At 37.8% G+C, this 130,643-nt stretch overlaps 8 protein-coding genes and 2 long non-coding RNA genes across 23 annotated transcripts; 5 read left to right on the top strand and 5 right to left on the bottom strand.

Annotated features, from left to right (window-relative positions):
* Positions 1–10,945: 10,945 nt before the first annotated feature.
* On the top strand, positions 10,946–24,633 carry HSFA1D (heat shock transcription factor A1D). The gene is made up of 2 exons (XM_088979449.1): positions 10,946–11,752; positions 22,910–24,633. The coding sequence occupies exons 1-2, from the start codon at positions 11,504–11,506 to the stop codon at positions 24,140–24,142; spliced, it is 1,482 nt and encodes a 493-aa protein (XP_088835575.1). The 5' UTR covers positions 10,946–11,503; the 3' UTR covers positions 24,143–24,633.
* Positions 24,634–31,686: 7,053 nt separating this feature from the next.
* Positions 31,687–36,005, top strand: LOC148864770 (B3 domain-containing protein Os04g0386900-like). Of its 12 annotated transcripts, none has more exons than XM_088980031.1 (5): positions 31,687–32,030; positions 32,208–32,289; positions 33,329–33,475; positions 33,576–33,766; positions 35,622–36,005. In XM_088980031.1, the coding sequence occupies exons 3-5, from the start codon at positions 33,433–33,435 to the stop codon at positions 35,922–35,924; spliced, it is 537 nt and encodes a 178-aa protein (XP_088836157.1). In that variant the 5' UTR covers positions 31,687–32,030; positions 32,208–32,289; positions 33,329–33,432; the 3' UTR covers positions 35,925–36,005. The 12 variants fall into 12 exon arrangements, with proteins under 12 accessions (XP_088836157.1, XP_088836161.1, XP_088836155.1 ...); XM_088980035.1 differs by having other exon boundaries at positions 31,778–32,030; positions 32,208–32,285; positions 33,579–33,766; XM_088980029.1 differs by having other exon boundaries at positions 31,822–32,030; positions 32,208–32,285.
* A 15,527-nt stretch (positions 36,006–51,532) lies between these two features.
* SAMBA (valine-tRNA ligase) lies at positions 51,533–55,931 on the bottom strand. The gene is made up of 3 exons (XM_088980591.1): positions 55,249–55,931; positions 54,637–54,747; positions 51,533–51,893 (listed from the first exon to the last, which is right to left on the bottom strand). Exons 1-3 carry the CDS (start codon positions 55,418–55,420, stop codon positions 51,832–51,834), a joined length of 345 nt encoding a protein of 114 aa, XP_088836717.1. The 5' UTR covers positions 55,421–55,931; the 3' UTR covers positions 51,533–51,831.
* Positions 55,932–61,100: 5,169 nt separating this feature from the next.
* On the top strand, positions 61,101–81,301 carry LOC148864768 (binding partner of ACD11 1-like). The gene is made up of 5 exons (XM_088976706.1): positions 61,101–61,623; positions 79,553–79,656; positions 79,743–79,818; positions 80,384–80,467; positions 80,557–81,301. Exons 1-5 carry the CDS (start codon positions 61,618–61,620, stop codon positions 81,124–81,126), a joined length of 840 nt encoding a protein of 279 aa, XP_088832832.1. The 5' UTR covers positions 61,101–61,617; the 3' UTR covers positions 81,127–81,301.
* Positions 81,302–85,158: 3,857 nt separating this feature from the next.
* LOC148864767 (uncharacterized) lies at positions 85,159–86,137 on the bottom strand. Of its 2 annotated transcripts, none has more exons than XM_088980042.1 (3): positions 85,787–86,137; positions 85,663–85,707; positions 85,159–85,575 (listed from the first exon to the last, which is right to left on the bottom strand). In XM_088980042.1, exons 1-3 carry the CDS (start codon positions 86,037–86,039, stop codon positions 85,433–85,435), a joined length of 441 nt encoding a protein of 146 aa, XP_088836168.1. In that variant the 5' UTR covers positions 86,040–86,137; the 3' UTR covers positions 85,159–85,432. The 2 variants fall into 2 exon arrangements, with proteins under 2 accessions (XP_088836168.1, XP_088836167.1); XM_088980041.1 differs by having other exon boundaries at positions 85,218–85,575; positions 85,656–85,707; positions 85,787–86,131.
* Positions 86,138–90,870: 4,733 nt separating this feature from the next.
* LOC148864766 (uncharacterized) lies at positions 90,871–93,494 on the bottom strand. 2 transcript variants are annotated; one of them, XR_016110202.1, is made up of 2 exons: positions 93,357–93,494; positions 90,871–92,950 (listed from the first exon to the last, which is right to left on the bottom strand). It is a non-coding gene; the product is annotated as an uncharacterized LOC148864766 (long non-coding RNA). The 2 variants fall into 2 exon arrangements; XR_016110203.1 differs by having other exon boundaries at positions 93,349–93,483.
* Positions 93,495–93,758: 264 nt separating this feature from the next.
* LOC148864765 (envelope glycoprotein) lies at positions 93,759–98,641 on the top strand. Its single transcript, XM_088979297.1, has 2 exons — positions 93,759–94,428; positions 97,956–98,641. Exons 1-2 carry the CDS (start codon positions 94,298–94,300, stop codon positions 98,410–98,412), a joined length of 588 nt encoding a protein of 195 aa, XP_088835423.1. The 5' UTR covers positions 93,759–94,297; the 3' UTR covers positions 98,413–98,641.
* A 2,172-nt stretch (positions 98,642–100,813) lies between these two features.
* Positions 100,814–103,689, top strand: LOC148864764 (dolichol-phosphate mannose synthase subunit 2). The gene is made up of 3 exons (XM_088974822.1): positions 100,814–100,972; positions 103,101–103,214; positions 103,286–103,689. Exons 2-3 carry the CDS (start codon positions 103,125–103,127, stop codon positions 103,436–103,438), a joined length of 243 nt encoding a protein of 80 aa, XP_088830948.1. The 5' UTR covers positions 100,814–100,972; positions 103,101–103,124; the 3' UTR covers positions 103,439–103,689.
* Positions 103,690–109,894: 6,205 nt separating this feature from the next.
* LOC148864762 (plastoglobulin-1, chloroplastic-like) lies at positions 109,895–119,282 on the bottom strand. Its single transcript, XM_088980509.1, has 3 exons — positions 118,345–119,282; positions 110,772–110,967; positions 109,895–110,437 (listed from the first exon to the last, which is right to left on the bottom strand). The coding sequence occupies exons 1-3, from the start codon at positions 119,175–119,177 to the stop codon at positions 110,126–110,128; spliced, it is 1,341 nt and encodes a 446-aa protein (XP_088836635.1). The 5' UTR covers positions 119,178–119,282; the 3' UTR covers positions 109,895–110,125.
* LOC148864763 (uncharacterized) lies at positions 111,018–117,633 on the bottom strand. Its single transcript, XR_016110592.1, has 3 exons — positions 117,512–117,633; positions 117,330–117,400; positions 111,018–111,100 (listed from the first exon to the last, which is right to left on the bottom strand). It is a non-coding gene; the product is annotated as an uncharacterized LOC148864763 (long non-coding RNA).
* Positions 119,283–130,643: the final 11,361 nt, after the last annotated feature.

The raw sequence follows: 130,643 nt of genomic DNA, 5'->3' as shown, positions 1-130,643 counted from the left end.
TTGTTATAAATTTATTTTTAGTAATTATATAGATTCATTATAATTTACTGATTAATATTTTTTAGAGATTAAACTATTATTGGAGATTACACTATTTATCATGGTTTTTAAAACCAACCCGGTGACTGAACCGGTCAAGGGTCGGTTATTGGGTCGAACAGTCCGACCGTTCAAATTGATATAATTTACTGATTAATATTTTCTAGAGATTAAACTATTATTGGAGATTACACTATTTATCATGGTTTTTAAAACCAACCCGGTGACTGAACCGGTCAAGGGTCGGTTACTGGGTCGAACAGTCCGACCGTTCGAATTGAACACTCGGCCCGTCCTAATAAGAAAAAAAAAAAAGGAAACAGTCAAAATCATTCGAACGGTTAACCACTTGGTTCAACGGTTGGCTGACCAAAATCAACGGTTTTGGGGAGAAATCCGGTTTTTGGGAAAAACGGACCGGTTCCTGGTTATTCCAGTTTGACCGTCTGGTGTTGTCCGGTTTTGAAAACCATGCTATTTATTGTCTAATTTAATATACTTTTAGTATTTTATAGTATTTTCATATTTATTGTATTTGTATTAGTTGTTATTGCATTTTTGTTATAAATTTATTTTAAGTAATTGTGTGTTTTCATTATAAAATTTCAATTATTATTGGAGATTAAACTATTGTTATTTGTTAAGGATTAGACTATTAATTTAACTAAAATTATGAGTGTTCACTAGTTAGTTCAATTTGGTTCGATTTACAGATTGTTTGGCCAACCAAACAGACTTGGTCGGGTTGGGGAGTTGGTCACTCAAAACTAACTGGCCATTAGTGAAAACCGACCAACTCGAGTTGTATCAGTCAATGTTTTAAATGCGACGTGGAGGCTGACCCACTTTTGCCTCTGAGTCGTAGGATACTGATTTGATTGTTCAGGTTGAACTCGTTGGTCCATTCCATGTTAGCACTCTATATATATAAATAAAATATATATATATATAAATGTTTATATATATGTGCAAATGCATATTTTATTAATAAATATTGTATAATTATGTTTTACATATAATATATGTATTATTTATATTTAATTTATGTTTTTTAATTCAATTTTTATTTTTTTATTTATAAAAATATTAAAAAGTGCAATTTAAGGTAAAAGTTTTTTTTTTGTGAAAATAGTGGGGTAAGGAGCACATGGCACCTTGGGATGCACAGATCACGAAAAGTTACCCAAAATAAAAAAAAAAGAAAATATCACCTAAATTGAACATCAAAGTGCAAAGTTATGACCTCATAAAGTTTGCACATACATTAAATGTACAATTTATGACCTAATAATCAGGTCGAATAAGCGTGTGATTGAACCATCCAAGTCAGGTTTCAACAAAACCAAACTTGGATTCAAAGGCAAGTGATAGTTCGAATGATTCAACTAGCTAGGTCAATGGCGGGTTGAAAATACTAGTATCAATTTGAATCAATTTTCAATTTAATCGGTTGGTTCAAAAGATTTACACTTAAAAATTATAACAATATTATTAAAAATAAATTAAAAAATTAAGATTATAATATAAGATATTTTAAACCAAGAAATATGGGAATTTTCCCACTCTCTTGTATTAAAAAATTATTATATATATATATATATATATATACATATATATATATGTGTGGCTAGGTCGGTTTGATTTTGATCGATTTACAAATTGCCAAACCGAAACTAACCCGACCATATTGGAAAATTGCTGAACCAAAGTTGGCTAGAAATATAGAAAATTGACTAACTCGGCTTGAGTTGGGTCGGATTGGTTGGTTTGATGAACAAGGCCTAGTTGAAATTAATTATTATTTTTTTGTGTTATGCAAAAATTAATAAAATTAGTATATAAATATATAATTATTAATTAATTAAAAAAATAAAATATAAAACAATTCTCTACTCTTATATGTTTCTATTATTTAACTTTTGCTTAACAAAGTAGTAATAGTAATAATTATAATAATGATGTAATATAGATATGGAAATAGATGTTAGTAAAGTAAATCTAATCACATAGGATATTTTAACACCAATTCATGTATTTTATAGATAATTTCCAATGTATAAAAGGGATTTTTAGTGTTCAATCAACTCCCACAAATCTTATCTCCAGCTTGGAATTGATGCCAATACACGAGCGGGATTGGTGCTTAGGTGGAGGTGTTTGAAATTTTGAATTGTTGTAGGTCTGCAGTGGAATTCATAATTTTGAGGTGGAGTGCAATCTACTTTTGAATTGTTGTACTTTAGGGTAGTAACATTAATGGTCTAAAACTTTTTAATGGAACATTTTAGTACTATCAACTTTTAAAAATATACAATTAAGTCCAACTTTGTTAAGATTAACATTGCAATGAGGGCAAAATTATGAAAATGACCATGTTAAGATTCTATTTCGCTCACTAAACTTATATTTAAAACCCTCTTTATACTTCTTTTTAACCGGGAGTATTTCCGAATTCCTAGTCATCTTTTATTACGCTTGATGCTTGAGTAAGTAATATTTCTTTGAAGCTTTGACCGGTTAGAAAATCACTCTCTATACCAAGGTTAGTTATTCACATTCGATTAGAGTCGAACTAGACTCATTTAGTTTCAACTGTTTCTTTTCTCGATATGAGTTGTTAAACCATTTAAGTTTTGAATCTTGTCTATTCGATTTTTTTTTTTTTTTTTTGTGATTGGTGATGTGATAGATCAAGTATTGTGTGTTTTATCTAGCTTCTTCTTTGTAAATATTTTCTTCTCCTTCCTTCCTTTAGCCTCTTCCTCTGTAGCCTTCTACAAACTTCTTCCCATCCTTGTTTCTTCTCCTTCCAGTTTTCATCTTTGTTTCCTCAATTCCCAGAACTCTTTATCTCTTCTTCTGTTTTGGTCATGGATAACCTGGATGTGCTCAATGAAGCTTTCCAGAATATGCTGAATGGAAACCTCCCCGGAAATATAGATGTGGTTAACCTTCAACATATATCCTAGAGAATATGAAGGAAATAGTGCAAGGCCTCTATGCGCTATGGAATTTAGGACCTAATCATTTGTTACTAGCTCCCTTTCAATGAGGGCAACTTTGCCTTCATTTTCGTTATGAGGACGATTATGTTAGCTAGGATCAAAGACAATGGTCCATGGACCCTCAATGGTCAATGGATCCTCATGCAACCCTGGGTCCCTAGTCAACCACAATATGCTTGGAATCTACAAGAAGTTGAATTATGGGTGCAAATCCCTGATCTACCCTTTGAAACCTCATCAGAAGATATTGGACGCCCCCTTTTTGAATGTCAAGTCCTACTCAATTAGTGTATGTAGTTCAAAACTATATTCAAGCAACAGTCACTATTTTAGTAGATCGACCTCTAAAATCGGATGTTTTGTAAGTATTCACAATTTGATTACGTATCACCATGAGGATCTTCTTCGGATTTGCTACCTTTGTGATAAAATTAGTCATCTCTTCCGCTGGTGTTCTCAGCCATTACCTCATACCAATGGTCATTCATTTGAGTAGTTTTTCAGTCATATGGTGATGAACCTTCCAAGCCCTTAGCTCAGAGCTGAACAAAGTATGCATAGATTCTGGAAGAGCCCCCAATTTAATGAGTTTGTTCATATTCTTGTGAATGCTCTTGTCCATCCTACAAATCTTCTTGATGAAGCAATACCTTAGCTGGTTGCCCAAACCCAGATTCATAAACAAAACTGTGAGCCTTCTACCCCTTAAATAGTGACTCTAACTTCTTATTCTACTCCCACTCCCTTACCCCATGTTCAAGTGTCACCTCAAACTTTCCAGTTAGCGGTTGCTACTCAATCCACCCTCAATTGGCTAATGGATGACCAATCGGGCCCCTCCTCCTTATCTCGAGGGAAGAGACCCCACTTGGATCTCTTGTCAGGTCTATAAGTAGAGAATGATACTCCTAATCTCCCAATTTTTAATAGACCTGAATCGTCATATTCTAGTCTTCCATTGGAATGAATTGTCACTATTGATCACATAAAATTCAAGGAATTTGTTCAAGAACTCGATGGAAGGCATAAGGTGAGTATTGTTTCTTTGGCTTTTTGTATTCATTTTTTTATTCCAGTGGGTGGTGGTGGCTTGCCCTCAACAACCACACCATCGCCAATGATCATAATGAGTTGGAATTGTCGTGGGGCTGCTCGCCCCAAGGCAATTCAAGGCCTAAGGGATTTTTCTCACCGTTTTAATCTTGATTTTATTTTTCAAGTAAACTAAAATCCCTAACAATGAAATAAATAGTTTGGCTAATCAACTTCACTATTCTAATTCCTATATGATTCCTCCTAAAGGGAGAGTTGGAGGATTAATTGTTCTTTGGAAAACTGGTATCCAGGCCTCAATCTTTTTGGTTCATCCAAGGTATGTCTTCCTAAAAATCGACTCAAATTCTTATTCTTGGTTAATTGGCTTTATTTATGGTCCTTACATTATAAGTCATAGAAATAGGTTTTGGACAAACTTAAATTCTTGGCTAGAAACTATAAGTCTACCTTTTGTATTAATTGGTGATGTTGATGAAGCAGCATAGGTGGAAACTTTAGACCCTTCTACTTCTGGTTCGAATCCTCTCATTTCCAAGCAATATAGGAACTTAATTATAGAGCTAAACCTTGTGGAGCTAAACATTCAGGGAGGGGGTATATCTTGGACTAATAAACGAAGTAAAGGGCATATTCAACGAACTCTTAATAGGGTTGTTGCTTCTCCAGACTGGTTAAACCGGTATCCACATGCTTCTATGTCCTTAGGTAAGAGATGGGGATCAAATCATCATCCTTTAATTTTAAATATAAACCCTCATATTCTAAATCTGCCCAAAATGTTTCGTTTTTATGAGATGTGGTTATCTGACAATTCTTGTAAATCTATAATGGAGGATGGATGGAATCTTCAGATTAATGGACACTCAGCTTATCGGATAACCCTTTGTCTAGATAGGATTAAGAAGTACCTAATTCAATGGAGGAAGACTTCTTTTCTTGAACCTAGAGAGAAACTAAAAATGTTGGAGGACCAAATTAAATAGAACAAGCTGAAACTAAGGACTCTCATTGATTGAATAGCCTTTAGAAAGAATATGAGAAGATGGTAACACAAATTGAAAGCTTTTAATGACAAAAATCGTAACAAACTTGGCTGCATTTGGGTGACAAGAATACAAAATTTTTTCATAGGAGTACTCTCTTTAGACAAAAAATAAATTATATTGATGGCATTAAAGATTGTGAGCACTCGATTTTTGCTCGGTCCTTTGTCTAAACCCCCAACTCACCCTTGAACACCGATTAAACCATTCCAACCCTACCGATATCCAAAGAATCCAAAGAACCCAAATCTCAACCCCAAATCCCCAAGATCCATTAATGGACCCACTTAATACCCTTAAACAGATTACCAAAATTACGCCATTCAAATTACCAAAAAACCTCTTAACCAAATTCCAAAAATACCATTGACCAAATGCCCAAAATACCCTAGACCAGATTACCAAAATTACCCTCCTTCCAAATTATCAAAATACCCCTTGACTAAATGCCAAAAATACCCTTGACCAGATTACCAAAAGTACCCTCACACCAAATTCCCAAAATGCCCTTGACCAAGTTACCAAAACTACAGTCTTTTCCAAATTACCAAAATACCCCTTGGACCAATTACCAAAATACCCCTGACCTAATTCTCAAATTACCCCTTCTAAATTCCCAAAATACCCTCATTTGACCAATTACCAAAATACCCCTAACTTAATTCCCAAATGACCCCTTTTCAAATATCCCAAAATACCCCTTGACCAAATTACTAAAATACCCTCCATTCCAAATTCTTGAATTGCCCTTTTTAACCAAAATTAGCAAAATGCCCTTATTCACCAAAATTACCCAATTATCCTTCCTATTCTACCCCTTCAAACCCCAAATCACCAAATTGCCTCAAAACTACCTGATTACCCTTTTATCCCAAATTACCAATTTACCCCATAAACCTTAAATTACAATAATACCCTTCATGAACCCAAGCACCACTATGAATGGGTCCTTTCAAACCCTAATTGTAAAGTTACCCCAAACCCCCCATTCACTTTGAAGTTTCTTTGAGAATCCCCTCACTCCTATTATAAATAGAAGGCACCCATCCCAAAAAAAGGGGGTTGGAGGAGAGGAGCTTGGAAAAGAGGCTCTCTCGTTGTTTTGTTTTTGGGAAGGCCGGAAGGTGGTCGAGCTACTAGTTCAGAGATAAAGTTTCGAGAAAGAGGGGCTCAAAGAGAAAAGAGTCATCTTGCTAGGATAAGTCGAGAGAGAAAGGGGTTGGGCAAGAAGAGTTTGAAGAGAGGTAAAAGGGTAGAAGGGTTCGTTGTCTTCAACCCTACGATAACTACATAGTGGCGACGATGGGTGGTGAGCTCGGAATTCCCCTAGTGTTCTCTCATTCCCCGCCTCTCATTCTTTTCCCATCTCTCTCTCCTTTTCTCTTCTCTTTTGTCAGTTCCCCTTTGCATCCCTCCGACCCACAGACCACACTTTGAGTTGCAGCGACGGGTTTGAACCTACCAGCATCAACCACTCACATCTTGCATCTCATTCTCACAAAATCATTTTCCCCCCTAGCACCATCAATTCAATAAAAAATTGCAATTTGATGTAATTATTAGGCGACTAAATCTTCATTCATCTGGCTTCTATTTCGATGACACCATTAGCAGCATTCACCCCTTATTCATAGGCTACATAGAGGTAAAATCCTTACTTCATTCAGCCACCTCACATTTTCAAGCTAGTGAAGGCAGGTTCTCTATTCGATATGTTGTTTTTTTTAATAAAAATCAGAGAAGAGAAACTAGCATTCACACTGACATGAGAGAGGGGTGCCTAACCCCTTCCCTCTCTCTTTCTCAACTTACCCAAATCAGCCTTGTCCTGGTTGATTGATGTGGAGTCACTATAAATGCAAAAATTTTGTGAAATCCAATCTCGGGAGGCCCATGATTCCTAGTTATGTATCCTAATGGGTGGCAATTCCATCTCTTCAGCCATGAAGTGAACTACTGGGGGATTTTTCTCGACATTCACAAGGATTGACAAAATAATTGGATATCCTCTCACAAAGACCTTGCTCAAATTTTTGTAGATTATTTTTCAAATCTGTACATGTCTCGGGATCCAGAAGAAATTGAGGATTTATCCCATCTCATTAATCCTATTGTTACTAAGGAGGAAAATACTATGCTACTGACAATTCCCTCCGAAGAAGAAGTAAAATTAACACTTTTTAGCATTGGGAGTCTAAAATCTTTGGGTCCGGATAGAATGCCAATTCTAGTTTTTAAGGAATCTTGGGACATGATGGGATCGAAAATTGTGCAAGTAGTTCAGGATTTCTTTATCACTAAAAAACTACTTAGGAGGCCCAATCATACTTTTATCTATTTAATTCCGAAAAAAGTATACTATAAGAAAGTACAAGGCTATAGACCTATTAGTTTATGTAATGTCCTTTATAAAATTATAGCAAAATTGATAGCTACTAGGTTTCATACTCAACTAGACAAATGTATTGCTCCTAATCAAGCAACTTTTGTCCCTGGATGTCAAATGGTAGACAATTCCATTATTACACATGAGATGTTCCACTTCCTTAAACATAAAATACGAGGTACGGGCTATGTAGCTTTAAAGCTAGATATGTCTAAAGCCTATGACTGTCTAAAAATATTATCTCTCCTTGGGTTTTCTAAAGCATTCTATCAGCTAATAAAAGAATGTATTTTCATAGTTTCCTTTCAGTCTTAATTAATGGTACCTCGGAAGGACACTTTTGTCCTACCAGAGGCTTACGTCAAGGAGACCCTCTCTTCTTCCTATTTGTTCATTTTTTCCATGAAGGGTCTATCAATCAACTCGAGGTTAGTTGGTAAACTTTGAAAAATTAGGCCTTTTTGTAATAAGAATATTCATCCAAGACATTAAAGAATGATTAGGCGGCAACTACACATAGGCCCTCAAATGTAAATAATGCCTTGAAAAACCTCAAATCCAAATTAAATAATTAGAAAACTTCTGCTATTAGCCAAGCAGGAAAGAAAATTTTAATTCAATAAGTTCTCCAAACCGACTCTTGGAATAAACTTACTTAGACAAAGGCCTTTGGAGGTTTAGGCTTCAAACATCTGAAATTGGTAAACCTGACCCTTCTTAAGAAAATTGGTTGGCAATATCCGAATGAGCAACATAAGTTATGGGCCCAAATTTGGAAATCAAAATATTTAAAACACTGCACTCATATTCCTTATTCAATAGCTTCTTCAATCTCTTTTTATTGGAAATCCATAGCCCTAGAGATTAGGGAACTAGCTTCTGAATGTGGTTATCTAGTGAATGAAACTTCCTCTTTTTATTTGGACCAAGTGCCTTGGATTCAATCCAATAATGATTTCTCTTGGATTCCTTTTCCTTTAACCCATAATCTTAAGAATCTAAGAATTTCAACCCTCCTCTCCTCAGGATAGTGGAATGAAACACTCATTAATTCTTTGTTCACCACCAAGGAAGCCAATAAAATCCTTAGAACTCCAATCTTTCCCTCAAACAATAATATTACCTAGATTTGGACTGTTCATAACTTAGGTAAGTTTTCAATTAAAGAGGAATATAAAAGGAACCAACAACAATATTTGAGAGCTATTCCCCCCGAATTAAAATTTTGCTTGAATAGAACCTAGGAACTCAATATTCCTCCTCAATTTCAATTGTTTTTCTGGAGAGTAATCAATAATTTTATTCCTATAAAAGACATGCTTTTCTTTGATCCACAAGATAAAATCTGTGCTTTAAGTAATGAAGCAGTAGTATCCTTTTCTCATTTGTTTATTGATTGTTAATTTGCACAAGCTATTTTCTTTATAGAACCCTAGAACCTAAATCTCAAGAATGTATGTCAAGGATCTTGGATGTCATGTGTAAATACTTTATCTACTTTAATTGTAGACAATCAATTATTGTTGCAAATCTTAGGATGGACTGCTATTGCTTGTTACTATATCTAGTATGCCCGAAATGAGAAATGTTTCAGAACTGACAAATTCTTCCTCAAAATCTCATTAATATTATAAATCAAAGTGCCTAGAATGCTTCAATTCCTCAAAATGGCTCTCATGGATTGCATCTCTATCCCCAAAAGTTTGCGCTTTATGTTATCCATTCTACTGATTTAATTATCTTCACTAGGAAAGTAATTGATTCCTTATTCAGTTTTGGAATTATCATTTTATCAAGGAATCTATCCTGCTTGAAAATTCTAAGGGGAAGAGCATTAAATGTCGCTTCTACTGATCAAGGTGAACTATTTGTTATTATGCAGGCTTTAATAGAAATTTAGAATTGGAATTGTGGAGATATAGTATGTATTTGGTTCTGTGGGTGTTTATGGATAGGCCGTTTATTTGTACTTTTTCACTTTAAATGTTTCATGTTTTTGTTGTTTGGTTGGACTTTACTTTAAATGTTTTTTACTCTCCACCTCAGATTAATACCCATTAAAGTGTGCCACATCAGTATTTGGTTTCAAGAAACAATGGGGCGTTGGAGGAAACAAGAATTTGATGATTCCCCAAATTCTCCATGCACAAAAACCAAAACGTTTAAGTTTTCTACCATTTATTTGATAAACGGTGAAATCAAACAGTTGTTTCATTTTGCTTCATATGCAATATGCCTATGTGACACTGATGTAGTGTCATTTTTTCAATAAATGCCCATGGAAACAAACACAACCATAGATGCACAAATGGTTGTATGGACTTTCTAGGAAAAAAGTATACTTCCCTGGTCTTGCTAGGGGTGCAACTTGGGCGGGCCCAGCCCGAGCCTGAAGTGGCCACCCAAAATTTTACACGAGATGAGCTTGGATTTTCGGTCCTTAGGGTGGGCTCGGACCCAAGAATTCAAGTTTTTTTTTTTTTTTTTTTTTTTTTTTCTGGGCCGAGTTTGGGCCTAGCTCTTAGGTAGCCCAAACCAGACCTGAGTCTGGCTCAATTATATATAATATATATATATATATATATATATATATATATATATATATATATATATATATATATATATATATACGTGTACATATGTAAATATTGCACACACACACACACACACACACACATATATATATTTACATATATGTATATGTGTGCAATATTTACATATGTACACGTATATATATATATATATATATATATATATATATATATATATATATATATATATATATATATGTATATATATATACATACATATTTGTATACACAACATTTGTATAGATATTTTGCATATATATTTGCATATATACATAAATATATAAATATATATTTGTATAAATACATTTATATGTGTATAATTTTAGAGTGGATTCATTGACCGACCCCATCCCGACCTGGGCCCAAACCCAACTCAAGTGCATCAACTACATGATTGGCTAGGCTCGGATTGGAAAAATCAGGCTTAACCCTAGGCTCAGACCTTAAGCCCAAATTTTAAGGCTGAGCCTGGGTTGACCATAAACCCGGCCCAACCCAGTCGACTTGCACCCCTAGGTCTTGCCATTGGATTTTGTTAAAACCAGAAATTTAATTACAAACTTTAAAATGTTAAGTTTTATTTTGTTCATCGAACTGATAATACCAGTCCGTAAGTGTTCTAAATGACTAAATCTCACTCCCAAAATCTTTTTTCCATGTATTGAGTATCCTATTATGACTCCGAGGGTGAAATGACTTTTGTAAATATTTCAGTTATCTACTGTAGTAGAGTGTATAATTTTAGAAGTCAAGGCCCTTTTTAAACGTCACTACCCCAGATTACATGACCTATATATATCCCAAAAACATCTTGGAAGGCATTTTCGTTATTTGGGAGAACGTGAGGGAGCAATTATTCTCTTCAATTTACACAAAACTCGACGCCGTCACGACTTTCTCAAGCACCGTCGACCGGTTCGTGTCCGTTTCCTCCGTCGTCTCCCATCTCTCTCTCTCTCTCTCTCTCTCTCTCTTTCTCTCTCTCTTCCACTAATAAAAACCCCCTAATAAAATCCCTTTCACCTCCGTCTCTAAGCAGTCTTCCCTCCTCCACCCCCCTATCCAGGCATTGACTGTACAATGGCATCCATCCGGCAATTTAGGGTTTCTCTTCATTTTCCCACTATTTCTCCAATTAAACGCTCTTTCAGTCAGGACCCTTTAATTCGCTTCCAATAACCCTAGATTCCCTTCGAGATCGAACCTAATCCTCCTATCTCTGCTTTTTCTCGGCAGTTGTTACAGTAACGGTGCCATTTCAACTCGTTTAAACCTCTATTTCCTGTGTAAGGAAGTTGTCTCGGAAGTTTATAATACTCCCTCTTCTCCTAAGTTTTTTTTATCGGCTGTTCGATGCTTGTCGTTGTTTAAATTTACGGCGGCATGGATGGGGTTCAGAGCACAACGACGATTTCAAGCTCGAGCTCGATTCCGAATGCGAATGCTCCGCCTCCGTTCCTGAGCAAGACCTATGACATGGTTGATGATCCCTCGACGAATTCGATCGTGTCCTGGAGCCCTAGCAACAACAGCTTTGTCGTCTGGAACCCGCCGGAGTTCGCAAGGGATCTGCTGCCCAAGTATTTCAAGCACAATAACTTTTCCAGTTTCGTCAGACAGTTGAACACATACGTACGCCTTTCCCTCCTTGAGCTTGTTGAAGTTCTTTGTCCTCTTATTATTACTGTTATAATAATGTTTTGAACCAGAGGGAATATCAGCTAATAAAAAAAGATGTCGGGTTCTTATCTATTTTCTGGCTTCTATTTTTGTTCTTAATGTGAAGCATGATAAATTTTTACACTCTTATATTAGCAGTGCACATAAGTGTGAGATCATTAGGCCTCTTGAAAGTAGCAAGGTTATCCAATCTATTGAGTTTCTTCAGTTTCCATTGAAGCATAATGGTTCAATTTTATTGGTGAAGGCAGAGGAACACTTGCCTATCCTGCTTTTTTTTTCTGTATTTTTTCGTCTTAACTTTTTTGTTGACATGTTTTTTTTGTGATGGATCTTGTTGGTGACGTATTACAACTAAACTAATGAACATTTGATCCATTCTTTTGCCCTAGATAACATTTGGTCGATAGATTTTGTTCAATGGAACACAGTGGCTAAAAGTTTGAAAAGTTAATTACTGGCGAGCTTTCTAAATCGAACAAGTGACTGATCAGAGTTAATATTGATTTGATTGGTCCGGGTTACCATTCTATCTGGTATACTTGCCAACAATAAGTACTGGATCCAAGTCATAGAAAAAAACGATATGCCCAAATCCTTCGTAGGGGCTGTTGAGTAGTGCAGCACCATGCTAATAACCCCCTCCCCAAAATTGGTGATAGGGAGAATCAAATCTGCGTTTTTTCTGGAACAAACCAGCTAATGCACCAACTTAGCCACCCCTCGGTTGGCAAGTCATAGAAATTATTAATCTATGTGTTTTTCCTTCTAGATTACAGGTCTGTTAATTTTTTAGGTTATGGATGTTGGCATTTTATACATGATCTTACTATTCTATTTCATGTTCCTTCATCAAGAATTACTAGATCCAAGTTTTAGAGATTCTTAACTATTTGATTGGTGTCATTGTTTATAGATTATAGATTATATATCTTTATTTGCCTATGTTTAGTCTTCAAACCCATTACTAGATTATGGCTGTTCACACTTAATCTAGAATGCTAATGGATTTGAAAAATCATGGAGCAGAATGTTGGGCCGTCATTGCTTTATTCTTGGGTCCAGGAGTAGGGGATTCTATCAGGGCTTAATTGCTTGTTGCACTACAAGGGGTACAGATTGCAAATGAGTTGAATATGACACATCTGGAGGTCGAGGGGGGACAAAAAAGTGATGCAAATTTAAATTTCTTATTTGAAATTAGGGGTGAGCAAATGGGTTGGTTGTACAAGTACCAAGAAAAAATGGGTTGGTTCCACTCAGAGAAAATTGGAACCGACCTCAAATTGGCCTTGGCAAGGATGGTTCCAATCGGTTCTTGGGTATGATTTGGTTCTAGATGGTTTTGTGAGTGAGTTGAAGGTGTTGTAGGAAGCTCAAATTGCGAATAAATCCTATTTATTGCATGTTACTAAAATTTTTTCAAGATTGAAAGGGGGCCTGGTTGGGGCTGGTCATCCAACAACAAGTTGAAGAGAGTTTATAAGAAAAATGGATCACAATTCAAGGGTTTGATTGAGATGGTTGAGAGGAGAGGTTCCGAGACTCAAGCGTTAGATAGGGCAGTGACTCATTTGTTAGTTGCATATGAGAAAAAAAGTTAGAGCTAATTGATGGGTCAGAGGTTATTGAAAAGGAGGGGGGAGGCGGGAAGAGAAGAAACCTGATGAGGTTATTTCAGATAGCAAAGAAGAAAAGGGAGGATTAGTGGAGATCGAGAATTTGGCCGCTAGAGATGTCAGAGTTGGCATTTGGCAAGAGTTTAGGTTTGTTCTTTTGAAGGGCGCTTTTGTTATTGATAAAAAAAGGAGCAAGTGGGAGGAGAGGTTAAAGAAGACCATAGTAGGGGAGGCCGGAAGGAGGAGAGGCATGGAATGAGGAAGGAGATGGGCAGGAAGAAGATGATTAAGGTGTTGGCGAGTTGGCAAATGGCAGCGTGCATCTGTTTATTAATTTGTGGTTCCAGAGCTATAGGAAGAAGATTAATTTATGAAGAAGAGCTTTGGAGTGTGTTTGTGTGTTTTCATTTTAGATTGATGAAATTTTGATGTGATTGGGTAGTGTTGATTTGGGTGTTGCCTTAATACTTGTTGTTGATTATATTCATCTTTTTATTTTAATGAATATTTTTCTTTCTACTTATAAAAAAAAAGGGTCAGGTTCCAAATTCTTGGAACTGACCCCCGCAACCTAGGCTGGTGTCAAGGTTTTGGGGGTTTACCCTACTCGAACTAACCAGAGAACCAGCCTTGAGCGAAGTTGGACTATGGATTAGTAATGATTATGTGATATTATTTAGGTTGTTTATGGATCATGTTTTATTTCTTTGAGATTGAATGACTATATAAATTTGAAAGGGAGAAATATAAAAAACAGCATAATATTATTTAGGGGGTGTTCACGGTCCGGTTTGGAGAAGATCTCAGACCAAACTGGTAAATTACGGTTTGAGAAGTTTCCAAACCAAACCAAACTGTTTTGGTATGGAAACCAAACCAGACCAAACCATTTTATTATGGTTTGGTGCAATTTCTAATACAGTTTGGGGACTTGGACCATTCTATGATTCTATTGGGCTTAATCCAATTAGAAAGCCCAAATAGCTTCCCTAAAAATTAAAAATTAAAACTTTTATTTTATTATTTTATTATAAAATAAAGAGTTTATTATATACTTATAATTTTATGTATTCAATTTAGATATATTATACAATATTTATACATCATTTATTCATATATATTTATAATTTACATTATATATATATAATTTCGGTTTACAGTTTATGGTTTGGTTTGGTTTATGAAATCCAATGAACCAAACCGAAACCGTAAACCATAATTTAGAAAACTACCAAACTGAACCAAACCGTTTTTAGGTGTAAACCGAACCAAACCACAATTTTAGTCTGGTTCGGTTTTATGGTTTGAACCATATAAGGAGCACCCCTATTATTATTTTTAAAAGAATAGGTTTCATGGGTAGACCCTGGAACTGACCATAAAATCACCAAGACCTGAGCCTGATCTTTAAACCAATCTTGACAGGGTAGGTTCTGGTTCCAAAAATCTGGAACCGATCCCTACAGGGTAGGTTCCTGGTTCTGCCTTGGAACCAAACCAAGCCAACCCATGCTTGCCCCTGCTCGAAATGTGAGTTTTAGGATACATTGGGTTAAGAGATAAGCTAATGTGATGGCTGATGCTTTAGCTAAGCAAGGGGTAAATAGGGATCAGTTGGTTTGGGCATATGCAGAGAAGGTCATCTTTAGCACCTGTAAGAAGTGATCTATTACAAGATGAAGGGGCTAGAAGATCTAGGAGCAGCAGACCAAAAAGGGCATGTGCTGAAGTGGTAAGAAATGATCTAAGGGCAATTATCAAGAAAATGATAAGGGCCCATGGTTATATAGTTTGGACAAGATGTACATGATGATGGTGGTGGATGTTGCAATTTTATGCATGGCCATTCCTTTTCATATTCCTGCCAATAAGAAATATAAGATCCAACTATTCAAGTTATATGGATTCTTAGGCTATTATATTTGGTGCCATTGCTTCTGGATTATAGATCTGTACTATATATTGCTTAATGCCTGCAAGTTATAGTTTTCTGCCTCTAATAAGTCTATTTAGTATTTATATCCATTAATCATTATTGAATTCCATTTGGTTTGCTATGCATACATTTTGCAGAAACATTTGATATTTTACATTGTAGGTAACAATACCCTGGACATGGTAAGTCAATGTTGGCTTATAGGCCCCTATGAGTTCAAGCTCCACTATATTTACGTTCTTTTGTTTTAAGAAATTTTTCATAGTGGAATTATTTTTCTGGTATATATTTTATGACCAGAGATCTATGTATTTGTATTCCCTGTTAAGGTTGTTAAATATGCTTGACAGGCATTAGCACTTCACTACATTCAGGAACTTACATTGGCAACTGACCAAGCAGGGTGAGCTTTCTCGTTGCATGATGCCAGAAGGTTCCACACAACAGATGTGGTCATTATTGTGGCCGTTGGTCCAGGGACCATTTCAACTTCTTACATTAGCATCAACCTAAAACCTATATCGTTTGAGGAATTACCCAATCACCTTTATGTGATCAGCCTTCTGTGGACTGGATAATAACCAAGTAACGATTAATTTTGACCTAAGAATGTTGCTGTCAAATGGAAAATATGGATTAATAATTATCCCATCTTTGGGCTGTAACTCGCTTAGGTGTAAATTGAGCTTATGGACGGTGCAGATTGGCATCCAGTTTGCCTATGTTGCCATGGTATCTTCTGTGTTTAGCATAAGTGCCATGCTTGTCCTTCCTGTACATATATTTCACTTTTGTATCACTTATACAGAACAAGTTGCATAAATATAAATGTGAATTGCAGGTAAAAGCAATGTCTTTCCTCCCTCTACCAGTGTTATTAATCCTTCCTGCTTTGAAGAAGAAAATGGTTTCTTCCCCTTTTAATTAAACCATTTGGACAGTGCAGGGTGTTAATGTGTTTTGTCCGCCTGAAGGTATTCTGTTGTATGGTACAGCCCCATGAATAGCGGACATTTTTTTTTTTTTTGATAAATAACCATGGTAGTTTCATTAAAAAACATCCATACTACCCCAAAAAGAGTAGCAGACCAATGAAATACAAGTCCATTTGGCTCAGAAGTGTAACAATTGGATTGCAATAATTCATGGCCCAAGTTCACCTCATTCCAGCCTTTCCCTGGCAGCACCCAATTTTGCTAATGCATCTGCCAAGCCATTAGCATTCTTAGGAACCTATTTGAATGAGCTATTGAAATTGCTGCCTTGCTTAAGTGGAGATAGGATTGGCTGGATGCAGTAGCTGTTCAGCAGGCTGTGGAACCAATAATAACACTCCACATTAGTCATAAAATACATGGGGCCCACAACCATTCAATCTCTCACTGTGTGCCCCATTTTTTTATCACTGGTGTGGGGCGGTATACAGCTAATACATTCAGCTAATCTGAATTAGCTTAAGTGTCCCCCTTATTAAAAGCCTAACTTCCCAAGGGATTTTAGCATAAAGACAATCACCCTCTGCCTCCATTTCACTCCATCAGTCCATCCTTTAATTGAAGCCATTTTCAATCCTGAGAAGAGTGGTGCTGTTGTGATCTTTGATCACCCCACCTATGTCTGACACTCTCTGACATATTTCCAGATTGGCAAGACTACATCTATCAAAATTGAGCCTCATCCTTCCTTTTCCTGGTGCTTCCAATTGATCATTTCTTTGCTGTCTTGTGCTGTGGAATCTGGCAACTATTTATCATACCCTCAGCATTATCATTCATACTCACCTCCTTAAATTCATCACACACTAAGGTCCAATGATTAGTTCTTGCATAGTGAGTTCAATAAAGAGACTAACCCCAATTTGGTTTTCTTCAAAAACTCTTGAATTTCAACCAAATATACACACACAGCTGCACAGTCTGGGAAGGGTGGTGGGTCTCTTCTGTTGTTTTTGTTGGGTGATATCTTATCACCTCCTCCTGTATTATCTTTTCTTCTCTTTGAATAAAATTTCTTTTTAAACTTATTACCAAAAAATGTTCACTGACATCATATCGTTTGCCTTCTTGTGTGATAACTGATAAGACTGGGGGGTTGTCATGGAGATAATACCAAAACACTACCAAGGGCCATCCAGTCACTACTAAAGATGGATAAAAAGTTGTTTCAAACCTGCATAGAATATTGACACTCAATAGAAGATGGTTAGTGTTTTCTGCACTCCTTAGGCAAAGAAGACACACATGGGGAAAAAGGTACCGAGATTTCTGTTTATTTCGGAGTCTCTCACATGTATTAATGGCCTGGTTTTCCATCTCCCAACAGAAAACCTTCACCTTAGATGGGCTATTCCATGATCAGTATTCTATTTTTCCCATTAACTTCTGCCCCTTGGAATGGTAGTCAACCATTATTTAAATCTTCATGTATAGGATTCCTAGATTATTTGGCTATCCCAATTCCCATATCACCTTTGCTAACTGCATACCAACAAGTGTGAGTGCTTGCTTTAACATTCTAGACAGTGCTGTATTTTTGGCCGTTTGATTTCCTTCTTTTGAGGCTAACATTTTTAGGTGATAAGGTCAAAATATGACAATTTCAAGTTTTTTTTTTTTTAATCACGTCCAAAGCATGACTATGACAGAAATGCAAATATGTGATGGATGAGTGTGAAAACTAGGAACGACAGGATAAAAAATGAATTCATTTGAAGGAACCTAGGAGCATATCCAATAGGTGATAAAGTGAGGGAAAGTAGACTAAGATGGTTTGGTTACATAGAAGACCATCTACAGCACTTCTGAGAAGAAATGCTCTGTTACAAGTTGAAGGGGCTAGAAAAGCTAGTAGCAGCAGATGGCCTATAAAAAAAGCTAGTGTCAGATGAATAAAAAAATGGGTTGAAGTAGTAAGAAATTGTTTAAGGGCTTGTAGTTTAACTATGGATAAGGCATTGAACAGAACAGAATGGTGAGACATGATTCATGTAACCAACCCCATATAGTAAGGTAAAGGGCCTAAAGGCTTAGATGATGATGTTGATGATCACTAATTGGGTTCTAAGGTGTTCATGACTTTGGGGATGCAGAAAACCAAGGAAATGGGAACTGTAAGGCTGATTGTTGGAGGTGATTCTAGAGCGGTTATCAGTTGACTTTTGGAGGAGAAAGTTGCTTGGTGCTACAGGAGCGAATTCAGGCAGTTTATGTGTTTCTTGAAGGATATGCAGTTGGAAATTAAGTGGGTACAAAGATCAGCAAATGGCTTGGTTTGACAAAGGAGTTAGTTAATAGACAATCTCTTTTTTTGGGCTGTGATGTAATGTGTTTTTGGGTGGGGGAAAGTTAAGGCTTGGCTGATGGTTTGGTAAAGCAGAGAGTTAATAGACAATCTCTTTTTTCGGGCTGTGATGTGATGTGTTTTTGGGTGGGGGGAAGTTAAGGCTGTATTTTTTTTCCTCTTTCTTTGTACTCACAACCCCTTGTTGCACCTCTTCTAATTAATGAATGATTTTTTTTGATAAATAATTGATGAATGAAATTTTCATTTGTGTTGCTGATAAAAAAAGATGTTCATGCTTTTGAGTTTCAAAGTTTCTTCAAGTCTGAGGAGCCTTGTGTATTGTATTACTTCTTGGAATTTAATGATTGGAATGTCTTTAATTTGTTGGTTCACATGATTTGGCAATATTTGCTTTTTCAATGTTGAGAGATATATTGTATTTGGGTTGTTGGAGATTACAAGGGTATATTTGTAATATTGATAAGTTATGGAGACCTATATGTATTTATGGGAGAAAGAGGGGCTTATGTATAATTCTAATATAATATGATCTTTACTTATTTAAGCTAGCGAGTGTGTGAGATTAGGGTTTGAGGAGAGTGAGCAGTATTTTGTTGTGAGTTGAGAGATCATCCATGTATCTCTTGTTTTCATAGTGGATATTTCCCCTCTCTTCTCGTGGTGTTTTTTCAATAAACACCCACGGAACCAAACATAGCCTAAATCTTGGTGTTCTCTCTATTTCTTCCTATTTTATGTTAGTTTGATGTTCAAAAAAGACTTTGATTTTATCCATTTCACATAAGATATTACCCTCAAAGATTGAAAAGTGGCGAATAGGGGTGATCATTTTCTGCCTGGCTTGGCTAGACCTGGAAATTCCAGGCTTGGGCCTAGGTTAAGTTCAGCCCTGACTCAGGCCTAGGCCCACATTAGGACCGCAAATTTTAGGGCAGGCCTGGGCCCAATACTTCAGGCCCAGCCCAGCCTGCACATATTTGCAGATAATAAATACATATGCATGTATGTTATTTTCTCATATTTTGTATTCTATATAAATATTATAATATAACACCTATATATAATACATATTATATATTATCTTATATGTTACATTATGTGTAAAATAAATTATATATATACATATTATAGATGTATAATATAAAATATTATATACATTTAATGTTTTATACATAAAATTTGTAGGGTCGGAATTAGGCCTGGCTCAGTCCAGCCTGGCCTAGGGCCGTGGGCTTGATCATCCCTAGTGGCAAATAGCTGGTGAAATGATTGGGTTCAGGTTTAGTTAGGTTGAGATTATTTTGTTGTGCTTGAACGGGGAGGGGGGAGGGGCTAAATTTGTATGATATGAATTACTCAATGTTTTGAAAGAACAAGGTGGAAAAAAAGCACAAAGGCATTCATAAAAAAAAGGCACAAAGGCCATTTTACACTTGAGGTGTAAGGCGTAAGGTGAGGCTTGTGCCTTTTTGAAACAAGGTGCAAAATAAAAAAAGGAAGAAAATGCAAAAATAGTAAACATTCAAAATAAATTAGGAAAATATTAAGAATAGTATTAATTAAAATATTCAAACTTTGATTTTAAACCAAATGTTTTAAAAAAGCCTATTAGCTCAAATTTAGATACATAAACATAGCATATAAAACATATCCGAAGTGAAAAATGCAAAATTAAAATAAAAAATAGCATACAAAACATATTCAAGCATGTCAAACTTTTAATTCCTTTATTTCTTGCTCAATTGCATTATTTCATATAGTTAATGTGATTTGACATCTTTCATTCCTAATTGTACAAGCTGCCTTTGTACCGAGCCCCTTGAGGCCAGGGATTAAGAATTTAAGACCATTACATGGACTTGTTTGGGCTTGCTTCAAGGGGCTTGGCTGGGAGTCCGGGGGTGGAACCCCCAGCCGATCTACCATGCTAAAAAAACACCAAAAAGTGCAAAAAATGAAAAAAAGGCACACACACCTGGGCTGAGGTGCAAGGTGCACTAGGTGCATCAAGCTCATGCCTTTTGAAAGTCGTGCACCTAGGACCTAGGGGTAGGGGAGGTGCATTTTAAGTAGGGGTGAAAATGGATTGGACCATGATCCGGTCCAATCCATATTCTGATCCTATTTTGTCAGATTCGGATATCCCCTGTTGGATTTTTGGATTGGATCGGATAATAGATTTGATTAAAAATCGGATTGGATTTGGATCAACCTTATCTAATCTGAAAAAATCTAATCCTATCATATATATATATGTGTTATTTATTTATAAATATGTTTATATTGCATTGTTGTAGTTTTTTATATTATTTATTTTTATAAAAACGTGTATATATATGATGAAAATAGTTGAAAATTTTACTTTTTTTTTGTTTTTCTTTATATAAATTGTAATATTTTTGCCTTTTAATAATTTATTAAAATTTTCAGAAATTAAATTGGATTGGATGAGATTTGGATATTCGCATCCTTAACAGATTCAGATTTGAATTGATGTTTGTAAGATCCGTTCGGGTTGGATCTACGATTTGTATTATCAGATCAGATTCAGATATACTCAGAATCAAATCCGATCCAATCCATTTGCATCCCTAATTTTAAGGTACACACCTTGCCTGTGTGCCTAGGCATGGCCACTGGAATAACTTATCAAGAAAAATTTTATGATAGGAATAGTGGACAGGAGGAAATTATTAGATAAGTAAGTATGGACTTGAAGTCCTGTTACTTGCTATTAAAGGTTTTTTTTTTTATTTGAAAGGTAAAGTAAGATTTATGAAATCAGAAAGAACTCATTACAACAGGAGAGCTAACTACATGTGGCTACTCAGATCACGGACATGTTACAGATCCTAAATGGATACAGATCTAAACAATTCAGGAACATTCAAATTTTTAAAATCAGGGGCTACAGACACCCAAGAAATCAGCTTGCTGACCGCCTGCTGCACAATCTCCTCCATGCTCTTAGATTTGTTGCTGAAGACTCTTCTGTTCCTCTCTGACCAAATCACCCACATCAACCGCAGGAATAGACTCTCGAAGAGATAGGACAATGGATACACAGATGGTCTGTGGACTCAGGCAATAAGCCACACAAACCACACAACAGAGAAGGGAGCTGAATACCCCTTCTATCCAGGTTGAGTCTTGAGAGACATTTGTTCAGCACCATAGTCCACACAAGGAAGATAAACTTCGAGGGAGAACAAGATTTCCACACTTGCTGGCAGAGGAACTTAGTAATCCCTGTACTGCTAAGCTTAACAGTCAGGGATTTGACTGAGAAACAGCCATCCCTACTCCAGGACCATCTCCATTCATCTTCACCAGAAATATCTATCGACTGCTCCTGTAAAATCTGCAGTAGTTGCATCACTCCATCAATCTCCCAATCAAACAAATCTCTTCTAAACTGAGGATTCCAAGTTACTGTGTTTTTAGAGATCACATAGGACTCCGCCACTGACATTTCTTGGTTAACTGCACAGTGGAAAAGGAGGGGAAAAGCCTCAGCTAAAGGTCTGTCCAAACACCAGGGATCTTTCCAAAACATTTAGGCAGTCATAATATGCCATTGTGCAATCAAATTTATATATGTATATATATAGTGTTAGCATGCATATACGAGTAGTAAAGAAATTATAACTAAAGAAGGATTGACTAGTTTATTAGCGAAGTAAAAAAAATTATTATGCAAGTTGACCATTGGTTTTACTTGTCAACATTAATTGTGGCATAACTACTTGTTATGAAATTAACAGAACTATGCTATGGGATAAAAAGGAAATGTTATGTAGATTCTTGTTGCTGGTAAAAAGAGGAAATGTTATGTAGAAGTGCCCTGTGCCTTCAAGAGTCCATGAAATGCGAGCCTTGGGTGCATGTCTGGCACAACACATCCATTTAGGAGAGTCCCCTTCAACACCGGGTTCAACTCTTCACGTTGTTTCTTGGTTCTGTCTTGTTTGTAAAGTTTTGTGCCACCATTAGACCTGTTCATGGGCCAGGCCGGGCTGGGCTTTGCCTCTACATTAACAGAATATGTTCAGGCCCGAGCCCGAGCCTGACCATCGGAGGGGACCTTTGGAGCTTTCTCAAGGTTTTCAGTTTTAGATTGTAACTGGATCTCATTGATTTTATTAAATGATGGAAGTGAAATACAACTATGCATGGAAAGACACCGAAAACATAGAAAATGCTGATACGAGTCCTTTCACCTTTCTTGTTCTGCTGGCTTTCTTTGACCAGGGATTCAGGAAGGTTGATCCAGACCGCTGGGAATTTGCAAATGAGGGTTTTCTGAGGGGTCAGAAACACTTGTTGAAAAGTATTAATAGGCGAAAACCCGCCCATGTGCATCACCAACAACCTCAAGGACAGAGTACTTCAGTCGGGGCATGCGTTGAGGTGGGAAAGTTTGGACTTGAGGAAGAGGTTGAGAGACTTAAAAGAGATAAAAATGTGCTTATGCAGGAACTGGTTAGACTAAGGCAGCAGCAACAGGCAACTGATCACCAGTTACAGACCATGGGTCAGCGACTTCAGGGAATGGAGCAGCGACAGCAGCAGATGATGTCATTCCTGGCAAAGGCCATGCAAAGCCCTGGATTCCTTGCACAACTGGTCCAACAGCAGAATGATAGCAACCGGCGCATATCTGGGGTCAGTAAGAAAAGGAGACTCCCGAAACAGGAAGAGAACTCTGAGGGTGAATGTGCTGTAGCTCCTGATGGACAGATTGTAAAGTACCAGCCCTTGATGAGTGAAGCTGCAAAATCAATGCTAAGGCAAATTTTGAAGTTTGATGCATCACCCAGGCTAGAATCTTCAAATGGCAATCCTGACAGTTTCATGATTGATGATATTCCTACACCATCTAACTCATTAGACGGCTCATTTGATGGTGGTGGCTCGTCAAGTAGGACCTCGGGAGTGACGCTTTCGGAGGTCCCACCAACATCTGGGCAATCACTTTTGCCTGTGACCTCAGGGTTTCCAGGTAGTCGTCCCTCAGCTGCCATATCTGAGATCCAGTCTTCTTCTGGCCTAGTAACAAACATGGTTTCAACAACTGAATTTCCAGATTTGAGTGTGCTATCTGGAGTGGAAGAGGGAGCCGTTGCCTCATGCCAGACGGACATGGTTTTGCCTGACCTTCCACAAGGACTGGTGGGAGAAACGAACATTGTTGATATTCCTGCTGTGAGTTACGTGGAGACTGAAACATGTAATGGAGCATACATAGATCCATTACCTGATTCTGAATTGCTTCCGAGCATAAATGATGTATTCTGGGAACAGTTTCTCAATGCAAGCCCTCTTTCAGGGGATCCAGAGGAGATTGATTCTAGCATACCAGAAGGTATTGTTAAGGAAAAAAAGGAGAATTCAGGAGAGGAAAATGGGTGGGATAAGGCTGAACATATGGATCAGCTCACAGAACAGATGGGGCTACTTACGTCAGATACCAAAGCGGGGTAACCTTTGTGTATGATGTATTTCGTTCTGGCCCTTGAAATGGTTGGCCCATATACACTCATTCTGCTTTCTTCCCTTGCATGGTTCTCTTGAGCGATCAAATGATCAGGCTATAGATAGAATATCTCCATCTTCGTTCTTCTGCACATACAGGGTCCATTTCTAGCCATAAGTTTCATTTCTGTTTTTCTTTCTTGTTTTTTATCCCTTGTACCCTACCTAAGCTCCCTCGGTTCAACAGAATTAAACGAATGCAATGGTGTAAGGTCTTCCATTTAGGTATCCCCTTTGTAGAGACCACAGATTAAGGTACTGCTCTGCGCAGCCATGGAGTTATGCAGTTCTGCCTGTGTGTAGGAAGGTTTAGCTTTTAACTGTTTTACATATCCTTTTCTGGGCTTGGGAGCACGATACACCAATTCATATGATTATGAACCGACACGTACAATTTTATATTAAATTTACATATTTTTAAATTTATGCATTTTAATTCATAGTAATGGGTTCATGAGTTGCTTGTGCCTAGGCAAAAGACTTGAACATGCATCCTGAATTTTTTAAAGACTTGTGACTTTTTATCCTTCATATTTTTTACACTTTTAAAATGCACCCTTAATTTCTTAAATTCATGTAGGTGGTTGCCCTAGTTGGTAATTGAGCATACTGGATTGCCTCTAATCATATGGTTGAAAGTCATCTAATGGTTCAAAATGTATCCTAAATTTTTTGAACTCATGAGGCGTGTGTCTTTTGTTTTGAGTTTTATAAAGCCCAGAAAAATAATACAGTAATAAGATGGTTGTGGTTCAAAGTCATTTGATCATGTTTTCGTTTTCTACTGCGAGGACTCAACCTGTGGGATTTCTACAGTTCTACGATGCTTGGAGGGCTCTGAATATAATTTCTTTGCTAAGTTAAGGTGTCGTTATTGATGATGGGGGCCACCAACCTCAACAACTTTTGCATGGGTCCTCTTCAGAACCAAAAGATGAGGAGCCATCCATTGAATTTTTTCCCTCCCCGTCACTTCTTCAAACTTTTTAACTAAACCCTAACGGCTCAGTGTGATAACGTTTCAGTTCAATCTTTCTCTAGATTCTCTCCCCTAAACCCAAAAATTTGTTTTCGAGTTGAACTTCCCATTTTCCCCATTTACTGCCTAACTTCTCCCTTTATTTTTACTTTCCAGCTATGGGAACCTCTCTCTCTCTCTCTCTGTGTTAATAGAATTGGACCGTTGGTTAATTTTTTCTTCTCCCCTCCCACATTTCTTCTTTCTGTCTGAAAGGGTAAAATTGGATTTTTGAAAATTTAAATGACTTCACATGTGCCTTTTCATTGATGAAGGGTATGTTTAAGTCCAGTATGATCATTTCACAAGATAGATAAGTCTTTTTTTTTTTTGAAAAACTTAGGGCATGTTTTGATTGCAATGCATGTATTGCATGTGTGTTTACGCCAAGGTTTAAACTTTAAAGTATTTCCAATTAAGGAGTAGCCCAGTTGGCATTGGCGTGCTGGATGAAATGTCCCAGCAGGGTGTCTCTAATTGGTTACCAAGGCCACCAACATGCAAAATATTGAGAGTAAGGGGATATTAACAGTTGAGATGTTAATGAGGGTGTTTGGAACCATGTAAATAAAGTTTGTCACATGAGTGCCATTTCAACATTTCTCCCATTATGTGAATCCGTACGTATAGGGACTTGCAAAAGTAGGATTTGGTTTATATGCACGCTTACCGTTAGGGGAAGTTTCATTTTAGCACCTCCCCCAATGGGTAGGCATTTATTCATTATTTTGCTGATGTGGCGCCTAATAGTGCCTTAGTGTCAATAAACAAGTTTGTTATTACTCTTCTCGGTTTTCTAAACAAATCAAGTACAAAACGTTTAGTCAATAAACTTCCATAGTTCCAAGCACATACAACATCTATCCCTACAAACCTATATTTAAATAACAAATTGAAAAAAAAAGAGTATCAATCAATACATGCATTGTATTTATTTATTTTTTGTATCATGTGTTAATATTTTGAACCTTTGTTTTTCATGGGTCTTCAGAATGGGGCAGTCCATTCCCATCCCTTTAACCCCTCCCAACCTTGGTGGCAGCAAGATTTGATTTTGAGCCACCATTAGTTGGTATTTTGAACCTTGTTTTATATCTTATTTTATGGATAATAATAATTGAACTTTATGGTTTATTGATTGTTTTAATATTTATATATTGATTAGTTTTGTTATTCTATTTAATATTAATAATGGGCATCCATTAGGGGGTGGGAATTTGTGTTCTTGTATCGTGTCAAGGCAGGGGTATTTGGATATATACTCCAATACAAATATGATTTAATTAGTTAATCGTGTTAAAATTTTAAATATGAGCATGACCTGTTTATTATTTACTAAATGACACATGCAACTCAAATTAACAAGAAATCAACACAATTAATTTGTTTAAATTAAACAAAAAATAAATTTAAATAGTAAAATAAATATTCAATAATCCATTACCTAAACAAATCCATAAAAAACATTCAATGCCGTTCTTATCTACCACAATAGCATTTCATTCAAATACACATGCATGATCTAATACTTGAAACTTCACGTTATAAACATGTAATTTTCGAATTTAGTGGATTAACCCAAGATTGACATGTTTATTAATCATGTCAAACAGGTCAGCAATATTTTGATACGGACATAGCTAAGATATACCCAAATGCACTAACTGTGTCGTGTTTGGTGAAAACCTTACATGGAAAGTCCAAAAGTTATATTTGGTGAAAACCCTAGAAAGCTAAGTACAGACAATTTCTGCTAAGAAATCTACATTTTGACAAGTTAGTTTTAATAACTTCTTCAAAACGCTCTATCAAAGCAACTCAGTCAAAGCTGAAGCACTCCCAGACCATCTGTGCAACGCTCTCTTTGAGCTGCCTTAGAGAAGCCATTAAGAGAAGCTTTGCACCAAAACCATTGTTTTTGAACAAAGGACAACTACTCTTAACTATTTTTTAGCCTTTTCACCAAATATTGCTAATTGCATACCAGGCTACCTGGTGAGTTTGGATTTATTAACTATACTACATAGATGGCCAAACCTAGACTCCTACTTGGGTGGGGCCTATCTCACAAAGCCAAAAAGCCATGGTTTGAAAACTCCCCCAATTGGGCACTTAGAGAACCCAACTAACCTACTGACCAAAATATTCTATTCTTAGTGGGGTTTATTATGGACCTGTTTGGCAAGTTTTTCTAGGTAGATCTTTCAACAACCGATGTATTGAGCTTTTGGGGTCTTATCTTTAAAGACCCTGACTATTTGGTTCACATTGTGGTTTATTGGACCGTTAAAAATATCTGAAAAGGCTATCTTAGTGCCAAAAGACAAATGCTTCATTTGGAGCTTGCCAATTTTCAGCTTTTTCAGTCTTTCCGCATGCTCGCTTTCTAGTCTATGCAATGCCAAAGGGGAAAAGACCTTTTCTTGGTCTTCTGAGCTTTCGAAAGACCAAAAGGCGTGCCAAAAAACCCCTATATATACTATGTAGAGCATATTGGATCAAACTCTCTCGACCATATTTGCTTAATGGACACTGGGGATGTGCTATACCCCTAGTTTGTGTAGCCCTTTATCTATAACTGGTATAAATGGGCTGAGAATTAAGTAAAACTGAGCTAAGTTAATTAAAATTGAAGTCTCACCTAGTTGACCCTCTTTTAGCTTAGCCATCAAACTTGAGTTGCTGGCCGTAGCTTGACTCTTGTATGGATTTCTGATTGTATCTGCATGACTGCATTGTCATTTATAACACAGATAATTTGCATCCCTGTAAATTATGATCACAACTTTGTGAGAGTTAAGATTGAATGTATATATTAATCTTATATCACTTGAAAACATAATTCAATTCCTAGAACTAGCAATTCAGTTTTTACTGTAAGGCCCTGTTTGGTGTTTTGGAAAGTTATTTACTCGCAATTGTTTCTTGAGACATACTTATCTGGATAAGTGCATCTATCTATTTTCTTTTATTTCACAGGTGAATAAGACAATGACCATTTTATCCATAAAAAACCATTATTAAAAGGGGTAATTTTGTCCTATCAAAGTGTTGGCAACTTCCCCTCAAGTGGAAAAACCACTTATTCACCTAGGTAAGTGACACCCATCTCCCAGGTGTGTAAGTAAAAGTTGCTAACACTTGGATGGGACAAAAATGCCTCTTTTAATAATGGATTTTTATGGATAAAATGGTCATTGTCATATTTACCTAGAAAACAAAAGAACATGGATAAATAACTTCCCCAAAAAGCGAATGGGGCCTAAACATCATATTTGCTCCAAATTTAGGAAAATATCAAAGCCTTTTCAATCTCTCATGTGCAAAAGAATAGAGATGAATCATGTGTTAGAAAAGAGGAAAATAAAGGTACTAGTTTTTTTCCTCTTTTTTTGATATTTTTTACATGAAGCCAATCAACTTGGGGTTGATGGTCATCGTAAGCCCAAACCTAAGACTTAGGTCTTAGGCCTAACCTGAGTTTACTAACCCAAGCCCAACACAAGTTTAACCTAACATAACTAGGGCTATGTTTTGGCGGGCTTGGGCCACATTTTACATACCTAATATAAACTAGTAAATATGCACTTTCTTTGCACATGACAATTCTTTTGTGGTGATGATAATGATGTTAACAAATAATATGTTTCCAAATTTTTTACAATTTTTTTTTTTATATTTCTGTATCTATAACAATTATTTTTATTTGTCACATTAATGAATATATGATATTAGAGATGTGCCCAAATGTTTTCAATAATTTTTTATATTTTTTATACCTTTGTATGTTTTCATCTTTTCTTTTTAATTTTTATTATTATTTAACTATGACATCAAAGGTTGACACATTTTGACCTAAAAGGTTGAATTATTGACTCTCCACCCAAAAAAAAAAAACAATTCTACTTTTGCATTAGTTTTAAATTTGTATTTTATTTATATCAGTATAAAATTCAAAAATATGGGTATTCTGATCAAGAATAAGATTAATGAATGTTAATAGGAGTTAATACCTTAAATACAATACTTAATGAAAGGAATTTGAACGAGGAGAAAAGTTGTTGCTCAAATTACACTTGTGTCCTTACAATTAGAGAGGGACCAAATTAAAAAATTGCTGTATTTTAGTCAAACAAAAGTTTCACACTTTTAATAATAGTATAGTTATAATCTAGGTAAAATATTAAAACCTCCCTTGAAATTTTTGACAATCAGAATAGCCTTCACTAAGGTTTCATTTTTACAAAAACCTCCCTTGTAGTTTCACAAAGACCTGCAGTTACCACCCTTATGTAAAATTACTTTGTTCTGTTCAATCTAACTCGGAAATTTTTTCAATTAAAAGTGAAAACATTTATTGGGATATTTTAGTATATTTTTCATCTTAATTGATAGATATAATGGGTACTTTTGAAAAACTAATGCATTTGGCAAATGTTTCCTGTCCAATACAATAACAAGAGGGAGGTAACTACAAGTTTCTTCAATACTACAGGGAAGGTTTTTGTGAAAGTGAACCTCAGGCGAGGTTTTTATATTTGACCATGTATTCTAAGGTATAGAAGATACTACACACCTATTTATGTTACAGAATACCAAGCAAACAACCGGGCTTGAACTACTTGAAGAGTCCAGATCTGCTCCTCTCACTGACCTCACAACATGTCCTTGCTACACATTGGGAAATCATGGGAAGATGTTTCCAATACAGGGTGAGATGTGACTGTAAGGTCAGTGTGAGGTTCACTATGGATAGAGCGTATCCAAATTCCTACTTGAAGGCTAAACCTAAGTTTAGGTCAGGCCAGAGTTTTCCAGCCCAAGCCTATCCTTGAGCCTGAAAACTCAAGACGAACCCATGGAAAAGCTTACGTTAAATTACATTGGGCTCAGGTTAGGCTTTCAATTGAAAGATTACTTAGGCAAGAGGACATAATATTAAAACTTACTATTAATGAATGTGATGGATTCATATAGATTAAATTATATTTCATCAAACACTTGAATTTGAGGAATTTATAAGATCTTGAAATTGAAATATCATAATATTCTTCATGACTATGAAATATGACATAAACAAGTTCGGATTTCCTACTCACACCCACCTCATAAGCAGCACATTGGAAACATCTCCTATATTTATATATTTTCATTCATGAGGATATGATTATGATACATGGCTACTAAGTGCTGTGAGGTGGAAGCAAAGCCACTTATACCTAAGGACACACTAGCCAATTCATGAATTACAAGTCCAACTTGCAAACTTGAATGAATAATGATTGATGCCTTGCAAAATGCAATGTTTTAAAAACCAATTTAGTGACATGTTTGGTATCAATTTATATGATTTTGTCTTAAAAAATGAGACAAAATCTGCTTAAGTGCTGGCACCATTGCTCAAAAAAGCTACATTCATACCAAAGGCTGAACCGTTTTTGCTTCCATGTTGCAGGTCACTGGTTCTACCATCACGGTTGAATGGGTCAATTTGTAACATGTCAAAAAATTATATATATGGCAAAAATAGTGGAAAGTATTGTTCAATCATGAGACTATAATTGTTCTGAGAGTGCATGTTTTTGAAAATTTAAATGACAGTGAGGGGCATTTTTGTACCCTTAAAAAATAATGTAGCTTATAGGATAGAAAATTCATGGGGTTGTGTGGCTAACTGGCTACATGAGGTTAGCAGCTTTATGCCTTTTTTTATCATAACATTTGCCGAGAAGCAAGAATGAAAAGTTTTTCAAGTTTTGTTGGGATCTCCTCCTGCACTCGTATTAATCCACGCCCTCGTGCACTTGCACTCATATGGTTACACGTTAGCTATGCACGGGAATCCATACTCACTTGTTCGAACTACCATTAATGGAGACTGCAGAGTTTAACCCCGTTATCGTTATCATGTCCCCTTTTTTCAGATTAAAAAAGAAATATGGCTTGACTGTGGCTCGAGAGACGAAACAAAGAAGAGGGAAAGGAGTCAAAGGTCAGAACAGAGCAGAGCAGACGAAGAATTTAAATGAATATGGCCGGGTTACTGAATTTTGTTTCCAAGTGATGAATCTGCATTGATTCCTCTGCTTTTCCCTCGGTACCCATAAATAACTAGTTTAACAGAATGGTCTGGTTCTTGAACAAGTCATGGGAGCTGATGCCTTCTGCTCAAAATACATCAGTCATTTCTTGAGTCATGTCCTCTGTGAGACTGACTCTGTAATACTGCTCCTCTGCTTTCCTAATGAATCTTCTTCTTCTGGTTAAAAAGCAAAAGGAAAAGCATGGAATTGCACCAGTGGCAGTCTGTGCCTTGCCTTATTGTCTATGCTTTTAGAGGAAATTTTTTATTTCTTGCTTTGAATTTGAAAAATAAGAACACATATATGATAACGGGGGTTTATCTCTCCGTCCAGTAAACTCGCACAGGTGAATCCCGATTTCCATAAGTGATTAACGTGTAACCATTTGAGTTGAAGTGCAGGTGGGCGTGCCTGCATCAATGAAAGTGCAGGAGGAGATCCCAGCTCTCAATATCACCCTCACGTTATCACGACCTTTACAGTTTACAAATTCCAATACATTCATATAGAAATGGAAGTAGAAGTGAGACAGACTATTATGCTTTTCCATTTTGGTTGGCTGAAAGCCTGAAATTCCGGTCGCCTGTGAACTTTGATTCTCCCTGTTCTGCTCTGTCGACATGAAAAAACAGAAAAAAAAAAGAAAAGAAAAAGGAGCTGAGAGAGAACAGAGACTCCATCGTGGCTTCCTCCTTTTGCCTGTCATTTATGAGTTTTAAACTTTTAATGATGAACGGTCCATCGCTTTCCTCTCCTCTTATTCGCATAGAGATTCGAATATCATAACTTTTTTCCTTTTGCACAATCAGGTCCTGTGCTCCATGTGAGCCAGACCTGTGCCTCAGAAAATCAAACTTGGGTTTGTCTTTTCTTATTCTTGGAATTCTAAACAACTGAATCATTCATTGACCAGAGAGGAGAGGGGTGGCCTGGGGATACTGATGGTGGTTTCTCCCAAACTCGGTGGAAGGAGGCTCTGTGCTAAAGTTTGGTAGGTAATCATGGTCTCTCTTTCTTCTCTCTATGTTCATTCTTCCTTTCTGTGTTCATTCTCCGTTGAAATATTGTGTTACTAGTGAGTGTTTAAAATTCTAATTTCTGTTGTATATCAGAGAAAAGAAAAACTCAGTTCTGCTATGATATCATCTGCTGGTATTGTTTGTTTATTGCTTTATTTTTATTTTATCAGGCTCTTGCTTAAATGGGTATGTTGCACTTCAGTTTTTTATCATCATTTGTTGGCATTTTTTTCTTTTTAAGCTTTCTCTTCTCTGATCGATAACTGCCTAGTTGGTTTTTCCTTTTTTTTTTTTTTTTCTTTTCCCTTTCTCTTTCTTTTTCTTTTGGTTAAGTGGGTTAGTGGGGTAAGGCAATTTTCAAGTTATTCTTGTATTTCTGAAACCATTCTATTAATAAAGCGCTTTGATTGTTATTACTGATAAAAAATCATTTAAAAAAAGGGAATTTGCATACTCCTGGTGCCAGAGTTGATTTTTATTGCACTATATATTGCATGCAGAAACTTTCATGCAACTTCCAAAATATGTAATGTAGCCATGTAGGACCTCTGAAGTGTGAGTTTATTGAACAACCTTTTCTTTTTTTGATAAATCATTGTGTTGAATCAATAACCTTGATATCATGTATCTTGAATTCTTGACAAGAGTAGTAATGCAAGAAGATTAAATTTAAGCTAATGGGTAAAAGTAACACTGATATTCTTCTTTCTTTATATCTTTCTAAACCATTAATGTTCTTCCTTGCTTTCTTATTTCCTTGTTCATTCCTCTCCTACTTGTTTACATGTAGTATTCTTCCAATGATGGTTAAGATTCATCCTTATCCTGACTAGAAAATTTAGTTAATTAGTGGAATGCCTTAGAAAGCTCAAATGTAACCTAGCTATCTCCTTGTAAATTTCTTCCTTGCATGACCATTTAACATTTAGAACTTTCCTCATTGAAAGCATTCAGCACAAACTTTAGGTATGATTTAAGGGGCTCATAATTTAACAAAGGATATTACATTGAACAGAGAAGAATGGCGGAACAGGATTCAAGTAGCAGTCCCAGACAAGGCATAGTTGAGTTGATTTGAGGTATATTTTGCTGACAGGTGATTTGCCAGATTATTCCAGTATGCAGAGCGCCAGTACTCACTGTAGACAAGAAAATGAAAAAGGTTGTGCTACTTCACTGAATCATGTAGAAATTCCATGAAATGTCATATCATGGGCAGAGTGAAAGATCAGTTTGTGCACTGATTCTCTTTTCCTTTTCAGCAGGCAAGACAAGGAAGAATCTTAGATCTCATGTTTCCCGCATGGAGCACCAGATGAATAATCTGAAGGCCCAACCCCAATTGAAGCCTACGAGTGTGAGATTGCAGGACAACAAAATTTCTCCACTCTCAGGGAATCCATACTTCTATTGCATTCTTACGAAATCTCACTTCAAACCCTTATATCAAGTGGTAATCATTCGTTTATCTTCATTCAAAGACCTCTAAGGGGGTGTTCTTTTTTTGGATTTTGAGAGGGGGGAATGTTGGTCAATGGGACTTTGATTCCCATTGACCAAGAAACCTATGTTCTTTATTCAGATTTATGTGGGGACTAGGGAAAGTTTATTTTTCTGGGTATATCTCCTAGGTGGGTAAATAACTTTCCCAGGGGGGAAAAGTTGCCAACACTTCAATGGTAGTAATGGATTTCTATGGCTCAAATATCATTACCTTGTTCATGGTAAATAAAAGAACATGGGTAAATGCACTTATCCTGGTAAGTCTTTCTTGGGAAACACTTACCAGGGTAAGTGCATTTACCCGGGTAAGTAACTTATCCGAAAAGTGAACGGGGCCTAAATGTTTACCATTGGACTTTGAAAACAATATGCATGGGACGAGGTATGCAATCCACCATTGGATGGGTAATCAGATAGGTTATAAATGGGCATTACCCAATGATGGTCCCATCTATATGTGTTCTTGGGAGGCGTATATTGAATATGGACCTAAATTTTGGTACAAAGTTCCCACTCTCAGACCTAAACCTTCATTCTCACACTTGTCAGCCCAAGATTTTACCATTGCACCAAGCAGTTGGCCCTGGTAATCAGATACATCATCCACAAGACCAGATCTGCTCCTCACACCCACCTCACAGCACATTGCAGCCACACATCGGGAACATCTCCTGTACGTACCTGTATGATGTCGTTCATGGGGAGATGATCCCAATGCACGATTGGATGTGTTGTGAGGTTGCTGTGAATGCTCTGTGAGGAGCAGATCCGGATTCATTACCCACTACCCACACTAAAAATTAACTAACTTGGATCATCATAAGAATCTGCCATTGCAATCTTCTGGTTTGTAAGATTAGGAAATGTGTGGCTAATGATTGATGAAAAGGTCCATAGATTGGATGGTTCTGCTCATCCAGAGACAATGGATTCTCCTTAGTTAAGTCATTACCTATGATGGGTCTCATAAGTTACCTCAAATTTCTTCTTTCAGAAATGTTGCTTACAATTGCCCACATCTTCTATGTTCTTCAGTGATGGATACATGGCTTTGGAGCTGGTAATCAAGGGGGATAACTATGTGACATAAGATTAAGTGATTAACATGAATTGGGAGATATGTAATATCACTAAGTTTGTCAGAAGAGTGACATATGTAGTCAACGAACAGGGTTCATCCTGGAATATGGTTTACCTAGCTGTTGCATAGGCAATGTCCATATGCCAGGAGTCTAGTTTTATTTAGTAGACTAACATCTGATAGGAGCTTAACTAGTGACAAGAAAGTACTAGTGAGAATTTAGAAAAAAAAATGTGGATAGATATCAAAAGGCATCTCTTCAAAGAGGATTCCCCAGCACACATTTTGGTAATCCATGCATCTTAGACCACTAGTCTAAGAGGCTTAGAGTATGGAAGTCTAGGAGTTTCTGATTGTAGGTTGCAGAGTAAGTAAACTATTAGGAGTTTGGACAAGGGCAGACTTGTCTGGATGTTAAACATTGTTGTCCCACCCTCCACCTAATTTAGGGCAGTTGAATGTGGGAGTAGAGATTGATCTCCATGCCATGTGACTCAATTATGGTCCACAACACATACTCATGACTCAACTGTCTTTCACTACTCCCACAGTCCCACTGCATTTGGACTACTGAGCCTTGTTACTATTGCTATTACCACTGTTAATAGTGGATGCAGAATTATGGATGCTGTGCAATATATCCAGTACAGGTTAGGCTTATGGAATCACTGTAATCTCATAACAATATGTTCTGATTTTCCCTTGGTCTCCATCCTGCTTGCAGGTGCTTCCATCCAAACTGCAACAATTTCTGCCTTCAGCTATGGTCCCTGTGGAACTAACCTTCAGGAATAAGAGTTGGAAGATGTATTATTATGGAGATCGAGGCTGCAAACGGTTCAACATGGCCTGGAGACATTTCGTAATTGACAACAAGCTGAAGATTGGAGATGGCTGTGTCTTTGAACTGATGGAGAGCAGTCCTAATATTCTCAGGTTTAAAGTTCAAGTTCTCAATGGTGACCTCCCATCTGATTTCATAAGCAATATAGGTGAATCTGAAAGTTCTCCTATTATAATTGATTAAGACCCATCAAATTCTTGTTTTGTTGCGTATGACTTTCCTATTTGGCTTTAATGGAGAACATCAAAAGAGACATGACTGAAACATGTTTTTGTTTTCTGCTGTGGCCAGTAGTAGGCTACAAAAATTTAAGACCCCAAATAAGTTCATAGCAGCTACAGCTCATATATATATACTCTTGAACCCTAGCGACATTACATAGCCTTTAAAAAAGTGGTTGGAGAAATTATATCTTTATATCTAAGAGCCTAGAGTAAGATCTTTAAATCTCTCTGTTATGTTTTCATGGCTATTATGGTGGATTTCCATTTTAAATAGAATAACTCATACTTTGTAGCAAAAGAGAGCCGTTACAAGTTGAAGGGGCCAAAAGAGCTATATATGGGCATACCAAAAGGATTCTGGTGGTAGATACAAGAACGATTTAAGTGCCCATAATTTAACAATGGATACTTAGGAGCTAGTCTCAAAACGTGCCACTGCAATGCCTCAGCTCTCAAAAATTGCCAGTTTTTGTCCAAAATTTTAAACTGATGTTAGATGAAAATGCTAAAATAGTCACGTTTAAATCCCTTTAAATTCATTGCAATTGAGAACCACTGCTCACTTTATGCTCTAACCTTTTGCCGAAGAGCCCGTGCTTCTTACTAGAGAAACTACACAGAAAAATGTCACGAAAGAGGAGGTTTTTAGACCACTGCCATTGTAATTTTTTTTCTTAGTTATTTAATCCATAACAAAGGGGGTGTTTAGACCATCATTGTTGTCAAAGAAGATGAGTAACTTTTGTTGTTACTGGAGAAGACAATCAAGCTAAAATGGACTAAAAAATTAAAAAGGTTAGTTTTGATATTTTTAAAAAATTTAAATCGCACATCTCGTCACGTGATATAGATAACTGACAAATTGCTAACAGTGGATACTAAACTTAAGGCGCACATCTCGTATGTGATACAAATAGCTGATGGATTGCTAACTATGGATATTAAATTTAAGTCACACATCTTGTCACATGATACAGATTAATGATGGATTGCTAATGGTGGATACTAAATTGACAGTTTTTGTTTTGGGGAATTCAAGTATTGTAAATACTTTCTGGTCTAGCCTCAAAGTATAGGGTACTAATCAGCAATTTACCCTTGCCACAAAGCTTAAGATGATGATGATAAACTAATATATACTTTAACCAACTACAAGCCATATATGCTCAGCAAATAAAAAAATAACTAATGACCAAACAGAAATAGGTTCTTCTGTTGTTTTTGTTTGGTCGGTTAGAAATTTTCCTAATCGTCTGATGGGTGATTAAGGATGTAAAATGAGATCTAACATTAAGCTTGGCCCTAACATGAAATCGTTTTGTGATCCATAACTCAAGTCTATTCTCTTCCCTCATAATTTCTTAAATTGTGGTTGCCGTGAGCAAACGTGTATTAAGGATGTTAGGCCCATTCCACTCCAAGCCCCAAAACACTTTTTTTTTTTTATTGATAAATTAAAACTGAAAAATCGAATAGAAAAATTTCAGTTTCATTTGTTTGGTTTAATTGTTTTGGTTTTTGGTTTATTCGATTTTATAGAACTTCGGTTTTAATTTTCATGATTAGAAATTCGATTAATTGAATTTAACCAAAATTTATTATATATATTAAAATATGTATAATATAATATATTATTTCACCAAAATAACTGAAAACTGAACCAAAAATTTTGGTTTTAATATTTTGATTTTTACTAATTTAATTTTGATTTTATTTTTTACAATTTCGATTTAAAAAATTTAATTTGATTTTTGATCAAATAAACCAAATGCTCACCCTTAAATCCCACAGCCACACTTGGTCTCAATCGTTGCCATCACATGGCAGCTTTAGGTGCTGCTATTTCTTACTTTGTTCTGCTATTATCCCATCTTACATTGAAGAAAGTAGCAACAGTCTTTTTCATGTCTAAGACTTGAAGATTATCCAGAAGGAGTGCTAATATACAGGACGTGAATGAACAAAGAATGGTCATCCTTATTTGTAGGCTTTTGTGTCAGAAGTCAGAACTTGGCTTAGTTTCTGCCTTCTATTTTTTGGGGGGATAGGGTCACGTTAGGCATTGAGAATCTTCCAAAGACCAAAATTTCAGTTGTTGGCTTTTAGCTGTTACTCATAAGAGGGGTTTTTGGTGGTCTGCCCACTGTCATTACATGAGGGAAATGCATTTCATTATATGGCTGCGTTTGTTTTGGGTGTAAAACTATATTTCTAGTTCGTGTTTATCGGTATTTATATCAATAATTATATCTTTTCACTTTACAACGATTCACTCATTTAAATTGGTAGTGTTGGTACGTAGCTTGTCTCCGTTTGTCTGATCGTCATATGCTTCTAGTCGCAGTCTAGGTACTTCGATATCCGCCAGGATTACCGCTTCAGTGCCGTAGGTGAGGTTAAAGGGGGTCTCTCCCGTGACAGTTTTTTCCGTAGTTCGGTGAGCCTATAGAACACTTGGTAGCTCGTCCGCCCACAACCCTTTAGCTCGGTCTAGTCGCGCTTTCAGTCCGCGGAGGATAGCTCTATTCATCACTTCTGTTTGACCGTTTGCCTGCGGATGCGCGACTGATGTGAAGTTCTGTCGAATCCCCATATCTTGGCACCATTCTTGAAACTTGATGTCCTCAAACTACTTGCCATTGTCAGAGATCAGTACCCGAGGTAACCCGAAGCGACATACTATGTTCTTCCAAAAGAAGTTCTGTACGTTTCGAGCTATAACTGTTGCGAGAGGTTAAGCTTCTACCCACTTTGTGAAGTAATCTACCGCCACCACTAGGAAATTCCTCCCACCTGTTGCTGGCGGGAATGGCCAAATGGAGGTCAATGCCCCATTGTGCAAAGGGCCATGGACTGGTGAGACACTTGAGGTCGGCGATAGGCTGATGGTGGATATTGGCATGCTTTTGACACTTGTCGCATTTTCTAACGAGCTCGATGACCTCTGCCTTCATCGTTGGCCAGTAGTACCCTTGTCGAAGTGCCTTTTGGGCGAGGGCCCTGCCCCTCAAGTGTCTGCCACACAGACCTTCATGAGTGTCGTGAAGTACGAGCTCGGCTTCGGTAGGTCGCAAGCAACGCAGGTAGGGGAGCGTGTAGGACCGTCGGTACAACCGTTCGTCTATTATGACATATTTGGTTGCCTGGCGCTGCACCCTTCTGACTGCATTGCAGTTCGCAGGGAGGGTCCCATCTAGCAAGAAGCTCGCGAGTGGGTCGATCCAGCTCGGCTCTGCTTCAAGGACGGGAGCGACCTCCTCTGCCCCACCGAGAATGCTAGACCGAGGCAAGTCCTCTATGTACACGGTTCTCAAGGCGTTGTGACTGATGCTGGCTAACCGGGACAGGGCGTCGGCCTCAGTGTTCTCTAACCTCGAGATTTGCTTGATGAAGTGTGATTGGAAGTTGAGCAGAGCCTCATTTACCTTTGCCAAGTAGGCAGTCATAGTTAGCTCGCGTGCTTCATATTCGCACGTAACCTGATTGACCACAAGCTGGGAATCGCTGCAGATAACTATGTGTTTCGCTCTTACCTTTTGCGCTAGGTTCAGCCCGGCTATCAATGCCTCATACTCCACCTCGTTGTTGGATGCCGCGAACTCAAAGCGTAGCGCGTATTCCAATTTTGTGCCACCCGGGCCACGCAGGACTATTCCAGCCCCGCAGCCCTGTTGGTTCGAGGAGCCATCTACGTGAAGGATCCAGGGCTCCTCATCCCAGTTCGCGTTTGGCCTAACTAGGAGAGATGCCACCTTGGTTGCTACCTTATGGGGTTTGGACTCTATTGGCCTAGGAGCTCCAGGCTCACCCGAACTGGGGATCTCGGGCTCAACCGGCCTAGGGACTTCGAGGCTGAACATGCACTCGACGATAAAATCTGCTAAGGCTTGGGCCTTAATAACAGTTTGTGGCTTATACTGGAGGTCGTACTCGCTGAGCTCAATGGCCCACTTTGTCAGCTGACCGAAAACCTCGGGCTTGAGTAAGACTTGCCTCATAGGTTTGTCAGTTAAGACGATGACAATGTGAGCCTGGAAATATGGGTAGAGTTTCTGAGCTGCAATTATCAGTGCGTATGCCAGCTTTTCTATCTACGGGTATCTCGTCTCTGCTCCCTACAGAATTTTACTAACATAATAGATGGGTCATTGGACCCGATCTACTTCTTTTATTAGTACCAAACTGACCACCTCGTCGCTTTCCGAGAGGTACAGTTCTAAGACCTCGCCCTCCTCGGGCCTGGTTAAGATCGACACACTAGCGAGGTAGTTTTTTAGCTCGTCGAACGCGAGCTGGGAGTCTCAGGTCCATTTGAACCCTTTGCCTTTAATTGCTTTAAAGAAAGGCAGGCAACGGTCTGCCCACTTGGACATTAAGTGGCTTAGAGCGGCTATGCGGCCATTTAGCCTATGAACCTCTTTTACTTTTCGGGGTGGTCTCATATCTAGGATGGCCTTTATCTTGTCCAGGTTGGGCTCAATACCGTGCCGGTTGATGATGTACCCTAGGAACTTACCCGATGTGACACCGAAGACACACTTGTTTGGGTTCAGTTTCATGCTAAATTGACGCAGAATTTGGAAGACAGAATCTAAGTCTTGTATTAATTCATGCGAAAACTGTGTCTTGACGACCATGTCGTCTACATAACATTCTATCTTCGTGCCAATTAAGGGATGAAATAGCTTATTCACAAGTCTTGGGAAGGTCGCTCCAGTATTCTTCAGTCCGAAGGGCATGACGTTGTAGCAGTACAGGCCAAACTCGGTTATGAAGGTGGTTTTTTCCTCATTGGACTGGTCCATCCTGATTTGGTTGTAGCCTGAGTAGGCGTCCAAGAAACTTAGCAACTCATGTCCCGAGGTGGCGTCCACTAGGCGGTCAATTCTGGGGAAGGGGAAGCAATCTTTCGGGCAAGCTCGGTTCAGGTTGGTGTAGTCGACACACATGCTCCACTTGCCGTTTGCCTTTTTTACTAGCATTGGGTTGGCTACCTAGCTTGGGTAATGAACTTCCCTTATGAAGTCTACTGCAAGGAGCTTTTCGACCTCCTCGTCGACTGCCCTCCAACGCTCTGGGGCTAAGTTGTGTTTCTTCTGTCTAATGGGTCTGACTACAGGGTCAGTATTAAGTTTGTGAGTTATAAGGTTGGGGTCAATACTAGGCATATCGGCCGTGGACCATGCAAAAATATCTAAATTTTGAAGTAAGAAACTCACCAGTTCAGTTCGTAGAAGTTCTTGGACGGAAGCACCGATCTGTAGCGTCCGAGCCGGGTTCGTAGTTGAAGTTGGGATTGCTACCGTTTCCTCTGTGGGCGAAGCTCGTTCTTCGCCTTGCTCCGTAGGCCGCTCCAGTTCGAGGTTGTCGGCCACATTGGTTTTTCCCTTCAAGACAGCAACATAGCACTTGCGGGACTCAAGCTGATCGCCCCGCGCTACCCCCACACTGAAGTCTGTAGGAAACTTCATTGCCAAGTAGTAGGTGGAGACCACTGCCCGTAGGACATGAGTGATTGGCTGCCCTATTATGGCATTGTATGGGGAGGGAGTTGCGACCACCAGGAAATCATGGTTGAATCTGACCACACAGGGCCATGTTCCAACTTCCACAGGTATGTTATTTTCCCAAAGGGCCTGACTTCCTCTCCGCTGAAGCCCACCAGAGGAGTGTTCGCGGGCTTCAATTCGCTTCTCTGCAACTGAAGCTGGTCAAACGCCGACTTGAAGAGAATGTCCGTCGAGCTGCTTGAATCAACAAGTATGCACCTAACTTCGAAGTCGTTGATCCTTAGTTTTATGACAAGCGCATCATCGTGGGGGTAGTGGACCCCTCGCGCATCGTCTTCCGTGAAGAAAATCGGTTTCTCCGTCTTTGGCCTCTTCGGAGGGTTCTGTTCTTCTCGGGCAGCTTCGCGAACTGACGCCCGGGCCGCTGCCGAAGTACAACCCGCTACCACCGAACCTCCCACTATCACGTGGATGGTTCCCCGAACTGGCCTCTCTTCCGGAGGCTGTCTTTGCGACGGTTCGGCTGGCCTGCTACTGGACTCGGGGGCATCCCTACCGTGCTCCCCTTGCCGACCTGTCTTATTATTATTATTATTATTATTATTATTATTATTATTATTATTATTATTATTATTATGCTGTACAAAATTTCTCAAGTACTTGCAACGGATGAGTCCCTCTATCTCGTCCCGGAGATTATTACAATGTTCGGTACTATGACCGTGATCTCTATGGAAACTGTAGTACAAGTTTTTGTTCCTCTCAATTGGGTTCCCTTTTAGGAGAGGTGGCCATTTTACGTACGGGGCATCTTTGATCGTCATCAAGATCTTGGCCCGCCTCGTGTTTAAGGGTGTGTAGTTCATCCGAGCTGCTAAGGGAGCTCGGAACGGCTGGCTCGGCTTCATTTCCCGGGCTGGATCTTTCCTTCTTCTGTCATCTGGGTTGGAGGGCTCGCCTTCCCTCTTCCTTTTCTTGATCCTGCTTTCGGTCCTTTGGTTGATCTCCTCCTCTGTTCTCATGAACTTATCCGCGAGCTTGAGGAATTCAGCTATGGTCGCGGGCTGGCTAGCTACCATGTGTCATTTGAACTCCTTGTGTGTCACTCCTCTCTTGGCCGCTGCGAGCTGCACCGCGGGGTTCAATCACGGTATCTGCAAGCACGCATCATTGAACCGCTTGGTGTAGCCCCAGATGGACTCTCCTTCCCTCTGGACTACTCCGAAGATGCTTTCCTCGGTTCTGGAGCACCCGCTTGCTGGTAACGAAGTGTGCGGTGAAGACCTGCACGAATTGGGTCCAACTTCTTATTGACCCGGGGGCCAGGTTCCTGTACCAGGTGCGAGCCACCCCCCTGAAGATGGTAGTGAAGGCCACGCACATGCATGATTCACTGGCCCTTGCTAGGTGCATTTGGGACTGGAAGGCATCGACGTGCTCGTTGGGATCGAAGGACCCATCATACTTGTCTAAAGGGGGGAGTTTGAAATCTCTAGGCATGGGGACTACAAGGAGTTCTGATGAGAGGGGGGAAGGGACTAAGAGAATAGGGGCAACTTTTACCTCATCCAAGCTTGTCTCTTCTTTACCTCGGAGATCGGGCAGGACACGGGTGGCAGTTCAGCGACTTCGCCGGCGTCTTCATTGCTGAGTGGGCCTGGTACTGGCACTTCTGGCCTCTATGTTGCCGAGCTCGATGGGCCTGGACTGTTGGTAGTCCGCCGCTAGGACGCTGAATCAGTTTTCTATGGGCGAGAGCTCAGACTTGGAGTGCCGAGGTGCTAACTTGGCGGGCAAGGTTCCCAACCAGCCGGCGAGCTGCGAGGCGGGGGTGATTTTTCTTTCCCCCCGGCCCGGGGATGAGCCCTGGCTCTTGGGGGGGTTTTGAAGTTAGGAGGCTTCTCCTCGGTGATGGCGTCCACCTTGAGGGGAGGGCTTAACCGGCTTTGGAGCAGGGTGCCGAGGTGGAACTTGTGGTTGGTTCAGAGGCAGTTGGGGGAACTACTACTGACAGTGATACTGAGAGATGTGGTGCAGTACTTGGTGCTGCTGGAGCTGATGGTGCTGGAACTGCTGCATTTGGGCTTGCATTGCCCGCATGCACTACATCAAGTCATCAAACTGGTTCTGGCTAGTCGCCAGGGGAACAACAGTTGGTTCAGTAAAGGTTGTCTCGACAGGGAGAGGAGGAAGGGGGGCGTTCATGACGGGAAGGTTCACGGGCGCCACTGTTCGTGGCGTACTCAGGCTAGGGATTCCATCCACTAGAAGGGGGATGGTGAACTATCTGATGCACACCATAGGGACTTGAAGTTGTTCCCCGGTGGCATTCATCTCCGTGCCACATCTGGCATTGCTGGAAGAAGCCATGAGTGTTGGGGTTTCTTGGAAAAAAGGGGGTTATGAGAGTTTTAGAGGGAGGCTTTTAGAAGCGTTTCCCACAGACGGTGTCAATTGAGGGTGCGCAATCCGGCCGGTCCTAGCTATGAACGATCTTGCCTCTGACTGGAGCATAAGGTGCATGAAACGGAGGAGAAAGCGAGTAATCTCCGGTGAAGAACCCGGTGAGAGTGCTCCGAAGCTCAAGTTAGTATTTCCTCAAAGGCAAGATAAAAAACCAGATGGCGCAAAGTTATCACCTACCTCTCTTCTTGGGGGGAAGGGTGCCTTTTATAACCACTTCGCACACTCACTCCCAAGCTCCTGTCAGGTCGGGTATCATTACATTTGCACTTCTGCCAGTTCGGGTGTCATCACCTCTGCTGGGGCAGAACCCCCACTGCTCTCTTTGTCGAGGTCGTCTCTATAACTGGAGGTGGCGGTGGCAGGTGGCTGTTGAAGTGTGGCTGTCAAGCATCAGATCCTAAGTCAGTCAGGTGCACCGCCTAAGGATACAGACTCCTTTGGTATCAGGTACTGTATGGTTGTTCAGTTTGGCGTCCTGGAGACGAAGTGCTGGAGTGGTGTGTGAGGTGAAGTCTTGAGTTCGGATAGAGGTGTGGCCCGAACTGCCCTGGGGCAGGCCAGTTCGGGTTGTTGCCCTTTGTGCTCTTCGTAAGGCTTGGGGTCAAAGGGAGAGTTTGGGCTCCTTTTGGGGAGCTCGGACCGCTGGTTCCTCCTTTCGGAGCTCACGCCTTGGGCGTACTATCGTGCCGAGATGTTGCCTCTACCATGCGTTGAGTGGTTACGAGGTTGGGCCAAATCTTCCTTCATCAGTAAAGTTATTGAGAGGGGAGATATTCAATGGTTTAAGTTGATGATGAGAGAGAATGGATTTATATATATATCTGCTCAGGTGGTAGATAATATCCACATTTGGAAAGGATGATTTGTTTTTTTTAATTCCCTCGTGAAAGACCTAGATATTGAAGATGATCCAACGCACATTTGATGAGAATAGTCAATGAATTATGTTTTTATAGAAAAAATTATGATACCGAAAAGACATGATGCGGGGGGATTGGGGATTTAGTTAAATCAACCCCCTCACCTTATGAATTTAATAAATAACCACCTGATTGTTTAGCGCTTTTACCGATTTAGTTAAATCAACCTGGAATCCCTTGGGCAGGAACATGACTGCAATCAGGGATATATAGCTAATGGCTATTAATATGCTACCTAATAATTCTAGCTTCTTAAAATTATTACCTACACTGGATTTAAGGTTAAGAAGCTAGATGGCTTTTAGGTATTAGTTAGGCATATTAAGAATTTAAGATTGACTTAAATAATTGTTTTAGCAATTAAAATATAACAAGTGCATATATATAATTGCCTCTTAGGCTCAGTTTGGAAAGAATATAAATGCGAATTTGTAGAGCGTAAAATCTTGTATTTTGTATGTATTTGCATGTATTTGTATTTTATAAATTTGCATTTATACTCCTTCTAAACTGAGCCTTAGGTTTTTGGATACATGAATCTTCTACTTTTTCATAGATCTAATACATTTTCAGGTATATATTTCCATATTATTAATTTACAATTTATCTTAAAATAAATAATAACCTTTTAAAGGTTTAATACATGCAATAGTTTGTAAAAGACTTTATAGCCATTAGCGAGTATATTAATGATTTAATGTCTTTTATTAAATTTTTAGTAGATTGGAAATTGAGACATTGGTTGATGCTTGTTCTTGAAATTATCATATATATGTATGTTGATTGTAATTTATTTTTTCAAATAGACTATTAAAGTATGTATTTATATGTATATTCTTTACATTAGATTCAATGCCATTACTTATTAAAGTATTGTCAAAATCTATAGCCAAAAAGACATGATCGATTATTGGTTGAACGTGATGATAAAGTGACTTTGCTAAACGTGAAACTACACTTCATGAAAAAGGAAAATTAATTGTAAAGAACTCACCGGTGACTTTTCAGCCTTTCTCTTAAATTCGCCCTAACTTTTCAAAACATCCAATGACATTTTTGTTTTTCAAAACTCACCATCCGTTAATGTTCATTGGTAGATACTAGGTCCTACAGAGCCACGTGTCATCTTCTTGACCATAGATCCTTTCTTGATCTTGATTTTTTTATTGCATTTGAAATTAAAAGGGATAAAGTGACAGTTGTGTTGTGCAAGTAGATAGGGACCGATCAGATGAGTTTTATTTGAATCAAAAGCATTCTTTTTTTTATTTATTTGAAACTCCCTTTTTACTTAAATATATAAAATGGGCAAAAAAGTTTTTAGACTGAAATATTTGAAATAAATTTTTGTTGTCTTTTTAACAAAGTTTTACTTTAGTTTCCATTTACAATAGAACAAAGAGTAAAGTAGTAATCTACCTACATCCTTTAGTCTATTTAACGCCAACTTACTGACATGGGGTTTCCATTAGTCTATTTAACACCAACATCCATTATTAATTATATATTAATGATTAATAATAATAAAACAAAAAATATTAGTAAAATAATAACATGTTTATAAAATATTCATAAATTAATAACAAATACTAAGATATTAATTATTAAATACTAATAAACTATTAATTAAATAATAAATTATTAACAAACTTGTAATAAAAAAACAAAAACATGTTTTCAGCAAAAACATAATCATTATAGAATTTATTGATGTAGCAATTTCATTAAAAAATAACATAAAATAACATTTATGTTGCAGAATACCCCTAAGCTCTCTCTCTCTCTCTCTCTCTCTCTCATAAATACATGCATAATCAAAAGGGTAAATTGCTGAAATCACCCCTGTATTTTTTTTTTATGATTGCGGTTCTGTACCATGCTTTATGCTAATAGCACTATCCTCCCCTGAGCTTTTTGACACTGTCACATTTACACCCCCTTCATTATCTTGAGCTTGCGAAAGAGGGAAATTTTACCAAAATACCCAACTTTGACCATTTAAATGGTAAATTGGCTTCTCAATTTGCCCTTCCCTATTACATTGACCATAAAATTCATAAAATTTGTGTTTTCTTTACAATTTCTATATAGTTTGTTGAATTATATATATTTTTATTTTTTATCATTTTCTTTGTTTTTGTTTTTGCAAAATTTGTCTTTTTCTTTATATATATTGAAAATTGTATCGTTTTATTTATTTTTCTACAATTATGATTTCTTGGTTGAAATATATTTTTGGAAAAAAGCATATAATTTTTATGTTTTTTTTTTGAAAATTTGCCTATTTGTTAGCATAATTGTTTAAATTTTTATCAATTTTTTTTGTCTCCTACATTTTTCTTTATTTTTTGAGAAAAATATTGAGTGTGGTGTATATATGGATCCAAGGTTTTAAAAGTCGGACCAGACACATAACCATTTTGGGGACCAGTTCCCGGGTCAAACAGTCCGACTATCTAGTTTGAACGGACAGATCATTCTGATTTTAAAAAATAAAAATAATTAAAATAAAAATTGGCCAAAAATCATTGTTGGATCGATAGTTCAACTACTCAATTCAATGGTTCTCTGACCAATCAACAATTTTTGGCTCAATGTATATATGCCTTCTATTCTATTTACACAATGGGATCTCTCTGCAAGACTGCAACTAGCTAAAAACTCATCGTCTTTAGACTTTAGAGAGGAGATATACGTATTAGGGTAATAATATGTATTGGTAGGTAAGGGCTTGCTTCCTAGAAGTTACCAAGCCTAACCCATTATTATGAAGTTGAGTTGGCATTGTATGAACCCCTTGATTAACAAGAAGCTTGCACCCTCAACCAGGGTGCTGCCGATAACTCCGGCTTCGATGGGAAGAAGAAGATGGAAAAAATCAAACAACAAATAATAAGAAGATTGGTTGCAAACAAAATATGAAGAAAAAGAAGAAGGAGAAGAGGAAAGTGTTTACTGCCATCAGACATTGGTAGAGAAATTACCGATGGTCTGCTACAAGGATAGGGCTAACTCAAATGACTTCGAATCTCCTGCCCACGATAATTTTACTCATGTCTACCCACAACACACTACCCCCGTGAACTAAGAACATTTCTCCCTGCATAATACTATGTAGGAGGATAAGATGTTCTCCATGTGTGGCTGCAATGTTATGTGGGTAGATGTGGGCAAGAGATCCAGACTCCACTCAAACAAGGGAAAGGAAAGGAGAGCTCAAATGAGCTCCCAAATGGATCTGGATGAGATAAAGACAAGAATTTACAACGCAGGCTGGGCACTCAATCGCATTGTAAGGTGTCTCTTGTTTCTCCCTTAGCATATAAAAGTAACAGGAGAGTAGATAACTCTCCGTTACTTTATAGTTTTTCTAACTGCAAAAAGGAGAGAAAAGGGAGCTCGTTTCAACATCATATTTTTATTTTCTTTGTTCTTTTGTTTTTTTTATTTGATTCATCTAATAATTTTAATTAAAAATTGGAAATATCATCATTACATTTCGAAGAATCAGGTTTACTCCGAGATGATAAGATGATATGATTGTGGAAGATTGGGGAAATTATTGATCAGATTGCAAAGATGTCAGAGAGATTGTACCGAGAGAAAGCAAATGGACCTAGCAGGTTAAAAGGGTTTTGTTTTTCTGTCTTTGGAAGTAGTCACGGAAGCACTTCGAAGAACTCCTCTCCCCTAAGGCTTGACACCAGCAACTACGGCAAAATTAGAGATATCTCCTCATTCTATTCAACAAATTCTCCACTTTTAGTAATTTCGGACTTCCCAATCCCCATGGCCTTACCTTGAAATCCAAATTTTTTTGGTTCGTTCCTTAGCAGAAACCGATGCTTCTACTGTGCTCAAGTGCCCTCCAAATTCTTAGTTGTGGAAACTAGCACCCTGAAGAAGGCGATTCCTTTGGGTTCTACATTTTCTTCAATCAATCATTCTTGGAGACAGGAAGATGTATTTGTCGATATAGCCAAGGGAGCAATGCTGAGATTATTTTGTCCTTCCTCCATTTACTACTTTTTCTACAACAGACGAAAAAAACTTTGAAACGAGAAGTTTAATTTTATTTCCAATAAAACATATATCCTAAGAATTTGGATGAACATCAATTTGAAATGACGACCCTTCCTATTAAAGCTTCATTAGCTATTTTCCCTTTTCTTCCTATTACATACTATAACAGAGAAAGACGGAAAAAGATTGCTCGTAAACCGGAATGGGACTTGCTGGGGGCCTCTGGAAACAAAAGGTTAACAAATAATATTATTTGGCTTCTATAAAAATCAATTTAAAAACTGAAAGAGATGTAATGGACAGTTTAACCCTTCTCTCGTTACTTTTCAAAAGCTAATACGTGTTACAACACGATTGGGTGCCCGGCCCGTGTTGTAAATTCTTGTCTTCTGTTCATCCGAACCCCGCTTTGAAATTTTTTCTTTTAGTGCCGGTTCAGATAATTCAAATTTAATAGAAATTTTCCATTATGTGCATATTAGGTATGTGTTTGATATAACTTTCGTTTATTAAATAAACATTTTTATTTGATTTGTCTTCAAAATTGAGAAAAGTACTTCATAAATCATTTACGTACAATTGGGCGAATGGCACCACATCAACGAAATAGTGAATAAATGCTCAATCATTGGAAGAAACATTAAAATGAAGTTTTCTCCAATGGTTGGTGTGCATATAAATCAAAACTCACTTTTGTGAATATCAATATGTACAGATGAATATGATAGGAAAAATGCTGATTTGGCAATGACATGGCGATATTTTGATAAATGTCTATCATAAAACGCCCATTGAACAAAACACATGCTAGATCAAAGGGACCAACGTGTACATCTCCTATTCAAGGGTGCACGCATCCCGTGAACCCATCAATGCGAACTCTATTAAGTTAATGGAACATAGAAGAGTGAAAGAGTGAAGAATGAAGACCACCATGTGCAGATGGAAAGGAAAAGTATCATCGCGTCTCGACGACAATAAACAAAAAAACATCACTCTAGGAGCACGAATCTTGTGGACCTTTTGGTTCATAGGAAGTGTTAGGACTGTACATAAGAAGGCCCAAACCGACCCAACCCGAGTCGGCTAGGTTTTCATCAGCACCGGTCGGTTTCAAGTTGTACAAATTCATAAACCGATGGTTCGGGTCGGTTTTGATTTTCTTATATGAAAACCGAAACCGACTTGAACCGAACCGACTTAGTTCCTACTTAAATAAAAACTGAAATATCTGAAAATATATATTCCAATATTTATATCTAAAAAATATATATTATGAAATATGTCAGATATATGTTTCCAGAAAATATATATTCCAATATATTTTTATGTATATTTTTGTTTATATATATATATATATTTCTAAAATACATATTTCAGTTTTAAATATATTTCCAGAAAACTACGTGGCCATGGGGGGCATGGATGAACTTAGAGCCGAAACTGACCCAGACCGACCCAACCCGACTCAAACCGACCAAATCGGTTTTGCTTAACACTGGGTCGGTTTCGGTTTCTATCTCAAATAACCCGACCAAGTCGGGTCAATTGGAAAAACCTCAATAAACCGGCCCAACCCGACCCGTGAACAGCCCTAGTAAGTGTGCACCTGCAAATAAAAAATGAACATGTCGTCTTAGTAAGTTAACAAGAGTTTAACAGGGCTACTTGGTTAATAATGGTCTAATTGGTTGAACCAGACACTAAAAGACAAAAAAAAAAAAAAACCCAATAATACTTCCCTCTTATTCGAACTCCCCTCCTACTGTCTCTCAAATCTCAACACATTGTAACTAGACCACCGGCCACCACAATAATCAACGTTCAGCGTGTGGCATCAACCAACAACCAGAGACTGACAATAAATTCTTCTTCTCTTTCTCCTCCATCTTCTTCTTTTTCCCCTTTTCTTTTTTATCGACAACAATCCTCTGAAATCTTAAGGCCTCGGTCACCGATAATCGGTCTCCCAACTTCGTTGCTATGGTTTGATGCTGAAAGACGGTGAGAGAGAAATTTGAATGGAGGAGGTTGTCGTTTTTCACTTTTGTGTCTTTTAGTGGCTGGTTGGACCAGCCTTAACAGAGTAATTCCATTAAATTCCTATTAACTTAATGAGGTGATGTACTCATTTTTCATTCGCAGATGCATGATTCCTGTGAACCCGAGGGTCCACAAAATTTGAGCTCTCACTCCGGTATTACAAAAGGATACCTGTCATAACGACTTACGGGTAGTGATAAATCAGGTGGTACGTGGTATTCAGGGAAAATTGATAGTGATAAATCAGGTGGTACGGTGTATCGGGCAAATTGATAGTGTTCCAGGCCTTTTTAAATTTTTTTTTTCGCAACCGGTTTAAGTCTCCTCTACCCCTGAACCAGTTGAGGTGTCCCTGTTGAACCTTGCACCTCATTGGTTGGCTCAATTTTCCCGCTATCATATTCAAACCCAATTGAGGTGTCCCTGTTGAGATTGATAGCATTGGCCACAATCATTTGTTTTATTAAAATCACCTGACTTTTTTTTATTAAATTTTCAGAAATTATGATCAATTCATCCTTGCTCACCATTCATGTTCCCAGCCAGGCGATCAAAGAGCCTAGGATCAACACCAAATAGGTTTATATACACCCAACCCTGATGAATTTTGAGAATAAAAAACACTGCTTCTTTTATGCTATCCCAAAAGTGGACCAACTACAAATTCATCTGGAATGTTCAATTGGGAAACCAGCCATTGGGTCTCTTACAAAAAGAAACAGAATTAAAACAACAATCTTGATAGAAAAGCAACAAATTTGACGGTTACCAATGTTAGGATTGCCAGTTTATAACCAACTCAAAAGGCCTTCCAGCACTCAATAGCCAAACTGTTTCATATGTGAGCAACCTAAACTTACACATACAGAAAATTTGCAGCTTCCATTTGCTTGAGTAGAAAAAATCATTTTGACTGACAAAAATTCCACCTCTTTGCAATTTCTGTTTTCTTGTGTGGAAAGCCACCTAAAAGAAGTTGACAAAGGTAGAAAAAAAAAAGAAAATCCAAAAGAATTCAGGAAAATAGGGAAAAAAAAGATAAACAGTTTATAAACAAAAATACAGTGACTTCCATTCTTTTAGCTGGTCAGGAAAAAAGAAAAAGATCCCAGAGAAATAAAGTTTCTGTGTACCTTTCAAGTGCCCTTTCTTTTTACCATTACCTGTTTAATAATGCACCATAATAAATTGTATCTTTTCACATAGAAAGTTTCTAATGGCAAATAATAACACTTACTATATTTATTATTCATTTGTGTGGCCATTGCTTGGTTTAATGGTAAAATCTCAGGCTGACAAGCATGAGATTATAGGTTTGAGTTTGAGTGGCCACTTTGTGCAAAAAAAAAGTGCCAAAAGTTAGGTCCATATCCCATCCACCCCTCCCAAGACCCCAGATAGCTGGAACAAACATTGAGTAAGACCCCAGATATCAATCCATTTATTTATTAGTAACCTGTCAAATTTTATCACTTATAAAAGAATTGAAATGAAGAAATGAGAGATGATCCAAGCACCCCTATAGACTTGTATTTTTCATTCATACATTCATATACCTTGAGTGGTACCCCCGCCCCCAATACAATTGATTTCTTGTTACACCTTGTATTGCCAATGCATCTGCCATTCTGTTGGCTGACCTGTGAGTCCATGTAAAGAGGCCCTGAACTCTCTTGCTAGATTTCTCACTTCTCTCATTATGTGCCTATACTGCCATGATCCAGGACTGTTATATTGGAGCCAATAATTATCCTTGGAATCTCCTTATACCACTATATTTCAGTAGTTCAGGTCTCTCCCGAACCTAGGCCCTTCAAGTACTACATGCAGTTCAGTCCTAATTGAGTCACCATGATCAAGGACCAATTGGGACAAAAAAATATAAACATTATAGCTCCTTGGTTGTTATTGATGATGAGGTTGGGGTTACTACCCATTGCCAGCCCCTGAGGATGTCATCAATTGAGAACAGCCTGAATAAATATCACTATATGATTTTTTTGATTGGTGTATATCGACCTTCCATTTCTTCTTAGTTGAGAAAAGAAAAAAAGAAACCAAAAAGGCCCTTCAAATCCCAGGAAAGTGTAAACTTTCATCCAAATAGAGAGAAGGAAGCTCCCAAATACAAGAGACATAAGAGCTAAGCAATTGCCTTGTATTAGACACAGATATGGAGTAATAGACACCAATCAAGTCTTCTCCATTGAAGGACATCAGAAATGTTAACCTTTAGGTCCTGCTCGTTTTTCGAATTCTGAAGGGGGAGAAGTTGGTCAATGGGATTGTGGTTCCCATTAACTGCTTTTCCCATGTTCTTTTTTCACATTCATGTGGGACCCATGGAAGAATCACTTCCCAGGTAAGTGATACCCATCTCCTAGGTAGATAAGTAACGTTCCCACCCGGGGGGAAAGTTGACAAAATGTGTTGGGACAATTTTGCTCAATTGCCTAATTTATCTGGGAATCAAAAGAGCAAAAGTAATAGGTTACACTTACCAGGGTAACTAAACTTACCTAGGCAAATAGCATTTTAAAAAGTGAACGAGGCCTTAGATGAAATACCCTCCAACACAAAAGCTCTGGTTTTAGAGAGAACTTGGCTTTCCAAACTGGGAATGTCATTGGAGAAAGGGCAACAACAAAAACAGGCATATAAGAACAATCCATATGGTTCAAGGTCCAAACTCTACTATCTTGAGCTGATATATTAACAAGGCCTTAGGTAAAACTTATCTGGGTAACTGAACTTACCTAGATGAAATACCCTCCAACACAAAAGCTCTGGTTTTAGAGAGAACTTGGCTTTCCAAACTGGGAATGTCATTGGAGAAAGGGCAACAACAAAAAGAGGCATATAAGAACAATCCATAGGGTTCAAGGTAAAAACTCTACTATCTTGAGCTGATACATCAACAAGAATGACTCCCTCCAAAGAGCTGAGAAGGCTCCAATACATAGAGTTTCATATTTCCTTAAGCTTCTCCATAGCCCTGGGTAAGCAAGCCTTGACTTGGAAATACATTGGAATATTTCCATAAATCCCTTACAAGAGAGATTGCACAATACATAGAGTTTCATATTTCCTTAATCCTCTCCATAGACCTAGGACCCAAGAAAGCCTTGACACAGAAATAATAACACATTGGAATGTTGTCATAAATTCCTTACAAGAGAAATTGTAACAGTTAGGTGAGGCAGGTAAATTACTAAGAAAACACAATACTATTGGCAGCACATTCTCCACCAATTTGTCAGATTATAATGAATATTGAGGCACTGAGGGTTTTATCATATTGAGGCTAGATGGAGGAACCTATGTCAGATGAAGTGCTTCTGGTGGGGAATTTCTTGATGGAATAATCTATAACAGGGAACCAATTGAAACATGTTGCTATGTTAAGTAGCAATAGAACTAAAGAAAATAAGAAAAAGAACAAATAAATAAATAAGAAAACTCATTTGATTTTCCAAACATTTCACACCAAGGTTCAAACTATTTCTATCTGGTTCTTCTTTCTTTCTTTTTTTTTTTTTTTGGAAACAGTTCATCCGATTAGAGTTGGTAACTGACTCATCATCACTCCACTATACTAATTTCAGAAAATTCTACAAATGCTTGAATTGGATTATGCAAATTAACCTTTTAAAACAAAAGATCCAAAACTTGAGAATTCAAAAGAGAAAATTTGGGTTGAAGGACTTGCCCGGTCTTGAAATAAGGTTAATTTGGGAGCGGGGTGCAGTAAACATCCAATTATCGTCATCTAAGGACTTTACAACCTTGTGAAGTGCAGCCATCAAATCAGACTTCAGAACTGAAACGCCAAAACAAACAGCATTACCAGCCATTATCAAAAATACAAAATAGAGTTCCAATTGTGCAAGTTTTCTTGGACGTATAACAAACCAAAATATCAATCTAAAATTCTAAGTTATCTTCTTTTTATCTTAAGGACAATAGATATCACAGAAGCAATTGAGGAAGAATCCCCGAAATCCTAACGATGAAATCCTTAAAACATTATCATAAAGACCTAAACCAGAAAGAAATAAATAAAGCTAAAGAGTAATTACGGAAACTACATACATCAAAACCCTAAAACTCCATAGTAACAACGTTAAAGACATCAAACATCCCAAACAAAATCTCCAGCCAAAACAGAAGCAAACATAGAAATTTCAAAATCTTCTTGTATAAAAAACAATCCCAAAATCCGAAGTGGAGAAACATTAGACCATAAGAAGCTCTTTAAAAGAAAGAATTCAAACAGGGAGACTGGGGGAGAAAACAAGTTAACAGAAAGAAAACGGAATACCGAGGAGTGCCTCCTCCTTGCGGTCTTGGGGAGAGATGAGATCGGTAGGGAAATGGAAGGAAGAATTGTCGTCTGAAACCAAAGCGGCATTGCTGCTACTTCCTCCTTGCCCTCCTCCTCCGACACTCGTCGCCGCCGATACCGAAGAATGTGCAGGTGACGAGCTGCTCATCTTTCTTCTCAAGTTATGGATGCCTCTAGCGTAAATATTTTCCCGGGGCACCAATCTATACCAAAGAACAAGTTATGAGACAATCAATCTTATTTTAGGGAAAATTACAGGGAAGAACAGTTAACGGCATCTCCCGGAAGGATTAAAAGGAGGGAGGGAACAGCCGAATAGGTGTTGAATGTGGAATTTTGAGGTGGAAAGGAATTCAATTTTTCCTATTATTACTGGACAGTGGACAGACACTATACAGATCGTGCTTAAAAAGAAGGGGACAGTGGGTTTTGAGTTTCAAAAGTGGTTAATTTGAGGAATTAATTACTGAATCATGATAATACTATGGTTCTTGGAAAAGAAGCTTCTGCTGCTCTAAACCGATGTCTAATGTCTTGCCAATTAAAAAAGGCCGGCTTCTGGTTTCCTCGGTCCGTCTGAACGTCTGATCCATTACAACTGCTAAAGCCAGCCGACAGTTGCCTCAAAGCTCAAAGCTCACACATTGTATGATGACAATATTAGTAAAGTTATTGTATGACATTTAAATGAAATAGTTGGTTATAATGAATCTCTTTATATTTCTCTAAAAAACTCTCTTTATATAAGTATTTGAAGTAAGCATTTTTTTATGTAATTATACCTTAAATTCCTGCACACACTTTTCACATATTTTATGGGATTTGCAAAAATTTCTCCAAATATCCAAATGTATCTATGCAATTTGGGCATTCCAATTCGATCCCAGATTGATTCAGCTCAAAATTTTACACGGGTTGTGATTAGACATTTTGTCTTCAGCTTGGCTTGGGCTCAAGAATTTGGATTTTTATTATTTTTTTGAATTGGGTATGAACCTAGCCCTTAGGTGAATCAAACCCAATATGAGTCCGATTCAACATTGTCCCAACCTTCACCATAACTCAATTATACACATTCATTCATATATAGATACTAATAATTAAGCACATGCATTACATGTAAGAAAATTTTCTTTATATTAATTACTTAAATTTTAAATATATCATAGTTAAGATAGAAATTGACAATTAACAAAAGTAACAATATGATTAAAAATAAACTTAAATATTTGTTATTCAATTATGACATCATGGGTTTCTTGGAAAAATTGGATCATTGACCCACCACCATCTAGATAAGAAAATAGCATTGCTTTTGCATTAGTTTTAAATTAGGGAAAATTATAGTTAGAGCTGGCTGTACATTTAAAATTAGACTACAAGTTGGTCCATAAGCTAACATAACTCTAACAACCGACTCTACATTTCAAATTATAAAAACCCTCACCATGTCATTGGAGGCTTATGTGGTTGTTGCCAACATAGGACTCTTAATCCATGTTGGACACAACAAAAATCTTATATTGAAGTTGCCCTTTAATGTTGGGTGATTGGAAAATGAAAGGAAGGGTTTTTAATTTCTCTCTCTCTCAATCTCCCTCATGCCATCTCATAGTCATCTTTATTTGCTCAATGACTATGTGATTTGAAAATAAATAAAAATAGTTTTTGGTTTCTGTATTTACGTTCTCTATATCAATTTCTCTCATTCTCTCTCTACTTATTATTCTTCCTCAATCTCTCTCATTCTCTTTCTTGGTTGATCTCTCATTTTCCCTTAATTTTTATCGTTTTCGTTCAGTTTCTCTCCTACTCCCATTTTCGTTTGTTTTCTTTTCTTACACACTTACATGGTATTAATTATATCATATAAAAGAACATGAGACCAACTTGGTATGGTTTAAAAATTATTACACCTATTTGATAAAAATTCACAAGAAGCTCTTAGCTATGAAATTTAACACCAACTAGAGAATGGTAGAGATTGAGGGAAATGAGATATTGATCGAAAGGGAGAGTGAGAGAGAAGAATGAGAAAGATTGAGAGAGAATAATAGAGAGAGAAAGAGGTTTTGATTTGGCTACATACCGAAGTTGAGAGAGTGGGAGAGATGGAAGGAATGAGAGGTCGAAAGATGAGAGAGAGAGAGAGAGAGAGAGAGAGAGAGAGAGAGAGAGAGAGAGAGAGAGAGAGAAGGGAGAGAAGGGAAGTGGGAGAGAAAGTAAAAACCTATTTTTGGTATAGGTTTTTTGCTATGTCCAACATGGACTAAAATTCCCATGTTGACAACAACCACATAAGTCTTTGATGACATGGCAGGGGTTTTTATAATTTGAAATGTAGAGCTGATTGTTAGAGTTTTGTTGGTTTCTGGACCAATCTACAACCTAATTTTAAATGTACAATCGACTTTGACTATAATTTCCTTTTAAATTATATATTTCATTTACACTATATAAAATATTGTTTACTTTTCACACTTAATTTTTGTTTGTCTATGGTATCATTTAACTCAAACCACTAACCCACCATATAAAAATAAAAATTGTTTAATTTTTAGGTTGATATTAAATTTTGCATTACATTTTCATCATTGATAAAATTGTTTCTTATGTATAAAACTTATATTTGTTTAATGTAATGAATGTGCAATATTAGAGATGTACCCAATATTTTATTTTTATAAATATATAACATTAGATATGTGCCCAAAATTTTTTCTATCATTTTTTTGTGATTCTTTGTATTTTCTATTATTAAAAAATTTATTATTTGACTACGACATCATTTAATTTGTAGGTAAATTTTAAATTTGGCATTCCATTTTTATCATTAATAAAAATACTTCTTACATTTCATAGTTATTTATTTTAATTTTTTATTATTTAATTATGTCATTATTTATTAATCCATTTGACCTCAAATGGTCAAATTGCTTGCCCACCACTCAGAGGGAAGAAAATGATTTTGTTTTCAAATTACCTTTCAAAATATTTATTTTATACTATTAAAATTAATATTGTTGATTTAATTACAAGAATTTAATGATGAGAAAAATATATCTTAAATATAGAATTTAATGAGAGAAAATAGAAAACTAGTTTCATTTCCAATTGGTTTTAAATTTTGCATTCCATTTCCATCATTAATGAAAAGATTTTTACTTATCATATTTATTATTGTCTAATATGTATGTTAAAAATGTTCCTAATTTTTTTCATTTGATCTATTTTTTATTTTATTATTTAGTCATGGCAACATGGATTAACCCATTTGACCCAAAATGATTTGATTTCTTACCACCACCTAGATGAAAATACTTTTTATCTAGGTAGATTTTAAAAGTGTAAGCTTTTATGTTATTGGAATTATTAATTTATTAAGTATAGATTTAATTAACAGAATTTAATGATGAAAAGAAACAAAAATGACTTAAATATATGATTCAATGAACATGAATGCATGTTGATAACTTAAATGTTGGATTTAATGAGAGATGATTGAATATCTTTAAATTATTTATTTTCAACTCATTTAATATCAAGAATCAATTACCCTATTTACCCTTATTTTTTATTAATAAATTTAAATATAGAGGGATAAATTTTGTCATTAGAAAATTCCAGAAATATTCTTAAGGCCCATTTGTGCTTTTTAAAGTATTATAGATGTATCTATGGGAAAATCTATTATACCAGAAATACATGGTATTGGAAGAGATTTGACCAATCAAAGCACCCACATGAATTTGATGAATACCACTTAATTGGGCACCTCTTTTATTTATTTATTTTTTGATGCCAAGAGGCAAGAAATCAATCATTGCTCAACAAAATCAGAATACAAATAATTTCCAAGAAGTGAGGACTTAGGAGCCCTATCTCATGTAGTGACATGGGACAAGGAGAGAGCCCGAGAGGCTAACAAATGATAAACAGAATTGGAGGATGGAGAGCAAAATTGAATTGAGCAATGAGGGATGCAAAGCAAGATATCTCTACAATTGGCGATGATTTGATGAATTCGCTAGCTAGGGAGGAGTAGAATTGCTCTCCAACAAAGAATTAATGATAATTTTGGCATCCCCTTCCAAAATTAAATGTGGAGATCTAGGTGAAGAGACAATTTTAAAGCTTCAAAAAAAGCAAGTGCCTCAAGGAGTAGAACCTATGTATTTACACACACACATATATATATATATATATATATATATATATATATATATATATATATATATATATATGTATTTGCATATATACTGACATATAATACATACATATATGCATATATATCTCACAAATACATGCATACACGTGTAACTTTAGAGTGGATTCATTGAAACCCGAGCCCAACCTAAGTGTATGTGTATCAAATTACGTGGGTTGGGCTCATGTTAGGAAGATTGGGCTTGACTTGAACTTGGACATTAGGTCCAAATCTTAGGCTTGGGCCTGGATTGACCATAAACTCAGCCTAACCCACCCAACTTACACCCCTAATATTGTGAACCTTGCCTTACACCAAGGCTCAAAGCATTGACACATTGGTTTTTGGACCTACACCACCTGACAAAACGTTAAATACTAAGAATTACAAAATGCATCAAGTACATTGGGGCCTTCTCAAGCATTGCCCTGGGGCCCTTCTTAAAACGAAAAAACAATACCATTCCCAAAGATGGTCATGTTCAAAGCATATCAAGAAGTATCGCCCCTTTGAATGGCCATGTGGATAGGAGAAGGTACTTTAAAGTTGAACCTTGCCTGAAACATTGATTCATTGAGAAACCACAAAAGGCTTGCAACCAACTGTGAAACAAATAAAAAGAAACTAAGCTTTAAAATAGAGAAGCACTTGTTCAACAACTCTTCATGAACTTTCTTGCCACGTACTACAACTTTTTACTAGACTATACAATTCGAATTTAACTCATCCCAATAGGAAGAGAATGTACGGAAGTTGATTTTAAACAGAAACTTGTAAAAACAAAACTGTGTTACAAGTAACAAGAGGGCTGTTAATTTTCATTACATGTCAGAAATAAGGAAATAAAGCACAGCATTGAGAAGGAACAAGAATCAGAATTTTGAATTCCCATGAAATTACCCAAAGAAATAGAAAGCAATCACACAAGTAGTTGCAGATGAAAGAATATCATCAATGCATGGAAAAGACAAGTCGTCTCTCCCTCTCTCACTCTATTACCCGATGGCTGTTATTATTTATTTATTGTTTTATTTTATTAAATTAAATATGTTATTATTTATAAATTTATATTTATTTTAAATAGATTTCTTTTTTAATAAATTTTCAATTAAAAAATTTACCTTTTATAATTTTTTTCTTATATAATAATTTACCTTTGACAAGCCACTTACCATCATGTGTTTGCCCCCTGCAATGTAGGGTTCCTCCACTATTATACTTTTATCACAAAAAAGCCAAATGCTTCGATGATCACCATTGCTGATGAAAAACTCCCTATTGTGGCTGAACTCTCATCTCATGTACTTAGTTAATTTGTTTAGGCTGCGTTTGGAAATGATGCAAATGGAGTGTAAATTCAGGTATAGAGTAAATTTGCATTCTATTTCACTTTTATCTATGTTTGACAACATTACATTTATGTATTGACAAATGACAAAAAAATAAAATTTTCAATGCATATTTATATTGATAATAAGATATAAAAGTAAATTAATAAAAAAGAAGTAAATTTGCATTCAATTTGAATTTTGATAAAAAAATTCATATGCTATTGTTTTTTTCTAATTTTATCGATTTATGTGGGCAAACTCAGATGCCCATCCCGCCTACTTAAAAGTTAGAAGAACCCACATTAAGCCCGGTCTAGCTTGGCCCCAATCCAACGAAAACCCGGATAGGCTCGGCCCGGCCCGACCACGATCATCTCTACACTCTACTCTCTAAATCAGGGATAGGGTCTCTCCACGTGGCAGAAATGACTAGGCTCTGTAGAGAATGAGAAGCTCTCTCAGAGAACCACGTGATCGAGTCTGACAAAAATAGCACGTCGCTGCCGTCAGAAGAACGATCTCGTCGGCATCAGATGTTCATCATTATTTTGCCGTCACCGTAACGAATTTCCGATCGATATCTCTGAATCAACGTACAAGTTCTACACGCCTGAGAGTCGCCCGAACTCTTCGCCCTCTATCACTCAACGCGAAAGCAAGGGGAAAAAGGAAAGAAGGCCCTTATAGTTCCTCGTTGCTGGTCTAAGCTTTCGGGTGTAACTTCCAACTGTTTCCCTTTTCCGGCGATTGATTATCCTCCGCTAATCTTATCCCATCGAGCTTTGCCGTTCCAGGATAGTGATCGCGATGTCGGTGAGTTTTATCTCTTTAGGCGACGTCGATCTCCACTGAATGTCATCTCTTCGATGATTTCAATATTTGTTCTTTTCCTATTCGGGAATTGCTTTTTAAGTTTTTAGGGTGCGAAGTGTGTTTTGAATGATTAGAAATGCTTAATACAGTTCAAATTGATTATCTGTGGATTATGAGATGGTATTTGGAATTGTAAATTATTGATATATTTCTTGAATATGAATTTGATTGGAGTTTGAACGTGGAACTTGTTAAGTATCGACAAGTAGCTCAGATCTGTTCGACCGGGATACCTTTCAACCTCTCTGTCGCTCGACTTCTTTTCTGATGTAATCTGTGAAAATGATTTTTTCTTACACAGAAAAAGAAGATTAAATACAGATGGAAACTTTTTTTTTTTTTTTTTTTTTATCGTTATACAGATAGAAACGTAGGTCCTGGAATTTAAGAGAAGGGAGTGATACTGTCTATGAGAAGGCTGACTTGTATTCTTCCTCGTTTGGCTCCTTCTACACAGCTGGACAGATTACTCTTTGGGTACTTGCACATTTCCTTCTTGTTCCCAATGATTCTTGGTATCTCCCTACTGATCACAAAAAAAATAAAAATCTTGATACCTCTTTGTACTAGGAAAGTGTCACGCAATTCTCAGACTTGATGTTACATGTTATGAATCATTTCTTTCTCGGGCTATCTCAACAATAGAAATTTGAATATACCACAGTCTAGAAATTGGAGGACGAATTGATAATTTTGCATCTAATTTCTTCGAGATCTTGAGGCCAATCATGATATTTTTTGTCAAAAAAAAAAGATTTATTTATTCCCATAAGATCAAGAAGATGAAATTATGCAAGTTCTGTGCATAATATCAACTAATGGGTATTTAGTAAACCGCTGATAAAAAAATGGTATTTAGTAAACCAACCCTTTAAAGGCCTACTATTGATCAGATAACAAAAATAACCCTTTAAAAGCCTAGCTTGCTGGTGGAACTGATTTTCTATTTAGATATTTAGGAAGTGGTGGCATTTATTGCATGTAGAAGACTATGGATGATGTAGTATTTCAAAGATCCTTCAAGGAAAAGCACGTTATCTCCAGTGGAATTTAAGCTTTCAAAATTGACTTTTTCCCAACAAGTAGAATAGTTAAGTCCTTATTGAACTTAGTTTTTGATCAATAAGCAAGTGAATCAAGTCTTGATGCAGACATTGTGATCTTACTTTGGAATCTTCTAGGCTTTCTCATTTTTGCATGCATCCTTTTAGTGAAGATCACAAAAATCCTTATCTTGTTCTCCTTGAAATCTTTGCAAAATATTCAACACTATAATATATTCCTAACCTATCATACAATCACCAAGCTAAGCAAGTTTTCTGGTATTCTTCATCTTGTCAGTGCATGAATAAATTACATATACCCTTCTAAGGGCACATGTAAATTATGTAAATCTTGTGTTGATATTCAATATAAATTTCATTTACTTATCAAGAAAAAAAGATCATGGAACTAGTAATACTAATACCTGAGCCCTTGAAGACCTTAAATGTCTGTTCCTTTAATTGCTAGTTATCATCGAAGAAAACAGAATGTAGGACATAGCATACCTAGTGCCCATCAGATCTAGAAGCACCTTCTTTCAGAAGAAATGACCTCATGGGAACTACTCCGTACAGTGTTGTTCTCTGAAACATTCATATTACTAGTAATAACTTATGTGATTGGCAATGCTGTTCAAGTATATTTCAGAGTCCCAACTCTATACCTCTATGTCCTTGAAATTGTAGCAATCTTATCATGCATATTCCCAACCTAATGTGCTAAGGACAGGTTTACAAGAAATGAATCCTTCAAATGATCTAGAACCTGTTTAGCAGTTTAAGAAAGCTCTCAGCCAATAAAATCCAATTTTATTGTTAGTGCAGCAATTTATACACAATGAAATATAAGAACACAAGTTGAATAGAAAGAAGTTTGAGATGGAAAATTATGAATGGAAGATGAAAAACAATTGTCTAGCCATATGATAGTGATGGTGAACAGAGACAGATTTTGGAAGTAACAAATTAGAATAAGACCAAAGATAAGGAAAGAGGAAGAATAGTTGTTGTTCTAGAGAACAATAACAAATTTAAAGACATAAAAAAATAGAAAAGCAGATATAGTACAAGGTGGAAGAATCCATACTTGGAGCGAGTTCCACACAACCACAATCACTAAACTGTACTTTGTTGATCAAATCAATTCCTGTTAATTCCATTTACATTGATTCTATAAATTTAATGTATGGGATTGGGCAATGCTTTGCAGGACTTCACATTCAACTTAAAAACTTACTAAAATAATTCCTAATTGCACAATTATTGAAATAAAGTCTATAAACCATGTAGATACTCAACTATTGACCCCAGTTCCTAAAATTTCTCTAAATATTCACTGCTAATCCTAGGTAAAAGTAAAACAATAATAACAATGTCAATGACAACAAAGAGTGCTTATGGAGAGGGGAAAATTGGCGGCAAAAAAAGGGGATTAAAAACAAAGAGAAGTAGAGAAATGATGAGATTAACTTGGGGTCTGAATGATAAGGTGGGGAGCAGTGAAGGGGCTGCAAGGGGGTCTAAGAAGAGGTGTGGGTCCTTTTCTTTAGTGTTTTTTTTTTTTTTTTTTTTCTCTGAAGGAAATGAAAATTCTTTCCTGGAATGTTAGAGGGCTGGGGTCGGGAAGGAGGAGGATGATGGTATGTGATTCTTTGAAGCAATCGAAGTCAAAGATTGTCTTGCTCCAAGAAACTAAGCTGGAGTGGGTCGATGCTGCTACAATTCGAAGTATTTGGGGGGAGGGTCAAGTCAGGTGGAAGGCCTTGGCTGCCTTGGGGAGTGCTGGTGGAATTGTGAGCCTTTGGGACCCCACTTTTTGTTCTTTGGTTTCTTGCAGAATTGGTAATTTCTCAATCACTCTGAGACTAAAACTACAAGATGGAAAACTTATTCAAGTCACAAACGTTTATGGTCCTGTTGATTCTAATTTTCGGGTGGAATTATCAGATTTGAGAGACCCTCGAAACTGTCCTTGGGTAATTGGGGGTGATTTTAATGCAACTATTTCGGTGGATGAGAAGAATACATGGGGTAGAAGAATTGGTTCGATGAACATGTTCGCTGACTTCATAAACAGTATGGAATTAATGGACGTCCCAATTCAGGGTAATAGATTCACTTGGACCAATAACCAATCTGTCCCGATCCTGGTTAGGCTGGACAGATTCTTGGTTTCTTCAAACTGGGGTGAATTCTTTCCTGATTTCAAACAGCTTACCCTTCCTAGACCAATGTCCGACCATAGCCCTATTCAACTTGTTTGTGGTCTCCGTGAGATAGTCAAATCCCCGTTTAAGTTTGAAAATGCTTGATTTGAGGAGGAAAATCTTATCCCCTTAATCAGTTCTGTGTGGAATGAGTTGCAAGTGGAAGGCTCTAGTTCTTTCGTTATGGCATCAAAATTAAAGGCTGTCAAAGGTAAACTAAAAATTTGGAGTAAGGAGAAGAATATGAAGTGGGTTACTAATAAGAAGGCTTTGTTGAGCACCAACGTAGAGATTGACAGAGCTGAAGAGGCGGGTCCCTTGTCTGAAGATCTGAGACTTCAGAGGTCAATTGCAAAAATCAGATATGATAAGATGGCAATTGAGGAAGAGAGGAACTGGAGACAAAGAGCTAAATCCATTTGGCTTAAAGAGGGGGATAAAAATACAAAGTTCTTTCACAAAATGGCAAATGCTCGTGCTAGGTTCTCTTTAATCAGCAAGCTGGTGTGGGAGGACAGGTGTGGTGAGTCTAGTTCTGAAGTTAAATCTGTAGCTACTTCTTTCTATAAGAACCTTTATAAAGAGAAGTGGGTTCAGAGACCTTTTCCCTCTGAGCTCCAATTTAATAAGTTAAATGAAGAGCAGAAAATCTGGTTAGAGAGACCATTCTCAGAAGAGGAAATTAAGGGTGTAGTAAAGAAGCTAGAAAATGATAAATCACCGGGTCCTGATGGATTCTCTAATCTATTCTATTTAAAATGCTGGGATATTGTGAGGAGTGATCTGATGCAGGTGTTTCAGGCATTTCACACTAGTGCCTCCTTTCAGAGAAGTCTGAATGCAACTTTCATCATTCTTATTCCAAAAATTGAGGGGCTGTCAATGTAAAGGACTTCAGGCCCATTAGTCTCTTGCACAGTTTCTACAAAATCTTGGCTAAGGTTTTGGCTGAAAGAATGAAGTGTGTGTTAGGCAGTGTTATCTCTTGTAACCAAAGTGCTTTTGTCCCGGGTAGACATATGGTTGACTCTATTCTCATTGCCAATGAACTGTTGGAGTCCAGAAGAAGAGAGGGGACCCCAGGTGTTCTTTGTAAACTGGATATTGAAAAAGCTTATGATCATGTTAACTGGCATTGCTTGGATTTGGTTTTGGAGAAAATGAATTTTGGGCAGCTTTGGAGAATCTGGATCAGAGTTTGTGTTAAGACTCCTAACTTCTCCATCTTAGTTAACGGGCAAACAATGAAGTTTTTTGGAAGTTCAAGAGGTTTGAGGCAAGGTGACCCTCTCTCTCCCCTACTCTTCATTTGTGTCATGGAAATTTTATCTCTCTTTGGCAAGAAGGCTGCTGAGAATGGGCTTTGGGAGGGCTTTGCAATTGCTCCGGGAAAAGAAAAAGTCAATATTCTTTAATTTGCTGATGACACTTTATGCTTTGTTGATGCTTCTCCTAATCAACTAGAGGTGGTGCTTGGAATTTTGAGCTGGTTTGAGGTGGTGTCTGGCCTCAAGGTTAATTTGAGTAAATCTCAGATTATCCCTGTAGGTCTTGTTACAAATCTAGAAGTTTGTGCAGAAGTTATGGCTTGTCAGTGCCCATCTTCCGGTCAAGTACTTGGGGCTCCCTCTTGGAGCTAAATATACTTCCTTTCAGAAGAATGGAGAAGAAATTGGCTTCTTGGAAAGCTAAATACCTTTCTTTTGGGGGGAGAGTGATTTTGATTAAGAGTACTCTTTCTAATTTATCTCCCTATTTCCTATTTCTTCCAAAGTGGCTAACAGATTGGAGCAACTACAGAAAACTTTCTCTAGAGAGGTTGGGAGGAGGAGAAGAAGGTTCATGTTGTAAATTGGGATCAAGTGTGTCTTCTTAAGGAAGTTGGAGGGTTGGGAATAAGAAAATTGAAGAAATTCAATTCTGCCCTCCTGTGTAAATGGCTTTGGAGATTTGCAAATGAAAGAAATGCTTGGTGGAGAAAGCTGATCATGGACAAATATGGAGTGGACTGGGGTGATTGAAGATCCAATTCTCATATTTCAAGAAGGATAAGCTCCATTTGGACAGGTATAATGAAGAACACTAATTTATTTGAGGAAGGAATCGGTTACAACTTGGGAAATGGGGAAAGAATCAAATTTTGGAAAGACTGTTGGTGTTCTGAAGTGTGTCTGAAAGATGCCTTTCCTCTCTTGTATCAAATTTCTGTAAATCAGGACTCCTCAGTGGCTGAGAATTTCTTTCAGTTGGAACTTAACTTGTAGGAGGCACCTCTTTGATTGGGAAATTGAGGAGTATGCAATTCTGTTGGGCCTGCTCCAGAACCAGAGGATTGACCCAAACATGGAGGAGACCTGGAGATGGAAATGGGAAGCTGATGGCATGTTTTCTGTTAAGTCTATGTTCAGTAAGTTGATAAGTTCAGGTCAGGAAAACTTTCCAGCTAGGCAGATTTGGAGCTCAATCAGTCCTTCTAAAGTGAAGTTTTTGCTCTGGACAATGGCTTTAAATAAATGTCTATCCAAAGTTAATCTAGTGAAGTGTGGCATTCAGATTTCGGACATGTCATGTGGCTTATGTGGTGGGGTAGTAGAAACTACTGAACATCTGGCCTTACATTGCCCAGTCTGGAATTATATTTGGAGGCATTTTCTTCAAGCTTTGGAAATCAGCTGGGTAATGCCAAATTCTGTGAAGGATCTGCTGTTGTGTTGGCAGATTGAGGGTCTCAGTAAGAAAGGTATCTCGGTTTATAAGACTATCCCGGCTGCTGAGCTTTGGACTATCTGGATTGAAAGAAATAACAGAATTTTTCAGGGCAAAGCTAAATCTTCAGAGGAAATGGTGCAGAAAGTTGTGGGTAAACTTCTGTCCTGGGTGTCGACAACGGAGGTGTTTAAAAATCAGAATTTGAGTCTGTTGTTTAGATCTCAGAACTGGATGTATCTGTAATTTGTGGTGGCTCTAGGCAGCCTTTAATGGCCTAGGCTCCTTTGTACTGGTTCTTGTTTTAATAAATTACCTTACCTTTTCAAAAAAAATAAATGACAATGACAACAATTTCAATATAGATAAGAAATTTAAACATACTATAATCCCATATTAATGCCTTATTAGTAAAACAGTTGTAACTTTCCCATAACATATTGGATTCACAATACATTGATCTCATCGGATAGGTAACTGAATTACCATATCTAGCAACAACAAAGTCAAGTCAAAGAAGCAAACTTGTTTGTTTTTTTGATGAATCAGTCAAAGAAGCAAACTTCAGTCCCTATCATATATGATAGTTGGAATTAAAAAAAGCAACTACCATGTCAGAAAAGAAAACAATTTTTGTAAAGAAAAAACAACTGCCACTTCAGAAAATCCTAGTTGAGCTATTGCTGTGCTTTCTAATGCTTGCTAACATTGTTAAACTTTGTTGCCTCTGTTAGCTTGCTCCACTCACTTACTGAAAGCTTAGTGAGTGAAGTTATCTAGGCTTCCTTACCTATACTTTTTTCTTTCTTTTAGAAAGAATTTCATTAAAGACAAAAGACAAAAGACAAAAGGTGAAAGAATAAGCAAGAGACGCATAGCCCAACAATAAAAGCTACTCAAGCATAGTGTTGTCACTTTACAAAGAAGACTCTCCACCCTAGGTTTAGTTAATCCATCAGCTGTGTGATTTCCCCGGGAACCCTTTTTTCTTTTCTTGGATAAATTTCCCTAGGTCCATTTGATCGTGGCATTCAACTGAGATAGGATTTCTCTAATTTCATTGAGGCAATGTGATAATCTCCAAGGTCCATTGTCCACATTTTGAGACCATAAGATGGCATTTCTTAAATCTCCTTCAACTGTTATAAATGTGGTTTGGGGATATTTGATTGTTATTGACACCAACTAGAAGGGCTCTGACTCCTGCAGATTTAGTGTTTCCTACTGGCCCACCAAAAACCCAATATACGGTTGAGACTTTGTAAGTGTTATAATTCTGCCTGCCTTTGAGTTCCGTTAATCTGATAACAGTCAAGAAGAAAGAGGAAGAAAGAGGGAAGAAAGAGAGAGAGAAAGGAGGAGAAAAGAGAGAAGAAAAGTCTGGTTCGTATTAGGAAAAAGTAACTCTCCCATTCGGCTAGACATGTTTTTATATTATTAATATAATGGAAAAGACACATGTGCCCTTATTTAAGTGAGGGACACTAGTTCTAATATAATATTACAGATCAACAACCTCAACATAAGTATAAAGACAGAAATACCCCTACACTAACACTCCCCCTCAAGCTGGTGAGTATATATCATATAATCCCAGCTTGTTACATATGTAGTCCACTCTTCCCCGACTCAACCCTTTTGTAAATAAGTCTGTCCATTGGTTTCCTGTATTAACGTATGCAGTGTCTATCACTCCATTCAACACTTTCTCTCTCACAAAGTGATAGTCAACCTCTATGTGCTTGGTTCTTTCATGAAACACCGGATTAGGAGAAATATGAACTGCAGCCTGATTGTCACAATAGAGCTTCATTGGAGTATTAATGTTGTATCCTATCTCCTGTAGAAGGTTCCTTAGCCATACTAATTCACAAGCAGTATGTGCCATAGCTCTATATTCTGCCTCTGCACTACTTCTTGCCATGACTGTCTGCTTCTTACTTTTCCATGTCACCAGATTACCACCCAGAAAAGTGCAATAACCTGTGGTAGACCGCCTAGCAGACATAGAAACGGCCCAGTCAGCATCAGTATACCCTTCTATTTCAAGTGTTCCACCACTTTTGTATATCAAACCACGATCAGGGGCCCCTTTTAAATACTTGACAATTCTTAGAACTGCATTCCAATGAGGAACCAAAGGTTTCTGCATGAACTGACTTACCACACTAACCGCAAATGAAATATCTGGCCGAGTAATGGTTAGGCAGTTTAGTTTACCTACAAGTCGTCGGTATCTGCCAGGGTCTTCAAACACTTCACCCATATCACTGCTCAGCTTAGTATTTGTTTCCATAGGTGTTTCAGCTGGTTTAACACCTAATAAACCTGTTTCCTCCAGCAAATCAAGCACATATTTCCTCTGACACAAATTAATACCGTTCTTAGACCTTACTACTTCTATCCCCAAGAAATATTTCAATTTACCAAGGTCCTTTGTTTGAAAATGTTCCTGTAGAAAAGTCTTCAACCTGTCAATGCCCATTTTATCATTCCCGGTAATAACAATATCATCTACATACACCACCAATAGTATTTTTCCTGTCGGAGAGTCATGACTGAAGGCGAAATGATCAACTTGGCACTGTTTCATACCAAACTTCTTTACCACTTTACTGAACCTACCAAACCATGCTCGAGGAGACTATTTAAACCCATATATAGCCTTCTTGACTCTGCATACCTTACCAGCCTCCCCCTGAGCAACAAACCCCGATGGTTGCTCCACGTAGACCTCCTCGAGCAAATCACCATGCAAAAAGGCATTCTTGATATCAAGCTGATATAGGGGCCAATCATACATAGCTGCAAGAGAGATCACAACACAAACCGACCCTATCTTAGCAACTGGGGAGAAGGTCTCTGTGTAGTCAATACCATAGGTTTGGGAGTACCCTTTTGCAATCAATCGAGCTTTTAGGCGCTCAACACTACCATCAGGCAAATACTTAATAGTATAAGCCCACTTACAACCGACAACCTGCTTCCCAAGAGGAAGAGCGGTGAGGTCCCAAGTATGATTATGAAGTAGAGCTGAGAGCTCTTCGTCCATTGCACGACACCACCCTGGAGAGGCAAGGGCTTCCTGGACATCCTTAGGAACAACTAAGGATAACAAAGAGATAAACTGGCGATGGGAGGCGGAAAGGTGAGTGAGTGAAACATGATTAGAAATAGGATGAAGGGTGCAAGTGCGTTTACCTTTCCGCAAGGCAATGGGAAGATCAAGATCAGATACTAGGTTCGGGGCTGGTGTGGAGACAACTGCCGGATCTGTTGACGGTGATGGAGCCGGAGGAGTAGCAGCTGATACACGTGGGCGATGTGTATACACTTGACGGATAGGTTGGCGTTCAACAGGTGGTGGCACTGGAGGCAAGGACTTGGTCACGGCTGGAACAAGGGGAACATAATCAACAATTGGAAGTGGAAGAGGGGGAGGTGATGAGGAGGAAGAAGCATCATCGGACCCCAAGAAAAATGGAGTAGACTCAAAGAAGGTATCATCATCACACACAAAGGAACGTCGAGAACTAGGACGGTAACACTTATACCCTTTCTGGGTCTGAGAATAGCCAAGGAAGATGCACTTAAGGGATCGTGCATCTAACTTGTCATTTTCGGGGCCCGGATTATGGACGAAGCAGACACACCCAAATACCCGGGGAGAAAGAGGAAATGGAGACAAGGTGGGAAACAAGGTAGTAAATGGGGAATGATCATCAAGGATAGACGTGGGCATCCGATTAATCAAGAAGCAAGAAGTAAGCACCGCATCACTCCAAAAGGGTTTGGGAACATTCATGTGATGCATGAGGGATCGTGTTGTTTCCAAGAGATGACGATTCTTTCTCTCAGCCACCCCATTTTGTTGTGGGGTGTAGGTACATGAGGTCTGATGTATAATGCCATGTTGGTTCAAGTATTCTTGAAATGATAAAGATAAATATTCACGACCATTATCAGAACGAAAAATTTTAATGTGAACACCAAATTGATTGCGAATCTCAACATAAAATTTCTGGAATATGGTAAACAATTCACCTCTTTCTTTCATTAAATAGAGCCACATCATCCTTGAAAAATCATCAACAAAAATGACAAAATATCTATATCCATTGTATGACATCACTTTATAAGGACCCCAAACATCCGAGTGAATCAAAGAAAAAGGACTCCACACACGGTTATCAACCCTAGAACTAAAGGGAACACGATGGTGTTTCCCAAACTGACACGACTCACAATCTAAAACAGAAAGTTGACTCAACGAAGGAACCAAAGATTTCAAAACTTTCAGCGAAAGATGACCAAATCGATAGTGCCACTGGAGAGGAGAGAGAGATGACTGGAGAGCTGTCGATGTTCTTCCACCACCATCAAGATAATACAATCCACCAGCTTCATGCCCTCCACCAATCTTCATCCCCGTCTTGAGATCTTGAAAAAAACACATAGAAGGGTAAAAGGTAATGGAACAATTAACTAACAGATATAAGGTTTAATGGAAATTTAGAGACATACAAAACTGAGGATAGGGATACAAGGTCCAGGTTAACATTACCAACACCACAAATGGAGGATGTTGAGCAATGAGAGAGGGAAGAAAACACACTTGGAGTTCCAGTCATGTGATCGGAGGCTCTAGAGTCAATAATCCAGGGATTGGGTGTGGATGCCAAGCAAGGCATACCTGAGTGTGCGAAAGTAGTCGTGTTCTGCTGAGATGTGGATTGGACAAACCTCTCATACTCATCACATGGAACACTCACCATCTCCTTCCCGGAACCATCTATGGATGTAAGAGGCATCTGATCAGCTGAACGATTCTCCTGTCTGAAACTGGAACTGGTGTCACTAGTCATGGCATGATTGGCCCAGGTTGAGGGTGGACCATGCAAGTCATAGCAATGATTAATGGTATGCCCATCCATACCACAATGAGTACACCTCCTCGGACCTGAGCCACGTCCTCTACCACAGGCTCCTCCTGAATCTCTACCTCCAGTACGACCACCACCACGGTTATATGTAGGTCCACCACCACCACTCCGGCCATATACTGGACCACTGCTACCACCACGGCCAGACTGAGCTCCTCGAGCTCCACCTCTAATACCACGGCCCCTTGGCACTGCAAAGGCTGATCTATCTGAGACATTAGAGTTCTCAGTAGATCCAATAGAAGTCCTCCGAAGTCGAGCAAACACCTCTTCTAAAGAAGGGAGAGCTGACCCTCCTAGTATATGAGCCCGTACTGGTTCATACTCAGATTTCAGCCCCACCAAAAATCGAGTCACGTCAAGCTGTTCTCTCTGTTGTTGTTGAATTTTGACATTAGAAGTGAGGGGTGATAAATATTCAACTCATTACGGATGTTTCTCATACTAGCATAGTACTCCTCAAGACTCTGATTGCCTTGTTGCAGATTAAAGTATTCCTGATACAGCTTATATACTCTGGTTGTATTGTCTTGACCAGAATACAACTTCTTAGCATGGTCCCACACATCTTTGGCAGTGTCAAGAAACATGAAATTTACACTAATCTTGGGTTCCATACTATTCCATAACCACGTGATAATCTTTGCATCTTCTTGTTCCCAGTCTTCATACTCATGAGAATCAGTGGAGGGTTTCTCCTCCCTTATGTGTTTCACCTTCTTCTTTGCCTTCAGAAAAACTTCTACAGATTAAGCCCAAGGTATATAATTCTCTCCATTCAGTTTAATGGAGGTCATTTGAACATTCAGGTAGTCAGTAGGTATCATCACATTAGATTTGCTATCACTGTTATCTCTCATTGCTGAATTCTATTATCACTGAATTCGACACGCTGCACACTGTTTGATCACACTGATTTCAGCACTTGTTATTGCTGAAGATTGCACTCTTTACACCACAAACCCTACCCTACGACTACTTGAAATCTCACCACTATATGAGCACAACTCCTCCTTCGAATCACACAAAAAAACAGCATAAACCCTAGCACACTATAGTCTGAAATTCCATCATACGATCTGAAACATAATTCCTATTTGATTCATAACAGAAAATACGCGCAGAAATCTCTTACCTCATCACTTGAAAGACAAACCACACGAAAAGAAAATCAGTCAACACAAGACACCCATTGCACCACACGAATCAGCCCTCTTCTCTTCATCGATTAGGGGAGGGCTTCTTAGAAATCACAGCAACCGACCACACAAGACACAACTGGAGGCATAGAAACCTCCAAGGGAAGAGGGCAATCACTCCTTTTCAGCCCTTTCCCTTATCTCCAATCGATGGTAGAGAAATCAAGGGAAAACCCTAGATTGAGTGCACAGAGAACAGAAATCTGGGCAGATCCGAGTTGCTTAGTTGAGCTCTGATACCATGTTATAATTCGGCCTGCCTTTGAGTTCTGTTAGTCTGATAACAGTCAAGAAGAAAGAGGAAGAAAGAGGGAAGAAAGAGAGAGAAAGGAGGAGAAAAGAGAGGAAAAGTCTGGTTCGAATCAGGGAAAAGTAACTCTCCCATTCGGCCAGACATGTTTTTATATTATTAATATAATGGAAAAGACACATGTGCCCTTATTTAAGTGAGGGGCACTAGTTCTAATATAATATTACAGATCAGCAACCTCAACATAAGTATAAAGACAGAAATACCCCTACGCTAACAGTAAGCTTTTGGTTGGTTTATTAGAGTACCAGCCCTTATCCCATTCACTTAGGGAAAAATTTCGGATCGGCATATAGTGACAGCTATAATCTAGAATAATCCAGAAAAACGAAATTGATTAAGAATAGGAAAACCCAAAATTATGAGTTCACACTAGAGGAGTTGGGAGAAACCTGATTTCTCCATCAATGGCTCTCTTTTCACATTTCTGCATCATTTATGTTTTTAAAGCTTTTGATACCTGTGATATACTTTGCTTGCTTTAGAAACTATGCCCAAGCAAATTAGAAGAGATTTTTTTCAATAACATAGCATTTTATTAATATGAAAATTAAGCATTGCAACAACAGAAAGCTATGGGGAGAGAGGTAAGCTCTCTTAACCCTCCCCCCAACCAAAAAAAATAAAAATAAAATAAAATAAATAAATAAAATAAAATAAAAAGGTCACAACACTGTCCAGAACATTTGTTCCCTTCCCACCCCTTGCTTAGAAAATGCATCTGCAAATGAGTTGGCACTTCTCTTTACCCATTGAATTTGAATCTCTACTCACAGAGTTAACCATTTGAACTCTCTCTTTTCATTAGCATATTTCCATTTTCTGCTCTTTTCCTTCTGCATCTGTTCTATAATCATATTAGAGTCTCCTTCAACAATAATCCATTGTAGATTCAATTCCTTAGCCTTCCTTAGCCCTTCCAATACTGCCATGGTTTTAGCTCTAAGAGAATCCCCCACCCCAATAGGTCTGGAATACAATGTAATGACTCTCCCTTCCTCATCTCTGAGGGTCCCTCCAATACCTTAAGTTCCCGGATTACCTTCACTGCTCCAATCAAAGTTTATTTGATAAATCCAAGGGCTGGTGTAGACCAAAAGGGTCTGGTTTTCATCTGGACTGGAGCTGAATTAGCTACTTTCTTCCCGTTTCTAATCAATACCTCTGTAGATACATCTTGTAAGTTGTAACAGCTCTAATGGTTTTGCCCACTGTACCACTCTGATAGTTGCAACTTCAATTATTGCCTCTTTACTTCTTTCCTTTTCAGTAAAAAATTGTGAGTTCTTTTCTTCCCATATTGTCTAGAAAATAGCAACCCATATACATTACTCTGCTCTTCTTTGACCACCTAAGAAAGGAAGAAGTAAAACAAGCCTTGTATACTTGAAGGGGGAGTGCACCTGCAACCAAACGAAGAAAAGAACCAAACCCAAATAGTAGAAGAAAAAGTGTAGAAGATTAACAAGTTATAACAGCTCTCACCATTGGCCTTACAAAGGATACACCAACTAGAAGACAAGCACCAGGTGAGTCTTTTCTTTTAAAGCAAGCCACAAGTATTGCACCTTTCTAGAAAAGCTTCCCAACAAAAAGCTCCAATCCTAAGAGGAATTGGTTTACCCCAAATCTCAAGGAAAGGTTTGGCCAAGACTAACAGAGGATTGGACTAAAGCTTTTGAAGAAGGAGGCATAAGAGAACTCACCATGAGAAGTCAAGTCCAAATTATACCATCTTCCTTTGAGGGATCCAAAACCACCCCACCCAATATCTGGAGCAAAGCCAAGACATTCTCAGCTTCGAAGTCCCTAAGACCCCTCCTGAAACCCAAATCCCAATCAAACCCATACCCTAACTCAGAAGGGACCAAGAAAGTATTCACAAGCTCCTTTTTGAATAGAGTGTGCATGTGTGTGTGTGTGTGAGAGAGAGAGAGAGAGAGTACAATGATGGAAACTATTCTTTCAAAGGCACATCTCCCACCCAAATATGTTCCCAGAATTTCACTTGCAATCCAGAGTAAAGGTTATACTTGATAAATGGCATGAAAGAAGGTAAAATGGCATGAACGGATTTCTGTGGAGAAGCTCTTGTAGCCCTAGCCAAGACTCCCACATCCCAGCCATTAGCCGCTTGCCCATGAATGCTCAGAATTACTTTTGCCCAGAACTTGTCCCCATCCTCTGCCAATCTCTATAACCATTTCCCCAATAATGTCTTATTTCTTTTTTGAATGTTTCCAATGTCTAGTTCACCATCAGTCTTGTTTTTAATGGATCATCTCTCAACTAACTCTATGGTCTCTTTTCTCTTCCCTTGGTTCTTATAAGAAATCTCTCATCAGCTTTTCCAATATTCTACTCACTTTATATGGGATCCTAAAGACAGAAAAAATAGACAGGCAGGTTTCTCAATGTAAATTTTTATCAATGTGATTCTCCCCCCCATGGACAAATAATTTTTCTTCCACAAAGCTAACCTCTTAGTAAATCTATCCACCACTAGGTCCCAAAAACTGTTCCTTGGATTATCCCCTAAAGGCATTCCCAGATAATTCAAAGGCCATCGAGAAATCTAGAACTTCGGCCCTCTTTGTCACCTCCCTCTCATCCATATTTATCCCAACAACACAACTTTTATCAAAGTTGACTTTCAAATTAGACATCTTCTTTATAGCATTTGTTTTTTTGCAAGAAAGCTTTAAGGATGTATTTATATGTTGTGAGTGGATTTAAAATGGAATTCCACTCATTTTTGTGTAAAAAAATTCCCAATGGCCCCTAGATACTTCTAAATCTGCTAGAGCACAGAATTTGGAGTTTAAAATTTGTATTTTGTTAAATTCCTAAATAAGGCTAAGTTTAAAACTTGCTGTTTCGTATGGCTGGACAGATTTACAGGTTGAAACTTGAAAGTGACTGTCAAGTGGTCATTAACAGGGTGATGCTTGGAGATAAAGCTGTTCACAGGCCGGGCCAGGCTGGGCTTTGCCTCTTTATTAACAGAAAATGTCTAGGTCTGAAACTGAGTCCAGCCCAGCCATCAGGATTGGATCTTGAGACCGAGCCTGAAGAACGGTCTGGACATAAAAAGTCCTACCTACAATGTAATTTAACAAATTAATGTTATATTAGTTTGGTAATAATTTAATAAACTATATATATTATAAACGAGGGTTTGGCAAAAATTTTAGTGCCAGTTTCCAACCTGATGCGACCCTCCTTTATCCCAGGCTCAGGACCGGCAGTGTAATATCATTGGGTTGGGCTCAGGCTCGTTCCAGGCTTATTTGAGAAAGCTCTAGCCTGGCCTGAAAAATAGTTGAGCTTGGTGCTTAGAGCCCAAGCCCAAGCCCAAGCCCAAGCCTAATCCTGTGGGCTTTCTTTTGAAGTTTGATAATAAAAGAAAATTTATTAAAGAAGAAAAAGCATACAGGAGAGAGGTGACAAGCAGTCACCAACAGAAAGAGGCGACCACCCTACAAAAAACTCAAAACAGAACAACCTATAACGACTTCTCTCAAAACCAACCACCCCAACACCCCCTTCAACCCTAACCCCACAACAAAAGACAACAAAAACAAGAGGAAAGACAAGCTCCAGTCTCTACTAATCTTCCTCCTCAAGCACATCAACCCTTCTAACATCTTTTTTTTTTTTTTGATGAATACCCTTCTAACATCTTCTTCTTTCCAAGCTTTTCCTCCTTTCCCCACAATGACTTTCTTCAAACTCTCCTTCCTCCTCCCAAAATCTTCAAAGGCTCTCCTAGCACATCCCAAAAAGAAAAGACCAAGTTTTTTTTTTCCAATTTCAACATTATTCTCAGCAACTTTTTCACCTTCTGAAGTCGTACCAGCTATCCTCAAATCATCTTCTTTCCCTTCCCCAAAATTCTTGATTTCCTGTTGAGCATTAACCAGCTACAGATCCGAATTTGAAAGACAAATTTGTTCTCCCCCACCAGGATCAACAAACTCTGACGACTTTGTCTTCACACCCCTCTCGTAAACCTTCTTGAAATTTTTTGTGGGACCGTCTCCAACCAATCCGAGCTTTAGCCTAGAGAAAAGTTACATGGACATATGCATCTTGCTAGAAGCCCGACTTCTTAAGACCCAATCCAACCTCAGTAACTTGACATCTTTCCTCATTCTTCCTCCTACAACCCAGATTGACACCCAGCTTACCAACCACAATCTCCTCAAAACAAGCTGGAAGATGAGATGAAAGCTTGTCTACAAAGATAATCCTGTCAGCTGCATCTCTGACGAGGCCACCCTCTTCAGCACCAACAAAATCTTTGATCTTCAAAATATCATTCAGATGTTTCTTGCCATCCCCACCCACAACTCCAGCCCTTCTACATCTTCTTCTGAACTCTCATACATGACTCAACCAAGGAAACACTGGAGTCTTGAGATGCCCTGATAGCGCCATCCTGAGTGACAGAATTGCCACACCCCACAGGAGATCCACTACAGCACAGATCACGCGTCCCTGTAGACAGACCAGCCTCACCATTAAGACAATCGTCACTGGAACTGATGAGCTTCTCCCCATCGTCTTCAAAGATCTGCTTCTTACCCTATTCACCATTTCTCAAGCTCTCGTTGACCTGACTCTCCTTTTTTAAAAAAAAAATCTCTTCTTCTTTTTCTACCGGTAACTTGGACAATCGGTTCCAAACTCCCTCCCTAATTAACCAAGACCTCATATGCCGAATCCCACTCGAGCCACAATCCACCTTCTGGGCCTAAAATTTTGTCCAAGCCTGATAAAGAACAGGCTAGGCTAGGCCAGGCCATCGGTCTAACCAACCCATGAACAGGTCTACTAGGAGATTAAATCTCTCGGACCTTCAGATGTTTACTTAGGGAGAAGCTTTGGCTGCTATACTGAACTGCTCATTCAAGTGGATGCCCAGAGCTGCTAACAATCTAGCTGGGTTGCTTGCAAGGGATGGGTTTCAAGAGGTCATTACTGTTGTTGGAAATCACCTGTGCCTGATATCAATTTGTAAATCAGTTTTAGTGAATTTGGAGTCAGGTCAGCACTCCTATTTTTGTTTCTTGCAGTTGCTCTTGCTACCATTCTTCAACAGCAGAAACTTTTGCAAATATTGGGATTTTCCCAATACAATGTAGACAGAATAAGTGAGGACCTTGATGAGCTCTTTTGATTCTATATGCCAGTTATATTTATTGTTTAGATCCCCATAAAAAGATGATAACACCAAACTCCAAATATATATGTAGCATCAGATTCTGAATTTCTGAGTTTTCTAATTTAAATTCAAGGATATGAATATTCTAATCAGACATGTACCAGCTCCTTTCTTACAGGTGCATATTCATCATAGTTGTATCATCATATATTATGCTTGATTGCTTGATGGAATATTATAAGCACTGGGTATTATACTCTATCTCTTATTCATTGCATTTCTTTGTCATTACAGGTGCGGACAGTAAAAGTCAGCAATATTTCCTTGGGAGCAACAGAGCAAGATATCAAGGAGTTCTTTTCCTTTTCTGGTGATATTGAATATGTTGAAATGAAAAGGTTGATTTTTTGTGCAGTTTAAGATCTTTTTCTTGCTTTCTTTCTTGACTTTTCTGGAGATCAAATTTATCATTTGCTTGTTGCAGTGACAATGAACGGTCTCAAACTGCATACGTTACCTTTAAGGACAGTCAGGGGGCTGAAACTGCGGTCCTTCTTTCGGTGCATTCACTTCTCAAGACATTTTCTTCTTCTATGGCTTTAGATCACCAGTGACACCACCATACCATTTGATGGAAGCAAATATTTCTTTTACAAAATTAATGATCAACTATTTAACTTCTTTTACCAAAGCACCTTAAATTAATATCGTCAATGTGTTGCATACTATGAATCCTGATAACAAAACCTATTTTGTTTTCAGAGGTAACTTCTATGTTCCTTAAATGATGAGAACTAGGAAAATTCATCTTCCTAGTTTCATCTTCCTTTGTGCTGGATTTTCAAGTTCATCTATTTGGTGACTGCAATCTAGGAGATTTCCTGTTTCAAATATTGTCTAGCTAAATCATAATAGTTTTCTGATCCTATAGTCCTGATTTACACAGAAAAAGAGATAACTAGTTGGTTAAAATTATAGGTATTGAATGGTAGTAGCTATTCAGTAGGCTGAGTTTTATCTACATCTATTTAGGATACACTAGATGATTGGTTGTGGATCCTTGGACATTTCATCATCTAATCCTTGTCCCAATTATGTTATAACCATGTATTTGTGGTATCACAGGGTGCAACAATAGTGGATTTGTCTGTCACAATAACTCCGGCACCAGATTACCAACTGCCACCTGCTGCTTCTATTCCACCCCCAGTAAGATGCTATACAGAGAGCATTTGTTTTCTTTGTGTTTTTGTACCAAATCAATGTGTTTAATTCTCTTGTTTTTCAATCTCATTTAGGAAAATGAAAGCAAAGTTCCTCCTGGTGGTTCTGAATCTGCTGTCAAAAGGGCAGAAGAAGTTGTTAGTAGCATGCTTGCCAAGGGCTTCATCTTAGGCAAGGATGCCATCAACAGAGCAAAATCTTTTGATGAGAAGCATCAATTAACGTCCACTGCAACTGCCAAGGTTGTTTCTCTGGACAGGAGGATGGGTCTTAGCCAGAAGATAAGTGTTGGTACATCTGTCGTCAATGACAAAGTCAAGGAAATGGACCAGAAATTTCAGGTTTCAGAAAAGACCAAATCAGCATTCGCAGCTGCTGAGCAGAAAGTCAGTAGTGCTGGGTCTGCTATCATGAAGAACAGGTATGTGTTTACTGGGGCAGCATGGGTAACTGGTGCTTTCAATAAGGTTGCTAAAGCAGCCGGGGAGGTAGGCCAGAAGGCAAAAGAGAAGGTTGGCAGCACGGCTGAAGAGGAACCAAAAAGAGGAGTTGAGGACCATGCTCAGGTTCATCTCTCTGAGGCACCAAAAACTGAAAGTGAGCAGCCTTCCAAACCTGCACCTGCACAAGGGTTGATCCTTTAAGACTAAAATTTTGTAAATATCCTTGTCCAAGTTTTAGATCCTATTGCCTATGATTTACCAACTTTATTGTTTTAGTTTGAAGGTGGTAAATGTTGAAACAGCTTGCCCCTCTTGTTGAACATGATTGTTATATTCTATTCAATTCAGCTTTAATTCCAACTATTTGGGTTGATTACATGAATCTTGTCCTTGTCCTACCATTGTGCTCTATCAAGAGTAATACCTTCTGTCGATTTTTGGACTCTAGTCTTGATCATCACTGCATTTGGATGCCGATGTGGCATGTCAGTCACTTAGAGAACACCCTAGTGTTGCATATAACACCTTGATTTTTTTTGCTAGGACTGACTGAATTCATATTCGATTGGTTGAAGGTTTTTACATCGTTTGCCAATTAGTGAAGATCGTGCTGACTAGGTGCTTAGTGTTTTGACTTATAATATTTTCATTATGGCAATTGTATGACATCTGCAAAAAGTCGTCAATTTTTTCAAATCTCAATGAGTCACGACACCTCGATGATTCAAGAAGGTAAACTTGATATCCACCGGAAGGGTGGGTTGAAGAGCAGCAATAGTGAAGCGGAGAAGAGCTGGAGCAGGAGGCATCCTCCGAAACTGGAATGACCAACGGCTTGGGGTTTGGGGCTACTCAATTAAAATCTGTTATGTTATACTTCCATTGACCCAATGGCTTGGAGCAAGGGTTTCAACTTTCAGGCGGGTCATTATCGAATCAGATTCTCTCTCTCGAGCATACAAGCGATTCGAACTTCGAAGTAAATAATGCCCAGGCTGGAGGGTCACTCGTACCCCCATACGCATCAGGGAAGCAAACCATTGAGCGGACAAATTAGCCAATCTGGGTTTAAAAGGTTTTGAGAGTATTCCAAATGAATTAATTACCCTGGGGCTACACGGTGGAGAAGTAGCCTGTCCTCTATACATGTTCCCAAACCTTTTTCAGTGAAGTATGGAAAGGCCCAATGTAGATTTCTGATTTCCACTGCAGAGTTATAAACATTCTAAAGGTCAAAACCCCACTCTGCACACTAATGCCCGACTGTGAATTGGCATCAATTCCGAGATGACACCCACCCCAATTGTGCTTTGAGCCTAAAAATTCTGACCCAGGGCTAAACAGTCATTCTCCCAACCATTTTATGTTGCATTTGGCATTTCTTATTTTAAAGACATCTCTTTTTTGCTCTTAAAATGCTCTAATGAACAGAGTTTTTAACTGCAAAAAGAAGATAAATCTTTAAAATAAGGAATGCCAAATGCAGCCTTATCTATCATTTCTCATTTTACCACTTATTGGAGCTATTCCTAAATTCTTATGGATAACTTCATTCCTAATCCTATCTTTTTTTCCACTTGTTCATTTTAGCATTCACATTTTTGGCACATTCAAATATATGTCTACAACATGTTTGAGATAAGATCTTGTAATTGATATTTAATTTATGCCATTGAAGGAGCCAAATTCAATTCTGCCTCTGCCCTCTTTTCTTTTTATTTTCTTTTAGTTAAAACCTGAAAGATTCATTCTCCACCCAAGTTTGTTTGATTGTTTCCAGTTTTTCTGAAGTTAAAAATTAAAAAGAAAAGTAAACTAAGTCTTCAGATCCATTGATATGATAACATAACATCAAATGCTTGGAAACGTTTTGAAAGTTAAATTGGTCTCCAATTTTCAAAACCTGAATTTTCTAGGTTTCCAAACGAGAACTATTTTGATGGATCTTTTCCTTTGCTTATTATCAAAACCTATTCTTAATCACTTCATTAACATTTTCTTACACTTGTACTGTTTTTTTTTACATCCAATCAAAATTCAAAATATTGCATTGGTATGTATTGTACAATATGTATCGACTTTCAGGATCACCACACTTTATTAAAAGAATTTAGGGCTAGTTGGGTTTGTGGGAATAGGGGTCTTGAATTGGAATTGGAATTCCAACTGTTTGGTTGGGTAGAACCGAAATCTCATTCCTATTCCTGGTGAAATGGCATTCCCCATTTGAGGAAACTACCATTTCCTCTTTCTTGGGAGTGACTTGAATGATAATCTATTCTAACTGATTCCAATTCCCATCTGAACCAAACAGATAGGAGGAATAGACTGTTCCAATTCTGATTCCAATTCAAACTGTGAACCAAATGACCCTTAGACTTTTTAAAAGTAAGAATCATTAATGGCTGTGGTGCACACTATCCCCTGTTGTAAAAAAAAAGTAAAAATAAGTTCCATGGTTTTGAACTCTTGATACGCAAAACCTGCATATTGAGGGTATTTGATATTAAAATATTGCATACAAAGACCCCTTTTTTATGGCACATTGACACCATCAACTAACCACAAAGCAGTCCACATGTACCATTATTATTTTTTAGTGGCAAAATCAACCCTGATCAATCAATATATTATATTAATTATTTTTTATATAACAAAACTATTGTTAGCTTATTTCTCTACAGCATTTCATCCCCTACTTTTATTTTTATGTTCAAACATTTCACAACCTAGTAATGGTTCAAGTAGAATAGATGGATAAGCCTATTTTCTCAAAACAGCCTGGTCTGTTGCAGGAATTAGGATCTAATCTGCTTCTCACACTTACCTCACAGTCACATCCCGCCGTGACTTTTTCCTTCTTGTTATTATTATTATTATTATAGATCAAATCAATTAAGTTGTTTCCTTTTTTCTAAATTGGCTTTTTACATGAATGTACAATGTTTATAATTGTTAGTTGATTAGTTTTTCCTTAAATTAATCAACTAATTTAGTAGATTATATGTTATTTTCATCAATTTACAAACTCTCTACTTTTTTCCTTAAACTTTGAGGCTTATGCCTCAACTACGCCTCTAGACTTTTAAAACCTTGGTCGATAGTTTGGCCACCTGGATCAATGGGTTGCTGACCAAATGAATAATTTTAGGGTGAAACAGAACCGATTCCTGAGTCAACTGATCTGACTGTCTGGTCCAATCTGATTTTCAAAACCATGCCTTTCCCTACATTTTCTTTCAAACCAAACACAGTGTTTAGATAAATTCATTGTATTTTCCAATTCCAAACAATATTTCTCAGCTTTGAAAAATATAATTCCATCACTACTTTTGAAATCCAAATACAGGAGAAATCTCAATTCTCGCACACACTACAAAAACTGGACTACAGATGTGTCTTCTGCCCCCAAACATCACGGTGTTTGCCAAAGTGGCATCCACTGGAGTTTTGGCAGCACTTCCCTTCCAAGAAAATGTAAATACCGACCTCCGTCTCTCAGACTCTCACCACCCCTCCAATCGAGCTGGGGCTGACTCTAACAACACAACAAACAGGGCAGGGGTGTATTATGATATTATCCAACTTCAATGCCGCTTTAGAATCCGAAGATACAGAGTAAAAGAAAATTAAACACATGATGATGAAAAGCAACTCGATCGACTTCATTTGCTTTCTAGGAAACACTGAAAAGAACCTTATTTATACCAATAATTACCATAAATTTTTTTTTTCTGAAAGCAGTTGCAGTAATATTCTTTTGAAACTTTTATGCTCTTTACTCATTAGTCTTTATTACTAAAATGCATTTTTCAAACAAAAAAATAAAAAGAAAATTGGCGAGACTGAGGAACGATGCCCTGAAAGAGACTTCTGATTAAAGCTGTTCATACACGGGTTATCATGACGGCGATTAACGGAACTAACCGTTACAAAACGATGTTCCACTCTGGTCATTCCCAACCGTTATAACGCCCGTTTAACGGCCAGAACCGCCGCTAAGTAAAAAATTAGCTTGTAACCTGCACCACCCACAGTAGGGTCGTCGTGGGCCCCGCGTATGCGCACGCGGCACGCACATCACATTGATGTGTTTTACTGTTGCGAGGACGCACTTGGCGTGAGTTGAGTGATCGCCGAGTGACAGCCGATTCCCGACAATGAAGCGTCCGTCACTCCATCTCACAGGCGGGGGTCCAACCGGAAAACAAGAAACAGTAAGAAAGAGAGAGTTCACAGCTGCGCAGGTTACTAGATGCGCATGCGCCCTTAGAGGGTGCATGTTAATAATATGAGCAAACAGACACTGCCAGTAGTATATTCTTTCTTCTTTTACGTCGTAAGAAATGGAAACCGTAATGAGTTTTTTACACGTGCTAATCCCACGACGACATCGGAGTCGCGCGTGAGAGACGAGTCAATGGAGGAAGGGAATCGATTAACGGAAGAAGCAGAGCACAGGTCAGAGCCAGAGAGTCGGGTTTGGAAAATAACCAGATAGCGCGGGCTAAAAATCGGCGACTTTTCGATGAAGCCGATATCGCCGAGCGTCTCTTCCGACCTCCTGCAAGCTCCGATGGCTTCGTATCGCCAATACATCGCCTTTCTCTATCTCTAAATATCGCCCGAAATCGCCGGTCTCCGTCGAATCTGAACCACCATTAAACAGAAAATGAAAAAATATCTAAAATAATTTTTATCTAAACAATAAACTCTTCAGTAGAACCTACATTATACCTGTCGGCTTCGAGGACCACCGGAAACCATTAAAATGAGCTAACTCTGCAAAGAAGAGTGGATTACATTAAGAGAAAGGGTGGTCAAAAGAGATAAGGAGATCATCGCCATTGATTAACTTTACCTTTTTGAGAAGGATCGTAAGAACAGAGGTAGAGAACGAGTATGCAGAATATAATGAGAATAGGTATTAGATGTATCGATCTCTCGGACCGGTAACTCATCGATCGGTGAAGCTTCTCTTCCTTGTTCTCATCTTCGTCTGCGACACCGCAGCCTTCCTTTTTCCTCCGCTCCTCCCCATCGACCTTCTCTTCTTTTTCTCCTCCATGGCCGTGGAGCTTCGACCCAGGCGAGCCCAGAGACGACCTCTGCATATTTGGACTGAGAGAGAGAGAGAGAGGGAGAGAGAGAGAGAGGGGGGGGGGGGGGGAGGGGGGACGATGATGCAACGAAGCGGAGCTTTTGGAAGACTGTTCGTTTTCCTTCCTTTTCTCAGTTTTAATATATATTTTTCTTTCCAAATATGCCCTTCATTGCCTCACCAGTTGACTTCAGCAGGGAGAAAAAGCTGGAAGGAAAAGTTATTTCCACAGTTGGAAGATTATGGGTTTGATTAATTAATGTTAATTGTGAATTAATTATGTAATTGCTCTCGGGATTTGGAGAATATATTAAAGAATTGCGTAGCGTGCACTTTTTCATTTGAAATAGGATCGTGACCGTTGGATCATAGAGAGTTCATCGTGCCAATATAATTAACGGTTTGCAGTTTTGGTAGCATGGAAGTAGCTTATAGCGTGAGTATAGTATCATCGTCCAAAGTAGGGCTCCGTGTAGAAAATACTTGAGAAGCGTACAACTTACGCTCTCTGGCAGTCGATTATTAGTGAGGGTGCGCTCATCTATGACTATAAGGTATTGACAAATGGCCTATGTATAGAGTTATGGGCCATCGACATAGTTGACTCTTGTACAGAGATCATGGCCCACATTGATCTGGTGATCAGAGTCAGAAACCAAAATCAAGAGGCCCAAGTATTTATAAACCATCCAAATTGTTGACCACTTTTTAGGTTTAACAGAATCCTTACAAGATACAACCAACCATCCAATTGTTAGGCTCCAATCTTTTAAGTGGGGCCAGATATAGTGGATATCATCCGTCGGTCGTACAATAGGCACGTGGCAGTTTAGACAAGCATCACATGACTACTGTGATAGGGCATCTTCCTTGCAACAATGTTTCTATACAATATTCTTTTATGTCGGTCTGGCTATCAGCTTTTCTTTTGATAAGATGGGCTATCAGCTAGTTCATGAAATTAAAGCCCGTTTTTGTTCATCATGGGCTTCTTATCAAGCCCAATGTTGCTAAAGCATGAGGTTCGGGTCCGCGGAATGATAGGTTTGTCTGGGCCTCTAGCTTTATGGACAATGTAACTATGTAAGTATGTCGAATGTGCTTGGGAGACCAAATCAGCCCCCCACAACGTTTCACCGCTCGTCGGAACATCTCTCGATGATAATTCCAGAAATGATGATATTATCGGAACATCTCCTGATGATAATCCCAGAAATGATGATATCATTGGGGAATGTTCTCAATACACGGTGGAGATATGCTGTGGGACGTTGTGGGGAGCTGATTTGAACTCTGTGCTTGAGTTCAAGCTAAACAAGCCTTGTGCAATCAATTACAAATTTATCCTTACAAATCATAAAGCTTTGTTCATTTACGGTAATATACAAAACTTACGTTTTAAAAATTCATCCAGAGGCTGAACCATTTTTCCTCGGGGTCATGGGTCACTGATTTGACCATCCAGAATGGGTTAGACCATGCCACATTAGCAAATACATGTGTTTTTATTACTAGATAATATATAATTATATTCTACATGTAATATATGTATTATTTTATATTTAATTATAATTTTAATTATAAAAATGTATTAAAAATTACAATTAAAAACTAAGAAAATGCTTTTTGACGAAAATAATGGGGCAAGGCACCAAGACTTCTTGGGACATATAGATCTTGAAAAGTTATTTAAAATAAAAAAAAAAACCTAATTGGACATGTGAGTACAGAGTTACGTGGCTTCCCAAAGTTTGCACATGCATAATATGCAATCACCGACCTTGTGACTAGGTTGAATAGGTTAATGATTTGACCACTCAATGCATTGGGTTTTGACTAACTGAACAGGCTTTAAATAAATCGTGGGTTTTAACCATACCTGATGGTTGGGTGACAGTTCGGACAGTTTGTAAAAACACTTTACAAAACCATAGTGAAGCTGACTGCTTTAGTGGGTTGGGCAAATTTTCAAAGTAAATTTGAAGCCAGAAATTCGGTTGAGATTGATTGACTGTGGTCGAACGTTTATAGAAGCGGTTCTGCTGACTAAGCTGTTTATAGAGACTCTGGATCTCCTGTTCGCCATAACTCTGCCCATGTCTACTCATAACACATTACCCCTGTGCATTGGGAATATATCTTCATGCATAATATCATGTAAGAGGATGAGATGTTCTCCATGTATAGCTGCAATGATATGTGAGTAGATGTGGGCAAAGTTATTATGGGCATGAGATCGGACTTATTTGTAGAGTTCAAATGCCAAGATTATATGGGTGTTTGGCATCAAAGCATTTTACAAACATTCTGCTTCACAAGTGGGCCTGAATTTACATGTGTTTCATTTCACTTGTTTCTTTGAAAAACACAAAACATGGGATGCTGGGGCATTTTAAAGTGATATGACTTAATATTATAATATATTTATAATGATAATTGTGTGACATGTTAGAAAAATATTCAGCCTTTTCAAATTTTAATGTGCCGGGGCGATTTAGAATCACCAGGGATTTAAGAAACGTCAATCTGACAATTCAAGAAACCCTATCTTTCCCAAATTCTAAAGTTAATCATTATAAAAATGTTTTTTTATTTTTAAAAAACAGAACTGCCAAATGCAATTTTCTTGCCTATTCCGTTTAACACATCAGCAGAAATAGAACCTTGTGAAACGCTCCGGTGCCGGACACCATGTATATCTTTGATGTTTCAAATTACAAGATGATTGGGCCCAAAATAGCCCTGTGTTCCTAATTTTTCAGCCCAAAACCCTTGGGCTCTATTTCTTAGGCAGTAGCTCATGGTCCAAGTCCAAGTTCGGGAACTGTTTTGTGTTGTTAATGCTGGTTATACGGCCGTTAGCAAACCATGGCCGCTACTGATACATGGGAGCTCGCATTCTGTAAACGCACTCAGACGTCAGTGGATTAAAAAATCACTAACGCAGCGTTTGATAACATTTAAAAGTCTTAAATGTCCCTCATAATATTCAAATAGACACCACTTATTAAATCCAAAAGTATCCATTATGTGCCTCATGGTACCTGTATCGACCTCCACGTATTCGGCATTCCCCAATTAAAAGATCACATTGGTTAGAAAACATTTAAGTGCGAGAATGTTCTCTGCACTCATTTCTATTATTTTTGAACGCATGCAGACTTTTAAGTTTGTTATCATCTATGTGCTCATCATCTCTCCCCTAATTCCTAGAATCCAGGTTGTTTTCAAGAACAGTGATTGTGGTCATCCCTAACCTCTTAAGGAGTGGCTCGTTCAATCAATTCTGCAAGAGATGGATTCCTTTAAAAAAATATAGTAAGGAGAAAATTCATTAGAAAAATGAGACTATACGAACAGGTGAGAAGGAATTACCATGACAGGGTAACAGAACACATCACCACCACCCATGACCCAACCCCAACCCTTAAAGGAACTCCAAGCCAAGTTCCAGCTAAGATCTTCCAAGATGCCTAATAAAACCAGAACACTAACTAAATTATCACTGCAATCAACAAAACCAATAATAAAAGCCAAAAAGAACATTCCCTAGTCCCTACCTACCCCATCTTTAAAATATACACAAGGTCTTAGTCTCTTAGACTAGCTCTCTCCATGAGATATCAAAGGATACCTAATGAAGAGATCCAAAGACTGAGTAGATAAGAGATTGATAGATCTGGAGGCATTCAGACATTATGTCAACAGATTAGAGTAGCTAGATCTTTGACACATGGATTGAGCTCCTTGTCTTATTGGTTTCTAGGAGGCCCTGCAGGGGGTATGTAACCTAAATACAGCAAGGACACAGCTGGACGAGGTTTAAGATATTAAATTTACAATAGAAACTGAAGTGCTCAAGACAATACCCATGTACAGTTATCTGAGTATCATAGATGGTGGGCCTACCTGAGGTAATAGCTATTAGGATATCTCCATACTTAAGTTTTCGCAGAGTCTAGGGCCTTTATAATGGCACCTTGCATATATTTCTTACATTAATATAATTTAACACACTTTCATTTTCTGAGAGAGAGAGAGAGAGAGAGAGAGAGAGTCTAGGGCCTAACTGAGGCAATAGGGTACCATTATACTTGGGCTTTTGCAGAGTTTAGGGCCTTTATCATAGTACCTTACATATATTTTCATACATTAATATAATTTAGCACACTTAAATTTACTGAGTGTGAGAGATGTTTCCTAGCACTGGTTTCCTTCAACTATATGCCTATTTTTTAGAAAGTAGCTATTGTACTTTACATCCCAATGCAGTAGGATAATAAGACGCATTAAAGTCTTTGAGCAAGAGATGATGTATGGCATACTCAGAAATCAATTTACTACAATAATTTTTTTATCAGACACATACAGGGACTTCAGTGTTTTAGAAGCTTGACCAATCAGTGAACTGGACAAAGATTGGTTCAATCCAACTGAATGATCAACTCTTGACACTACACCAAAACCAGTTAATTGTCATCTAAAATAAATTAAATAAATGAAAAGAAAATTGCTCCATGTCAAACTGCCATCAGGTTCGATATTCATGCAAATTTGAGGGTCAGACTGGTGGTTCATAGGTTCTTTTCAATTTTCGTAAGGACTCAATTCACTAGTCAAATCTGGAAAAGAAGGGCCGGATGATGCAGAAGGAGCCATCAGGATCGGAACTACTGTCAACCCTTGGGACAAAGTTAGATCCTTCATCAAACTAGTTTGGATGAATTTCAGGCCTACAGATTCAGATTCGGAGTGAGTTTTCTTTTCTATCCTTGCGAGTCTTTTCTTGTAATATTCATTGAAACTATGTTACAGGATGTAACTAGAACTTCAAGGGGGACGAATACCTCTAAAGAGATAACTCTCAATTATCAAAAGATAATTCTCATAATGATCTAATTAAGAGAGAAGTTACAGCTTAAATAGACTCTTGACTAATAACTGACTCCTAAAAACATGTTATCCCTGTTATCCTTTATAATCCCCTATCCTATTCAATGCAACCACTCTCTCTCTCTCTCTCTGGTACTTAACTACCAACATTGACCCCACAAGACCCAACGTGAGCAGATGGATATGAGACATTCCCTGCCCCTTGAAATTGACCTTGTCCTCAAGGTCAAAGTCACCAAACACGCATTCATCGCTTACTTCCCCACTGTTGTAATCCAATGCTGGATGAACCTCCTTTGTTGCAATCACTACTGTATCAGTCATTGGTAGTTGCTTCCATGAACCCATGCAGTGAATACTTTGTAGGATCAGCCTTTGAAGATTTGACAGAAAAAAGCACTCCATGTTTGAGAATGCCTGTAAGAAATAGCAGATGCAGCAATCTGATATACGACAGTAGAACTTGTGTGATGACCATCTTTTGTAGGAGAAAAACCCCTTAGTCCTGACAAGAGCCTACCCCTCTACAAAATGTTGGTAAATTTGCTTGTCTCCAACAGGTTCTATAAGAGGATCCACATAACCCAATGTCAAAAGAGTATAGGCATAGCTGTTTCAGCAATGTAATGGTGCATTCACTTTAGTTCTGAAACAAGCAATTGTCACTTCAGCATCTCCACTAAGTAAATGAGGACCTGCCATATACAAATAAGCTGAGGAAAAATTTTACAAAAACACGTGTAGGTTTTTCTTGGCCATTTGACATATCACATATCCATTTACATAAACACATGTAATGGATATGTCACATATCATTTTCATTTTTGCCCATGCAAACCTTTCTCCATATCCCTTCTCGACAGAGTAGCGGATTTGTTCTGCTCCAAATAGTTGTATGGACCAACACATGCAAAACCTCCACGTGCTTGGATCTCAGAGAGTTCATTCAAGGCTTTGGAGACCAAATGGCAATACAGGTGTTTCCCATATGTAAGGATGTGAACATTTAGCTTTTTTTTGACAGTAATCTTTCAGATACATCAAACCATTCACTCGGTTGGAAGGAAAACCAAAGAGGTTGTAGGACCGATACCTTGTCAATGCCAGCCCTTGTAAAAATTCTGTGACAGAGCATCTCTTTGCTCCAGAAGAGATTTCATTAGATGCTCCAATTCCACTGCTTGTTGCTTGTAAATCTGGGCAGCTTTGATAGTGCCAACAATTCCCTCATGGATGAAACTTCTATTGATGTTGTTGACAGGTTCTGGCAGTGCTATCTTTTCATCTATTCCATATGTAATTCTGGCCTTCACTGCTTCAGATGCAAACCCCACAAGCTTGACTCTTCTAGCTGGCATTTCTTTAAAAGAATTAGGTCTTAGAGAAGAGTGGAACCTGAGATTCCAAACCGATTGTTGGGATGTAGAAGCTCTACAACGTTTGAACGAATATGACTGAATTCCGTTTTTATCGACCACCAACACTTCCCCCAGACAGTTCAAACACTTCAAATGCTCGTTTCTCTTATTGCTTTGGTGAATCCATGGCAGCCTCCAACCATCCAACGTCCTCAATGTCCGGTGGAAATCCATCTTTGAATTGCAAAACCAACACGTCCTTATTCCCTTCAAAATCCCAGTTCTTACTCTTCAGGTCAAGTGAGAGAAGAAATGGGGAAGAAGCATTGGCGTATTCAGGAACAGCAGCGTTGAATTCCTGTTTGTTGGGCTTTCCGCCTTCGGAATCATTGGTGTCGATTAGTTCTACCACCTCATCATGGATTTTGAAGGTGGCTTGCTCCTCCAATAGTTCTTGCTTCTGCTTTTCTACCGTCTTGGCCGTTTGGTCTTCAACGTCATTGTCGTCACCCCCACCGTTCAAATGATGGATGGCAGCATGAACATCAGAGTGGTTGGACTTACAGGGCTTCTAGTTGATCAAGACGACTAGAGAGAGACTCGAACATCTGCATTATTCTCTCCCTAAACTTCTCTTGCTTCGTCACCAACAATCGAACCGGTCATGGAATACCTTCAAAGAGTTAACTCTTTTAATTAAGAGGGAAATTACAACTTAAATAGACTCTTAAATAATAACTAACTCCTAAAAACTTATTATCCCTTATAATCCACTATCCTAATCAATGTAATCACTCTCTACCTAACTACCAACATTGACCCCACAGGACCCAATGTGAGCACAATACATGAATTTAGACTCTAACCGATTCAATTATATACTTGTGCCCTAAAAATTCTCAACGAACAACCTTTTTATTCTCCGTCTTATTCCTAAAAAGGTGTCTCGTTATTTTGCCGTTCATTCTCTCTCTCTAGTAATTAATTTTGCTCTTCTACAGTAGAATTTGATGTTTCGATGAACTAGCTAGGTTTCATTGGTATTTTATTAGGAGAAGCATGAACCCTCACTGGCTCACCGCAATGCTGCAAAGGATGAAAGAAGCTGCTGCCAAGAGTTTCGAAACATCTAACTGCCCAACACACCGATAAAGTCGCCGGAGAAGCACTGCAGAAGACTACCGGCAAATTGAAAAGAACGGTATCTGGCTGGGGTGGACAAATAGACCAAGACCTGTATGATCGCTATGCCAATCTTGTATCTGTATTTCTTCTTTTGGGAGATTTGCTTCTCTTTTTAAAAAGAAAAAGAATACGATGGCTGACCAGTGGATTTTTTGTCGCCGCCGATGGATTTTACATCATGGATGCCGGTGTGCAGTGAGGTCGCCGGTGAGAGTTTCTGAATTTAGGCTCGGCGGAGGAGAGAAGAAAAGAGTGTATGGGAGGGAGTTCGAAAATCCCAAAAGATTGAAACTTGAAAGAATTGGGTTCGGTCCTTTTGCGTCCGGTTAAACCGGATTTATTGTGCTAACGTGCGAAGTTCCGTTAACGTTAGTGATTATCTATCCACCGACGGGCTCGTTTCTGGTCTGTGGGCCTACGGGCTACGGATTCACAGTATGCGAGCTCGATCTATTAATACCTCTCCGAGTTAACATCTGCCTCCTACAGAAAGCTCCCCATCTCAACGTATACATCTCTATGTATATCTTAACGTGCATTGGGAGATGTTACCAATATACGGTTAGGATGTGTGTGGAGCGTATTTGGGGCGCATGTGGGGGCAGATGTGATTTCCATTTACCTCTCCAAGCTAGTGGGGAGAGAGAGAGACTTTGAAAAAATGCATTGAGACGAGACTATCAGCGGCTGCAGCCCCCAGATTGAAAGACTTGCGCAAAAAGAAAACTTGAATCGAATACAAAGAGGATAAACGAACAGTTGGGAAACAAGATAAACTTGGATCAGATTTTAGAAAGAGCAAGCGAGTGAGATAGCGACTAGCGAGGCCAGAGAGATGGTGCTGTGGGAGATCACATTGGCAACCGCCTACTTTTTGGGGATGAAACGCACTTACAAGCTGGTTCTGAGGCTTCAACGTCGTCTCATCAGCCCTAATCATCCTAGGCTCCGGCAGTTCGTTTACAGGTAGTTCTATCTTTGTCCTTCTGATTTTTCTATCTTTTCTTGTTCCGAATCTCTTCTCGGGGGGATTCTAATGTTTATTCAGCGTTTCTTTATTGGTTGATCACAAATAAACCGGTTTCTGATGGCGGTTGTGGATTATCTCATAGGAGGGGTAAGGTTTAGCTATTTAGTATTTGAAAATTAGGTTTTTCTTGTTTTGTTTCTCATGCGAAATTGGTAGTCGACGTGGCATAGATTGAGGAAGATCTGAGCTTTCTTTAATTTTTTCCTTGTTTACTGCAAAATACGGTTTTAAGATTGGAAGTAGAATAGGTTCATCGGTGCGTATGCACATTCTTATCTCCAGTTCGCAGTACCGATTGTCAAACTTGGGTCTACTGATTCTTTCTCATTAAATGCTTTAGGTTAGTAAGTTAAAGGTTATAGTGCTCACCTGAAATATCATCATCATCGTCCATGCCTTATCCCAAGTTCCCAACTATATGGGGCCGGCTACTCACCTGAAATATCTTAACTCCAATAACAGACCGACTATAGGTTGCTGATACCTTCCTTAATCAACTGAAGAACCAATAGTAAGCAGGGAGGCTGAAGTGGATGAAGGTTCCAAAAGATTAAAACAGGCATTAGAGTGGGAAGATGGGGATAACTTAATTCAAATGGGGAGAAGGAGATGTCGGCGGGCATGAGGCAGGGGTCATCTTTTTTGGTGGAGAGAGGGGGGGCAAAGTAATCATTCTACTCGGTTAGGGATTTTGGGTTTTCCATTCACTTTGGGAAGCAAAGGAGTTATTATAGGCCAGATGAGTGGGAAGTTGCTTGGTATTTTGGTTTTTGTATGTGCTTTGGTTAGGCTAGATGAGGTGAAGGGTTCCATTTACACGTTTGTACTTTAATTGCTGGTAAGACCGAAAAAGGTAATAATTACAACCGTTTATGACAATTAGGTGCCACTAAGCACCATTAGGCTCCACAAACGGTTGGCGTGCACAAAAACCGAAGTTCACAAGCGGTTGGCGTGAAAAACGGAAGAGCAAGAGAGAGTTGGCCCTTTTGTTTTGTCATGGGTATTTCTAGGATCAAGTATTAGAGTGAGGTGTTCTCGTGGGTTAGTTGTGCATATTGTTCTTTTTATATAGCAAGGGGTGTCATATCTTTTTCTTTTTTGTAGCTATTGTCCTCCCCTTTCTCTCTTCTTCTTTCTTTTGGTCATGTTTCTTTCTTCTTCCTTTTTCTTTGACCCTCTTTTTTCCTGTTTATAGCTTTTATATCATATGATCTTTATACAATTACAGAATTACTTTTACCTATCCAAAGAAAACTAGTGAAAGCCCTACTAAGTCTTAGGAAAGCTTGGAAGAAGTCCATTCGATCTTCATATAGTGCTCTGCAACAGATAAAAATGAGTTTATTGTCTGATATTTTGTTTTTATTCCTTTCCTTGATCACATGAGTGGAAGTGGTAGGTATAAACAAGGTTTAAAGTATCAATACACCCCAATAGTGGAAGTGGTAGGTATAAACAAGGTTCAAAGTATCAATACACCCCAATACAGTGCAAGGGGTGTATCGGTGACCCACCAATATGATACATATTGGCTGATATGGACTGACACATGACAAAATTTTGAACCTTGGGTATAAATCTCTAGATGTTACACTTCATGCCAGGCAATTGGAGAAATTCCTTCACAGTGGCAGCCATCTTGTCTCAATTAAAGGGTTTGCTAAATTGTTGAACCAATAATCAGATAATGTGGTTATGACAGAAGTCTCTGGTTGTCCCCAATATAACATGTAAAGAATACTTGACTCTAAGGAGGCCTAAATGCGTAATGCGTAATGCTGTGTCTATCTTACCAGTATATCATTTTTGTACTTGGCTTCTTTGAGTACAATAGGCATATCAATCATTACACAAAGACTAGTCCTCTAGCTTGAATCAACAAGCCAACAACAGTAGCAACCTTGTTCTCCCAGTTGATTCTTTGGATGAAAAATGAACTCTTGTGAGTATAAACCTCATTTAGCATGATTCATGCAAAGCATCTTCTAATGGTGGAAATATTTAAGGGTCTCAAGGGTCGAGGGTAATAACTCCTAATGAATCAAAACCATATTGCCAGTGTTTAGACTTTGGATCATGAAATAAAACTTATGGATGTCAGAAAACTATATTTTTTAACATATTTGAACTTTTCATTGAAACAGGAAACCACCTAGCTTAGGACTGCATCAGCTATTATATGAAACATTAGAAAGAACTTCATTATCGAGGTTGAGGAAACGAGGAGTCATAGAGTGGGTATAGGATCCAACAGATACTTATTTGGAATTAGGGAGATGAAAGGAGCCTTATGCCCTTTTTTTTTTATAATACTCATTCTCTAATTAGTGATGCCTCTAAAGTATCTGATCATGAAGTCTGTATTTTCAAAGGTGTATTGGTTAATCCAATGGCATTCATTAACGATAATACAGAGAACTAGAACGGTAGCTGCACGGAATATGATTGGGGGGACTAAATAAACTGAGTTTAGGCAGCTGTTCACTTGGCCCAACTTCGGATCCAACCATGTTAGCCACCAAGACATAAACTAATCCTAACCTTCGAAAATTTACCCCTTAAGCTATCACATAGAATGATAAACTATTTTTGTTTATCTCTCATTAATTTGTGGTCTACTGAGTGGATGTGTGCATGCTGGTCTACCAACCTATGTCAACAAGATATGATATTCACATATTCCCCTCTCTCTACCCTCAATTTCCTTCAATACCCCCCTACCAGCTCACCCTCATAACAAGGAGAAATACCATGAACGGCATATACTTTATCCATTCTTTCCATGTTTTTGGCCACTGGATTGCTCTTAGAGCTGAATTTGCTGCACTGAAGGTGACCCAACACGGGGAACAAGGGATTGGGGTTTATAATGAGGACATGCACCATGTGGTGTGGTAAATTATGTGGATCTTGTTGAATGTTGTGGAAGCACATAAATCCAATGCTTGTTGTGGATTATTTAGATGAGAGCATACTGTTTTATACAAGGGTAACTTGATTAAGTCTGAATACTTCCTTAGCTTCTGCTTCTGAAATGATTATTGCTTATGAAGTATCTCTAAATGATAATTCTGTGGACACAATATGAATATTTCTGCTGTGTGAATACATAGCATATGAAAGGCCTGCTGGGTGTACTTCTGATTTCTTGCTCATTTCCCATTATCAGTGTTATTAGTAATAATGTTTAATTATTATGACCTTAGACAGACGTGCATTTGAGATCAAGGAACCTTGCTTGTATGCCAAATGATGTGCAACCAGGATTCCCTTGATGAAGAACATGAATCTCAGGCATGTGCTATAACAGGTCTATATTTGATAGAATGCTTGCATGGAAATCTGGAGTTCATCATGTTGGTTGTATTGGAATTGTGATTAATGATTTTGCCGGGATTCTAGTTTGTTTTATTTTATAACCCTAATAACTGTTTTCCCCTGTTTTCCCCCTTTTTTGCAGGCGTACACGTACTGTTTTTGACATAGCAGTCAAGGTTCACAGGAACATACAAGAAAGAGACATAGAAGTTGGTAGGAATCTTGGGAACTGGATCCTTAGGTGGCTTGACAGGAACAAACCCTCTGCTAATATCCGTGGTGGTCCGTCTGGTTTGCCTGCTGGTGGCAACTTCGCCAAGCAAATGACATGCATCCCTATCAGGGAAACTTACGGATCCAGAGGAGGGGGCCGACATGGGCAAATTAATGGACGTGTATTTGCCTCATCGATGAACTTAAGGCGAAAATCCTTCCCAACCTTGGGAACAATTATGCTTCCAGTAAAACCAGCTGCCACCAATGTCCAGTATAGGCACTTGTGCATCAATGGGCCTGAGATGCAGAGAATGAGATGTGGAAGAGGCAGATTTGAAGGAGTGATTCGAAAGGACATAATGCAGTGGATGCAGCAAAGTTGATGAAAGAACCTGGCATTATTCACTAGAAGTTTCCACATGCTTTGTATATTCTTCCTGCCATTTCCTGTTGTTTTAGATTAAATTTGATTTTAATGAAATTCTGTGATCTCGAGGAAACGTTTTACTGTAAGAGTACATTTTGCTAAACTGCCTGATTGATGGGTCATCTCTTAAAGTTGGAACACTGGACAGTTTCTGTTATAACCACAATGATGGACGGATTGCTATAGATTTTGCAGTGTTAACGTTTAAATGAAATGCTTCTCGTTTCTCTGTTTCCATGGAACAGAAAATAGTGTTTTTCTGATCCCCAGGAAGAAGGAATTTTAGAATGTGACACAACCACGAGATCTGAAACTTGGTAATAATCCAATGTCAAGAACTCAATGAGTGGTTCAAGGCAGTGTTATAAAATATAAATACCCAGATATGGTCATCAAATGATTCTTGATTTATACAGGTTCAGTGATAGTTAAACTAGTAGAGTAGTAGACTGAACCCCACTGAGATTCGCCATTTTTTACACTTGATTGGTGTCTTCAAGTGGTGGAAGGATTTTCCTGCCAACGAAATTGTTAAACCAGTGAAGTTATCAAAGCGCTTGGAATTTGGAATTTTGGATATCCATATTTTTTGAAAGCTGGGATTTGGATAACTTGCTTAGCCGATTGATTAATTTCCGTAGATATAACTAATTTGATTTATTAGCCCTGATTTACCAAAATATAAAACCAACTTCACTAAATCGGCTAAGATTACCTTTATTTATTTGTTTTGTTCAAAAGGAGTTTCAAAAAAAAATTAAAAAATGTTTGTTGAGGAACTCTGCAATTGTTCCCAAATGGTATGAATTATCTGTATGCAATTTTGGAACTCTTTTGCTCTTTGGCTTCTCTCACAGTTGCTGTAAAGGGTTACCTTCCTTGTCACGTCGATAAATTATATGGCCAATCCCTACTGACATTGGCCATGCGGGATTTGGATTTGTTCCTCACATCGAGAATATTTCTGTGATTGAATGCTTTTAAGGTTAAATGAGGATCAAATCCCAATCCGGCCATGTGTTCGGACTCCCCAGTCTATATGTCATTACTTTGGGCCTCTACCTAGCTGATCATAATATATCAATAGCGGATTTAAGGTTTAGGGCTTATTTTTGCCATGTGGCAAGTTCTTTAGAGTTAAAAGTTAAAACAAAAAGGGTAAAATAGGTGGCATTCAGAAATGTGTAAATATCGTGGACGGGACCGTTTTGTTCTTGTTCACGGTAAGATATGGTGTTTTATTATATATGGACGGTCATCGTCCACAAAATAGCGTGGATAGGGATGAGCCACACCTTAATTTATCGTCTACAGTATTTTCTCGTAGATGATCTATACTATGGTGTGGACAGTTTGTGGGAATGTTTCAGTATAACATACCTTTGTTATATTGGTCTAATTATTTTCATTTTATTTAATATTTTAATAATTTTTAAATTTTTAATATTTTATCAATAAAATAATAAATTTTAATGTTAATTCTATCACAAGTCTCGCAGTTGTCCTTCTCATCTCTTTTTTTTATTTAAATATTATTTTTTTAATATTTTTATCAATAAAATAATAATATTTAAGATATTAAGTTTTACTTTTTTAATATTTAAAATATAAATTTTTAATTATTTAAAAAATACAATTATTGTCTACATATTGATGCCTCTTTTTTAATTTATTTATCATATAAAATACAAAAATTAGATATTTATGATCGACTGTATAAATCTCCTATAAAATGTATATGAGATAGATGGAATCAAAAGCACATCCACCAATTTCTTATCCACACTACATAACACCCCCATAATTAAAGTACCCATATGGTTTAGAAAATAGGTTAACAATGGAAAAATTTACCCCTTATCATAAGCTTATGTTAGAATCTGGTAACATATGACCCCACCTCACATGTATATTTTTATGGGTAAAGTGCTGAAACCTCCCCTGAAATTGTTTTGCCATTGTTGAAACTTCCCCTAGACTTTAGTAATTGCAATGACCTCCCCTAAACTCTTTGATACAATTTCAAGTAGACCTCCTTTGGTATAATCTTCTAGGCATATAACTGTCCAAAATACCTATGAAGTTACTATTGAGACTAGTTTCTATAGAAAAAACAATACAAACTTTATGAACAACAAAAACAAAGAGAATTTAAAGTTGCAGTTTTACCTTTGAATTTAAAGTTGTAGTTTGGGCTAGTGATTTATATGAATGGAAAATTTGGAAAATAAACATTTTTGTCAATGTAATTGTATAGGTATTTTGGACATTTTCATTACTCTTTTTTAAAGATTCTATCGAATGGGTCTACTTGCAACTATGCAGAAAGTTAAATTAAAAAATAACCTGAAATCCCAGGGGAGGCTTCAGCAATTTACCCGTATTTCTTTTATTTGCAGTTTTGCTCATCCGAAATGCCCAGGACTTCCTTCTCTTCCCCCGCTCCACTGCTAAACTGCTGACTTCCATTCTGTTCCTCGTCAAGGCCGAAGCTTTGTTGCATCCGTACTTCTAAGGTCAGCAACACAGCACCCTGCAATTCTTGTTTGCCTTGTACTTGAATTCTTGCTTTATTTGGTTCCTATATTTCAATGATTCAATCGAAGATCTCGTCAGATATCAGTTTTCAAAAACCCTAGAAGCTATCAAGGGATTCATTTATTCTTCATCCTTTTTTGTTATGATCCATTTGTCCCATGTTCATGGTATGGGATGCTAATGTGAGGTATCCTTCATCGGTAGAATGGGATGCTGTTGTGGGGTATATATGTGCTTGGGTTCCCTCCCTCTAACAGACCCTACACTATGCCTCGTAGTTGAACTTTGCTTTGATTATATCAGTTTTGTTGAACTTTCTTTTAGCTCTCGTCTTCAACTGCTCTTCTTTCTGCATTATATTTGGCTAGCTCCTAATTCAAGCCATTTGTGTCTTCGTATCTATTATAATTGACAGATTTGTTAACGTTGTTAAAAGAGTACAAGAACAGTCTTACACCCCCAAGAGGTAGTTTGCCTTGGGCTACTAACTTCCTGAAAATTAACAACAAGAAGAACCTGATCTGTTTCATTACTTGATTCCAATACACACTCTCCCTTGTGGTCCTTTGTTTTGCCAACTGATCTGCTAGCCTATTTTCTGATCGTGGTTTGATAGAGCTATATTCTTTATTGGATATGGTTCTAGAAAGGCAGGCAGGATTGAAATGGGAACAGAATTCATAAATTTGGGAAGCTTCCCTTGAAACTTAAATGGTTTTGTATCATATTTGGTCCATAAGCTGATTCAACCATAACAAATTCTTACACATCAATGAGTATTTGAACATTACGTCTTACTTTAGTCTTTAGGTTGCTGCCCTTCTGTGGAACCTACTCGCCTATAATATGCTATAGTTGATAGCTAAAATGGTCATGAGTGACTCTAATAGGTTAAAAGTTAGCTATTAAATAAAACTAACCATTACTAGGAAAAATATGAATGACATGGGAAGAAGCAACAGGTTGTTGACCTTATATTGGTCTCTGGAATCAAAGGTAATGATCAAAGATCACTTATAGACAATTGGATTGCATTATTAAGCACCAACCAAGCTATATCACTGTAAAAATTTGAGTTGTTCTTCTTTCATATTGTTCATTTTTTATAGAGTCATAGAACCATCAGTATTTGGATTAGTGCCTTTGTTGAACCTACTAAAGAGATAGGGGTTCCATGAGGAGATTGACTGAACAGACTAAGTTGTCTTGTCTTCTTTTTCAATTTCTTGTTTTTACACTTTGTGGAGTAATAAGAACTTGTCCAATATGGAAAAACATCCTTTTCATGTTCCTGAACTTTGATACTTAAGAATTGTAGGGCAAAGCCTAACATTAGCAATCTATTCACAGTCTGATCAAAATAATTCCATTTGACTGGGAAGAGGTACTTTGTGTTCTTTTCAGAAGGTTTCAGTCGAAGTTCAATATGCTGATTTAAGAAAAATTTCAAGCCGCACAACTTGCACTTAACTAAGAATCTGAATTGCACTTATTTCCCAGGTTTACACTGAGAAGCCACATTGCTGAATCACCTACTATGGCCTTTGTAAAATTGGTAATATGCAAAAACAGGACCATTGCCAAATACGAGTTATCTAGGATCGTGAATGTGCACAACACAAATTTAAATGTGATTGGCTGATGGGAAGCATGGTATGGAAATGTTGGAAGAGAGGGATGAGAGAGATGGAGAGAAGCAGAAGTTGGATTTGTGGAAGAGAGAGGGGAGAGAGATGGAGATGGCACAAGTTCTACCCAGAGGAGAGTGTGGGCTATTTTAAACCTCGACCTGCATTGACCACCTTGCAGTTTTTGTGATGTCATATACCTAGGGGAAATAAGTCATGTTCCAGGCTGTTGCTGATTTTTATAGAAAATCTTTTTAGGATGAACTCCTTTCCTGCCTTGTCTTAATGGGATGATGAATCATACGGCCATCAAAGATTTAAAAAAAAAAAAAAAAACAAAAAGAGAAACAAGGTCCAATCTGGCATACAACCCATTTGTACCCTTTCTTATTTTTGAAGAACTGATATCTCTGTGACAATTTTTCAATTTTATGAATACATTTTATGAGGTTACTGGTTTGCATAATTTTGTCTGTAGGTGAAGTATGCTGTAAGTATCACCATGGAATTGGCAGACAGGGCAGTAGGGTTACTGTTATCCTTGATTAGCTTGTCTATGTTCACTTATTATACATTTTGGGTCATCATCCTGGTTAGTTTCTCACTTACCATCTTTTTGCATTACAATCCTATATGTTGATTTCCTCTCTACTGTTTTTGCAGCCATTTGTGGACAGTGATCACTTTATCCACAAGTATTTTCTCCCTCAGGAATTTGCTATCCTTGTACCTGTATTTGCTGGTGTGGCACTTTTATGCTTCTTATGTCTCTCTATTGGATTTGTGATGCTTAAGTCAAAAAAGAAAAAAGCTTGAGGGATATTTTTATTCTTATTTTCTGGTTGGTTGTATACATTTGATATCTGAAAGAGTACTGCTTTTAAAGTGAGAGCAGATTACGAATTTTGCTTTCTTTGTCAATTTTTATCATGTAATATTTGCATTTCTTGAGTATTTCAATCTTAATGTTAGTCTTGTAATGGGTGATGCTTGTTGTTCCATTAATTGGATATGATTGTAAAGTTGCAATAGCAAGGAAAAAATTGAGAATGAGTTTTCACTTTGTATGTTAGGCAGCCTTTGGTAACTTTCCTAAATATCTGAGAACAGAAAAAGAACTATTTTCTGTTACTCAGAACAACAGAAATGGAACATCAAAAAATTACCTTAGGCCAGTTTAATGGCCCCATTTAAATCCTTTAATGAGAATAAACTCAATTTAGCATTCTATTAATTGTCAGACATTCTAACAGCAAATACTGATAGAAGGTACTTCCCGGTTCTGTTTTGGAACAAGTTTGCTCTATTTGCTTTATATTGGCTCGGAAGCCCAAGCCAACGGAATCCTTCGACGACAGAAACAGAGAACTGCTGTTCGAGCTCCAATGGACTTGACATTGACATACGACATCGCCGGCTATTCTGAAGACCTTAGAACATCTCAAGTATGTTCTATGTCCTCCCTATGTCCTCCCCATGGAGGTTCACCGGTGATGGAAAGACCGAAGACATCAGATCATCGCCGTATTTCACAGTATTTGGAAGGGAAAAGTAGCCACCCAAAATAGATTTGGGAAACACCGGAATAGATAGAGGCCAAATTCTGTTTGGGTTATATATATATTGTGTTTTGCAGGCAGAAGGGCTCGACAGAGGCCAGATGTCACTTGTTCTCACTCATTCTTCTATCCTAGCTAAGTTAAATTGGAAAACCAGAAAATAGGGTAAAGTCTCGTTCACATGGTTGACCACATATCCTAGCTAAGACGGTTCGTTTATGGGAATCCAAATATACATATGTTGGGACTTCAACGGTCCAATATAGGGGGAAATGGTTAAAAAAAGCCATGGCATGATGGTGGGACCCATTCTCTGGAATTTGCAATGTAAAAAACTCCCAAACACTAGAAAATTTGCATTCTCAGGTGTCTTTCTTCCAACCAAACAACTATGGGTGCAAATGACCATAAAACCGGCCTAACTTTTGCATTTACCTGAACCATGATTATTTTCATTTACCCTCTTCCCAAACAGAGCCTTAAAGGAGGGCAACAAAGCAACAATTTTGCAGTTGAATACAGTGTTAAGCAATAACTAGTTATTCTGGCCTCTCTAGTGGGTGTGATGACCAGTCAGTAGTTGACAAAAAACATATAAGATATTGATACAATCTATATTATATATAAAAGTGTGAATGTAGTGTTAAACTTTTTTTAGAATAAAATTATCCTCTTTCTTTATTTGAGAAAGGGTATAAAAGTTTTTTTATTATAGTTTTAGTGCCAGTTTTAATGGCTACTATAATGGCCATATTTGTGTATTTAATCCATCTCTAATTGTAAATGTTGAAAATGTAACTTCAATTAATGTTTTTTACCTCATTTAATCCCCTCTCATTAAGTCTTATACTTGAGGTATTAAATATAATTTTTTCGTATTAAATCCTATATTTTGAAGTTATTTTTCACTAATAAATGCTATTAATTAGATTTATGCCAATATTTTAAACAATATAAACTTATATATTTTGAAACTCACTAAAAAACAAAACCATTCTTTATCCAAGTGGGGGCTAAGAAATTCAACCATCCAAATCAAATTGATCAACCTATGAAGTCATAGTTAGGTAATAAACTTTTTAAAATATAAATAAATATAGAAATTTATAAAAAAAAAATATAGAAAAAATTAAGACACACTTATGATATTTTTATTACTCAAATTAGAAAAAGAAGTGTAATAAACAAGATTTATTTTTATTCATAATGAAAATGAAATACATAATTTAGAAATGACCAAATATGAAATATAAAATGTTCAACTTTTGAGTCAAATGTATTAACCTTTAATGTCATAAATAAATAATAAAAATTAATAAAATATAAAAATACAAAAAAATTGCAAACAAATCCAGGCACATGTATAATATCATGTATTTATCATATTAAACAAAATGTAAGTATAACATATCAGAATTGTTTTTACACACAAAAATACAAAAAAATATAGAAAAAATTGAACACATCTATAATTCTATATTTACATTACTATTAAAGATATGAATAAGATTGTGGAACTTTCTTTTGACTAAAATCAATGTTTTAAAAACCGGCCCAAAAAAAAAGCCACTTTGGCTTCCGGTTTCCAGGTTAGGGGTTTAATCATCCAATTTGAGTGGATTAAACTGATAAGATGTAAATTATAATGTAACTTTTTATTTTGATCGTTGGATTAGGATTAGGTTAAAGTCCACCGTCTATATACATTATTATGAGAGAGGAGTATAAGACTTTAAGAAGGAGACAGCTGGTTAAAGTTGAGAAATTTTAAAAAAGAGATAGAAGAAGAAGAATAGAAGGAAGCGTCATCAGAGGTGGTTGTCACCATGCTCACCGATCATTGTTGCATAACCATTTCGACTTGAGAAGAAGAAGAAGAAGAAGAAGAAGCCATTGGAGGCTATCTCCATGTTCATCATCATCACCACTACAGCATTGTTTGCCCTCTTCTTACATCTTTCTCATCTCTCTCAAATCTTACATCGTTTGTTTCATTAGTGACTTGGTGTATATCAAATTTTAATATAAGATCAGTGTTTAATCTCTCATCTCTTGCATCAAATTTTTTATTTCTTCATTAGAGTTGCAATTTTTTTGTTGTTACAACTTAAAAAGAACCAGAGAAACGAGAACTCAAGATCAAAATAAAAAAAAAACTAAAAAACTCTAACTAATTTTGGCCATTGTGAATAATTGAACAAAATTATGAGATATGAAACTTTTTTTTTTTCATTTTTTTATTTTCTAAATTTTATTTTAACATAAATAAAAAATTTGAAATTAGTTTGAAAGCAACCAGAGAACCGTTAATCAAGTTGAACATTTTAATGGTTAAATTGTCTAGGTTGGCAGTTCTTTGACGATTTCAACATTTTTTTTTTTTATAAAATAGTGGTTCAAGGCCAAAATAGAACTAGTGACTTGACTAGTTCCCAAGCCAAAATGGTTTGGTTGTTCGGTCTGGTCCGGTTTCTAAAGCAATGACTAAAATACTCAATTTTGAATTTAGTCCATATTTAATTGCAAGGTTTAAATTGTAAATTAAACTACTACTTTTCGTTTCATTCCCTCTATATAAATTTTACATTTTTTTTGATAAATGAACAAAAAAAAAAAGATACACCAAAAAGATAAAACACTACAAAAAGAAGAGTCTAGCTAAACAAGTAGGCATGTCAATGATACTTGAAAATTCACAGTTCGATTTAGCTATCACATATTTGGATGATGTATTTATGTAATCATATTTGAATTCTGCAATCTATATTTGATTAATAATGAAAAATAAAAAATACATAAAGTTTATAAAAATTTTTGGATATATTATTACTATAATTATCATCATCTAGAATTGTCACGTGCAAAGCACGTGTACACTTACTAATTTTATAAATGAAGTCAATATAGATTATAATTTATGCAAAAAGAATGAGACTGAAAATTAGTATCACAGCCTTTTTTGGCAACTCCACTACCTTCTTATGTTGTATGTGTTTTGCATTTTACATTATAGCATAGGGACCATTAATTGGTATAATGGTAAACTCCTGGGTTGAGGAACATGAAAACATGAATTTGAGCGAGTCACCTTGTGCCAAAGAAAAAATGTTGGACGTAGGTCTATATTGAGCCTACCCTTCCCAAGACCATTGTAGCCAACATTCTATAAAACAGTTGTAAGGTCAAGTATATTGTACGGAATTGAGTGTTGGACAGTCAAGAAACAATACGTTAATGTGAATGCTAAGATGGATGAGTGGAAAAACTAGAAAGGATAGGATTAGGATGAAGTCATCTGTAGAAACCTAGGAATAGCTCCAATAAGTGATAAATAAAATGAGAGAATAGATTAAGATGGTTTGGTTATGTGAATAGAATACCACCAATTCTTTTGATACCCATTCCCTCCCTATGTCTCTTATCAATTCGATCAATCCTTTATTCTATCTCAGGGTCTCAATCTAACTCCAAACCTCAAAAAAAGAAACAGCTACAAATTCTCTTCAATCATCTACAATCGTTCAATCTCCAATGCACCTCCAATTCTCGATCCGGACATTCAAACCTCCATTCTACATATCTACCAAAGCTTCGCTCTTTTGGTTCCATATACAAATCAGTCTTCATTACCTGCCTTGGATCGACCATAAAGCTACTTTCTTGAAATCACTTTGCAGCTTACATAACTCTTCAGATTGGTCGTCGCATTTATTTGCCTTGGATTTCTTCCTTCACATTGGAACTAATTAATCCCTTCGCGTCATCTGTTGATGAATAACTGAATATTTCGATTGAAGGCAAAGAAGAAGAAGAGGTTTTGCATCATGTATTGATGTCTTTGTAAGAACAAAAAACACGTAGAATTTAAGCAAAAATTGTATTATCCATCCCACCATTAATGGAGATAGTTGGCGTTTAGGTCAGACGTCAACGACAATTCCTTCTGCTTGGTTTCACAATCCAAATGAAATCCCCAATAACCCTCACTTGGTCTCTTGACATACTTCAAAATTAGCGGGAGAACCACGAGAAATCTTTCTTTCCTTGCTCGGGACTCTCTGTCAACTACTTTTTGAAAATTTTACAATGGGCCTCTCTCTATATAGTCTACTGTGTGTAATCTCTCCTCTAGGCTCATCTGAAAGCTGAAAGCTGGGTTTTTTGGACTGGTTGGTGGGCTTGATATGTGTGTGCGTAATAATGTTGAATTTACTTTTTGAACATAATCACTTGTATAAAAAAAGCCAAGCAAAAATAATCCATTTAACCACAATTGCACATATCTTATCATATTTACAAAATCTTATATTTATATTATGATGTAACAGGTCATTGTGTTAGAGTCCGGCTTCCATCAGGGCAGAGTTGATGCGTGCATCATTCGCGCACCATTAATACGCGCTACGCGTCCTTGAAACGTGTGTGTGATGAAAATGTGCGAGGTGAACTAAACGCACTTCTTCTCGCCCATACCGAATCGAATCCACCATTTTTAATCTCACTCTCTCCCCCTCTCTGATCAGTAGCGACCAACAGCTATCACCATTGACCGGTGAAAACTGGTGGATGAAATAAGGTAAATCTGGGCCAGAATGAGAAGAGGGGAAATAAATGGATTTATGTAAAGCGATTCTTTTGGGATAACAGTCGCCGGTTTTTCTGCTCTTCCCTCCCCACCGTCTCTACACAGTACCGAACCGCCCCAGCGAGTACCTGAATCTCCACCGCCCAAACAACAACGCCATCGAAACTGCTGCTACAACCCTCGCCGTTTGGAGGCGGAAATGGGGAAATGGCTGTCGGAGATGCGTAAGCCAGGGAAGAAAACGAATATTTGGTTGGACAACCTCGAAACGCCGGAGATAGTAGTCACTACCTATGACGTTGCGGTGTTACAACTTAGAAGGCGATCGTCCAGCTCATGGGGAAGCTTCATTGTTGATGATATCCGGTCGACAGCTCATGAGGCGGCTTCATTGCTTAGAGTTAGGGGGCCAATGGGAAGCTTCTAGGTGTGTAGCTCCAGCTCGTACTCTGTTCCAACAATCATCAGGTTGTCGAAGAGTCAAATTCAAGCTAATGAGTTTGGCTTCTACAAAGTCAGCAAAATCTCTGTTAGTGGAGCCACCTAATGTGATTTACAGGGCTCTCTCTCCTCAAACTTTTCTTGAGCTCTGTGAGAGATTTAATGGCGGATTCTTGAAAGAGGTCTATCTCTTTTTTGGTTGAGGTCCGACTGGCTTTTGCTTAACACGGTTGAGGTCCGACTGACTTTCACTGTGAATCTCATGTATTTACATTCAGCTAATCCAAATTCTGCAAAACCAAGCTGCACTCCCCCTCCCCCCTTGCAATTCCTGACATCTAAAAAAACATAAATGCAAGGTGGCTAAAAGTCTGTCTAGTAAGAAGATAAATTTGTCAGTGCAGCCCAACTTTGCAATTGATATGGACTGTTTTACACTCTACATATTTACATTCACACTTATTTGCATCGTTTCCAAACTCAACCTTAAGGAGGGAGGTAATAAGTTCTGTGGTTGCAGAAAATTTACTCTGCTTGTATTAGATCAATTCGAATCCTCTACAATTCTGTGTAGGCCAATAAGATACAACACGTGACAAATTGATCGGGGAATAACTTGGAACTTGAAAGGTAGTTCAGAAACAAATAAGAGCAAACCAAATCTGAAGTGAAAGTAATAAACCAGAATTTACACTCAACCTATTTGCACTACCATTATTTAAAACCAGTGGAAAATGAAATTCACAGTGTAACAAACCGAGCCTAACGAAGCATACTTTGTAGTCATAGGGCAGCCTAGGGGTAGGAGTAGGGCCCTTAACTTAGGAATTTATTCTCCATTGAGAAACTAGAAATGTACAATAGAAAGAAATAAACGCAATACACAAAATCTATTAGCCCTCACCAGTTGCTTTGTGGCTACTGATCTAGCAGAGGACTACCTTCTTTTGCAAGAATAAACAAGCCACCATCACCTCTTGATATCCGAAGATCCTCGTCAAGGTAAGTTGTTATCAGCCAGGATTGGGACCTTTCTTGTGCAATTGGAAGCTTTAGAGGTGGCTGGCCAGAGATTGCACGAGAAACACTTGCCACAGCATCTTGCAGAGGGTTGAGGGATCGCTGCACAGGTGACAAATCAATTTTCTGGCCAAAAACATCTATATTTTCAGGGAGATGAAAAGTAGACTTTATCTCCGGTGGTTGGAAGGCCCCTTCCTTGAATTGGACCTGCATATATTAAATTGAAGTCACAAATGGATAGTTAAGAAAAGACAGTTCTATATGCACTTATGCCATAGTGAAAAATTGGGGATATCTCATAGAGGACGCTGTGTATCCCTTGAGAACGCGCTGTCCTCTCTATCAGAACACAGATAATTAACGCCATTAGATGATACCCCCAGTCAAAACACTCCCACCCTGCTGATTGTAACAAATCTGAAATATTTGAAAATTCTATTTCCAGTACTCAAAATAAACAATTGATCAACTGGGTACAATTATCTAATCAGATCGCTTTTATGCAATTGATTCAGCTAAACTAAGATGTATGTGATGGTACCTGTATTCTTGAAGGGCTTCGGACTTCAAAAGTAGCAGATGCACTGAAAGAGAAAGTGGCAAAAGGACTAGAGAGTGAGGTTGAGTTCTCTATGGTCAGGCTTTTGGTGTCAATCTTCTGGCATATCCTTTTAATCTCCAACAATGGTATTCTCCCAACTGCTAGAAGAGGCAAGAGCTCAGAAAACGCTGTGTACCTAATGAACCAGAAACCAACTCAATGTCATCATCAGCTGATCAGCATTACCTACTAAGGTTTATCCCAAGTCTCAACCAATTGAGGTCCTCACATGAAATCATGCTCCCGTCCAGTCTACCAAGGACCATCTCCTATATTTTTTGAAAGCAAAAAGATAATTACAATATGCAGGAATCTCAGTAAACCCTCCGTGAGGAGGCTTTCCCTGCATTTTGTCAGATCAAAGAACAACCCTACTGACCTCCTTATCAGAATTCAAAAGTTATATTAACAATGAGTAAGGGTTACAGTTGCAGGTGGGGATGTGACACCTGATCCCTAGAAAGATACATGACTTACAAGAGAATACTACAGAGTTTTTGACAGGAGAGTGAAACAACATGCACCAAGGTTCAGATTTTACACGAGTTACCATGTTTTGCACTTAGAAGGATAAAATAACAGGATTTCCAAATCAAAAACTGAATTAAAGTGGTAATCTAACAGAATATCAACATGCAAAACAAAAACAAAAGAAAAAAAAAAAAACTCCCTGAAGGAGTAAGAAATAATGAGTATGCTTCAAGTAAAAATAGGCATAAAAAGGAAAGAAAAATGTTGTGCCCTCTTAAGAGGATGTCCTGATAGGTTATTAAAAAATACTCAAATATAGACTATCATTTGTCCCTTTTAATAGTAAAGAGAAAAATCATTCAAAGTGATTGATAAGGAATCACCTACCAAGAAAAATAGAAAAACAACAAATGATTCTCATCTATTTTATCTCAAGTATTAATAAGAAAGATAATATATTTACACAATTAGAGATAAGAAAAAAAAAAAAAAAGAACTAAGAGATGAAATGGATAGGCTATGGCAAGGGATACTAAATATAAGCAAGCATTTATAGGAGGGTACTAGTGGATAGGCTAAATTATTATTTTTTTTTGGAAAAGGTAAAGTAATATTTATTGATAAGAAATTACACACAGGAGGCTGAGATCAGTCCCAGTCCCAGAAAAGGCTGACTGATCAAAACAGCAAATACACATTCCATCAAGAGCTAGAAAGAAAAAAATCTGACACATTACAATTTCTAAAATCCGCAGCCACAGACACCCAAGACATCGGCTTGCCCACTGATTTCTGAATTAGTTCTTCCGGACTTAGGGTCTTGTTACTGAAACCTTCTATTCCTCCCAGTCCAGATGGACCAAATTACAGCAATTGGAATCATCTTCCAGACAGTCTTCTTTTTCTTGCTCAAACCCATAAGCTGCCAGCAACACAACAGCTCTTTAATCGACCTCGGCATCACCCAACTTACCTTCATGGAGCTGAGGAAATGGTTCCACAACTGAGCAGAATACGGGCAATGGATACACAAACGGTCAGTAGATTCAGCACTCCTCCCACACAGACTGCAAGACAAGTCCAACACCTGAATGCCCCTTCTCACTAGGTTATCTCTAGTAAGACATTTATTAAGAGCCATAGTCCAAACTAGGAAGTTGGCTTTAGTTGGACTGTTGGGATTCTACACTTGTCGATCAGGAAAATCAAGAACACCCCTCCTACCGAGGTTAGCAGCCAGAGATTTGACAGAGAACACCCCATCACAGTTCCACTTCCAATGCCACTTATCCTCCGAACTGTAATCCAACTCTTGGTTCTGAAGACAGGTCAACAGATTCAAAGCCTCTTCCACCTCCCAATCATAAAGGTTCCTTCAAAATGAAGGAGACCAAAGAATTGAATCACCAGATACACTATAGCACTCTGCAACTGAAACCTCTTGATCCGAAGCACACTGGAAGAGGAGGGGGAAAGAATCAGCAGGGGGTTCATTTCCTTATGCCTAACCCCCCTTCAACTTTGGGGAGGCAAACTTGCTCCCAACTCACCAAGTGCACTTTTTTCTCCTCCCATCCTCTCCAAAGAAGACTCCTTTGAAGCTTTTCAAGATGATTTGCCACCTTGTTAGGAATAAAGAATAGAGACCGGAAGCGGGTGGGTAAATTGGGGAGAGTGCTCTTAATCAGAGTCACCCTACCCCCAAAGGAGAGGCATTTTGCCTTCCAAGAGGCCAGCTTTCTTTCCATTCTCTCAATAACCAGGTCCCAAATTGCAGGAGAACCACCACTTACCCCCAGAGGGAGTCCCAAATATTTGACTGGAAGGGACTCAATCTGACAAGCCAAGATACCAGCACAATCTGCTAAGTTGGAAACCTGGCCCACTGGGATAATTTGGCTCTTGTTCCAATTAACTTTTAGACCTGTTGTCACTTCAAACCAAGACAAGATCCCAAGGATTAACTCCACCTGAGAGGGAGAGGCATCCACAAAACACAACGTATCATCTGCAAATTGAAGAATATTCACCTTCTCTCTGCTAAGTTGGAAACCTGGCCCACTGGGATAATTTGGCTCTTGTTCCAATTAACTTTTAGACCTGTTGTCACTTCAAACCAAGACAAGATCCCAAGGATTAACTCCACCTGAGAGGGAGAGGCATCCACTGCAAATTGAAGAATATTCACCTTCTCTCCCCCCTGGCACAATTGCAAAACCTTCCCACTCACCTAAATCTGTAGCCTTCTTATAGAATAGAGTGAGGATCTCCATTACACATATAAATAGAAGAGGAGACAAGGGGTCGCCCTGTCCAAGACCCCTAGAGCTATCAAAGAAACCTGCAAACTATCCATTAACCAAGATTGAGAACTTTGGAGAAGTGATACAGACTTTAACCCAATTCCTCAATTTCTGCCCAAAATTCATCTGATGTAACACAAGATCAACACATCTCCAGTTGACATGATCATAGGCCTTTTCAATATCAAGTTTACAAATCAACCCTGGGGAACCTTCTTTTTTCCTGGAATGAATGAGCTCATTGGCAATGAGAACAAAGTCCAGCATCTGCCTACCCGGAACAAAAGCACTTTGGTTATTTGAGATAACACTACCAAGGACTCCTTTCATTCTCTCAACAAGCACTTTAGCCAAGATTTTGTTAAAGGTGACTCACATGTGGTAACCAGGTGGCTTAGGGGTAAGGCTGCAACTTGGGTTGGGTTAATGGTTAACCCAAACCCAACCCAAAAAATTCAGGTTGGGGCAGGTCGGGTTGATGCTCAGGTTAGGGTTAAGGCTGAGTTTTTCCTATCCAACTTTACATTGGGTTGGATTAGGGTTGACCACTTGGGCAACTCGACCCAATATGAACCCAACTTTACTAATGCTTTGTACATGTGTATTATAGTCCCACCACATACGATCAATCTATTTAGTCTTAATTCTTAAGCCCTGGTCCAAATGACAAACTATCATTAGTGATTTTCATTCCATAATTTAGGTTTTATAATAAAACATGAAACAAGAAAATACCAATAAAACTATGGTTAATATATGATTATAAAAGTTAAACATAGGTCTCTTAATCAAATATTAAGAGAATTTGAGAGATGTTATGAGATTTTAAGAGGATGGGAGAAGATCGGGTTGGGTTGGGTTGGGTTGAGTTAGGGTTGAAAGATTTTAGGTTGGGTTAGGGTTAGAGTTGACTAGAACGGGTTGAAGGTCAGGTTGGGGGTTCAGAACCTTGGACTGGGCTAGGGTTGACAACAACCCAATCTAACCTGGCCCAACTTGCACCCCTACTTAGGGGTAATAAGAATAGACCATGGAAATCTAGACATATCATAAGAGAATTGTAGCAACTAATTCAAGGGTTGGGAGCAACTATAAATTGGGTACCTGGATATGCAAATGGACTAGCAAATCGGCTGGAAAACCTGGCAAAGCAAGGGGTTGGGAAAGAGCAATTGTATTGAGGTTTGGTTTATCAAAGGAATCTATAATTGTAATCTCAATGTATCAGGTGGTTAGCCAAGGCTAACCACATCCTGCATCTCTATGTATCAACCAATGTTTTAAGACTTGGACATGATCAAACAGTTGGACCATTCAAACTGAGAGCTTGAAGACATTCTAGTTTTTTTAACCCCTATTTTCATTTTTCTGGAAAACCAGAAGAACTGGTCAAAACCTAGTGGACTATTGAAAATTGGTTGGGTTTCAACAATCCAATAGTCCAACCAACCGGATCACTAAATCCACATAAACTTTAAAATGCAAATGGCAAGACTCGAACTTTAGATCTCAATATAACATGCAATAGTGTCAATCTATTAAGCCATTACACATTTTATGCTTAGTTTTATGTGTGTGTGTGTATATTGAGATATATATACCAAAGAGAGAGAGAGAGAGAGAGAGAGAGAGAGAGAGAGAGAGAGAGAATAGTACATATTTTCAACAGAATGCAAGAAATGAGATTTGAACCCTGATCGTTTGTGTTGAAAGTAGCACCTTAAACATCTACCTGCCACTTACATTTGAGTTATGAATTGCAAAATCTATTATCTATATTTTTTTGCGACTCATAGTCAAACCACTTGATCCATTACGTGGAAAGCATTCCGGTTTTGTGTCCAATCTGAATCTTAAAACACTGGTATCAACTTTTTATTTTATTTAGTTATCCATTAAGCAAAAGTGTGAGGATAAGCCTCAAAGTTAAACATGAGGGAATTTTCCGAGCCTTAAGGCACATCACATATCTTTTAAAACACTATTCCAAAGGGTGTTTGTACGTGCACATGCATGTGTGTGTGTGTGTGGGTGTGGGTGTGGGTGGGTGGGGAGGGGGGGGCGTGGAGAGGATGGGGAAGAGACAAGGGTAGCTCATAATCAAATCACTTGACCCATTAGCTGGCGAGCATTCTGGTTTTGTGTCCTGTTCGAGTCTTAAAACACTGGTATCAACTTTTTATTTTATTTAGTAATAAAATTTTTGTTATCCATCAAACAAAAGTGTGAGGATAAGCCTCAAAGTTGAACCTAAGGGAATTTTCCAAGCCTTAAGGCACATCACATATCTTTTAAAACACTATTCCAAAGGGTGTGTGCACGTGCACATGTGTGTGTGGAGTGGGGTGGGAGGGGGGATGGGGAAGTAACAAGGGTGGTAGATGTAGTAGGGGGAGAAGGATCAGGTGGAGCTTTTAAAAACTGATTAGAAGTGTTTTAAAAATCGTAATCATAGAGAAAGCTGAATTGAATTGAATCGTAAACCGTGTCATAAATCGTAAGATTATTTCTAGTTTTTACAAACTTGTCAAAAAAATAAATATAGATATATTAAAAGGTTGAATATATATAGGAAAGTGACTTTACCCTAATTTTAATCTATACCTACCATATATGTACCTAAAACAATAGGATTTACCACTTATACAATAGAAGCCTAAGATGATATAACCAAGTTTGACTTGAAAGTCAAACAAATCCACATACAATGACTCTTTAACCTACATATGATGGAAAATAAACTCAATTTCTAGTCTTAAATAACGTAAATAAATCATTTTTTATTAAGTGCATTAAAAAAAATCTCCCTTGGCAAAACTAAATATAAATAAAAACATAAGAAAGTAGAGAACTACTTCTTAATTGAATTTATTTGAATCATACTGAACTGTAGAAACTGTATAAATTGTAAGCTTTATGAATCAAATCATAAGATTCAAAAAGAAAAAAATTTGTAAAATTTTTGGAAAAAAGGAGTCAAACATAAGATTCGAATCAAAACTCTTGGGATTCATGATTCAAATCCTGAACCGTATCGCAAAGCATAAGGTTTTGACAACACCATGGTAGTTTAGAGTCAGGTGCAAGTGTTGGGATGCTTTCTTGTGGAGGTTGCAGGGGGTGTAGATATTTTTTCTAATGTTTATGCTTCTGGTTTTCATTGGTAGTTCCTTTTCTCTGCCCCCTCCCCTCTTAGAGGAAGTTTGGTTCACCACAGATAAGTATTAACATTTCTACTGATATCAATTGATCATCAGTATAAAAGTAAAAAAGCACATTTGGTTTCCCATCTGTAAAATAGCTTTGATAAGTAAACTTAAGTAAATTAGGCAAAGTAAATGAAACTTATTTAGAACTGATGATGAGTAGTTTATGTGATAATAGAGCTTTTGCAAACAAGGCCCTTCAGGAGAAGGATTTGGTGAACAAGGTTATGAGCAGATTAGGTTCCTAGGTTTCAGTTAACAAGTATTTCCAGACTTCATATGATTGAGCATACTTGGGTGGGAAAATATGTTTGAGGGTTGATGGGTGTTCTTTGTAGTTTTGTTCTTGTTGGTTTGCATCCATTTTTGATTGACTACAGTCCCTCACTTATCTTTTGGGTCCTCTCTTCATCTTTGCAATTTTCAGATGGTTGTATTATAAACAAATTTTACCTTGCTTTCCTCCAAAAACAAATAAAAAACTTATGTAATAAGTTACTTTTCAACAAGTAACTTACCATAAACCTACTAATGAGCCAAATGCCACCTTATATATGTTGCTTATTTGCATTTTGCTTTAATCCCTGATCTGAGAAAATTAATACTTTATTAGACAGTGAAACAGGATAAAAGAAACCTCAGAATATTTAATCAGAACAAGTGAAAAAAAAGGAGAGAATAAAAGATGAGAATACCATACAATTCTTTTTTTATAAGAAACCTTCTTTGTAAACAGCAATGCAAGTCCTTCTTAAACTGTATATTCCCATTGTACAGCTTCTTGATGCACATGGGCTGATGCATTTTGATTCAGGAAGGCAATATAATACCTCTTAAAAAGAACAAAAAAAAAATGAGAAGAGAGTATGAATGTCTGGTCCTCAATCTCCCTAACCGTTCTTTAAATGTAAAATAAACATCAACTGAGCTGCATCAATATGATTTTATGTCTCCCAGTATATAAAAGATTCTATACTTCTTGCATGAGAAAATTCTCTATGTTTTCCCACCTTCATTTCCTTCCCCAGTTTTGCATGTTTAGAAACTAATTCTATAATTTCACCATTAGTTGGCTCCACGAAATGTTCTACTTCATTTAGTACTTGCTTCCATCTCCCTTCTTTCCTAATGAATTCTAGTTGCTGGTAAAAATTAAAGGAGAATCAACTAAGTTATAATCGAGTTGAAAAGATGAAACCTTTTCACAACCAAGCAATTACTTTGCTTGATCCAGTACAAAATAACCTCTTCTGCTCCAGCCAAGCAATTACTTTGCTTCCGGCCTCCCACCGCATACCACTACATTCCCCACTATTAAAAACCCATCTTATTACAATTGGAGCCTTCTTTACATTTAAGTGAATCCTATGGGTTAGATTCTCTTTGGTGATCTCATTTGTGCTTGATTTTAATAGCAGATTGATATAACAGTTTCCCATGTTACTGACAAGCAGATAAAATTTATTCAAACATCTTCGATCACATAGAAACCTTTTAGAATTAAAACCAAGATAAAAAAGAAAACCCACTTACAGTAACACCCAATTTCCATCAAGAAGGAACGTCGCCTCCACGGGCGCTGGAGTCGGATTTGACGCTTCAAGCTGATTAACCAACTCCAAAACCTCTGCTCTAACTTCTCCAGATGCTTGGAACCCGAAATCAGTACCATAAACAGTCTCAACCAAGCACCGCTTCAAGTCTTCAAGCTTATCGTACACGGCCGGGTTGCTACGCCCTGAAGTATATTCAGTACTCGCCTCACCTCCTCCCCATTCGTCTTCATCCTTGGGAGGATCAGCATCCGAGAGTTTCGTGTACGAAGTCTCTTCTTTGGGTTCGACTTTATACCCCCATTCGTCAGTAATGCCAGCAGAAGCCTCGTCGACTTTCTCCTCACCGGGTACCTTGCCGGAAGATTTGTCAGTCGAATTTCCATCATACACATTACGGTCCGTACTCGCTTCACCACCTCCCCATTCATCTTCATCTCTGGGAGGATCAGCATCCGAGAGCTTCGCCTCCGAAGTCTCTGTTTCAGGTTCGACTTTGTCTCCCCATTCGTCGGTAATGCCGGCAGAAAGCCCATCGACTTTCTCCCCACCGGAGAACTTTCCAGAAGATTTGGCAGCATATTTCCCGTCGGAACTTCGGCCTTTCGGAGGCTTATATACCGAAAATCGACCGATAGATTGATATGGCAATTCGCCGGATAAGGAAGAACGGACACGAAGGGAGGGAAATCTACCGCTTGTATGGACTAGGGAGAAGAAGAGAGAAGGGTTTGGAGATCGATGAGAGTAGAAGCGGAGAGTTTTGGGAAGTCTGAAGTGCAGTAAGGTGTGCGAAGCCTGCAGTGCTGCCATTTCTGTTCTGCGGAGCGAGGGAGCTGATGAGAGACGTAGAAAAGAGCTGATGGGTTGCTTGTTTCCCTGTAACAGGCAGACCCCCAACGGAAACGCGACGGGATTTTCTGCAAAGTAAAAACGAGTTCGAATGGGCCTCGCACATAGCGCGCCTCACACGCACATCCAACCGTGCATTGGGAATATCTCTCGTACTTGTCATTGTGCGCGGTTGGATGTGCTTGTGGGGCGCGCCTAATAGAATCCGGATCACCTACCAACAATATACCTTCCCTCTACTAATATAATTTCACACCACATGCGAATTCATGCGAATTCAGCAAAAACTCCGAGCATCCAGCCGAATTTGCCATGTGTACAAATGGGGCATCGAGTAATAAAACAGGTGGACAAATTACGCCGAGACAATAAGCACGATAATTCATAATTCCTTCATTCAATAGATCCCCCAGAAGGTAGAAAGTAGAAACTAGATTTTTTTTTTTTTTTAGTGTTATGTACCATTAATAACTTCTCCTAACCTCTTTTTCCCCAAAGTGCTGGTTACAGGATTTGATTCAACATCAATACTGGAACAAACTAATACACCACCAAGCCAGCCCTCGATTGGTAGCTAGAAACTAGATTGAGAGTTCTGCACAATTAAGGCGATGTTTGGCATGAAAATCAAACTAGAAACATTTATATCTCCTACACTTTACAAATGGTCGGGTGGGCTGAGGTTAACCTATTGGGTCTAATGTCCAAGCCCAGATTGGGCCTGAAGACCAATCTTTCCAATTGAGCCTAGACTGGGCTCACGCTGGTAAGCCTAGTTACATTAAAAGGTTGCATGAGTATTTAATATCTTGTGGACCAATTCAGAGGGTAGAAAGCTGATTCACCTCTTGAGTTGGGAAAGGGTTTGTACGCCTAAGAGCCAAGGGGTATGGGTCTCAAAAACCTTTTATGGGTGAATGAAACTAATCTAGCTAAGTTGAGAAGGAAAATTCTCACTAAAAAAAACAACTTATGGGTTGAAGTTGTTAAAAATAACTACATGAGATCTCTTAAACAAGGGTATTGGATGGGAGATTGGCAATGGTAGATTAATGAACTTTTGGAATGATAGATGGATGGGGGAAAGGACAATATCAGAAATGATCCCTTAGGGAACAATTGAAAATGAAAGTCTATTGGTTAGTATTGTTCTTGACCAAGAAAGGAATGTTTGGAGTAGGGAGCAAAATTGTAACCTTGTTCCAAATGCATGACATTTGGTTAAAGACTAAGGCAACTTTCATCCCTTCTAGCCAAAAGGAAGATCGAATGATTTGGTGGTGTAATACTAATGAGAAGTTCTCTTCCAAATCCGCTTACCACCTTTAAGTGTAAGCAATTGGTGAATCATGTGAGTGGGTTCAATTGGAATAAGAATGTTTGGAATCTTAAATGCACACCAAAATTAAAGTTATAGGTTCTTTTGTACATTTTATTAAATTACAGGCTTCCCTCTATATCTCTTCTTAGGAGTAAAGGTGCAAATATTGATGGCGATTGTAACTTTTGTGGTGAAGAAGATGTAAATATGTTTTCCTATTATGACAACTTTGGAAAAGAAGGAATCTAAGAGTATTTAAGGACATTTCAATCCCCCTCTCTAAAGTTGTAGAAAAAGCCCACTTCTCATTTGTTGAATTTCAAGAAAGCTTATCTAATCCCAAAGGGCAACAAAGTTCTAAAGGTTATAAGTTGGTTAGATGGAATCCCCCTGAAATGGGAATGTTGATACAAATTTCATGCTAACTTTGGAGTACAAAAAATAATGTGGACAAATTTAAAGAAACTCAATTACTTTTTTCTGCAGAAATGTAAGTGGGGTATAAATTCTTTTTTTTCTTCTTTTTTTTTAATAATATCCTATGATTCTCTTGCCACAGACACAACTGAGCTTGTATTTGTAGCTTGTCATGGACATGACCCGTAAAGCTTGACGACTTTAGTTGTAAGAGGTCCTTTGGTTGTAATGATTCGATGAAGTTCTTTTAGGTTGCAATAACTTGATTGAAGATTTATTGTTTGTAGTAATTTGATAGATGATTTCTTTGATTTGTAGCACCTCAAATGACTAAATTCTCCGACTCATGTAACATGGGACTATAGCAATTTTGAAGCTTTAGTAGTTGAGGAGTCAAAGTTCTAGTTTACAACAAGAAAAGTTGAAACATAACATGGGAGCTGCTGGCTGCTGGAGGGAGCCAAAGAGGAAAACCCGAACAGGGCATGCCCTTCTTTCTTCATCTATTTATAATGCTCTTTGTTGGTGAGTCAACCCAAAAATTTGAATTCAAATGAGAAGAACCATCTTCGGCCAGCTATTGTTTCTTTCTATTATAAATTGTAATTGATATGGATTCACCAATTTTGATGATTCGGTGATCAATTTACTAATCCTCAACATGCCTTGTTAAGGTAAGTGGGTTTGACTAAAATCCCAACACTTGGGATCAAGTGCCATTTGGCAAAGGGATTTGGGCCACGTAGCATTCAATCCATTAACTAGCCACGATTTCTTTCTTTGTTAGACCAATTAAGCCTCTCAATTGCCTTTTAAATGGTATCCAATAAATCCAATTTAAAATTTTGCCAATATGTTAGCCATGATAGATTTCAATTTGTGATTTTTTTTACAGTTTGATCTCTTGTATAGGGTCGGTGTATTTGGAAATCAAGTGATTAAAGGCTTAAGCCTATCATTTCCTTTAATTTGCATTTTCACTGGACCCTACTAGTGTTTCCTTGATTTAATGGGCCAATACATTGGGTCCCACCTAAAAAAGCATCTCCTCTTAGTGGGCCCAATAAAGTTTATACTCTTAAGATCAAGAATTCCTTGAATTATTTATGGTTTAAACTTATGTGGACCAAGATATTTTTTTTTCTTTTATTTGGCCATTCACAGTTTATACTCGTGGGGGCCAAGAGTAGAACACATAATAATTTGTTTATTTTGTGACTGCATCTTTTCAAGTTGCCTATGCACCATTGAAGGAATCAAGTAATGACATAGTTTACAGAGTAGTTTGTACTTGTGCTTTGGGGTTTTGTAGATAGTTTAGGATCTTATCTAAGAGCACTTAATAGATAGTTTAGGATCATATTTGAGAGTGCATTTTTTGTTGTTTATTAGGTTGAACCATTTATACTCATACTTGGGAGTCTTGCAGACAGTTTGTGTTCATATTTGAGAGCAAATTTTGAGTGATTTTAAAATGGCGAATAGTTTATACTCATACTCTTAGAGTTTTGTAAATAGTTTATACTTGTATTCGGGAGCATATTTTGACTTATTTTAGAAGTTAAATAGTTTATACTCATACTCAGTAGTCTTGTAGATAGTTTATGTTGTATCCAGGAGCATATTTTGAGTTCTTTCGGAAGTTGAATAGTTTATACTCATACTTGAGAGTTTTGTAGACAATTTATACATGTATCTGAGAGCAAATTTTGAGTTCTTTTGGAATTCGAGTAGTTCATACTCATACTCAGGAGTCTTATAGATTATTTATGCTCGTATTTAGGAACAAACTTTTAGTTATTTAAGAAGTCGAGTAATTTATACTCATACTTGGGAGTCTTGTATACAGTTTATGCTTGTATCTGGGAGCAAAATTTGAGTTGTTTAGGAAGTCAAGTAGCTCATACTCATACTCAAAAGTCTTGTAGACAGTTTTTTCTTATACATGTGAGCAAACTTTGAATTGTTTAGGAAGTTGAATAGTTTATACGCATACTTGAGAGTTTTGTAAACAGTTTATGCTCATATCTAAGAGCATATTTTGAAAGTTAAATAGTTTATATTCATACTCAAGAGTCTCGTAGACAGTTTATGCTCATATCTAAGAGTAAATTTTGAGTGATTTTAAAATGACGAATAACTTATATTTATACTCTTGGAGTTTTGTAGATAGTTTATACTCGTATCTAAGAGTACATTTTGAGTTATTTTGAAAGTTGAATACTTTATACTTATACTCACGAGTCTTGTATACAATTTATGCTTGTATTCGGGAGCACAAATAGTTTAAGCTCATATCTAGGAATGAATTTTGAGCAATTTGACTCATTTTCTTTTTGCATAACATGTGACTGTATGCACGGTTATACATCCTATAGAAAAGAATTCCTTTTGTATATATTCTTGTAAAGTAACTGGAAGTTGTGGGACTTGTTTCAATTTTTTTTAGTTACCACTCGTAGTGGTTGGGTAGCATTGTTCTTGTCTTGTCTTTTCTTGTTTTTGGGGGGAATTTGTGACTAAACCCTCCTTTTATTCTACTTTAATTGTTCATAAGGCATAGGTGACTAGTGTGTCACATGACTCCTGTTGTGTAATGATAGTTCAATCATGTTTTGAGAGTGATATGGTGGATCAGGGTGAAGGGATTTCCTTGGGACTTAAGGCTTTTACTTGTAATTGATTTAGTACTATCCTTAGTTTATGGCCACAAACAAAAGTGTCATTAGGGATTTGTGTACGATTTAATAATGCCCCCTATGCAAGTTTGTAGATGATAGGACAGTGAGGGCATTAAAGAGCTTTAGGTTCAAGGGATCCAAAGGTAATGGTTGTCATGTTGGTGGTAGTTATGTCATCACTCTAATATAGTTCGATAACTCCTAAGTCAGTCAATTGCATTATCTTGTCTTTGAGGACAAAACATTTTTTGATTGGGTAACTGATTACCTTATGGTAACGACAATACCTTGGATGGTTAATCTGCCATTCTTTTGGGTGTTCACAATTAGGAAGTTTTATAAGCTTTTTGATTAAAAGGGTATCAAACATTTCTAGGACATCTGAGTCGGGGAATGCGTACACTCTCTCTTCCAATTCCTTAAGAATGAGTTTTGGTTTTTCTTTTTCTTTTTGAATATTTGATTTTGCTTATTTCTTGCAAACTTTGAAATCGTACAAATTGCTTTACCATCAAATCACCAAAAGTTCTGACATTGTTGCATGTCTCTACGAAGTGCGCAATATGTTGCCTAGGGTTACATTTCCTGTCAAATTGTTGAAACTTCGGGGGCTGGTACCTTAATAGCATAAACATATGATCAATGCGCTCAATATATGGCTTAGTATATACCGATGATGATTGTGAGGCACCCCCATACTGAGTACGTATCATGTCATCTATCATGTTTTGGAGTTATTGTACTAAGAGGGATGCAATCGAGGCATGCTAGCATCCTGTATGTTAGTACGTTCCGGCAACTCCTCTCAGGGAGGGTTTACTCATGGGGTGAACCTTGATGGGTGTGAAGGCCCCTAACTGGATGTCGTTGTTTGCATTTGTTCCATTCGGATCATATGAGAAGAAATTTGAATGTCCTTCTCTTCTATCGTCTTTGTTAATTTAGCGATAGTTGCAGCCATTTCAGCAAGTTGCTCTTCCATTGTAGTAGCTCCTGCCATTATAATGGGTGCTACTGAAGTGTAGGAGTGTGTCTGTGTGTAATCAGATCCTTCAGTCTTAGGGGAGTTGGGATGAGAGTCGAACCTTGAGACATTACTAGATTCCGCATCCGACATGGTTATTTGTCCACTGTTTTGATGTTCAAGTGGAGTTGTTGAGATCAACTCTTTTCTCGAAGCTACCCCTTCCTTAGTAGCATTCTTCACCATTAGTGGCCTTAAAGGTTTGGTTTTGGTGTTTCAGCTTTTTGAAGGGACCCCTAGAGTTGTACAGGGAGCAAGACATGCAACCAATTGTGAATTTTTTTACCTCATCGTTATACGAGTGGTTGGTCTCTCTTACTTAAAAGTTGGTAAAGCACTTGAACTAGATGAACTTGTACTATAAATTGCATTTTTCTTGTTGTTGGTGACACTATAAACAACTTTCTTTGGATCCATGTGTCCAAACCGCTTACAAAAAATTGATGTGCCAATTTAAGAGATGAGAGGAAGGAGATATCCCACTGGGTGTGCTAGAAATTTGTCGACACAAATTTCATGCTAAATTTAGAGCACTAAACTTAAAGATTTAATTTCATGCAGACAAATTTAAAGATTTAATTTTTTTTTTGTAGAAATGTAAGTGGGATACAAACTCTTTTTTTTTTTTTTGAACACCCTCTGATTCTCTTGCCATGGACACAATTGAGCTTGTATTTGTAGCTTATCACGAACACGAACCATAAAGCTTGACGATTTTAGTTGTAGGAGGTCCCTTGGTTGTAATGATTCGATGAAGTTCTTCTTGGTTGCAGAAATTTGATGAAAGATTTATTATTTGCAGTAATTTGATGGAAGTTTTCTTTGTTTTGCAACAACTCAAATGACTAAATTCTTTGATTCATGTGACACGGGACTATAACAGTTTTGAAGCTTCAGCAGTTGAGGAGTCGAAGTTTTAATTATTCCTTCCTACAGCAAGAAAAGTTGAAACACAACGTGGGAGTTGCTGGAGGGAGCCGAAGAGAGCTTGCCCTTCTTCTTTATCTATTTATAATGCTCATTGTTGGTGAGTCAGCCCAAAAATTTGATTCAAATGAGAGGAGCCATCTTCGGCCAACTATTATTTCATTCTATTATAAATTGTAATTGATATGAGCCCACCACTTTTCGTGATTCGTTGATCAATTTACTAATCCTCAACATGCCTTGTTAAGGGGTTGGGCCCATGTAATTGATAAACGGGGTTGACTAAAACCCCATTTGGCAAAGGGGTTGGGCCCATGTAACATTCAATCCATTAACCAGCCACGATTTCTTTCTTTGTTAGATCAATTAAGCCTCTCAATTTCCTTTTAAATGGGATCCAATAAATCCAATTTAAATTTTGCCAATCTGTTATCCCGTGACAGATTTCAATCTGGTGTATTTGGAAATCAAGTGATTAGAGGCTTAAGCCTATCACTTCTGTTGATTTGCATTTTCACTGAACCCTACCAGTGTCTCCTTGAGCTTAATGAGCTAATACACTGGGTCCCACCTTAAAAAGCATCTCCTTTTAGTGGGTCCAATAGCTTCTTTCGATTTTATAATGGGCCCTATTTACTTTACTTCTTGGGCCAAAAAAAATAGATACCTGAGGGAACAATAAAGATTAATTTTCATGCGTCGTGTATGAGTGGGGGCATGTGCACCATTGCTACATTAGTCAGAAACCATCTTGGTGAGGTTCTGGATTATAGAGCCTATAAGTTAGGCCTTGCCTCTATTAACAAGGTTGAGGCCTGGGCTGTGTGGGAAGGCCATAACTTGGCCATGAATTTAAGAGATTTCCCTCTTATTATTGAAGGCGACTCCAAGATTATGATATCTTGTCTTAACCATGTGACGCTATCTCCATGGAACTTTAGGAGGATCATTCTCGACTGTTAAGAGTTAAAAGAGAAATGCAAGAAAGGAATCATTTACAAACACATCTATTGTGAAGCGAATCAAGCTGTTGATTGGTTGGTTCACAAAGCAAATGAAGCCCAGTTGTCTAATCTAGGTTTTGTTTCTTTAAATCTCTGTAAGCTTCCTTGGTCTTTTGCTTTTATTTGTTTTAGTGATTTGTGGGAATGTGCTACCCCTATCTTTTATTTGTTTTAATATTTTAAATAAGAAATTTGTAAATTTTGCATATATGAATAAGAATGTATTCATATGTGTATATCATATATATAACATTTATTCAACGCAATGGCAGAAAACTCAAAAAAAAAAAAAAGAAAAGAAAAGAAAATTTGCCATTTTAGGCCTAGGCTCAATGCAAAGACAGAAAACCCCATTATAGTTTTTACATAAACATGGGCTGGATTGGACTTGGCTCAGGTTGGGCTTGCTTAAGTTGCACAAGTTGGAGCAAGCCCACGGTATTAGATCTGTTTTTAGTATGGTTCGAGTCTTACAACATCGCACACAATGACACTAGGGATGGCAATTTCCCCCATAAAATCGGGGCCCCGCCCCACCTCGAATGGGGCAGGTTTTCCCTAACCCTAAATAAGGATGGGGTTGGGACAGGGAAAATAATTTTTCCCTGAATCGGGTACGGGGCAGGGACGGGTTTTACATGTAATTCCCTGAATCCGCCCCGAACCCGAAGGTAAATTAGTAACATACTTATAGGTTTAATATTGATATTTAAAATATCTCTAAGTTTTCCCTAAATTTTTAAAATCCTAGGATCCCATAATTTTATTTTTGAATTACCACTAAAGTATTATAATTCAATTCTAAAATACCCCCAAATTCCTATATCCTATATAAATAATCCATAAAGTAGATAATTTTTAAGTAATTGCCTTAGAGCGGAAAAATTCGGGGATTCCCCGTCCCCAATGGGGAATGGATGCTCCACCCCGAACCCGCCCTACCACCGGGGACAGGACAGGTATGGGACAAGGTATCGTGACTTCGGGATAGGGATGGGGAGGGGGTGCCCCGCCCCATTGCCATTCGTAAATTACACTTTCTTAGTCCCTTAGTCAGTTCATTCCCAATTGAAGCAATAGAAATGGTTGCATATAATTTGCCCACTCACTTTGGAGCCAAACAATGGAATGCAGAAAGTGATGAATTCATTGAATTCATTTTCATATCTGCCCTATCAAAACTATTTGATGTATTATATAGAAGTGATGTGTGGCTCACTGTGACACTAGCAAGTGCACTAGCCGTTCAAGTAATAAAGTAGTGAGTGAAATATCGTTCCCACGAGGATTTAGGAAACAAGTATCAATACTAAATTGAGTACTTTTTATCTTATTAACAAATAAATCAAAACTTTAATGAAAGCTAAAAATCCTAAATTAAAATCTATCTAAATCATTGGTCCAATTGCCTTCAATTCAGGTTAGAAGAGTAAACAGTAAATTTCAATCTCAGAATTCAGCAATCTATCAATTTGGATCATTTGAATAAATCATAATTGAGCCTTGGTTTGGTGAAACCCCAAGGTCATGAACAGCCTCTCTCAAGCGCATGTTCATCATATGCATGAGTGACAATTCTTCTATCTCTAACAAGAATCTAATCCCCATGCATGCATTTCTTCAAACACTTCTAAGGCATCAATTCAAAACTGAATTGATCACCAACTGAATTGTGCAAGTTATCTCTAATCTTGCATCCAATTCAGTTCTTGAATAGTAGATCTGAATTCCTAGAGTCTCTCTCAAGCATTCTAGGAATTTCAAGCTTTAGATCCATTCGGCCAATCTGAAAATTGTAGATCTGAATTCTCTTTCAAGCAATTCAGATATTGCAATCTCAGATCTGAGAATTCAGATCTGAGTTTTGAAGGTTAGTTGGCCGAATTAATCTACAATAACACCCTTATTCAAGAAACTCCAAGTACAATTCATGACCATTCGAATGAATAAAAAAGAATTAGATTGCTGAACTGAAATTTTACAAGCTGAAATACATCAAGGAAGAATGGAAGCTTGCTTGTCTTGAACTTCCTTCAGCCCTTCTTCTTTTTCTTCCTTGCACCTAACCTTCTTCTCTTCTCTTCTCTCAAGGTGGCCGAACCTCTAAGAGTGGGAGAGCCTTTCTCTCAAGCAATTCAACCCCTCTCCCCCCTCCTAGAGGTCTCCTTATATAGTTTTTCAAGGGGGTTCTTACCCCTTCTTGAAGCCTCTAGAATGGGGTGTATTACACCAATTTCTTGAGCTTTCTAGAGCTCTATTGAAAGTCTCCTAAGGACTGTTATTTGGGCTGCACTTAGGCTCACCCTTAGCACATGATAGCTATACATTGAGCTGCTCTTTTGGGCTAAGAATGGGCATTCCTTGATGGGCCAAATTCTATTCTTAGCTAGGCTTTCTTTTCTTGGGTTTTTTCAAGGAATCCACTTGCTCTTCTTGGGCTGAAGTGCTCTCTTTTGCTTCCACAACCGGACTGGGCTGAATTTGGTCTTTTTGAACATTCTTTTCTTGCATTTTTCCTTCATTTTTTTGGATTAATTACCCCTGAAACTTATTCTTAGCATTAAGATAAATTAAGGCAAAAATTAATAAAACCGACATAAAAATCCATGCTAAAGTCCTAAAAAATTATAGATAAATTATAGGTTCATCGAGAAGTAAAGCCATATTTATTATATCTAAAATATACTTTCTATTTATATACTGATCCAATACAGCTAGATCCCCTACCCACACTTATCCACGTCTCATTACAGCTATGAACATCTCCCGTATTTACATATTACCATTCATGCGGATGCGGAGATCTGAATTGTATTAGGGGAAACCACTAATGAATCAGTCAAATGGTCACTTGGCATCCCTCCATTTTGCGAGGCATGGTCTGACCTGCATAAGGGCAGATTCTCTATTTTTTGTTTAAAAAAAATCATAAAACTGAGTTCTAATTAAATCGTGGTTGAACCAGTATGAAACTGATCAAACCATCAACCCTTTCAAATTTATTGTTCAGTCTGAGCCCGAATCTCCTAAAAGCAGAAATTCTAAGAGGATGACATTCAGCTGTATATTAAAAATATATCATATACATATATGTTAAATTCATGAGAGATGTTCTCAATGTGTCGTTGGATGCTTGTGCTTTCAGGATCCCATCTTGTTTGGTTTGGTCTTCAAGACATTGATGACATGAAGTAAGAATAGAATGGGTAGAGTGGAGAGAATGGTAAACAAATGGACTAATGTGGCAATATATATTTCTCATCGATTTGTATTTATCAACCCAATACGTTTCAAGTTGAAATAACAATGGTATTAAAAAATTATAAAAAAACAATGGTACCAAACACAACTTAAAATTTTCATGTGGTGGTGGGTTGGATACGTGAACGAGGTAAATATTAGGATTTTACTAGAAGAGACTCTTACAACCAGGCTGGTGTTAAAATGTTTCCCATGTTACATTCATTTTTTTAACTGATTTGATTGTGGTATGGAGCTTGGATCTTTTACCCACGGATGTTTCCCACACCTACCCATAGGACACTGCAGCTGTGCATTGGGAACATCTTTCATATCTACATGTTACAATTCATGGGAGATGTTCTCAATAAACAGCTGTAGTGTTCTATAGGTAGGTGTGGGTAGGAGATCCGGGTTGTGTGTATAGCTCCATATTTATTTATTTATTTTTATTTTTAAAAACTCAAAAACTTACAAAATTCTAAAGGAGTTGAGAAGCAATATAGGAGTGTTTGGTGACAAATCACTTATTTCAAACAGGAGTAGTATAGGTATTTTCTAAATGATGTGGCAGCCAAAACAGGTTGTAAAGGAAATAAGCACTTATTAAATAAATATTTAAAAATAAGCTCAAAATTTGAGTTTCTTAAATAAGTGTTTATTTAAAAAAAAGTACTTATTCAAGCTTAACATAAATGAGTGCCTTTTGGTGTGGTCCTGGCCATGGTTTTAAAAATGAACCGGTGATCGAACTGGTCAGGGGTCAGGTATTCGGTTTGAACAGTCTGACCGTTTGACCTGAATGGCCGGCCC

The sequence above is a fragment of the Nelumbo lutea genome, chromosome 3, assembly GCF_056320005.1.
Source record: "Nelumbo lutea isolate HS-2025 chromosome 3, American lotus-T2T, whole genome shotgun sequence".
NCBI classification, from domain to species: domain Eukaryota; kingdom Viridiplantae; phylum Streptophyta; class Magnoliopsida; order Proteales; family Nelumbonaceae; genus Nelumbo; species Nelumbo lutea.
Note: the sequence above shows the minus strand (reverse complement) of the source record. Positions and strands in the feature narration are given on the sequence as shown.

Excerpts from the sequence above, each read along its gene's own strand:
- LOC148864762 (XM_088980509.1), bottom strand. The coding sequence starts at position 119,177 with ATGGCAGCACTGCAGGCTTCGCACACCTTACTGCACTTCAGACTTCCC. Across the intron at positions 110,968-118,344 it reads GATGGAAATTGGGTGTTACT|GTACACAGCGTTTTCTGAGC; the intron begins GTAAGTGGGTTT and ends CTGGTTCATTAG. Across the intron at positions 110,438-110,771 it reads GAAGCCCTTCAAGAATACAG|GTCCAATTCAAGGAAGGGGC; the intron begins GTACCATCACAT and ends TAATATATGCAG.
- LOC148864770 (XM_088980031.1), top strand. The coding sequence starts at position 33,433 with ATGCAGAGCGCCAGTACTCACTGTAGACAAGAAAATGAAAAAG. Across the intron at positions 33,476-33,575 it reads TAGACAAGAAAATGAAAAAG|CAGGCAAGACAAGGAAGAAT; the intron begins GTTGTGCTACTT and ends TTTCCTTTTCAG. Across the intron at positions 33,767-35,621 it reads TCAAACCCTTATATCAAGTG|GTGCTTCCATCCAAACTGCA; the intron begins GTAATCATTCGT and ends TCCTGCTTGCAG.
- HSFA1D (XM_088979449.1), top strand. The coding sequence starts at position 11,504 with ATGGATGGGGTTCAGAGCACAACGACGATTTCAAGCTCGAGCTCGATT. Across the intron at positions 11,753-22,909 it reads TCAGACAGTTGAACACATAC|GGATTCAGGAAGGTTGATCC; the intron begins GTACGCCTTTCC and ends TTCTTTGACCAG.
- LOC148864764 (XM_088974822.1), top strand. The coding sequence starts at position 103,125 with ATGGAATTGGCAGACAGGGCAGTAGGGTTACTGTTATCCTTGATTAGC. Across the intron at positions 103,215-103,285 it reads CATTTTGGGTCATCATCCTG|CCATTTGTGGACAGTGATCA; the intron begins GTTAGTTTCTCA and ends CTGTTTTTGCAG.
- SAMBA (XM_088980591.1), bottom strand. The coding sequence starts at position 55,420 with ATGAGCAGCTCGTCACCTGCACATTCTTCGGTATCGGCGGCGACGAGT. Across the intron at positions 54,748-55,248 it reads CAAGGAGGAGGCACTCCTCG|TTCTGAAGTCTGATTTGATG; the intron begins GTATTCCGTTTT and ends TTGGCGTTTCAG. Across the intron at positions 51,894-54,636 it reads TAACCTTATTTCAAGACCGG|GTGGCTTTCCACACAAGAAA; the intron begins GCAAGTCCTTCA and ends AACTTCTTTTAG.
- LOC148864767 (XM_088980041.1), bottom strand. The coding sequence starts at position 86,039 with ATGCAGAGGTCGTCTCTGGGCTCGCCTGGGTCGAAGCTCCACGGCCAT. Across the intron at positions 85,708-85,786 it reads TTACGATCCTTCTCAAAAAG|AGTTAGCTCATTTTAATGGT; the intron begins GTAAAGTTAATC and ends TCTTCTTTGCAG. Across the intron at positions 85,576-85,655 it reads TCGAAGCCGACAGGTATAAT|ATTCGACGGAGACCGGCGAT; the intron begins GTAGGTTCTACT and ends ATGGTGGTTCAG.
- LOC148864765 (XM_088979297.1), top strand. The coding sequence starts at position 94,298 with ATGGTGCTGTGGGAGATCACATTGGCAACCGCCTACTTTTTGGGGATG. Across the intron at positions 94,429-97,955 it reads CTCCGGCAGTTCGTTTACAG|GCGTACACGTACTGTTTTTG; the intron begins GTAGTTCTATCT and ends CCTTTTTTGCAG.
- LOC148864768 (XM_088976706.1), top strand. Across the intron at positions 79,819-80,383 it reads AAACTGCGGTCCTTCTTTCG|GGTGCAACAATAGTGGATTT; the intron begins GTGCATTCACTT and ends GTGGTATCACAG. Across the intron at positions 80,468-80,556 it reads CTGCTTCTATTCCACCCCCA|GAAAATGAAAGCAAAGTTCC; the intron begins GTAAGATGCTAT and ends AATCTCATTTAG.